Source organism: Gossypium hirsutum, chromosome D13 (genome assembly GCF_007990345.1).
Source record: "Gossypium hirsutum isolate 1008001.06 chromosome D13, Gossypium_hirsutum_v2.1, whole genome shotgun sequence".
Taxonomy (NCBI): Eukaryota; Viridiplantae; Streptophyta; class Magnoliopsida; order Malvales; family Malvaceae; genus Gossypium; species Gossypium hirsutum.
Window position 1 is genome coordinate 808,524 of NC_053449.1, and position 125,504 is coordinate 934,027.

Genomic DNA, 125,504 nt, shown 5'->3' on the forward strand with positions numbered 1-125,504 from the left:
GAACGAACCTCGGCTACGAGATTGTTTACTGTTGCAGTAACACAATCTACGAGATTAATTCTAACATTTTTGTGAGGCTAAACCATAATTTTACCATATATTAACTTAATATTTTATAAAATTTAGGAGATTAAAGCAACAATTAGAAAGATATAAATCCCAACGTGTTTAAGCACATATTTTTTCTTTAATTTAAAATTATGAAAAAATTATAAATAAAAGTTAATTATATTATACTCTAAAGTCTATTCTTTGTCATAAAGTATTCAACTTTTGCAGCCGACAATATTAAGAAAAAAAATTTGTTCCTCCAACAATCACTTTCTTTTATAATTAAAATTTGAATTTTGATTTTCAAAGCCCTTAATATTTCAAACAAGTTGGTGGAAATTTCCAAATCGTCCCTTTATTATAAAGATTTGTTTGATTTAGTCTCTATATTATTAAATGAATTGATTTAGTCCATGTACTATTAAAAAGTATCAAATAAGGGAAAATTGGAAAATACTTAAATATTTACTATATAAAAAATGTCATTTATTGTTTCGTATTTTTAAATTTTTTACGGTTCTGTAAATGAAATCTTGTGTTTTGAAAAAAAAATATTTTCAAGACATTTTTTATATTGTTAACTTTGTTACAAATTAGACAGACTTAAATTTTTTTGATAGTATAGAGACTAAATTTATTTATTTAATAATAGAAATTTTAATTTGGTCCAGTCCCTATAATACAAGGAACTCACGGGACAAACACAATAAATTTGATGCTAACCTATGAAGTTTTGAAAATTAATGTATGCAATTATAAAATGATACATGCGTAGTTGACTATGTCAAAATGGGAAGTAAATGGGATAAATCTCAAAATTATACATACATGAACTTTATTTTGGTGCAATTATAGACGTGAAACGCTATTGTGATTCAAATGTATATTTGAAACTTTAATTTTGATTTAATCATACACATTTAAAGAAATAAAGTCAAGTTTTATTTTTATATTGTATAAAAATAATATTTATGTATGCAATATATAAACATAAAATGATGTTATATCAATAATCATGTTAATAATTTAAAAGAATAGGATCAAATTAAAATTTCATGTATATAATTGCACATTAAATCATAGTTCGTATATAATTTTGAAATTTATCCATAAATAAATTAGTTAAATTTTTAATTGGATTTAACCTCTCTTTTGCACATATTATAATTTATTCATGGAGCTTCACAAAAAAGCATAATCGTAATCAAAATCAAGATTATGGAGTTTAAAATGATAAAGTTTTTTGAAAATCGTAATATTTTAGATTTAAATTTCATCATTAGTAGGTTTGATGTTTTTAGTCTATTAGTTCATGATACTAACTTGATTAGAAATTTTCAGTTGGAATAATTTGTCCACTTCAATTGTACAAACTATTAAAAAAACCCATAAATATATAAATATATATATATATTCAACCATAAATTTATATCGATTCATAGATCAATCGATCCAACTTCTTATTTCGAACTGATACCTCAATTAGAAGTGTCCATGAGACTTGCAATATACATGGGGCATCTGCACAGCTCACTCCCGATCAAGCAAGCATCGAATTCTTCGAAACCGTGCAGCATTAGTAAGGAGACATTTTTTCAAAGTGAGGCATAAGAAAATTCGGATTCTTTGTAGTCCCTCAAATCTCCGTGCAAGGAACCATACAGGATCATGTTGGTTCCAAGAGATCTTCCTTAGTTCCTTATATGCACTCTTAACAGTGAAGTCACCATCAAATGATTGCGAAGTAGGTCCCACTTCCATGAGTTGTCATTCATCATATAGTGCGCACCTTCATGAAGCAGGGAAAGCGCTATCGAGGGCGGAACTTGAAGGTGTTCTGGTTTTTGTTGAACCTTTTTTTGTTTCATGTCAATGGGACCTTATCCAATTGGCAATGGTGGGAAAACAAAGTTTGCCATTTTGATCCATTTGTAAAGGCAAGTGACTTGGCAGTGGGGGTTTCACAGTTGAGTGGCAAGGGCTATGGAGGCGGAAGCTTCTTTTTGTCTGTTTTTTTTTAGTTTTATGTAATTTCGTTGATAGGATAGAATGGTTAAAGTGATATGTTCAGGGTGAGAATCCAACTTGAGTAACTGTTCACCTGCACTGAATAACTTGTATGATGAATGACGAATGATATAAATGAGGTGGGGAAGAATTTTATTTATAGTAAAGCTCTATAGATCCAAGATTGAATTACATTATGATTCGAATTTAATCTTATTTATGACATTGATCCCTAAAGAATTTAAATTTTCTATTATCTTATCCTTGAGATTATAAAACTACACTAGTAAAATTCAAATTACCCAAGCATCTACAACTGCACCATGTTTCAAGTAGGATGGGCATTCAGAATGTTTCAAAAATAGGATCAATCTCGATAGCTTAAGCAAGCCTAATTTAATCAAATGATCTCTTTAAGTTATTATGTGCACATTGAATTTTATTATAATAAAACATAAATTAAGTCAATTATATTTTTATAATAAAAATAGATAGTGGAGAAGTGAACAAAGAAAGAAGAATAAAAACAAAACATTATTTCTTCTTTATGGTCTTGCATGCCGAAATGGTGAGGGAAGAAAAGGGATTTTCGTCTATTGTTGTTTAAGTTTGGAAGCTCAATTTGGTTGGTATGTTTTGTTCTTTTTTATTAAATTTTATATTTTTGGAATCTTAAAATCATGTAGTAGTTTATTCATGTTGAAAATTTGAGAATTAATGATACTTGTGAAAATTGTCATCGTTGAGATTCAATTTCTTAGTGTTATTTTGTTGGGTTGAAGTTATTGATGTATGTATGTTTAGTATGGTAGATATTGTATATGGTTGATATTTTAAGTTGTATGGAATTTGGCTCTTTTGAAAGTAAATGATTCAGTTCAATTTGTTGACTTGAAATATGTAGGATATGGCATTTGAAATTTATGATTCCTAATTGTGGAGCAAGATAAATGTATGTATGACTTGATCAAGGTTGAATGTCTTTGTATGTGAGTGTTTGAAATGTGGTGCCAACGAGGGCTATATTGGTTAGGCTCTTAGATTGTATGGAATTGACATGTTTTGAGATGTATTTGATGACATTTATAGTTTGGTTATAGGCTTGGTTCGGTAGCCAAGATAGGTGTGAAAATTGCCTTGTTTTGGAAGCAAAAATTGGTGTACATTGCCAGGGACACTGGCTGTACACGGCCTACCCACATGGTCGTGTGTCTTAATGATTTTAGGTGCAGGTCATACACGGTCTAAGACACAGCTAGTGACATGGTCGTGTGACCCAATATCAAATGCACACATGGGCAGGCGCACGGCCGTGTGACCTTAATTCAAATATACACACGGGCGGACACACGGTCGTGTGTCTCGACTTCAAATGTCCACACAGTCTGGGCTGTGACACATGGCCGTGTGTCCCTTATTTTCAAAATTTTCATCTTTTTCCTAACTTTTCTGTTTTGTTTCAAATTGGCCCCAGAATGTTTCCAATTTATTTTTAGGACTCCGTAAACTCAGTTCAAGGCCCATAAGTGTATGTTTATTGTGAATTGATTGTGAATTGATTAATTGTAATTATAATGAATAATTGTTTTTAAGTAGTGTTAAATGTTTGAAATGTTATCGTACTATTCCGTGACTCCAATCCGGTGACAGACACTGGTTTCTTAAGTTTAAATTGTCTTTTATAAATTTTAGATAAATGCATGAAAAATACAAAAGCACTCTATAGTAATATTTATTAATCATTAAAACTTGATTTTTGAATACTTTTCTTGATCGAGTTAGTGTTGAGCTAAGTCATGATACTATCTAAATTCATTATGCCAATTCAACCATACACTTAAATAATAGTATAAATGTTATTGTTTATGAAAAGATCAAAATATCAATGTTGAATCCCAAAATGAAATCAACGGTTAAGATTTGAAATATAAGTAGAGATGGTAATAGAGTGGGGCAGAATGGTTTTTTGTCCACCTGACTTGATACATCTCTAACATAATCTGACTTTGATCCAACTCAAAATTAAATATTAATTTACTTATCTTGAACCTAACTCGAAAAATCAAAGTTATACCCAATTTCGAACGATATACCACTACTTTTAATTGTTTTTATATATTTTTATTAAAATAGAGTAAAAGTTTTAAAGTTTTTAATGATAACATTACTTTTTTTTGTAGTTATAGTTATGCTAGGGAAAATAATTTTATAAATTGTTATTATCATATATTATAATCTAATATTATATATAAATGGTTATTTTGGTAATTACGGGGCAAATTTTTCTAAATCGGAGAAAGAATTGTATGAAATTGTGATTCTACCTCATCTGTATCCTTTTCTAATACGAAAATGACAAATCAGAATTTAAGATCTAATCCATGTACTTTAAAAGTTAAAATTTCAATTATCCTACTTCAACAATTTAAAAATTCTAGTTCAATTATTATTATTTGTAATTTTTTTTGTCAAAAAAAAATTAAACTTAACATGTTTATTTTTTTATCAATCATATGAAATATTATATGATGGCAATCTAATTAACATGCCAAATTGGAAAATTTTGATGGAAATTATTAACAATATTAAAGATTGGAATGAAATTTTTAAATCAGAAAAGTAAAAGAACCAAATCTCAAATATTATCTAAGTCAAAGGACTAACAACATATTTTCACAAAAGAAATTGATAGACTAATTTAGGTTTTAGACTAAGCAAATTTTACATATCCAACTATATTCAACTTGTATAAATATGGAAGCTAGCATATAAGGATAATAATTTTTCATGGAATCTAAGGACAAAAAAAAATTAACATTCTAGCATGTAAGAAAAAGAAATAAGCAAATCATATAAATTTTATTACCATATATTTACGGTTCAAACCTCACCATTTTCAACCTAAAAACATTACATTGTTTAAACACACAATTAAAAAGCTAAATAAAAGTAGCAATCATTAACAACAACACACTGTTCTTTTGTGAAACTGAAGCAACAATTGTCAGCATTTATCACAGCATCGCTGATTTTCTACATTTCCAATGAGCAATATAGTTGCATCCTGGTTCTGCACATTCAAGAGAAAGATCTTCACAACGCTCACCACATTCAATACATTCAGGGTAGTAAGGAAATTTCTTGACAAAAGTGAGAGGGTGTGGATGTTCTCCTTCATTGTAGATGCTCCCGAGTTTGATCAATGGATATTCTCCAAGAACGCAATCCACGTGAGCAGAAGTGTCACAAGTTTCACAATAGTAAAACCAGTTCTTTGGATCCCTTTCTTTCTCACAAATGTCACAATAATGATATTTTGCATAATCATTAATCTTGTCATAAGTGAGTGCAAGAAGATGTTTATCGCATTTGTGTCTAACTCTAATTGGTCGCAGAACACACCATGGGCATAAATGAATATTACAATCCTTACAACGAAAAGGGCAAACGACATCCTTCCCACAAGCACTACACTGCCCCTGATAATTATAATAGAGAAGAAGAGGGTGTTTATGCCATGGAATTTTTACAACATCTTGGAGACTTAGAGCAAAACATCGAAGGCATATCGGACTTCCACATTCATTACATTTATAAGAAAATCCATTAGAAAGGTACATGCATAGACCACATTTGAACATGCAGGCTGAAGTAAGGATTAAGGGTTTTAATCCAGAATAAAATTCCGTTTCTCCACAAGCATGTTTCGAAAAAAGCTTCATCTTAGGCAATTCAGCACAAGATTTATGAAGAAAGAAATCACATCGCGAGCAATGGTAGAACTTAGCGGAGATCAATAACAAGCACCCATCACAACATTTATCACCATGCTCTCTGATGTTGTCACTTAACATCAAGTAGTGCATATGCTCGCAATGTTCTATGAGTGTGGCTTCTCCAGCATCATTCGTCTCAAGAACCTCAGTGATGGAGTTAACAGGTATATCAAGAGACTTGTCAGCTTCATTTTCCTGTGATACTATGCAATACAACTGCTCTTCTTTCAATGCACAATCCACATGTAATATAACACTGCAATCTGCACAGAAGTAACTACCGTGCTCTGTATGGACAACTTCATGGCACCATATGCAATTCAAACTTTCAAAATATTCCTTGCGAATGAAATACGTGTGAAAAACACGATGAACATGGAACGCGTGTTCGATAATGCGTGGCAATGAAATGCATTTTTTATGTACCATAATACTGCATGTACCACATGTATAGGCAACATGATGTCCTTCAGTGCCACAAGCATCACAAATGAATGGAATTTGTCTCCAAAACAAGGTGAATGGGTGTTGATGACTTTTATCTTTGATAACTGGTAATGGCGACGCACATTCAATGTGAATAGCCAACTCACAAGGTGAACAACCATACACAAATCCTCTTTGTTGAGTTACTTGGCACACTTTGCAAGCAAGCCGTTCACTATTAAATTGCAAAACAAGAGGATGTTTGCGATGGCACAAAAGATCCATTTTGAGAGGAAGCTCAGCACACCTCTTATGCAAATTAAACCCACAATCAAGAGAGAAGTATGTATACATTGCTAATGGTTCCCAACACCCAAAGCACTCACCCAGGTTTCCACCATCGTTTTTAGAGGAAAACGATGGATCCTCAAGGGCAACATGCTCAAGCTCTTTCAAATTACTTTCAGCAATGTTAAATGTTAACAAAGCACATTTAATATGAAAGTACAAGCCACAAGAGCAATGGTAAATGAATTTCTCACATGTTTCATCACATAAATCACAAACGCACCTTGTGTAAGAAGATGGTGGATTCTGCAAAAGCACGAGAGGATGGTGGCGATGAAAAGGATGATTAAGCTCTAAAGGTGCCTCGGCACATGTCTTGTGGAGGTAAAACCCACAGCACTCCACGCAGCTAAAACATGGAGCTGACACCTTCTCCCCACACCTTGAGCAATCAACAACTCCATTGCCATTGCCAAGCAACTGCTCTTCATTTAACATTATTGGAAATTGGCCAACCATGCTGCTGTTACATTTTGTGGTTGAAGTGCATGCAGCTTGATGACATGCTGCAGCACATATGCTTGCTGTAACAGCAAGGTTTCTGATGAAGTTGGTACAGCATACAGCAAACTCAACAGCATGCAGGCCATCAAGACCAAGTCATGCAGGAGCTGCTGGAACGAGCTGAACTATTCCTATTTTGTTCAACTTGTAATCTTAAGTTAATGTAATGTACTTTAGTTCATTTAGAACTATGTTAGGTTTATGATTGATGTATTTTGATGACAATTAAGCTGTTAAGTCAGCTTTGTTTAAGTGTGCAAGCTTAGTTTTTCAAGTTTCAATGTATTAGTGGTAGTAGGTGATGATTAGGTATCATTATGCAGATTTTGACAAGCAAATTGCTTGGTTTTATGTATTGGCATTATGCCATTGTTCAACTAATGAATAGAATCAGTTTTTGTTCATCATTTTTCCTCTCCATTCTCTTAGCTTTTTCTTTCTTTCTTCTGGCTTGAATTTCTCTTGTTTGCTCAGCAAGTCTCGAGACTTGGTTGACAAGATATTGCTGAGGCTGCTTGATTCTGTTATTGCACCAACAATTGGTATCTAGAGCCTGTTTCTTAAGGGATCTGTTACTCAATTCCATGGCTTCATCAAGCTTTTCACCAGCTGCACCTCAAGTCTTCAATGGAGAAGGCTATCACATATGGGTGGTCAAAATGAAGACCTACCTGCAGGCTTTCGATCTGTGGGAGGTGGTCAACTTTGATGTTGAACCAGAGCCACTTAGAGCTAATCCAACAGTGGCTCAGATCAGGCAGCATGCTGATGAAAGGACCAAGAGGCACAAAGCTATGTCTTGCATCCAAAACTCAGTGTCTGATGTGATTTTCACAAGGATTATGGCCTGTGAATCACCAAAACAGGCCTGGGATAAGTTGCAGGAAGAGTTTCAAGGGACAGAGAGGACAAGGCAGCAACAGTTGTTAAACTTGAGGAGAGATTTCGAGAATTTGAAGATGAAGGAAGAAGAAACTGTCAAGCAATATTCTGACAGGATTATGGCTGTGGTTAACAGCATCAGGCTCCTTGGAGAGCAGTTCAATGAAGCTAGGATAGTGGAGAAGGTTATAGCAACTCTGCCTGAGAGGTATGAGGCAAAAATCTCATCTCTCGAGGACTCAAGGGATCTGTCCACCATCTCCCTGACAGAGTTGATCAATGCTCTATATGCTCAAGAGCAGAGGAGAGCAAGCAGACTGGAGGAGCACCAAGAAGGTGCCTTTCAGGCAAGAGCAAATACTGCCTACAAAGGCAAGAAGGCCTGGAGAGACAAGCCAAAGAATGATGCTGCAAGGAGAGAAGGTCAGACTTGCAAGCACTGTAGAAAGGCTGGTCATTCAGAAGAAAAATGCTGGTTCAATCCAGATGCTGTATGTCAGCATTGTAAGAAGAAGGGTCATGTTGAGAGAGTCTGCAAGAGTAAGACCAAATCGAGGCAGAATCAGTTTCAACAGATGAAAGCTGAGGCTCGAGTAGCAAAGGAGGACAGTGACCAAGAGGAGCAAGTCTTTGCTGTGTCATGCTCAGCTGCTCAGGAAAGGTCCTCATCTGGTTGGCTCCTAGACAGTGGATGCACCAACCACATGACACCTGATGCCGCAATCTTCAAGTCTTTAGACAGAAGCTGCAGAACTAAAGTCAAGATAGGAAATGGTCATTTTATCCAAGCTGAAGGCAAGGGTGATGTGCTGATATGCACACTTACAGGTACCAAAGTGATTTCAAATGTGCTGTTGGTGCCTGAAATTGACAGAAACCTGCTCAGCATAGCTCAGTTGCTGGAAAAAGGTTATTCAGTTGTGTTTAAAGACCACCAGTGCCAAATCAGTGATCCAAGTGGATCCAAACTGATGGCAGTCCCTATGGCTGATAAGAGCTTTGTGGTTGACTGGACAAAAAAGTCAGACATTGCCTACACAGCCACTTCAGATGAATCCAAGCTGTGGCATCAAAGATTGGGACATGCCAACTTCAGATCGATGGCTCGAATGGTCAGAGAGGACCTGGCTGAAAATTTCATCAACTCAGTGGACCATGATGATGTATGTGATGTATGTCAGCTAGGAAAGCAGGCCAGACTCCCATTTCCCTCGAATCAAGCCTGGAGAGCCTCTGAAAAACTCCAACTGGTGCATACTGATGTGTGTGGCCCTATGAAGACTGAGTCATTAAGTGGAAACAGGTATTTCATACTGTTCATTGATGATTTCTCGAGATATTGCTGGATTTACTTTTTAAAACAGAAATCAGAAGTGGCCTCAGTGTTTTGGAAGTTCAAGACTGCTTCTGAGACTGAAACAGGCTGCAAGCTGAAGACCATAAGGTCTGATAATGGGACTGAGTACACCTCAGCTCAGTTCCAAGCCTTCTGTGATAAGGCAGGCATCAAACATCAACTTACCAACACATATACACCTCAGCAGAATGGGGTAAGTGAAAGGAAGAATAGGAGTTTGATGGATATGGCCAGGTGCTTGATGATTCAGAAGAATCTGCCTAAAGCACTATGGGCAGAAGCAGTTAACACTGCAACATACATTCAAAATAGACTTCCAACCAAGGCTTTGGATCAAAAGACCCCATTCGAGGCCTGGTTTAGTTTCAAGCCATCACTGGCTCATCTGAAGGTCTTTGGATGCATCTGTTATGCACATGTACCTGCTGTTAAAAGGGACAAATTGTCTGAAAGGGCTCGACCTGGTGTTTTGGTGGGGTATAGCACTGTTAAGAAGGGCTATAGGATTTTAGATCCTTCAACAAACAAAGTGTCAATAAGCAGGGATGTGGTATTTGATGAGAGGTCATGTTGGAACTGGGAAAGACATGAACCTGAAGAAGTTTCTGAAGAACTTGCAGTAGACCAAGCTGAGCCAGACCAAAATGTCCCTGAAATGGATATAGATGATGAACCAGTCAGAGGAACAAGGTCATTGACTGAGGTTTATGAAAGGGCTCATGTAGCCATAACTGAGCCAAGCAACTTTGAAGAGGCTGAGGCTCAACAAGGGTGGAAGCAGGCAATGGCTGAGGAGATCAGCATGATTGAGAAGAACCAGACCTGGAAATTGGTTGAAAGGCCAGTCAAAAGGAAGGTGATTGGGGTGAAATGGGTGTACAAAGCCAAGCAGAATGCTGATGGTACCTTGAACAAGTTAAAAGCAAGGCTAGTGGTCAAGGGGTTCAGTCAAAGGTATGGCTTGGACTATTTGGAGACCTTTGCACCAGTGGCCAGGCTCGACACCATCAGACTGCTGATTGCCTTAGCTGCACAGCTCGAATGGAAGATTCATCAACTTGATGTGAAATCAGCCTTTCTGAATGGTTTCTTAGATGAAGACATCTATGTTGAACAACCACAAGGGTTTGAAATAGCTGGCAGAGAGCATATGGTCTACAAATTGAAGAAGGCCCTATATGGCTTAAAACAGGCTCCAAGGGCCTGGTACAGCAGAATCGATGGCTACTTGACTGATCTGGGATTCAATCGAAGCAAGAGTGAGCCAACACTATATGTCAAGAAGCAAGGGACACAAACACAACTCATTGTGTCCCTATATGTTGATGACCTGCTGGTGACAGGAGGAGATCAAGCAGTGCTGGTTAATTTCAAGACCAAGATGCAAGAAGTGTTTGAAATGTCTGATCTTGGGGAGATGTCCTATTTTCTTGGAATGGAGGTGACTCAAGCACAGAATGGGATATTTTTAAGTCAGAAGAGCTTTGCCACAAAGATTCTGACCAAGTTCTCCATGCAAAACAGCAAACCAACTAAAACACCTGTTGCTGTTGGAGAAAAACTATCGAGCCAAGGAGATTTTGAGAAGGTATGTGAAACTACCTACAGGAGTCTAGTTGGTTGTTTGCTATACTTGACTGCCACTAGACCAGACATAATGTATGCTGTAGGATTGCTCTCAAGGTTCTTGCATTGTTGCAATGAGAAGCATTTCCAGGCTGCCAAGAGAGTGCTCAGATATGTCAAAGGCACTTTGGACTATGGCTTAAGGTACAGCAGGAAAGGAAATCTAAATCTAGTTGGGTACACTGATAGTGACTGGGCTGGATCAATAGATGACATGAAAAGCACCTCAGGGTATGCTTTTAACCTTGGTTCAGCCATGTTCTGCTGGAGCTCTAAGAAGCAAAGTCTGGTGGCACAATCTACTGCTGAAGCAGAGTATGTGGCAGCAGCAAGTGCTGTCAACCAAGCCATTTGGCTTAGGAAAATCCTGGCTGATTTGAATATGGATCAAATGAAAGCAACAGAGATCTTCTGTGACAATCAATCTGCAGTTGCAATTGCTAAAAATCCAGTGTTCCATGGTAGAACAAAACATTTCAGCATCAAGTTACATGTTGTTCGAGAAATGGAGCAAGCTCAGGAAATAAAGCTGATCCACTGTAATTCAGAGGATCAACTTGCTGACATTTTAACCAAAGCTCTTAGTGTCACAAGGTTTGAATATCTAAGAAAGATGCTAGGTGTTTGCTCCATGCAAACCAAGGAGGAGTGATGAAGTTGGTACAGCATGCAGCAAACTCAACAGCATGCAGGCCATCAAGACCAAGTCATGCAGGAGCTGCTGGAACGAGCTGAACTATTCCTATTTTGTTCAACTTGTAATCTTAAGTTAATGTAATGTACTTTAGTTCATTTAGAACTATGTTAGGTTTATGATTGATGTATTTTGATGACAATTAAGCTATTAAGTCAGCTTTGTTTAAGTGTGCAAGCTTAGTTTTTCAAGTTTCAATGTATTAGTGGTAGTAGGTGATGATTAGGTATCATTATGCAGATTTTGACAAGCAAATTGCTTGGTTTTATGTATTGGCATTATGCCATTGTTCAACTAATGAATAGAATCAGTTTTTGTTCATCATTTTTCCTCTCCATTCTCTTAGCTTTTTCTTTCTTTCTTCTGGCTTGAATTTCTCTTGTTTGCTCAGCAAGTCTCGAGACTTGGTTGACAAGATATTGCTGAGGCTGCTTGATTCTGTTATTGCACCAACAGTTTCTCTTTAGTTTCATTCTAATTAATCTAGTTTAAAATGGACAAGTTGATGACAACTTGATGCATTAGGTGTTGAATGACTAGTTTAGGTGGCTTGTTTATGTGTACAAGCAATGTTTTAATAGTCCCAATGCTGATTAGTGGAGTTAGGTAGTTGATTAGGTGATTACTTGTTTGTTTTACTTATTGACTGATATATGTAATGGCTTAATGCCTTGTTGTAATGCTAATGAAAGATATCAGCTCTTTTTCATTCAATCTTCTTCTCTCTTTCTGTTTTTTCACTTGCTAGTTTCATCTTTCTGTTTTCTGCTTCCGAGCTTGCTTCTTCACCAAGGCTTGAGACTTACTACTCAAGCAAGACTTGAAACAGCTTGTTGCTGCCTCTTGCACCAATAATTGGTATCATGAGCCTATGTCTTACGGGACCATTGATTTTGCTTCCCCTGCTTGTTAAAAAGAAAGAAGCTGTCAAAGCGCAAGCAAGTCATTAAGGACTGCTTGTAGAGAAGATAATATCGGCTCAAACTTATAAGATCCCCAAACTAGCTTGAATAAGCTGAAGGAGGAGTTTAAAGGAAAGGTGTGAGCTTTCCAAATGTGCAAGCTTAGCAAGATGTCAAAGCTGCAAGCTTAGCAAAGTGCGAGCCTGATGAAGACACCTGTTGAAGACAATATGCAAAGATGTGAGTCTGTCAAAGGTGTGAGCTCAGCAACATGTGGAAGCTCAATGCGTGTTGTATAGTTGCAAGCCTCTTGAAGACAGTAAGCAAAGTGTGAGCCTGTCGAATTGCAAGCCAAAATGGCAGAATGAAGGCAAGCAACTATACTCACGAACTGTTTGTGCAAGAAGAAAATGAATTGGTCAGCTTGAATCAAAGCATCTAAGAGCTGCCAAGTTCAAAAAACTTGATGAATGACTGGTATTTGCAGCATGGAGTCCAAGGAGGAGTATTGGAAATTGGCCAACCATGCTGCTGTTACATTTTGTGGTTGAAGTGCATGCAGCTTGATGACATGCTGCAGCACATATGCTTGCTGTAACAGCAAGGTTTCTCTTTAGTTTCATTCTAATTAATCTAGTTTAAAATGGACAAGTTGATGACAACTTGATGCATTAGGTGTTGAATGACTAGTTTAGGTGGCTTGTTTATGTGTACAAGCAATGTTTTAATAGTCCCAATGCTGATTAGTGGGGTTAGTTGACTATTTGGTGATGTATTTGACTATAAATGTATGTTTTTTCTAGTTGAATGAATGAGCTGAATGAGCTATCAGCCATTAGCTCCCTTGCTGCACATTTGTGAGCAAGTAAAAATGCTTCTTGCACCTTGCTTCATGTTCTGTGCTCTTGTTCTCTCTTTTGTTGCTGCCTCTTGCACCAACAAACATCAACAGTGGATGTTGATGCCCATAGTTCTTTAGCTCTTCCATTTCTCCTTTCTCTCTGTCTCTTTCGATGTGGTAGAGAAAGAAAAATTGAAATTGAATAACTCAAAGAAAGCAGAAAATTAGAAGGGAGAGATTCCAAATGTTTATTTGTAGGAGTCTGTTTGAACTTGCTATGCTACTTTGCTTCAACAGTGGGTTGCCTATACCTATATATGTTTGATCTTCTTTATAATTTCCATGAATGGGATGCAATGGGTTTGAGTGTACTCTAAGTAAATTATCATTTTTTTTCCTTTATTCTTTGCTTTGTGGATTAGCTAATTTTGTGGATTAGATAATGAATATTCTGATATTGTTTGTGTGTAAAAAAAAATACGATATCATGATGAAAGGTAAAGGTATTTTTACAAGTTACGAATTTTTCAATTGAGAATGATATCAAACAATCAAATTATTCTAAAAAAATTGAATTAAATCATTTATCTAATCGAAAATTAAAAACCTATTTAATTTATTCTGGTGAGAATAAAAAAATTTGAACAAAGCTAGATAGATTAATTATACAATTACCGAGCCACCAATCGGCTCTCTTAGGATAATCTGTTACAGAAATTACTCTAACTCCCTTGGTATTTGCTCAACCACTTCAATCCCAATGGGGTCATCGTTCATTAAAGTAACCATATAAGTAGATGTGAATGAGACATCTTTATTGTAGGAATGATCCATATTCACTGTCCTGCAGTACAAACTGAATCTACAAGCTAATGATAGAAACATAAACCAAAATATATAGTACATTGTTTGATTAAAATTGAAAACATGGTTCATATTTGTCCATTGCAATATTCAGATGTTCAATGACATGCAAAAGATATATATATATATAGTCTAATGACAGCTTGAAGTTTATCTAAGCAAATACACATATATCACCCAAAACTTCCCACAGAAACTCAAATTTAAGTACTAACAAGTTCATAAAACAAGTTAAACGAAAGATTACATCAAGGGAAAAAGACAATCAAGACAAGTAAATATACTGATACTCCTATTTAATCGAACTCAAAGCGATAACCGCGTGTCGTTCGTGCTTTAGGAATGTCTGAAACTCTTTATAACCACTCCTGTAATGGTCCAGACTGAATGTACGCTGTCTTATTACCTCTCTTTTCTCTTCAGACACATCTAAGATCATGTTCCTTTGCTTATCCACTTCCTTCTCAAGGTCCTTTTTCTTCAATTTCAACTCATCTTCTAGATTCTTTGTTAGCTGCATATGTTCCTTGCTTAATTGTTGTAAATGGTCCTCCATTTGTCTGATCCGTAAATCACAAGAACGAACCTCGGCTACGAGATTGTTTACTGTTGCAGTAACACAATCTTTGTCTGTCATAAGCATATCATATTTCAATTTCATTTTGTCAAGGTTCTTATTCAAAGCTTCTATGTGTATACCTTTCTCATTAAGTTCTGTCTTCAATTGATTGATCTGACCTTGTAAGTTGGTTTCTTGTACAACAAGCAAGCTTTCGATTTCCGAATTTTTGGTCTCACGCTGCCTTATTTTTTCCTCCAATACACTTCCAAGCAGGGAAAGCGCTATCGAGGGCGGAACTTGAGGGTGTTCTGGTTTTTGTTGAACCTTTTTTGTTTCATGTCAATGGCACCTTATCCAATTGGCAATGGTGGGAAAACAAAGTTTGCCATTTTGATCCATTTGTAAAGGCAAGTCACTTGGCAGTGGGGGTTTCGCAGTTGAGTGGCAAGGGCTACAGATGAGGCAGGAAATACTTTTATTTATAGTTGAGCTCCGTAAATTCAACAATATAACAATATTATTACATTATCAGTTCGGATTTAATCTTATTTATAACATTGATCCCTAAAGAATTTAAATCTTCTATTATCTTATCCTTAAGATTATAAAATTACACTAGTAAAATACAAGTTACCAAAACTTCTACAAGTGCACAATGTTTCAAGTAGGATGAGCTTTCAGAATGTTTCAAAAATAGGACCAATCTCGGTGGCTTAAGTAAACCTAATTTAATCAAATGATCTCTTTTTTAAGTTGTTATGTGCACATTGGATTTTATTATAATAAAATATAAATTAAGTCAATTATATTTCTATAATAAAAATAGATAGCGGAGAAGTTAATAAAAGAAAGAAGAATAAAAACAAAACATTATTTCTTCCTTATGGTCTTGCATGCCGAAATGGTGAGGGAAGAAAAGGGATTTTCGGCCATTGTTGTTTAAGTTTGGAAGCTCAGGTTTTGGTTCTTTTTTATTAAATTTTATATTTTTGGAACTTTAAAATCATGTAGTAGTTTATCTATGTTGAAAATTTGAGAGTTAATGATATTTGTGAAAATTATCATTGTTGAGAAATTTAAATTCTTGGTGTTATTTTGTTGATGTATGTGTGTGTTGGATGGTAGATATTGTATATGGTTGATATTTTAAGTTCTATGGAATTTGGCTCTTTTTGAAGTAAATGATTGAGGTCAATTTGTTGAGTTGAAATATGTAGGATATGGCATTTGAAATTTATGATTCCTATTTGTGGAGCAAGATGAATGTATGATTTGGTTAAGGTTGAATGCCTTTGTATGTGATGTTTGAAATGTGGTGCTAATGAGGGCTATGTTGGTTAGGTTCTTAGAATGTATGAAATTGATATGTTTTGACTTGTTTTGAGGTGTATTTGATGACATATATAGAGTGGTTATAGGTTTGGTTTGGTAGCCAGATAGGTGTGAAATTTGCCCTGTTTTGGAAGCAAAAATTGGTCCACGTGGCCTGGGGTATAGGCTGTACAAAGCCTACTCACAAGGCCGTGTGTCTTAATGATTTTAGGTGCAGGGCATACATAGTCTAAGACACAACCAGCGACCAACAAATGCACATACGGGCAGTCACACGGCCATGTGACCTTAATTTGAATATACACACGGGCGAACACACGGTCGTGTGTCTGACTTTGAATGTCCACACGGTCTGAGTTGTTACATACAACCGTGTGTCCCTTATTTTTCAAAATTTTCATCTTTTTTCTAACTTTTCCATTTTGTTTCAAATTGACCTCAGAATATTTCTAATTTATTTTTAGGGTCCCGTAAACTCAGTTTAAGGCCTGTAAGTGTATGTTTATTGTGAATTGATTGTGATTTGATTAATTTTAATTATATTGAATAATTGCTTTTAAGTAGTGTTAAATGTTTGAAATGTTATCGTAATACTCCGTGACTTCAATTCGACGACAGGCACTCTTTAGGGGAGTTAAGTTTAAATTGTCTTTTATAAATTTTATATAAATGCATGAAAAATACAAAAAGAAACACTCTATAATAATATTTATTAATCATTAAAAATTAGTTTTTTAATACTTTTCTTGATCGAGTTAGTGTCGAGTTAACCAATGATACAGTCTAAATTCATGACTCCAATTCAATCATACACTTAAATAATAATATAAATGTTATTGTTTATGAGAAGATCAAAATATCAATGTTGAATCCGAAAATGAAAACAACGGTTAAGATTTGAAATATAAGTAGAGATGGTAATGGAGTGGGGCGGAATGGTTTTTTGTCCACCCGAACTGATATACCTCTAACATAATCCGATTTTGATCCAGCTCAAAATTAAATATTAATTTACTTATCTTGAACCTGACTCGAAAAATCAAAGTTATACCCTATTTCGATTGATATACCAATACTTTTAATTGTTCTTATATTTTTTTTATTAAAATAGAATAATAGTTTTAAAGTTTTTAATGATAAAATTACTTTTTTTTTGGTAGTTATAGTTATGGTAGGGAAAATATTTTTATAATTATCATATATTATAATCTAATATTATATATAAATGGTTATTTTGGTAATTACGGGGCAAATTTTTCTAAATCGGAGAAAGAATTGTATGAAATTGTGATTCCACATTATCTGTATCATTTTCTAATACGAAAATGACAAATCAGAATTTAAGATTAAATCCATGTACTTTAAAAGTTAAAATTTCAATTATTCTACTTCTACGATTTAAAAATTCAATTCAATTATTATAATTTGTAATTTTTTGTCAAAAAATTTAACTTAACATCATATGAAATGTTATATGATAGCAGTCTAATCAACATGCCAAATTGGAATATTTTGATGGAAATTATTAACAATGTTAAAGACTGGAATGAAATTTTTAAATTAGAAAAGTAAGATAACTAAATTCGAAATTTTAGCTAAGTCAAAGGGACTAACAACATATTTTCACAAAAGAAATTGATAGACTAATTTAGGTTTTAGACTAAGCAAAATTTTCATTTCCAACTATATTCAACTTGTATAAATATGGGAGCTAGCATATAAGGATAATAACTTTTCATGGAATCTAAGGACAAAAAATAATTAACATACTAGCATGTAAGAAAAAGAAGAAATAAGCAAATCATATTAATTTTATTATCATATATTTACAGTTCAAACCTCACAATTTTCAACCTTAAAACATTACATTGATTAAACACACAACTAAAAAGTATCAAGCTTTAAGAACAACCACATACTTTTTTTGTGAAACTGAAGCCGCAATTTTCAGCACCTACCACGGATTGTTGATTTTCTGCATTCCCAATGAGCAATATACTTGCATTCTGGTTCTGCACATTCAAGAAAAAGATCTTCACAAGGTTTACCACATTCAACACATTCAGGGTAATAAGGAAATTTCTTGACAAAAGTGAGAGAGTGTGGATGGTTTCCCTCATTGTAGGTGCTCCCGAGTTTGATGAATGGATATTTTCCAAGAACGCAATCCACGTGAGCAGAAGTGTCACAAGTTTCACAATGATAAAACCAGTTCTTTGAATCCCTTTCCTCCTCGCAAATGTCACAATAATGATATTTTGTATAATCATTAATCTTGTGATAAGTGAGGTTAAGAGGATGATCATCGCAATTGTGTCCGACTCTAGTTGGTCGCATAACACAATTAAGGCATAAACCAAAGTTACAATCCTTACAACGATATGTGTTACTGAGATCCGTCCCACAACCACTACACTGCTTTTCAAAATTATAATAATCATAATAGAAAAGAAGAAGGTGTTTATGCCCTGGAATTTTTACAGCATAAGGGAGAGTTGCACATCGAACGCACCTGTGAATTCCACATTCATTACATTTATAAGAAAACCCATTAGAAAGGTACGTGCATTGCTCACATTCGAACATGCAGTCTGAAGTAAGGATGAAGGGTTTTGATCCAGAAAAAAGCTTTCCAACACAACGATGATCCCAAATAAGGTCCATCTTAGGTAATTCAGCACAAGATTTATGAAGAAAGAAATCACACCGCAAGCAATGGTAGAACTTAGCGGAGATCAATAACAGGCACCCATCACAACATTTATCACCATGCTCGCTGATTTTGTCACTTAACATCAAGTAGTGCTTATGCTTGCAATGTTCTATGAGTGTGGCTTCTCCAGCATCATTCGTCTCAAGAAACTTAGTGATGGAGTTAACAGGTATATCAAGAGACTTGTCATCTTCATTTTCCTGTGATACTATGCAATACCACTCCTTTTCTTTTAATGCACAATTCACATGGAATATAACATTACAATCTGCACAGAAGTAACTACCGTGCTCTGTATCGACAACTTCATGGCACCGTATGCAATTCAAACTTTCAGAATATTCCTTGTGAATGAAATACGTGTGAAAAACACGATGGACATGGAACACGTGTTGGATAATGCTTGGCAATGAAATGCATTTTTTATGGACCATAATACTGCATGTACAACATGCATAGGCAACATGATGTCCTTCGGTGCCACAAGCATCACAAATGAATGGAATTTGTCTCCAAAACAAGGTGAATGGGTGTTGATGACTTTTATCTTCAATAACTGGTAATGGCGATAAACAATCAATATGAATAGCCAAATTACAAGTTGAGCAACCATACAGAAAGCCTCTTTGTTGGGTTACTTGGCATATCTTGCAAGAAAGCTGTTCACTATTAAATTGCAGAAGAAGAGGATGTTTGCGATGGCACACATGACCCATTTTGGCAGGAAGCTCAGCACATTTCTTATGCAAATTAAACCCACAATCAAGAGAGAAGTATGTATAAATTGCTAATGGTTCCCAACACGCAAAGCACTTACCCAGGTTTCCACCATCGTTCTTAGAGGAAAACGATGGATCCTCAAGGGCCACATGCTCAAGCTCTTTCAAATTTCTTTCAGCAATATTAAATGTAAACAAAGCACATTTAATATGAAATTTCAAGCCACAAGAGCAATGGTAAATGAATTTCTCACATGTTTCATCACAGAAATCGCAAACGCACCTTGTGTAAGAAGATGGTGGATTCTGCAAAAGCAGGAGAGGATGGTGGCGATGAAAAGGATGATTAAGCTCCAAAGGTGCCTGGGCACACGTCTTGTGGAGGTAAAACCCACTGCACTCCACACAGCTAAAACATGGAGCTGACACCTTCTCCCCACACCTTGAGCAATCAACAACTCCATTGCCATTGCCAAGCAACTGCTCTTCATTTAACATCAACAGTGGATGTTGATGCCCGTAGTTCTTTAGCTCTTCCATTTCTCCTTCCTCTCTGTATCTTTCGATGTGGTAGAGAAAGAAAAATTGAAATTGAATAACTCAAAGAAAGCAGAAAATTAGAAGGGAGAGATTCCAAATGTTTATTTGTAGGAGTCTCTTTGAACTTGCTATGGTACTTTGCTTCGACGGTGTGTTGCCTATACCCATATATGTTTCTTCTTTATAATTACTATGAATGGGATGCAATGGGTTTGAGTGTACTCTAAGTAAATTATCAATTTTTTTCCTTTATTCTTTGCTTTGTGGATTAACTAATTTTGTGGATTAGATAATGAATATTCTGATATTGTTTGTGTGTAAAAATATAAGATAATAAGATGAAAGGTATTTTTATAGGTTACGAGTTTTTCAATTGAGAATGATATCAAACAATCAAATTATTCTAAAAAAAATTGAATTAAACCATTTATCTAATCGAAAATTAAAAGCCTATTTAATTTATTCTGGTGATTAGAATAAAAAAAATTTGAACAAAGCTAGATAGATTAATTATACAATTACCGAGCCACCAATCGGCTCTCTTAGGATAATCTGCTACAGAAATTACTCTTAACTCCCTTGGTATTTGCTCAACCACTTCAATCCCAATGGGGTCATCGTTCATTAAACTAACCATATAATTAGATGTGAATGAGACATCTTTATTATAGGAATGATCCACATTCGCTGTCCTGCAGTACAAACTGTTGGAACACTGGCAGCAACAACCAAACAATGAAACACTAAGAGCATAAGCTCTTCAAACAGCAAGCAGAAACACAAAGCATCAAGAGCATAAGCTCTCGGTTAACAGGCAGAAAAAAGAAAAAGAAAGAACAATGGCAGCAGCTCTTAGAAAAAGAACAAAACAGAGAACAAAGGAGGAAGAAACAAAAATAATTTACTTGCTCACAAACGTGCAGCCTAGTAACTTTAAAAACATTTATAGCCAACCACATCAGTTATTACTACCTAATACCACTAAGTAGCCTAGTAACTTTAAAAACATTGCTTGTACACATGGATAAGCTGACTTATCAGCTCAACCAACCCATCAAAACATCAACATCAAAGTTCATTCTCAACCAAACTAAATTACAGAATCATCATAGTACCATGCATTTTAACAAAAACATAATAGCAGCATGGTTGGCCATTTTTAACACAAACTGAATCTACAAGCTAATGATAGAAACATAAACCAAAATATATAGTACATTGTTTGATTAAAATTGAAAACATGGTTCATATTTGTCCACTGTAATGTTCAGGTGTTCAATAACATGCAAAAGATATATATATATAGTCTAATGACAGCTTCAAGTTTATCTAAGCAAATACGAATATATCACCCAAAACTTCCCACAGAAACTCAAATTTAAGTACTAATAAGTTCATAAAACAAGTTAAACGAAAGATTACATCAAGGGAAAAAGACAATCCAGACAAGTAACTATACCGATACTCATATTTAATCGAACTCATAAAGCGATAAACGCTTGTCGTTTGTGCTTGAGGAATGTCTGAAGCTCTTTATAACCACTCCTGTAATGGTCCAGACTGAATGTAAGCTGTCTTATTACCTCTCTTTTCTCTTCTGACACATCTAAGATCATGTTCCTTTGCTTATCCACTTCCTTCTCAAGGTCCTTTATCTTCAATTTCAACTCATCTTCTAGATTCTTTGTTAGCTGCATATGTTCCTTGCTTAATTGTTGTAAATGGTCCTCCATTTGTCTGATCTGTAAATCACGAGAACGAACCTCGGCCACGAGATTGTTTACTGTTGCAGTAACACAATCTTTGTCTTTCATAAGCATATCATATTTCAATTTCATTTTGTCAAGGTTCTTATTCAAAGCTTCTATCTGTATACCTTTCTCATTAAGTTCTGTCTTCAATTGATTGATCTGACCTTGTAAGTTGGTTTCTTGTACAGCAAGCAAGCTTTCGATAACTGGTAATGGCGACAGACAATCAATGTGAATAGCCAACTCACAAGGTGAACAACCATACAAATATCCTCTTCCTTGAGTTACTTGGCATATTTTGCAAGCACGCCGTTCACTATTAAATTGCAAAACAAGAGGATGTTTGCGATGACACGAATGATCCATTTTGAGAGGAAGCTCAGCACACCTCTTATGCAATTTAAACCCACAATCAAGAAAGAAGTATGTATACATTGCTAATGGTTCCCAGCACACAAAACACTTACCCAGGTTTCCACCATCGTTTTTAGAGGAAAACGATGGATCCTCAAGGGCCACATGCTCAAGCTCTTTCAAATTTCTTTCAGCAATATTAAATGTAAACAAAGCACATTTAATATGAAAGTCCAAGCCACAAGAGCAATGGTAAATGAATTTCTCACATGCTTCGTTACAGAAATCGCAAACGCACCTTGTGTAAGGAGTGTAAGGTGGATTCTGCAGAAGCAGGAGAGGATGGTGGCGATGAAAAGGATGATTAAGCTCCAAAGGTGCCTCGGCACATTTCTTGTGGAGGTAAAACCCACAGCACTCCACACAGCCAAAACATGGAGCTGACACCTTCTCCCCACACCTTGAGCAATCAACAACTCCATTGCCATTGCCAAGCAACTGCTCTTCATTTAACATCAACAGTGGATGTTGATGCCCATAGTTCTTTAGCTCTTCCATTTCTCCTTCCTCTCTGTCTCTTTCGATGTGGTAGAGAAAGAAAAATTGAAATTGAATAACTCAAAGAAAGCAGAAAATTAGAAGGGGGAGATTCCAAATGTTAATTGGTAGGAGTCTCTTTGAACTTGCTATGGTACTTTGCTTCAACGGTGGGTTGCCTTTACCTATATATGTTTCTTCTTTATAATTACTGTGAATGGGATGCAATGGGTTTGAGTGTATGCTAAGTACATTATCAATTTTTTTTCCTTTATTCTTTGCTTTGTGGATTAGATAATGAATATTGATGGCGAAAGTGTTCTGATATTGTTTGTGTAAAAAAATAAGATAATATGATGAAGGTATTTTGACTGGTTACGAATTTTTCAATTGAGAATGATATCAAACAATCAAATTATTCTAAAAAAATTGAATTAAATCATTTATCTAATCGAAAATTAAAAACCTATTTAATTTATTCTGGTATTTAGAATAGAAAAATTTGAACAAAGCTAGATAGATTAATTATACAATTACCGACCCACCAATCGGCTCTCTTAGGAATGAGAATGAGACATCTTTATTATAGGAATGATCCACATTCACTGTCCTGCAGTACAAACTGAATCTACAAGCTAACGATAGAAACATAAACCAAAATATATAGTACATTGTTTGATTAAAATTGAAAACATGGTTCATATTTGTCCATTGCAATGTTCAGATGTTCAATAACATGCAAAAGATATATATATATATAGTCTAATGACAGCTTCAAGTTTATCTAAGCAAATACGAATATATCACCCAAAACTTCCCACAGAAGCTCAAATTTAAGTACTAATAAGTTCATAAAACAAGTTAAACGAAAGATTACATCAAGGGAAAAAGACAATCCAGACAAGTAACTATACCGATACTCATATTTAATCGAACTCATAAAGCGATAACCGCTTGTCGTTTGTGCTTGAGGAATGTCTGAAGCTCTTTATAACCACTCCTGTAATGGTCCAGACTGAATGTAAGCTGTCTTATTACCTCTCTTTTCTCTTCTGACACATCTAAGATCATGTTCCTTTGCTTATCCACTTCCTTCTCAAGGTCCTTTATCTTCAATTTCAACTCATCTTCTAGATTCTTTGTTAGCTGCATATGTTCCTTGCTTAATTGTTGTAAATGGTCCTCCATTTGTCTGATCTGTAAATCACGAGAACGAACCTCGGCCACGAGATTGTTTACTGTTGCAGTAACACAATCTTTGTCTGTCATAAGCATATCATATTTCAATTTCATTTTGTCAAGGTTCTTATTCAAAGCTTCTATGTGTATACCTTTCTCATTAAGTTCTGTCTTCAATTGATTGATCTGACCTTGTAAATTGGTTTCTTGTACAACAAGCAAGCTTTTGATTTCCGAATTTGTGGTCTCACGTTGCCTTATTTTTTCCTCCAATACACTTCCATGTAATTCCCATTCCTTGAGTCTTGCTTCTAAGAGAGTCTCTTTTTCTAACAAACCAAAAATTTCTGATTGAAAGCTTGCTTTCTGTATAGAGAAATTATCTCTAGCATCACATAATGCACCCTTTAGTTCTTCAACTTCGTGACCTCGGTTCAATAGATCGTTTTCGTACCTCAAATTTTGTGCATTTAACATTACAATCTCTTCTTCTGATGCTTTGATATTTTCTTTACTTGTAGAAAGCTCCTCCATCAACCTCATAACTTCAGAGTTCGAGTTTGAAAAACATGCTTCGAGCTCAATTATCTGTTTTTGCAATTCCAATTCGAGTGACTCACTCTTCTTGAGCTTTGTATTCAACTTCACAATTTCTTCTTCTGCAAGTAAGAGTTTTAGGTTCGAATCCCTTAACTCTTCTTCATACCTAGTGAGCTTTTCATTCAATTCTTCATACCTTCGGTTTTCCCTCATCTTCGACTTATCAGTATCCATCGCCGAACTCAAGTAAACGTTGACAGATGAGATGAAAGATTCAGAGTCAGAATCTGATGAAAACGAAGACGATTCGGTCCCTTCTTTCTCAGAACTACCACCAACAGAACTGAAAGATGAAGCTTGTTGAACAGGCTTATCAGGTGTAACCATTGGAGAGATTTGATCCAAACCACTATCAGGGCCTTGAGTTTTACGCAGTTCCCCGGTCAAATGATCATACCGCTCGGCCAAATTTCGATAAATACGGTAGAGTTCTTGAACTTGGACAATCACCTTGGATTTAGTCACATCTTCACTGTTGTCTTCCACCAATTTCACTATTTGTTTAACATTCAGGTCCATTTCTGCAAGTCAAGAATCATTTTATCATTTACAAGATGCCAACAAGAATCCATAACAACAAGAATGGTGAAACATGGTAAAAGTACCAAGACCCCTAGGAGTCAATTTGCAATTTGCCCTTTTTACTCAAAAAATAGGTAAATTAGTCCATATACATTAGATTAAAAAACAAATTGATCCTTTTCGTGCCACGTCTTCCTCATGGAGGATCATATTTTAATAGTAAAAATGGATGATATTTTTAACAAAAGGATCAGTTTACTTTTTTTATCTAATATGCAAAAATTAATTTATCCATTTTTCCAATAGAAAGGACAAAATGCAATCTAACTCGTGGTACAAAAGCCTCCATTATACTTTTACCTGTAAAACATAAATGCAAGAACTTCAAAAGTTAATTGTTTTACCTTTTGAATTTTCAGCTAGCCATTCAGAATTTTCAGGATTGAGATGACTATCCCACCAACATGATTTCAAGTTCTTTGAATCAACTTTGTTCATCATATCTACTTCCATTTTTTGTCTTCAAAACAATATAAACATCGTTGTATAAGATTTCCCAAAAATAAACTCAGGGAAGAACAATTCCAAAAGATGATAGATTAATTATGTTCTTGGTGTCACATTATTGAAACAACAAACACATCTGATAAACCATAAAATGCCTCGATAAGGAAGAAAAACGCAAGTTGGCACCTTAGAAACTTCGAAACATTATAGCAATAACACTCCATAAAAACAACCATGCTCAATAAGAGAGTAAAATCAAAATAACAACGAAAATAAAAAATCGAGCACACTCCTTAGCATCGCACCTTAAATGCAAGATCATACCTTAACGTAGACAACATAGAAACTCCGAAACATTATAGCAAGAATACTCCGTAAAAACAACCAAGCTCAATAATAGAGTAAAAACAAAATAACAACGAGCACTCCTTAGCATCACACCTTAAATGTAAGATCATCCCTTAACATAGACAACCTAGAAACTCCGAAACATTGTAGCAAAAATACTCCATGAAAACAAAAGAAGAACAAAAATTAGAAATCAAGCACACTCCTTAGCATCACACCTTAAATGTAAGATCATACCTTAACATAGACAACCTAAAAACTCCAAAAAATTGTAGCAAGAATACTCCATAAAAACAAAAGAACGACGAAAATTAAAAATCGAGCACACTCGTTAGCATCACAAAACATCAGATCCTGTATTCTTTTTCGCAACACTAAAAGGAAATTGCAGAATGCAGACAATACAGTACAGATGCTTGAGCTGACCATAGCCCACGGTATATAAACATGAACAAAAAGCTCAAGGGTTTAGAAGAAAACACCCCCACAATAGTAAATTAGAAACCCAACAAGCAATCTAAATTACAAACTTAAATTTTCGTAGAAAAAAAAAAGGCTATAAAGGATTTGTATATAGCTACTTCAATTTAAGATAAGGTGAAAACTTAGAACCTCGTAGAAGATTTGTACTGACGAGTGATGATTATACTTTAGCTTAACTGAAACGATTATAAACCCCAACAAACAAGTATGGCCTTTATCATTTTGTTAATAAACAGAAAAGAAATCTAAGAGAAACCCAGTTTTTGTTTCAGCATTCTCTATATTAACTTCCATAAAAATCGATCGAAGTAACTCAAATACCATGAAATCTAAACTACAATTAGAAAGAAAAACGAAAACTAATAAGTGTATCATATAGGGAATAGATACCTTAGTGAAAAGAATGAAAGTAAGAGCAGAGCAGAGCAAAAGTGAAAGATAGGCTTAGAACATAGCTTTTGAATAAATTTTGAGAGAATTATAATTATAAAGAAACAAATAAATAAGATAAAATGGAGAAAGAGGACAAGGAGATGAAGGGTGTGAGAGGGAACAAAGGCTATTGAAATTGAAAATTGAAAGGCAAGCGAGTTTGGACTTTTCTTATTTTCCTTTTCTTCACTTTTCAAATTTCCCTCTTCCTTTCCTTTCCTTTCACTCTCTCTTTCATCCCCAAATTTCAAAACTTTGACTATAATTAATTTTGATAATATACAGACTATTATTTGCTTTGCTTTTGTCTAACAATTATTATAATAGCGGATTGAATCTTGTTTCGATTAATATCGACATTATTGTCAGCACAGAAGAAAGTAAATTTTAAATAGTTGATAAGCATTATTTTTTTATTTGCATTGTATAAAAAAAGAACATATATGATAAAAACTTATAGATATTATAATAAATTATTGGGTTAACTCTAATGCTGTAAATAGTTAAACGAAACTATCTTGATTTACAATTATTAAAGTTTTTAGTAAACGCTCGTTTGATATTGGTTTAAACTGTGTTACTTATATCTCTCCACCTAATATTAAAAGAAAGTAGTTAATGAAGTTTTGTCATTACTAACAAAAGTTAAGATTTTAAGTAAGTTCGAGTTTCATACATAAATCTCATATGTGAGTACCCACTCATATTATTTTGGGTTTAGCTCTTACCACGCGTAAATGTTCTCTAAATTTATTTCGATTTAATACAGATTCCTAATTATTAATTTGTCGAACAAGTATTATTTAAGGATTATAATATAACTTTACAATAAGACCAATTACTTTTTTGGGATTCGAGAACTTACAATATCGAATAGCCATAATGAATTTAAAATAAATTTAAAGTTCAGTTAAATTCTTAAACGAGATAAATACTGCCAACGATGTTTTATTCTTTTACAATCTAACACGATTATAAAATTTTTAATTGAATTTAGTATCGCAAATTAAATATCATCAATTAATTTTTTTAAAAAATTATATATTTAAAAATAAAATTGAATTAAGTAATAGCGACTAAAATAATTGGAAAAATATATTCAACCAACAAACCCACCAGCCAATAAGTTGATTAGAAAAGAGGCGGGAAAATGTAGGGCCCATGTGTTTGATATTTAGCATTTGGAAATATAATAATCACAACTGTAAATGGGCAAATGGACAAATATCCCCATCACTCGCCATCCAACTAGAATCCTAGCCTTTGCTTTCAAATTTTCAACTTCACTTTATTACAAACAAATAGTACAACGTCGCCGTCGTTAGATTTTTAATATTTGAATGATTAAAATAAAAAAAATTAATAAAAATAAAATTGTATAAATTTTGTTTGGATGATTAAAATGAAAATGTTTTAAAAGTTGAATGATAGATTAAGGGTAGGTTTGGATGAGCGATTGGGTGCGGGGCGGTATGTTTGGCTTACTTTTTGTCTCACGCTACAGTGTCGCTACAGTATTTAATCTCACCGCCACCGCTGTTTTTACACTAACCGCAGGTAAACGCATCGCCCATCCAAACTCACCCTCAGAGTGGGTTTGGATAGACAGTGTGTTTACCTGCGGTTAGTATAAAAACAGCGGTGACAGTGAGATTAGATACTGTAGCGATACTGTAGCGTGAGACAAAAAGTAAGTTAAACGCACCGCACCCAATCGCCCATCCAAACCCACCTTAAATAGTTTACCTTAAAAATGTATTTTTTTAAATAATAAAAGTTTAATAAGCATGGATAATAAAATTAAATCATCTAAAAGCGAATTTATAAAAACCATGATTTTAATAGTAGAAGTAATATCGTAAAAATAGACTAAATTATTGATTTTCAATTCAAAGGGTTTTAAAAAAATAGAATCTAAATAATAGTTAAAAAGAGTAGGCTCTTCAATTGATGAATTTTTAATTTAATCCTTTAAAAATTATAAAGCTATAAGCTAATAAAATGGTGAAATTACATTTTAGCTCTCATTAAAATATGTGACTCAATTTTGACCCCCTCCCAAAAAAAATTTTCTAGCTCCGTTCTTGCTACCAATAGCAATATATTGAAATAAATGACACCGTGACTTGAAAATCGAGATATGAGTGAGAGAGAATAAAGAATCCCCAAAGTCGAATCTTAAATTTTAGGCATCGGTAAAATTATATTCTTTGGAGTGTAATTAAATTCAATGAGCTAGAAAACGTGACATAATAAAAGTAACTAGTCAAAGCAAGCATAATATAAAGCAAAGAGATGGCAAGAAGCAAATGGTATCATGTTATACCTTGCTAGAAACATATCTTACCTAAAGCACATTTTGCTCACCATAGATATCTCACTGTATTGATTATACCTTATTAAGGAGTTATATCTCACATTGTGCAACATGCTTCACAAACTTTATGACTTGTGAGCTTCACTTAGACTATCAGAATTTACTCAAGTAGACATGACCACTCATAGCTATTGAAGACATGCCTAAAGGACACTATGACTTATCAAGCCTACTAACTAGAGGACAACTAGCAACACGAGGATTATTGTAATAGACATAATCTTAGTGTTTCATAGTACATGAACTCAACGATTGACAAACATGCAATTAGGATCTATATAGGTTGTAAATTTTGTATAATTGAGGGTGTAATCTTAATCTTTCATTTTTATTTGTACAATTATATAAAATCTCATTATTGCTTGAGAGAATAGTAAAGATTATTTCGCTTTTTCTTCTTCTTCTTTTTTCACTCTCACAGCAGCAAGCAAACTTCTCATCTCTTTCTTTCAACCTTTTTTTTTCCTCAATTAATATGGAATCAAAACCTATTTACTCTCACCGCTTAATACCGTTAGAAAGTCCAACTCAATCGACTTATTTGGCCAAACCTCCTCGTTGAAAGTCGTGCATGTGACTCACACACACTACCCATAACTTTTTGCCTCTCTAATGTTCTAACGTGTGAGCACTTTTTTTCCCACTTTCTTCTCTTAGATTTTCTCTGATGTCTTATGCAATGATTTCTTTGGTTCACATGCTATTACTACCGCCAAATTACAAGGTAGCAATAGTTATGTTTCTTGGGTCACTTTTGTTGACTTGTGGTTTATAGGGCAAGGATACAAGGATCATTTAGAAATAAAATACTAGTAAAATTGATAAAAGAAAAGATGCTTAGGCCAGAATTGATGTAGTATTATGTTTTTTTATTGTGGACTTCTCTTGAGTCGAAATTACTTACTTTGTTTTAGTTTTAAAAAACCTAGTACGAATTTTAGATTAAGTCCAAGACTTCATACACTAATTTTATTCAACAAATTTATCCAATCTTGCTTATTTGCAGCAAAATTATTCGGTTCATGTCAAAACTTTGAAAGATGAATACAATGTTGTCAAGAGCAAATCTAGAAAATTTTTTAAAAGAGATCGGGATTGAATCATAAACTTTTGAGAGGTCAATATATAATTTATCGTATATTACTTTATGATTAAATTATTTTTGAAAAGAATTAAATATATATTTTTTCATTTTGAGGACAGTGTAATTTTGTCTTATATAAATTTATTATTTAATAATTTTAAGAGGAGTGAAGTATAATTTTTCATTTTAGGGACTACTGAATCACAACGCTTCTACCTTCCCCTTCGAAATCGCTCTTGAATGTTGTTATGCAATCAACAGGTACATTTTTCAAAAAAACAATTGTTCTTCAGTCAAAGTGGATCCATTTAAAATTCATCAAGTTGCCACCATCAGAAAAGAAATTGCAAATTGCAAAAGTAGCACTGTCTCGCACTCATGGATACAACCAAACATGGCTTCACTCCTTTCTTTGCTGCACACTTCACAACGTATTATATACGTACACCTCAAATTGAGCAAATGAAACATGCAACATGGTCCACCAGCAAGATGTCGAAACCCACGAATTGATACGAACAACATCATAATTTTTTCATACAATATCTAAAATTAGGTATAATCTCTTCTTAATTCTTAGATAAGAAGATAATCGTACTTCAACGTGCTTAAATTTATATCCTCTTATATCAATAACAATATTACTTAATCACTTTATAAATTTTTTTTATACATTATAATACCCTTACAATAAAATGTAAGAATTATTTTATATATATAAAATAGATGTGACATGTAATAAATATTGGTGTTACAAAACCCGACTGACAAGCAACCTCACCCAGTTGCCAGTCTCACATCAAATGCTTTCTTAGGATTACCAATTAAGATCCTCTTTACGGTTGAAAAATGAAAGCAATTGGCTTGAATAATTTCCAAATCAGTAGCTTTAACATTTAGTGCATGGAAGGCTTCAATGTCCAATCCAATTTTCAGCTTCTAGCCTTTTGATTGTTGGCTTTCATGGCCTGCCTTCCTTTTTGATAAACACCCTACCCTAATCTTTATCACTTGCATTTTCAGCCATATATACATTGGTTTGTAAACTAAATATATATTCTACTAAAAGAATCGCACAAAAGTTTTTTAACATAGTTCATAACATTGTTATGTTTAACTTAATTTCAAAATTAAACAAATTAATTAAACAACTTATCCCCTACTAAAAAAATGGACCAATTTAAACATTTCAATTCAAAAGTGAACAATTAAAGATAGTTAATCACGACATGAGTACTTTTAATCAACTGTACATAATTTTAATTGATATAGTAATAAATTTAACCCAGATTACACAAACTGATAATAATTTATCAAATGTAGCCTAAACATTTACATAAAATGTGTAAATGGTAAAACTAAATTAGTTGGTTTTTTAAAATCTAAATCAAATTGACAAATTATGCAAACATCAACAGCTAAATTTGTTATTATACCAATCAAAATTATATACAATTGACTGAAAAAATTAATGTCATCCTTGATTGCCCAAATTTAAAATTGAGAAGGACATGAGAGGTCTCTTTACCCATGTATTTCATTATGAAAAACTTTTAAAAAATTCAAAACCCTCACCTGAATCCGAATATCAATAAAAAACTGACATGAATATAGAAAACATTGATATCCATAACCTATCTTAAGGTTTACCACAATCGATAGATTAAAAATGTTTCCTTCCTTTCTTCTCACTTTTCTTTCTACCAAACAGAAAGATGGTCAGACTGGATACAATATGCACACAATTGAAAGGGCGAATCAACAAATTTATTTTACCGAAAATGGAGACACTGTTCCAAATTCATTTATTCCATATGAATAACAAAACACCAACTCAAACGGTAAGATACTAATCAGATCCCAAACAAAAAACATGATTCATCATTGGATCGAACCACAATAAATTTGCATCTAAAACATAAAAGCTCAGAGTTACTCCGATAAAAGGGATGCTTCCTGAGGTTTTTAATACCTGTGTTCCAATTTCTCCTTTTCTTTGAAGTTCTGGACATATCTGCACCCAGTTGCATAAAACATGTAAATTGACTGAGAAGATACGTGAAAGCAGTTATTGTGATTAACAAAATGTGAACGCTATGCATGTAAGTCGACTCCAACGGAGCTCAACAATCATCATTAAGTATTCTCAGGTCATGCAGAGAATACATGTAAAATGATGCCAAAACTGTTGCCATGCATAAGCAAGAGCAATCCATTCCATACTACTGGAGAAGACAGAATGGTCCCTACAAACTATAACAAGATGTCATCCCATGCTTGCAGACACGTTCCAACTAATGCAGATGGAATTAGAAACAACAAACTAGAAAGTTATTGCTCCACTCTGAAACAACAGCTCTAAAACCATTTCTTTCTTCTTTCTTTAGTTTGAAGAGATCAATGCCTCAAATATAAACAATTATTTACTATAATTAGTAGCAAGGACTAAGTTAGAAATAACTTTTTATTGCAGTTAAATTAGATATATCTACAGTTACATCATCCTGACCAACAGCCAAAGAATGTAAAAGCAGTTAACACCTTAGGCGTGAAAAACATATTTCAATGGAAACTGCCAAAGTTGTGTACAAAAGGCATGTTCCCAAGTTCCAAAAACAAGAGCAATGGCATCTGCTTGGGTAGAAACTCAGTATACCCCATCTAACTCTTCTCCTGTCCAAAGTCTAAACCCTAAACCAAATGAGAAGCAAACCAAGCAACAAAGTCTAGTTATCTTCTCCATCAAATAAAACCCTAAAATCAGAAGTCCAAAATTAGACTTTGTACTGACTCCGGATGTTAGTCGAACAAGAATAGAGACAATCTTCTACATATATAAATAAACTAACTAGCTAGACAGCGTTGGGACTAAACCAAATAGAAAGAACATTAAGTTGATAGTTATATTCTTCTATAAATAGGTTTGTTGAGCATTACGAACCCTCAACATATCTAGTATTATCCCTTATCAGGGTTGATTTATTCAAAAGCCCTAGTGGATTCACAGAGTAAGACCCGATGACCAACGGCATATAGGGGAGCATGCTACCACTGGTGTGCCTCGGCTCTGCCTAGGGCCATACAGGTTCACAGGCCAAGGAATGCATCAACAGGTTCATATTTAACTACGACTTCCTTTTTTCATGAATAATAGCAATGGGTATGATCGAATTTCAAATATAAGAAATCATGAGAGGCGAAATCATCAAAGAAATCCATAAAACTAATAGATAGATGACAGATCCATAAAGCGATTTGATGAAATGAACCCTAAGTGAAATTAAACAAAACGAAAGATATGTAAAAAACCCTAAATTTTAATTGAAAAAAGGGAGAATGATTATATTACGGTAGTATTCACTCAATATCAATAGAAAAAGGGAAATTACGCGTAGGTTCCAACGAGAGGAGTAAGGAGAAGAGTAGCGCTGATCCAATTCTCGGAAACCTTGTGAGAGATCTTGCCCGGCAGATCCTTCCACAGCCCACTCATAATCTTCTGTTGAAACGGCGACAAAGCGTATACCACCGCCCTCATCTTCACCGGCTGTTTCCCCATTTTCCTCTCAAAGTAATTTCACTATTCGATTATGATTTGATCGAATGCAAAAGTCCAATGGTTCTCAATAAATTCTAGGGAAAACTTGTAAAGGCGTGCGGTGCCTGCTTGTTCTTGGACTTGGTTAATTAACCAAACAAATCATGGGCTTTGGTCTTTGGGTCCAAACCTAAACTAAGGCCGCTGTTTTATAACGTTGTTGCTGATTTTTTGGATAAAAAAAAATTAGTTACTTTGGTAATTTTTTTATAAAAATTTTTTCAGTCCTTTTAATTTTGAAATTGAGCAAATTGGTCCCTATAAAAAAATTGGAGCAATTTATTCTGTGTTAATTTTGAAAGTTTAGCAATTAAGGATAATTGATCATGGTGTTATTGTTTTCCGTTAGTTGTATATCTTTTTTATTGGTATAACAACAAATTTAGTTATTAACATTTACATGTTAATTTGGTCTTAGTTCTAAAAAGTTCAACACATTTAGCCTCAACATTTACACATTTACACAAATGTTGTAGGCTAAATTTGTTAAATCGGGGCTATATAAACAAAATGTCTAAACTTTTATAGCTAAATTTCTTATTATACCAATCAAAATTATGTACAATTGACAAAAATCATTAAGATCGAGACTAGTTGTCCTTTAATTTCTCACTTTAAAAAATGACAGGGGTTAAATTGGTATTAAAAGAGGTCTTTTTACCATAATTTTTTAATTTTGGTCTTTGAATTTTTTTTTGTCCACGTTTAGTTTTAGAATTTGACAGTATTTCCTAATTTAATCCTTGCACTTGGATTCCATTAAAGTATGATTACCTAATTTTAAAAAATATATATATATATGTAGATTTTATATAATATTTTTAAATTACCAAGTGAGGATGTGTCATAATGTTAAATGCCATGTTATCAAGTTTAGGGACTAAATTGAAAAAGGATATCAAATTTAGGGACTAATATGAAAAAATAGGACTAAATATTTTTTTATCTCTTTCTTTTATTAAAGTTATAAATTAAAGGAGAAATTTCAATTATAATCCATCAGTATATTCGTGATCGCAATTATTGAACTGATAATCTAGATTTCTTATGGGAAATTATTACTCATGCATAGGGAAATTTGAACTTTTCAAGGTCTCATTAAGTTAAAGTTCCATAAGCGTGTTTTGCTGACCTATACACACTTTAGCCATGGTTAATATATATATATATATATATATATATATTATACATACATTTATATCTATATACTCTATTTGAAGGGTTGATTGAGTACGTGGTTGAGTAAAAGTAACCCATTTGCGCATCAAGTATTCAAGTGTTCTTTCCCTCACCCCCACCACCGCACCTCTTTTCTTGGTGATTTCTTAAAAGAACAATAATGAATCTTTTTCCACCAATATGATAGCATGGATTCTTTAGTTTGTCATTGTTGCAGCTAATTTGTTCTTCCCTGCAAAGCCATTGCCTGTCTTACTTTGCAATGACCATGAAGACGAATGTCAGCAGCTACTTTCAAATGATCACACTTTTGATTCTCCTCCTCATTCCATCGTCATATCTTGTTGACGCTGAAATCATAGATTATCCATCATTTGTTAATGGCCCGAATTCATGGAGAAACACTCCTTCATCCGACTTTAGTTTCTGGGAATCAGCCGGTGTGAGGCCGATCCTTGTTAATGGGAAGTTTGTCTTTGGTTTCCAATGCAGCTTTGAGGGTGACAACTGCCTAATTGTTGTCTCCATCTTCAAGACCAGTTCTGATGGCAATTCTAGATTTTCTCCACAAGTGGTATGGGCCGCTAATCGGAACAATCCAGTTGAGATTCAAGCACTGTTGGAGCTTACTTCTCAAGGCCAACTTATCTTGAAAGATGCTAATGATACTTTGGTTTGGTCCCCAAGCACTGCAAGCAAGTCCATTTCAAGGTTAACCCTGGGTTCTGAGGGAAACCTCAAGTTGTTAGACAAAACCAACCTCACGGTTTGGCAGTCATTTGACCACCCTACGGATGTTTTAGTTCTTGGTCAAAAGTTAGCATCAGGGCAGAAGTTGAGGTCAAGTGTATCGCCATTCGATTCTAGTGAAGGTTTGTTTGCATTTGGTATCATTGATGGTGTATTCACTGCTTATATAGATTCAGATCCTTCTCAAATGTATTACAGATCGTTTGTCTCCGAAGATCAATCCTATGCTGAATTCCAGACTGGAGGCTTCGGGAGTTTGATAATGGCAGCCTCAGCTAATTTTATACAGTTGGGAAGTGATGGCCACTTGAAGGCATATGAGTTCAAAGAACAAGGATTGAAGTGGGTGGGGACTGATATGCTCGACATTGACCGATGCAGTTATCCATTGGCATGTGGAAGATATGGCGTTTGTTCAGGAACGGGATGCAGTTGCCCTGATGATGCAAGTGATAACGAAACAGCTTATTTTAAGCCAAATAATTTTACAGCAGATGATGGATGTCATGCAATTTCACCAATCTCTTGTGAGCTATCTCTTTATCACAGTTTTCTCGAGCTCCGAAGAATCAAAATTCGATACTTGGATTATATCTTATCCTCCAAGACATTACAATTAGAAGATTGTAAGGAAGCCTGTTTACAGAATTGTTCTTGCAAAGCTATCTTGTATAATGGAAGGAACAAATGCCTTCTTCTATCTCAAGTGTTCTCCATTGAGAAGAAAGAAGGTTTTGATTCTGCCACAACTTTTATAAAGGTGCAAAGTTCTCCAATATTTTCACAGAGCCCTAGCAGGAATCCTTCATCACCCAATTTCCCTCAAAGGAAAAGGCAAAATACAACAGTTATTGTGGGCTCACTTCTTGGAACCATCTTTGGTGTGTTTCTAATCTTCTCTTTCCTTTTTCTAAGATTTAAAAATGGTTTCCAAGAATATGAGGAAGATTATCTAGACAACATGCTGGGAATGCCAACTAGATTCTCTTACGAAGAGTTGAAGAACGTCACCAACAACTTCAGCAACAAGCTTGGCGAAGGTGGATTTGGGTCTGTTTTTCGTGGAATCCTACCTTCAGGTTCTGAAGTTGCGGTGAAGCATCTTGTTGGTTTCGGTCCAGTTAACAAGTCCTTCACAGCTGAAGTTCAGACAATTGGAAGCATCCACCATTTCAATTTGGTAACTTTGGTTGGATTTTGTGCTGAAAATTCCAATAGGCTTTTAGTTTACGAGTACATGGCAAATGGCTCCCTAGATCAATGGATCTTCAACAAAAACCAAGAACCTGCTCTTGGATGGCAAATTAGAAAGAAGATAATTCTAGATATAGCCAAGGGATTGGCCTATCTTCATGAAGAATGCAACCAAAAGATACTTCACTTGGACATCAAATCTCAGAATATTCTTTTAGATGAGAATTTTAATGCTAAAGTTTCAGATTTCGGGTTATCTAAGCTAATTGGAAGAGACCAAAGTCGAGTTGTAACAACTATGAGGGGAACCCCTGGTTACATGGCTCCTGAATGGTTAAGCTCGGTCATAACTGAGAAAGTAGATGTCTATAGCTTTGGTATAGTAGTCTTGGAAATTCTGTGTGGGCGTCAAAACTTTGACAGCTCTCAACAAGAGGAAGATAGACATTTAGTCGGACTTTTTAGGAGAAAGCAAGAAATGGGGCAACTTATGGATTTAGTCGACAAGTGCAGCGATGATATGCTGTCGAATGCAGCAGAAGTTGTAGAGATGATGAAGGTTGCCGCATGGTGTTTACAAACTGAATATGTCAGGAGGCCTTCTATGTCCATAGTTGTGAAGCTTTTTGAGGGCTCAGTTGATGTTGTAGGTAACATGAATGAAGAAGACTTTTTAAATGGATTAACACATGAAGCTATGGAGACCTTTGCTTCAACAGTTCTACCCTCAATGTTATCTGGGCCAAGGTGATGATCATGGAGATGGACATAAACCTTCAAATATATTTCATCAAGGTAGGATGTAAGTTAAGGTATGGAAACTCTTAATCAGCTTAGTAAATAAAATTACAAAAAAAAAAAGGACAAATATGAACATTAATCAGCTTCTTGTAAACCACCCAATACAACCGACCCCACAAACAAACCAGCAGCACCGACGACAAGGGCTCCAGCAACCACCGCTTGCAGCGCCACTAACCCCACCGAATCATCAGGTATGATCACAATCGCTGCCAACGCCGCCACTAAAGCCGGGAGTGCAGCAGAAGCCAACGTCGAAGGCGATACACCGGCCACCTTCTCCAACAAGCTGAGCAACCCAAGCTCCTCTGCTTTAGAGAAAACACCGAGTTTCTCTATCGATGAAAGGGTGAAACCAAGCTCCTCAGCCTTCGATAAAAGCCCAGCTTTTTCAACGTTGCTTAGAACTTTTCTCTTCTCAAGTTTCTTGAACACATCCACTTCAATTTCTTCACTTCCTTCGTAAAAAATCCCAGCTCCGAACCATTGTTTTTCCCATTCTGAGTCGTATTTGTTTACCTGAAAATGAATAAATAAAAGCAAATAAAAAAGAATTGATGGAAAATTTTCTTTCTTTTTTTTCTTGGGAACCAAGCAGGGGGTACCTTCTTTTTGGGAGCCATGGAGACGACTGTTAATGGCTTTTTGGCGGGAGAAAAGGGGTTAAATTGGAGTTTTTTGGAAGGAAACAGATTGGTGTGCTCGATTCTTGTAAGGTAAGAGACTGCGGATGGTGTAGAGACCGCCATTGATGAATCAAAGGTGACCTGATTAGGGAAACTTTTTCTTTATTATTATTTATTGGTGATGGTTATTGCCACGTTGGATGATATATGTAATCTCCACTTATGTCATGTCGGATTCTTGGCCAATCAGAATAGTCTTTGTTTTATCTGGGAAATAAAGATTTTGTCAATTAGGTTAAATATGTCTTAGATCCCTATATTCTTCATAAATTTTAAATTTAGTCCCTGTATTTTTATTTCTACAACTTTAGCCTTAGTTTTCAAATTTCAAATTTTAAGTAAAATTTTCAACACCATTAAATTTGTTGGTATGAAATAAATTTAACAAAATAAATTTAACAGTATTAATAGTTGACTTGAATTTTAAAATTCAAAAGTAGAAGGACTAATTTTGATAAGTACATTAGATTAGGGATGGAAAAAATTAGTAAAAAAACCTTTAAGAGCCCTCCCAATTTTGATATTGAGAAATTGGTCCCTTTCAAAAAAAAAATAAAGCAATTTAATCACTATCAATTTCGAAAATGAGCAACTAAGGACAATTAATCACAATTAATTGTACATATTTTTTATTGATAAAATAACAAATTTAGCCCTCAAAATTTATATATTCTATCAATTTAGTCTTGATTCAACAAATTTAACCCACAATATTTACACATTCTCTCAACGATCACACAAAATACATAAATTTCAAGCACTAAATTTGTTATTTATACCAATCAAAATTATGTACAATTGACAAATAAGTTAGATTAGGGACTAATTCAAAAGTAAAGGGACTAATTTTGATATGTACATTAGATTTGGGATGGAAAAAAATTAGTAAAAGAACCTATCAGATCCCTCTCAATTTTGCTATCGAGTAAATTGGCCCCTTTCAAAAAAATTAAACCAATTTAATCACTATTAATTTCGAATATGAACAACTAAGGCCAATTAGTAACAACATTAATATTTTTTTTATTAATTGTACATATTTTTTATTGATAAATAACAAATTTAGCCGTCAAAATTTATATATTCTATTAATTTAGTCCTGATTTAACAAATTTAACCCACAATATTTACACAAAATACATAAAAATTATTATTTATACCAATCAAAATTATGTACAATTGACAAATAAACATAAATGTTATGATTAATTGTCTTTAGTTGTTCATTTTCGAAATTGACAACTTTTTTTATATTGAGTTTCGGGATGAATTTAATTGTAAAACTAACTGAGCCCCATGATAATTATCGGAACACCTTATATATATAATGAATTTATAATATATGATGACAACAAAATGTATTAATATTTACTCCGGCATAATTATATCTAGAAAACAATTAATAGTATCATTAAAATAAGCTTGCATAAATCTTTCTTACTGGGATTTCTAAGCTTAATACAATCATTGATGGTTGAGTATGTAAATCACTTAAAGCTTAGAACTTGCATTTCCCATATCATCAAATACAATCATAACTTTTCCCATTGCTTTTCTATCTTTGATTGCTGAGAATGCAAGGTTGGCCTGTCATACACAAGTAATCCATAAGCTTTTGATATTTCGACCCCAAAGTAGAATACTCGAAACTACGCCTCTTGGAACACTAGTAAATGCATATTTTCTTGGTGATGTTTGGTTCAAAATAATTTCGAGAAATCATCACGATCTATGTTACTCAGACTCTTCATTTTTGTTGAAGTATTTGTGTCCCATAATGATACCGTGTTGGGCACAAATTAGTGTATGATACTCGCACCTGAATCCGAGTAACTTAGATTAGGACACTGGAAACAACATAATTCCATCTGCCCCAAAAATGAACACAAATGAATGATACTTCACTTGGATCAGGATGTAACTCTAATGTGATAAATAGTACTTGGTTGGTCCCAAGGCTCTAAGTTAGTCACTACGTGCAACTCAGCTAGTGTCAGCTTCTTTCACCAAAGAACGAAAGAATAATTCATAAAGGAGGAAAAGGAGAAGACCGGTGGGAGCCCCTCACCTCTGATAGACTGTAAGTATGAGAAACGTGAACGGTAATCAAGCCCTTTTCCATCCAGGAGAATAAGTCCCGGACCGAATCCTCAAGCATAGCCGGTTGATGTATTATATAGCTACCCCAATAGAACCCATGGACTGTCCAATTCTGCAGAAGAATAAGATAGACGCTTGAGCAGGCTATTCAAGACAAGCAACAATTGATGAGTTCCTGGATTGTACAACTATCTCGTTTAACACATTTGCCACCGAGATCTGCTGCATTAAAGCTATAGACTCATTGCTGGTACTCGCGTCTGAATAAGTATCAGACACAGGTAAACATTTAAGAAAACAGGTGACATGCCTTGCCTAAACATTAGCAGACCTATCTTCCTCGTTACTATACCATTCCGTAATAAAGGTACCACATTGGACCAAAAAGTAACACATTAGAAAAAAGTGTCAAACCTGGGTACCAAATATTAAGCATTTGGAATATGATGCATCAATTTGAGAAAGAAGAGAAAAGGTGAAGTACCTTAACAAGAATGATATTAGTTGGGATGATAGGAATTTCACCACTGGCGAATCCAATGACAAGAATCTGAGCACCCCAATTCAAGAGCTTCATAGTTTCTTTAGCAAGGTTGCCACCAACAGGATCATAGAGAACGTCAACCCCTTTGAGGTTCCTTGACTTGAGGAACTCCTTTACACTTGCGGTTACATTTTGATTCATCAAGTCTACCACATGATCAACACCCAAGGACTTTAACAACTGCACCTTCTCAGCTCCCCTGAAAAAAATATGCAGTTTTGATATACCCTTGGCCTATAAATCCGCAAGGCTCCCAGCCAAGCCGAAGCACATTAACTTGAGCGATAGCATGCTCCTCCGTCAATAACCTCTATGCCATTGGGTTAGGGATCAAGTCAAACCACGTGCAAACTCTTCAGTTTGCCATGGTTCTGCTTACTCAAGCACTACAAAATATTTATGGGGGTCCTATCTCTCAACAGATACCAATGAAGCTAATAATCTAAGGGAGAAAAAAAGAGAAAAAGGCACCTGGCAACAGCAATGACAACTGCACCGCAAATCTTGCCAATTTGAACAGCAGCAAGGCCAACGCCTCCTGCAGCACCAAGAACCAGCAATACCTGCAATAGTTGCTATCTCCTTTAGCAGTAAAACCCAGAATTCTTTTTCAAGTTACAGTTACATTATAGCCTCAATCAAAATCAATCATTACAAGCACTGAACTATCTCTTTCAACAATAAATCCCATGACTTCTTTAAGTTATAACATATCTATAGTTTCAATCAAAATCATTACAAGCATTGAACTAATTAACTCAATAACTAACTAACCAAAAGCAAGAAAAAGGGGGACATGCCTGAGAAGATGTCAAGTTAGCCCTATGAACAAGAGTTAAATGCGAGGTCACAAAGGCAATAGGGAGTCCAGCAGCAGCCACCAGATCACACCCTTTCGGCACTTCAAACCTAATCAGCAATCAACATTAATTAACCATTTTCTTTTTCAAATTAGAAATGAAGCCGAGAAGGGCCGAGACTGACAGTTGGGATTGGTCTTGGACGATGAAGGTGGCATAGGAGCCTACAGGGGAAAAGGCACAGACGTAGTCTCCAACCTTGAACTTGCTGACGGAAGGGCCAACAGCATTAACAATGCCGGCATAATCAGAGCCTGGGATGAAAGGCAAGGGATGCTTCTCCTGGTACTTGCCTTGTATCTGAAGGTAAGTACCGTAGTTCAAGCTGGTGGCCTTAACTTTGATTCTCACTGCTGTGGGTGAGTCCAACTCGGGGATTGGATGGTTCCTGCTTAACTCAATAGGCGACTCAAATGAGGATGTTGGATCACCCAATCTCTTGCACAACAGAGCTTCCATTTTTTCTTTTTTCTGTTTATTACAGGTATTTTGGTTCCTACAAAGACTCTGACAACAGGGTTGAAAAAAAGGGGAAATATTTTATGAACACAATGAAGTAAATAAAATACTCCAAAAGTATCTCCACTGAATCCAATTAGTATCTATCTCATCGCCATCAACCTCGGTATATCAGGAATTGTGCCAATGCAAAAAAAATTGTTGATAGTACCATAACAGTCCTTGTACTACACCTTAGACTACATTTTACTCTCTCTATTGAAAAATAATGGCAAATTAATCCCTATATACTTAAATAAATAAGCAAAATGGTTATTAATAATCTACGAACAAAAAAAAAAAAAATTGGAGTGGCATGCTTGTCTTGATGAATATGAGATGGACAGTGGTTCATGGATGGTAAGCTGATTTTTTTCATGATAAAGATTTTAAGGATGAAATTAAAATTATTTGTAAGTTATGAGGGTTAAAATTTTAAAATTATTACTAAATTGATATAATATGTAAAAGTTTAGGGCTAAATTTTTTATTATACAGATTTTTAACCACCACGTCACCCTTCCTTTAGAGGTTTAATGGCTAAATCTCGAATAATTGGGTGACTAAATTAAAAAAATGATAATTGAGTGATAAAAAAAGAAAAGAGGCAATAATTGGGTTGTTTACCCAGATATTTTCTTATACCAAAATTATATGAAAATATTTATATATATACTAGGGTTTATATTCGAAACATGTGGTAATTATTATCAATAATGTCATCTTCAATATTTGAACTCCTGAAAATACAATAATCACACTATTGCACTCAACGCTTGTTGATAATGTTATCTAATAGAATCATTTTACTTCTTCGTATATGTAAAAGACTAATCTATCTATTTTTCAATAAAAGGACTAAAATGTGATTTGTAATATAATGTAGGGATTGCTATGTACTTTTGTCGAAATTGTTCAATATTGTTATAATTTTACTGCTAGAATGGGTGATGAAATGTGTATTATTAGAGGAATGATCGTGAGTTTAGATAGCTCGTTCGACTGGAATTGAATAATAATTTTCATGTTTTTATCCGACTTGGCTTGATTCAAATTTTGGAACCAGCCTGCTAGATGATTATATGGTTTTTTTTAATGAAGAAGATAAGGGTTGTTTAAGGATTGAATATAGTTTCTTTCTTTAAAAAAAGTATTCTTCTTTCTCTCTAGGAAGTCCCTATGCTGCTCTCTTGTTTTACAATCTCAAGGTGGAGAGCATCAATGCCGGCATTAGTCGATTCTTCCAGAAAGGGCTCTGTTCCTCTGTTGCTCAAATTTTTGATATCTTGGCACTTTTGTTACCTCAAACACCTCTATTTCACTCGCTCTATTGGACCTGTTGTTGGTTTCTCCATTGCTGCACTGGAGGTTAGCCAGTGACCCACCCTACCATCACTCGGATCTCCAAGCAAAGATCTTGAGTGGTTGAGTCCTCGGGGTTTTAAGCCTTAGTTCTTGATTTGGTGGTGGTCAATTCCTTGGCTGTGGAACAACTGACGCCATCCCCTTGCAACCATGAGCTTCTCTTGATGCCGAACTCCAGCCATTTTTTTATTGGGTGAAGACTAAGCTTCGGAATAATAATTTTTGTGGTCTAAGTTTGGGTTAAACTTGAATCTTGTGGGGGCTTCACCCTTCCCAGCAGCTAGGAGTGTGGTTGTTTGGGGGGCTTGTTTTCCCTCCTATTTTCATTCAAGCATTTTTTAACAGCATTTATGGAGACGTTAGATATACTGAACAAGAACATATGATATACGCAATTTTTCAAGTTCTTTTTCTTCCTCTAATGTCATATGAACTTACATTTTCTTTTGTACCAAACAGATCTATAAAGGATTATAAACATTAAAGCTTAGATCTTACAGTTCCCAAATCATCAAATACAATCATAACTTTCCCAATTGCTTTTCCATCTTTAATTGCAGAGAATGCAAGGTTGGCCTGTCATAGACAAGGAATCAATAAGCTTAGATATATCAACCAGAAGTAGAAAACTCGAAACTATGCCTACAACAGTGAAATTTTCAGATTATCTACTAACTTGGAAAGAAAAAGGATAAAATCAATCGAATAAATCAATTAATCCCTTGTAAGTACCCATCATGAGATTAAGCTATGAGCCTATGACAAACTACAAGCTTTCATCATGGAGCACAAGTAAATTATGAAAGTTCCGGGAAATCATCAGGACCTATGTTGCTCGGACTGTTCATTCTTTTTTAAGAACTCATATCGGACACTTATGTCTAAACTCATGGATACGGAGATATAACCTCCAAGGATCCTCCAAATATATGGACAAACTTAGAAAAATCTAACCATATCTGTTTAGGATACTAACACTCGAGTCCGAGTAATATATATCTGGATGGTTGAAACAAAACCGATCCATCTGCCCCAAAATGAACAACCCAAATGATGCTACTTCACTTGGATCAAGATGTATATCTAATGTGATGAATGGTACTTTAGTTGGTCCCAAGGCTCTAGTCACTACATGCAACTCTAAGCATTGGTTAAACCGGCTTTCAGCAGAGCTACTCGGATTGTATCAGCATTCGGATTTAAGACATCAATTTCATACTTCCTCTATTATCATATCTGTAGTTTTCCTTTAAACAAAAGAATAATTCATAAAGGAGGAAAAGGGGAAGACTGGTGAGAGCCCCTTACCTTGGATAGGCTGTAAGTATGAGAAATGTGAACGGTAATCAAGCCCTTTTCCATCCATGAGATTAACTCCCGGACTGAATCCTCGAGCACAGCCGGTTGATGTATTCTATAGCTACCCCAATAGAACCCATGGACAATCCAATTCTGAGAAGAATGAGATACATGCTTGAAAATGCTATTGAAGACGAGCAACAACAAGAAGTGCGTGTATCGTACAACTAATTCATTTAACAGGTTTACCACCGAGATCTGCCGCATTAAAGCTATATTTACCATAAACTGGTAAGGGTAGCATAGTTTGGCATGTGATGGATCGATTTGAGAAAAAAAGAGAAAAGGTGAAGTACCTTAACAAGAATGATATTAGCTGGGATGACAGGGATTTCACCACTGGCGAATCCAATGACTAGAATCTGAGCACCCCAATTCAAAAGCTTCCTAGTTTCTTTAGCAAGGTTGCCACCAACAGGATCATAGAGAACATCAACCCCTTTGAGGTTCCTTGACTTGAGGAACTCCTTTATACTCGCGGTTACATATTGATTCATCAAGTCTACCACATGATCGACACCCAAGGACTTTAAAAGCTGCACCTTTTCATCTCCCCTGAAAAAAAAATTGTAGGATTGATGTACCCCTCTTCATGTAAACTCGTAGGGTTTTAGGCAAAACTAAAGCACATTAGCTCATAGGTCAAGGGTCAAGTCAGATCATATGCAAACTGTTTGGCTTGCCATGGTTTTGTCTACTCAAACACTATCAGAATCCCTACCTCTATGAACCTATCTGAACCGAAGACAATATCTAATATGTAAAAGGCGTGACCCCTTGTCAGATAGCAACACTTGAGTCTTGACATGAAAGAAAAAGTTCAATGCTACTAATAATCTAACACAGAAAGAAAGAAAAAAGAGGCACCTTGCAACAGCAATGACAACTGCGCCGCAAATCTTGCCGATCTGAACAGCAGCAAGGCCAACGCCTCCAGCGGCACCAAGAACCAGCAATACCTGCTATCTCCTTTAGCAGTAAAACTCAGAATATCCTCCAATCAAAATCTATCATTATAACTACGAAATAACTCAACTCAATAACTAACTAAGCAATGAAAATGCATACATGAATTCTCGAATTTAGGTGCTCAACGTCTTATGGCCTCAGTCTTGCAGCACAAGCAAAGTCTCATTCATAGGGAAAGCAAAATTAAATTTGTTAAGGGGAGGTAGACTCTTTTTGGAAAAATCTTCGAATAGTCGTTTATCGGGAATTGATGAAATTACTCAAGTATTGGTATTGTTGTCGGTTGAGGTTTTGTTTCTCAAATCCACGAAGAGCTCCAGTGCCCTGAGAGACTAATGAGGTTGCTCTCACTCTATGAACCTAGAGGAGTATATGAGGTGGACCAAGATGAAAAACTTTCAATTCAGTCCTCTTATAAATAGAGAAACTATAAATTAATATATCGTAAAATTGCATTTTAACTCCTCAAAAACAAAAAAAAAATTTCAATTCAGTCCTCTCCTAAATAAAAAAAATTATAAATTAAAATATAGTAAAATTATACTTTTAACTCTCCTAAAAATGAAAATTTAAAAATGATTAAATTATAAATTAATACATAATAAACTTATATTTTGATTTATAAAAAATTATAATTAAATTCCGAACATGCTAAATATTTCTGTATTCGCCCCTCAGTGAGACAAAACCTCATCTGAAAACAATATTGACCCGGTGAGGGATTCATCGGCTCCTAAAGTATCACACTTCAAACCTTTCTTACGGAATTCAATGAAAGGAAGTAAAAAATGGGGGGCATGCCTGAGAAGAAGTCAAGTTAGCCCTATAAACAAGGGCTAAATGCGGAGCCCCAAAGGCAACAGGAAGATTTAGTGGCGGAAGGGCCAACGGCATCGACAGTGCCGGCATAATCGGAGCCTGGGATGAAAGGCAAGGGATGCTTCTCCTGGTATTTGCCTAGTATCTTAAGGTAAGTAGCGAAGGTCAAGCTGGTGGCTTTAATTTTGATTTTTACTGCTGTGGATGAGTCCAACTTGGGGATCGATGGTTCTGGGTTAACTCACTTGGTGGCTCAGATGAGGATGTTGGATCACCCAATCTCTTGCACAACAGAGCTTCCATGTATGTACTTGAAAATGGACTCAACTTTTCTTATTAATTTCAATTATTGCACGGTAAAAAATTAGAGTAATTATTGAGTTTTACTTCAATATCATCGATATTATTGTCAGTCCGCGAAACTTATTATCCATTGACTATAAGCAACTCTATGCATAGTATAAAGAAAAATAATGGATATTAAATAAAAAGGACACAGTGACTGGTAGTTGTGTTCTATTCTGGTTGGTGTTATCAATTATTAGACATCGACGGGTGTTGTTTCGGATTTGGTTCCAGTTTTTTCAGACCCTACAGTTCAGACAACAACAATGGTCGACATGGCTTTCATCTCTTGAATCTTTATAAAAAAATTGGCTTTAAATTGAATTGAAGAACTCAGAATTATTAGTGTAGCAGCAATGGTGTTTCGGTACCAGTTTCAACAGATGCCAAATGGAATCGCCATTAACAGAAACACCCGAAGTCGTCAACCATATAAAGTTTTTTCCCATCCCAGTTCCGGTCACCGGAATCTAACTCTAGCGACCACCGTCCCCCATGCTTTTTCTCTTTCCGGCTCCGGCGCCGGTGCACAATACTCTTCAGCAGGTACGGTTTCTATCCTTTGTTTTCCTGTTTTTTGCCTTAAAACATGTTGTGATGATACACAGAGAGTGGTTTGGGATTGTTTAAGACAGTTGAGAGGATTTTATCACCGTATTAATTTATATTCTTACAATTTCTAAAAGGGTTCTAAAGCTATTTTACTAATTTTGAGTTGTCAATAACCATGTAACACAAACCAAACGAGTTGTTTTTAATAAATGAGCTTCTCTGATTAAAGTGGTTGATTTGACGAGATAAGCAGTTCTTTTGTATCACATACAAAGTGTTTATCTTGGTTTGAATTCCTATACTAATGTCTCGAAACATACCGTTACATATTCGTAGGCGAATTAGTGGATACCGGAAGGAACGAGAGAAAGAAGAGAATTGCAGGCGTTGATCAAGATGAGTTGTTGGATCCAAAACAGTTAGCTGATCCAGACAGTTGCTTTTGTGAGTTTCAAGGGGTCGAAATTCATCACAAGCTATATGAACCGGAGTCACGTTCTTCGGATAACTCCTTATATGGCCAACACGAGGCTCAAACACCATCGTTGGAGCTCGGTCTTCCTATGATTCTTCTACATGGTTTTGGAGCTTCTGTTTTCTCGTGGAACAAAGTTATGAAGCGTTTGGCAAGCCTCACAGGCTCCAAAGTTCTCGCCTTTGATAGACCGGCGTTCGGCTTAACTTCGAGACACAACACTTTCGAGACTCAATCTAGTGATGCAATACCTTTGAATCCTTACTCCATGGCATTTTCGGTGTTGGCTACCTTATACTTCATCGATTTCTTGGCTGCTCAAAAGGCAATTCTGGTGGGGTATGTATCGTTCTTGTTCGATTGTTTCTGTTTTTCAGTTTGACTTTCATGAACACTAATAGCCTTCGGCATACCAGGCATTCTGCTGGTTCTCTTGTAGCAGTTGAGGCATATTTTGAAGCTCCCGAACGTATTGCTGCTTTGATACTCGTTGCCCCGGCAATATTAGCTCCCCGTGCTATTCCTAAGGTTGTTGACACTAAAGGAGACGGATCGGACTCGAACGATCAAGGGAAGCCGCAGTTCAAACTTTTCAAAATTTTGCACAAGTTCATCAAATATGTCACACAATCGATAATACAAATGATGAAACGGATGGTGGATATGCTCAATTCTCTTTATAAGAAAGCACTTTTGTCTGTTCTTCGATCTGCCTTCGCTGTAATGCTGGTATTATGCACCATGCTCGAATCACTTACAGGCTTTTGCCTAATGGAAGTGCAATGAAGCTTACTATATATATTTTCTTTCTAGGTAAGGATGATAATCAAAAAATTCGGTGTAGCTGCTGTAAGGACTGCATGGTATGATTCTAAACAAGTCGATGAACACATCATAGATGGCTATACGAAGGTGATTTATTCTTTATCCCGGGTAGATGGAATGAATGCTTAGATGATTGGTATTATTATTTGCTGTTACGGTCGTCGAATCGTAGCAGTTAAATCTCGATTTTTGTTTATACAGCCATTGAGAACTAAGGGTTGGGATAAAGCTCTTGTAGAATTCACTGCAGCAATGCTTGTGAAAGGCGAGTCTGAAACGAAGCCACCGTTGTCAAAACGACTGCACGAAATCTCCTGCCCTGGTAATATTACTCAAAACCATAAACTCATATACTACTAATTGTTTCTGTAGTTCGACACAAATGTCCGAATATTACCGGTTTCACTCTTTTACTATCTGAATGAAACATAGTTCTGATTGTTACGGGAAACGCCGATCGAATAGTTCCTTCTTGGAATGCCGAGAGACTTTCACGAGCCATTCCTCATTCAAAGCTCGAAGTAATTAAGAATTGCGGTCACTTGCCTCACGAGGAAAAGGTTGACGAGTTCGTTAGAGTGGTCGAGAAGTTTCTGCAACGAGCTTTTGGTGGTTTAGAGGAACCATCTCTACAAGCAGTAACCTGAAATCTGTATTAGGAAAACATCATGTCTCTTAGAATTAGACATTATTTTGTTCTTGTTATAGAATAACATCGTGTATGTAGATGCTGAACATTTTGTAAACAATGGCGGATGGCCATTGAATGAATTCTCTTAACAGTATCATTGTAAAACATAGTAATGGAGGGAAGTATTGTCCCCTCCCCATGGATGCCTAAAATAAACTCGAAAAATGAATGATAGGCACTGGCAATAACATCCGGTACATTCGCACTCAGATATAATTTACTTTGTAAAACAATGATATTTTAATTACAAATATAGTTTATATTTACAATTTGGCCTTTCTTATTTTATTTTGGTTAAATTTTGTAATTAGTCCTTGTGTTTTGTAAAAATTATGGATTTAACCCGTATTCTTTTATTTGGTCATTTTTAATATTTTTACTTTCCAATTTTTAAAATTTCATTCCTCATTCCAACTTTTAAATTCATTAAGTAAACTTCTGTTATTTTTAAAATTTGAAGTCTCAAATATCATATGTGTAATGTTATGTTTACTTATTATTTTTCGCATATTATTCACTAAAAATCTAGTTAACGGATTAACCACCATCATTTCCATCAAGACTAACATTTGAAAATTCAAAAAGTATAGGGACTTAGAATGATCCAGTTGGAGAAAATAGACTAAATCTATAATTGTACTCATAGTACAAGATTAGTAATTTAATTTAACCAAATAGATTTAATTGCTATTGTTTGGATCAAGTTTAAAATTTTAGAATTTGAAAAGTATAAAAATTAAAAGTGACCGATTCAATAAGTATAGGGGTTAAAATAGATCAAATAAAAGTACACAGACTAAATCTACAACTTTTGCAAAGTATGGAGGCTAATAACAAAATTTTGGACTAAAATTAAAATAATTTTTTTTAAAACAATATGTTTATTAATTAAAAATTAAAAAAAACTTAAAACAACATGAAATAAAAATTACAAAGTCAGTCGGAGATCAATTAAGGATTATTTAAAAGTTTAGTTATTAATTAATCGAATTAACCAAAATTAATAATTAATAATACAAATTATGTGTAGTTTTAATTCAGTTAATTCAGATAATTCAGTCAAATGAACATTATCAATTTATTTTTTTATACGTTTTATACTTATTTTAACAAAAATAAAAAAAATTCCGCTTAACCGTAAAATAATTAAAAATTTTAATTAATACTAATTCAGTTCGGTTTATATGTAATTGTCTCAGCCACCTCACGTAGATTACTCTGGCAAGGCTTCTCTTCTACATCATTAAGCATAAAAAGAGATGTTAAAATAATTATATGAAGAAAAATGAAAGAGAGAAAAATTAATACAAAGTTAAAATATAATAATAAATTTATCTTAAGATGAAGCAAAATAAAATATAAAAAAAAGTAAAACTTTTTTTCAAACAAAATTTGAAATTTTAATTTACACATTAACCCATGTAAAAAATGGCTTAAATCTAATATAAAACTCTATACAGCGGCAGTATATTTGAATATAAATATGATTAATTTATTTAGTTTATTCATTTCCAATTCGAAAATTGAAAAGGAGATCGAAACGGTATGCTAACGGGAATCTGAGATAGAAAGGAGAAGATAAGAAGAAAAATTACATCTTTACCTTCCGGTACGCACTACATAATCGCTTGCTGTACATAATAGTACTAAGCAAGCCCTAGATTTGGAGGTTTTAGGCGGTGGAGGCGGCGGCGGTGGCTGTTAATTTTGATGGGTGCTCAACTGGCAGCACCACCACCACCAGCGACTATTGGGTGTTTGCTGAATTAGGGTTTTTTGTGTAGACCTTACTTAGATTCGAAGGAGAGAACCACAAAAAAAGGGAAAGATATGGATGGTGGGCGGAGATTAGCGGTTAGCCCAAGGCCTTGTAGCGGACGGAGAATAGTCGCATCGAAGAAAAGAGGGAGAGCGGATGGGTTTGTTAACAGCGTCAAGAAGCTTCAACGAAGAGAAATTTGTTCAAAGCGACACCGTGCTTTCTCCATCACCGACGCCCAGGAGCGTTTCCGTAACATCCGCTTGCAGGTTCTTTCTTTTTTACTTATTTAACCTAACCTTGTTACTTAAGTCCTTTTGCTATTGCACAATTTTAGCAATTTAAGTTTGATTCTCTGTGTTCTATTTATTTGAAATTAGGTTTTCGAATATAAGATCTCAGTTGAGGTTTTCATGCTCCGAAAGAAATGACCATTTTAATTGTGGTAGGAATAAAGGGAGTAAATCCTTTGCATCATTAGTGTTCAAATTGTTTTAATAAACATAATCTCTGTTTAATAGTGTACGCTCTAATCACAGTCATAGATTTGGTTTATACTAGATGGCTAGATTGGAACGCTACCCTTTCGATTTACCTTATTATTCCTACAAGCCTGAACCAATTTCGTTGTTTTTGAAATTTTGATGCTTTTTATATTTATGGCTGTTTAAGTTTTTAATATGATTAAAATCAAAAGAAAAAGGCTTCAAACCTAGGAATTTTTGTGTCAAAGGTTCCTGATGTCGATTTTAAAATTACCTTGAATGATAAAGCTGAATTGAGGAATTTAAGTAATATAAGCTTGAATACTTAACTTAGATGTTTCGTTTCTATTTGATGCTATTTAAACTGGTTCTTCTTTGGTTGAACAGTGATCTTTGTATTTATTTCGATATTAAGTAGGAAAGCATAAAAGGGCATTTCTTTCCTTTGTTTTGCTCGAAGTCTATCAAGAAAAAGGATTAATTTCAAAGTCAATGGATGATCTGTTACTTGTGTAGTCATGGGGTAGATCTTTGCAGTGCTGTTCTTGTTGAGCTTGCTTAATAAATTCCTGTTGCTGATATGTTGCATATGTATATATAGGAGGAATATGATACTCATGATCCGAAAGGACATTGTTCGATGGTATTACCATTTCTGAGGAAGAGGTCAAAGATTATAGAGATTGTGGCTGCACGAGACATTGTCTTTGCTCTTGCTCAATCGGGTGTTTGTGCAGCATTTAGCCGAGGTGGGAACTGTGCTGTACACTTCTAAACTTGTTTTGGATGGTCTCTTTTCTTTTGCATCAAGAATTAAATTTGAGATCTTTTTATTTATTGTTGTTGGTTGCAGAGACTAATCAAAGAATATGCTTCCTAAATGTCACTGCTGATGAAGTTATACGGAGCTTGTTTTATAATAAAAACAATGACTCACTTATCACAGTCTCAGTTTATGCTTCTGACAATTTCAGCTCCTTGAAATGTAGAAGCACAAGGATCGAGTATGTCTATCTTTTTTAACCTCTTACAAAACCCTTGTCTTATCCTGATTTTATCTAAAAAGAGAAAAAGGGTGAAATTCCTGCATTTGGGGATGTTTTCTTTCTGAAACAATACTTCTGATTCCTCGACAGATACATACGGAGAGGTCAACCTGATGCTGGCTTTGCTCTTTTTGAATCTGAGTCATTGAAGTGGCCAGGTTTTGTTGAGTTTGATGATGTAAATGGGAAGGTACTCACATATTCTGCACAGGATAGGTAAGTACTCACCTATTGAATGTTCTTTTAGGCTAAAATATAACTGGATCTTTAACTAGATTCCTGAGTTTGATACATACTGTTTTTTATTTTTATCAGCATATACAAGGTGTTTGACCTAAAGAATTATACAATGTTATACTCCATATCAGATAGAAATGTTCAAGAGATTAAGATCAGGTAATGCTCCTTTCATGATGGTTATATGCTTTGATTGTGCCGTTTTGCTTTGATAGTGTCACTTTATGTAATTGACTTTATTTCCTTTGTTTATTTTTGACAGCCCAGGGATTATGTTATTGATTTTCACTAAAGTTGGCGGCCATGTTCCTCTTAAGATTCTTTCAATAGAGGATGGTACTGTTCTTAAATCTTTTAGTCATCTTCTTCACCGGAATAAGAAAGTGGATTTCATCGAACAGTTCAATGAAAAGCTTCTTGTGAAGCAGGAAAATGAAAACCTCCAGATTCTCGATGTAAGTATCTTTTGTAACCATTCCAAAAATAGAAAAGCTCGAAAGCAAAAAAATCTAAACTGCAATCATGCAGGTACGCAATGCTGAGCTAACAGAAGTTAGCAAAAATGAATTCATGACCCCATCAGCATTTATATTTCTGTATGAAAACCAGTTATTCCTTACATTTAGAAATCGGACAGTGGCCGTGTGGAACTTCCGTGGAGAACTTGTAACTTCATTTGAAGATCACCTTTTATGGCATCCTGACTGCAACACCAATAATATATACATCACAAGTGATCAAGATCTTATTATCTCTTACTGCAAGGCTGATTCTGATGATCCATTGTCTGAAGGAAATGGTTCGTATTTTTTTAAATTTGTTTCACCATTATGCGTGCATACAATGAATTTGTTTGACACTCCTCGTGTGACAGGCTCCATTAATATCAGCAATATATTGACCGGGAAATGTCTCGCGAAAATACGAGCAAGCAACAGTTTCCCAGTTGAAGAACAATGCAGCTGCAGTGACAAATGTGGTTGCAGTTCAAAAACGCAGAGCAACGCGTCGAGAATTAGAAGCAGGGTCGCAGAAGCATTGGAAGATATAACTGCACTTTTCTATGACGAAGAACGCAACGAGATATATACGGGTAATAGGTACGGTCTAGTTCATGTGTGGTCTAACTAAGGGTTTGATTTTGGTTAGGATGTTATGTAATATTAGTTGAGTGGTTTGTGAATTGGGGCATTGTGATTGTCATGGAACTGTACCATTATTAACTATTATTGTATCGAAAATTCATTTAGTTTCTGCTCTAAATGATATTATTATTAGGCTTTATTCACAATTTGGTCCTCTAACTATACCAATTTTCCCAATTTGGTACCTCAGCTTTTTTTTTTGGTCCCATTTTGGTATCTAAACTATCATTCCATTAGATATTTTAGTCCAAAATATCAGGTATATATATTTAATGTTTGAAATTTACTCTATTGTCAACCCCTATATCTGGCAAAAGCTTTTGTTTATCACTGCGGCCCTTGAAGCACAAATTTGCCAGTACTTTATTCAAATTCTACTATTAAATTAGTTCTTCAGTAGAAAAGGTAATACTGCCTAATATGTTACAAGGATGAGTGGTGTTAAGTTGAATGTAGGTTTCGAGTTTCTATGGCAAACTGTACTGTTTATATGTACATTCTCAAAGATTGGCTGGTATGCAAGATGGGGACATAAACCAGGTGCTGGTGTTTGTTTTTTAATACAAACGACCGCAGCTTCACTTGTTATAGTCATCTTGGGAATTCACCTTTTTCTCCGCCTCTTTCTTCACGTTGTGAGAGAACGTGCGGAGGTAGGAGAGAGAGTTAAAAAATTGTTCTATTTTAATTTAATTTAATTTTTTTTTTCAAAATTGTTAGCTCAATTGATTAACCAAAATAGTCAAGAGGGTGGTTTAGCCTCGGTTGCCTATTCCACTAAGGTAGCTTTTCACGATCAGGATTTTTTCAAATTTACTAATTTGATAAATCTTTGACAATAAGATTTAACCTAACAACTCTTTTAAGATTTCTATTCAATTTTTAAGACACAAACGTTGGAAAATATAATAAATGCTCACAAGTATTTGTAAGAAAAGGATGAAAAATTTAAGCACAAATGGTTGGAAATAGATTTTTTTTTTAATGTTTGATCTCTTATAATCTCTCTTGTTGTTGTAAAAGCTTTGAAAGCTGGTATTTATAGCATCTCATTGATTTTCGGCCCTTGGGAATGTTTGAAAATGAATTGAGTCGTTGGAGGTGTAAAAATTAGAGTATTATGATTCTTACAACAAAATGTATCGATACATTTGAAGGAGTATCGATACTTTGGACATTTAATGCCTAAATTCAGTTACTGCTAAGTCTATTTTTAATAATTTGACAAATAACGTAAATTTAAGAACTAAAAAAAATTTAAACAGATGACTAAAATAACTTATTTTTTTTAAGTCAAAGGGCCAAATAAATCAATCTACCAATAAATATTATACAACTTATTTTCCATGTTTATATATGAATTGATTTATTTCAAATAAATTTATTCAACTCACGAATCAAATTTCCTTTCATTCGAATGAATTTAACAAAATTCAACTCAATACAACTTGATTGGATGACGTAAATGCACTCAGTTGTGGTGTGAGTTGAACTCGACTTGAGTGTGATGGAAGAACAAGAATGCAATGGGCCATGCAATGAATGATTATGAAACATAGCCTCTTTTTTGTTTGTTTGTTTGTTGTGTTTTATAACTACTTTATCATATAAATAAATATAAATATAATATAAACAATTAAATATTAAAAATATAAAAGTAATATATATTAAATGTATTTTTTTTGTTAAAAATGTTTTTTAACAATCTTATTATAAATTCTGATCATATCTATTTTTTTTTACATAATATCTAGAATTATCAAACTATAAATAAGAGGATAATGCGTTTCAATACACTCGAATCCACGTCTTCCTATATTGACAATAATACTCATATCAATCAAAACTCAATCAAATTTTTAATTTAAAATATTAAAATAATAATATATTGTATTAATTATCGTATAAGGTAAAGCTTATTATGAAATTCTAAACAAAGGAAAAAGGTGGTTGTCGGTGATGAGATATGATGATATAATTGATCAATTAATAATAATAATAATAATAATAATATTTTGTTTTTATTTACTGTAATAAAATCACGTGCTTCGTCACCCCTTTTTTCTTTTTCATAAAAGTGGTGGTAATAATAACAGAATTTGAAGTTGTTAAAAGATGTATTCAATAAGTTTGGTAGTTTTTTTAAAAAAAAGGGTTAAATTTTGATTTCAGTCCTTATATTCTTTGAACTTTTAAATTTTAACATTTAATTGATAACATGGTTAATGAATTTCTGTTGAACTTTGAATACAAGTCATTTTAATATTTAAAAGTTTAATGAATAGCATATATGGTCAACCCTCGTTTTTATAATCTCATTTGTTTGTTAAGATTTTGGCCGTTATAAAGAGATGGATGTTATACAATTATAACTGGTAAAAATATCATAGAGACTCTTGTAGTAGGAGTCAGATTACATTTTTTCCCATCTTCTCAAAAAATGGGTAAATTAATCATTATATGTCTAATTAAAGAGTAAATTGGTAATTTTTCTAAAATTTCATCTATTTTTTATTGTTAAAAATTGGTCTTTGTACGTAAGCATGACGTACATATGTCACGCTACGTGTTATTATTTGGTTATTCTGTTAGGCACACTATTTTTTAACACTACAAATTAATGAAATTTTTAATAGAAATGACTAATTTGCTTATTGATATAATGTACAAGGACTAATTTTCTTACTTTTTGAGTAGAGGGGCAAAATGCAAAATTTGAGATAAATGATTGCTATGAAAAACTAGTTTAAAAAATAATATAAGCTATTATAAAAAGTAAAAGTAAAATATCTAAAATGGTAAAAGTATCATGGAGGCCATTATAGTAAGAGTCAGATTGTATTTTGTCCCATTTACTAAAAAATTAGGTAAATTAGTCATTTCCATTAGATCAAAGAGCAATTTGATCCATCTACTAAAAATTTCAACTATATCTACTATTAAAAATTAGTTTATGTACGCTAGAATAGGTACTTGTGGCACTCCATGTGCAATTTTTTGGCAATTCTATCAACCATGCCAATTTTTCAACAGTAAGAATGGATGAAACTTTTAACAGAAAAGATTGATTTTCTCTTTGACATAACATATAGGAACTAATTTGCTCATTTTTTGAGTAAAGGGGGCAACATACAATATGACTCCTAATGCAGGAACCTCCATGATACTTTTACCAAATAAAAATTTAAAATTCTAAAGAAAACAGGGACTGAGAGTACAATTAAACCAAAAGGCATTTACCCCATCCTTCCTATCCGCGTTTGTTTTGCTTTAAAGTGACTTCAAACTTATTGCATATATTCCCACTTTTACAAGTGAAATACCGATAATGGACATTACTTATTCGTACTATTACAACTATAACACTACTCTCTCTCCCACTCTCACAAAATTAAATTCTAAATTTTCATTTCAAAAACTTTCTAATTTTCCACTTCAAAAGCTGAAAGCTGAAAGCTGAAGGTGTGAAGAATCTGCATTCTTTTGTTTTCCGATTCTCTTCAGATCTGTTCAGCTTTCAAATCATTCTACATTTAACCTAATCTAATTCTCGATTTTTACTTATTTTTTTGGGATATTTTTTTTTGGTAGAGAAACAAAAAAGAACAAGAAGAAGAACCCATAAGAGATGGACGGAGGAGATGCGATTTTAGATTACGCTACCATTCAGATTCTGCCTTCTCAAAACAGGTTATTTCTCTTTTTTTCTTTCTTTAAATTTTCTGAAATGTTGCTAGTGTTGGTAAGTTGAATCATGGGATCTTAAATGTTCAGTCTCATTATGTAAAAAAGATTTAGTGTAGGCTTGTTAGTTAGTCGAGTTTAGTTAAATTGAGTTAATCTAGTATTTTAGTGCTTGTAACGGTTGATTTCGATAGTTGTCAAATCAAAATCAAAATCAAAATAGAAAATTGTTTTAAATTTTCAGCAAATTTTCAATAAATTTATCTATTTATTTTTTCAAGGTATGAGGCATATGCATGTCGTGGTAACAATGTAGAGAAACTGGGAGTTGGGGTTCTTCAAAAGATCTTGCCTCATTTGCCCGAGTTAAACAACTTGTACACCCATGGATCCAATTCCAATTCCAATGCTGCTAATTACAAACTGCAACCCCCCAACAATCTCAAGTCTCCCACATGGTTTACCCTATCTACTTTCTCCAGGTTCTTATAATTTTTCTTATTCTACAAGTTATGTTGTTGGAAGAGCAATGGGTTCCTTCTTATTTTCCATTCACCCCTTTTGCTTTCTCAGATTCCTGTATATTGTGGGTTCTACTGATTGTTTGGATACTGCTAAAGTTATTGAAGCTGAGATGTCTCGGTTGGAGGAGGCCAAAAAATTTCATCTTTCTCTATATGCTCAGGTAAATATCCTCTGTCCTTAAGTGTTTGGATTTGTTTATTTTATGTAGGAGATCTCACTTGCTAATCTTTCGTCTTCTCAGGGTCATCAAGATCATAATCGAAGCAGCGAAAATGGTAAAATCTCATGTTCAAGGGAATTTATGGAGGGCCCTTGTTCATGACCTTGATATATTCTCTGTTATAATGTTCTTTAAATACTTTGACATAAGAGAAGTACTATTCCTTGTTTTGCTGATTTTTCTTAAGTATTCATATAGAAAGTAGACCGGAATCTGCAACTTTAGTTTTTGATTGAGGTTTCTTTTTTAAACTAATTGAGGACAGAAGTAGTCTCCCTTGTTTGTCTTCCAATCTCCTTAATGTTGTGTTGCATCCATGCTATCTAAAAGCCTTGAGAATCTTAATTGTTCTCTTTCCTTGTTCAACAGATTTCCGCAACTCAATAGACATGGTTCCAACATCCAAGGTAACCTCCGTTCTTCACAACTTTTCTATTTGGTCAATTTTTCCTCTAGGTCCTTTAGGAGGTGATCTTATGATTCTACATTATATTTCACATGATAATTTATTGTGGCCACTAATATATGCATTTGACCTTAGCAGTTTGAAGTCCAGAATTCATCATCAGAAACGTCAAAGTATGTTCACTCCATTAGTACATATGTGTAATATTTAGTTAATGTGTTTTAGACTTTTAGTTCTCCTGCAAATCCAACCAACCTTTGGCATGCTTTGCTAGGAATGAGCTTTTACGTGCTATGGACTCGAGACTTGCATCATTAAGAAGTAAGTTAGTTGCAGCTTTTAACCAAGCGGTTGGAGAAACCTGCTCCAATGAAGAAGTCACTCATCTAGCGAAGTTTTCAGAAACTTTTGGGTCAAATGATGTAAAGTAAGTTGCCTTCCAAAAGAAAAGTGCATGGATCCTCTGAGTTCTGATTTGCTCAAAGATTTTCTTTTTTTGGATAGATACTCAAAGAATTTTTAAATGCGTACATCCCTAAACTTTTGCAACACTTACTGAGATGAATTTTAAGCAACAAATAATCTTGTTAATATCTACTGCAGGAATTTTTTATGCATGATTCTGGAGCTGAGAGACAAGTGCGAAATTGCTAATCCTCTGAATGATGTAAAGTCTTCATGCACTCATGCTTCAGTTAATGGCAGCATAAACAAGACTGATGGAAATAATAAAATTTCAAAGCCAGCAAGTTCAGAAACACCAGTTAAATATGGTGTTTCTCCAGCAAAAGTTACACAGATTGAACGTCAGAGCTCAACAGAAAGTGAGGAATCTTCTGACTCAAGTGACGAGAATCAAGTATCTGCAGAAAGAAGTCGAGCTCTTGTAAGATCTGCATCTCCTAGAAGGTCTGCATCTCCAATGAGAAGGGTTCAAATTGGGAGAACTGGCCCGCGTAGAGCCCCTGCTCTGACAGTAAAGAGCCTTGGTTGCTTTCCTGCTAGAGAAAAGATATCATATCAAAGAGATGTAGCTTCAGATGATAGTGAAGAGGAAGGATCCGGACACATTAAGAAACCTGAGAATAATGTGCAGCGTATGAGTGTTCAAGATGCAATAAATCTTTTTGAAAGTAAACAAAGGGATCAGATTACTGATGCTCCAAAAAGGAACTCATTAGCGAACATCTCTCTTGGTCCAACTAAGTCTGCATTGAGAAGATGGAGTGCAAGTATGGGTGAATCAGCGGTCCAATGCCAATCACAGAATGGTTCTGAAGATCCTGTACCAGAGCCTTCTGATAATATCATTGATAATGATATTATGGATAGGTCAACAGAAGTTAATTTGGAATCTGATACTAGGACTAGAGTGGAAAACATCAACGAAACTATTGATGTGAGGTTCGAAGGGATGGAAGAGAGCTCATGTAGTCCTATAGATATTCAAGAGGTCACAGATATAATACACGAAGTGGAAGCTAATGAAATGTCAAAAACCGCAGTTGAATGGAGTCAACAGAAGGAAGAGGAGTTGAACCAGATGCACGAAAAAATGATGGGAAATCAGCTTGTTAGCTGTAGGAAGCCTCAATCTAAAGTCAGACAAAATCTGCCTCCAGAGCAGAGAGGTGGATTTTATCACCATTACAAGGAAAAGAGGGATCAAAAACTTAGAGGTGAGAATGCTGGAAAGCATGCTGAGAAAGAAGCAACATTGAGAGCAATGCTAAAAAATCTTGATGAGAGGAAAGCAAGAATGGCTTCCAAAAATGTGAATAATATTGGTAAAAATGATCCTTCAACAAAGACCCAAATTTCTGTCAAGAATTCCCAAAAGTTACTTAAGAATCCTTCACAGCCTGCTAATACAAGGAAGGAAACATCAAAACTTTCAATTGCAAAGAAGGTTTCAACTAGAGCATCCCCCTTGCCTGCTGTTCGTAAGTCTTGGCCTTCGACACCATCACCGAGAACAGCAGGGGCATCACCAGCTAAAACTTCTGGTGCAACATCTTCTGCTGGCACTACGTCAACACGTCGGAAGCCTCAATCAGCACAACCGGCAGCTCAACTGGGTCCTAAAGTGGAAAGTTCCCTGCCACAACGAAGAAATGCAAAGGCAACCCAGACTGATAAACGAGGTTTAGTGGGTGTGAATGAGAAGCAGCAACAAAAATTGATCAAAAGCAGCAAACCAACAAAAACAAAAATTGCAGCAGCACCTGGGGACTCTTCCAGTATGCTTCCAGCAAAGCCTAGTTTGTATAACAAGGTAACAAAGAAAAGTAGTGTAGTTCCATTGGAATCAAAGCCATTTCTCCGTAAAGGTTCAGGATTTACGTCTACAGGTCATGTTAACAAGACTAAAAATCCTTCTCAGTTGGAGGACTCTTTGAAAAACACTGAAAATTCTATTGATCCTCAAGAGAGTGATGTGATTGCTAATGCTTCTGTCTTGGTGAGTGAGCATCAGGACGCTTCATCACCGGACCATTGTGATGATGCTATTCAGTCAGAAACACAGCCGGATGGCCCTCCGAAATGTGACCTGGTTGAGAGTGTTAAAGAACTTGCTCCTGATTTTGGTGTTGGCTTAAAAATTGTTGCCGGGCCTTCCCAATGTGAGGAAGAATCAACCATCTCACCAACTGCGTGGGTGGAAGTAGAAGAGCATCGAGACCTACCAAACCTATCTGATGTGAAAACAGCTGAAATTACATCTTCAGCTGACATAGCACCCATTGTATCAGCAAGTCCACGTGTGCGCCACTCTCTGTCACAGATGCTGCAAGAAGAAAGTAGCGAAGGTTATATTACTGACTGGGGAAATGCTGAAAGTTTGCCTGCAATGGTCTACCAAAAAGATGCACCCAAGGGATTGAAGAAGCTGTTAAAGTTTGCTCGGAAGAGTAAGGGGGATGCAAATATAACTGGTTGGTCTAGTCCGTCAGTCTTTTCTGAAGGAGAGGATGATGCAGAAGAATCAAAAGTCAATAATAAGAGAAATTCTGATAATCTACTGCGAAAGGCAGCCCTTCACACAAAGAACCATGGGCAAGAAAAGACATTGTTGTCTGATGGATTTGATCGTAATTTGAATTCTCATGAGCTTCCATCTGGTATATTTTCTCTTTATGATCATTACACGCTTATTTTCTGTCAAACTGTTTTCAGTTTTTCTCATATAGGTAGAATCTAGATGGTTATAGGTCAAAAGCATATATGAAAATTGTTTTAATGCTTGTGTCTCTTCTTTGCCCAACTTTCTGGAGATACCAAAATATTTGTTAATATTCAAATTCCCCAACTTTCACCAAGTCTCATTATGAGAGTACTGTGGATTTTGTGTGTGCAGCTCAATCAGGCATCAGAACGTTTAATACCCACAAATTGCACAATGGCAGCGTTTCAGCTGCAGCCTCAACTACTAAAGGTCAATTTCCTTCTTTACTCTAGTAGTTGCCTTAGTTCCTTTCTCCTTTCTGTTCTTTTTGGAAGGGTTAATATAACTTTTAGTCCATGAACCTGACAATTAGGTCCACTTTGATATTTGAACTTGACAATTAGATCTATTTTGGTCCCTAAACTTGGATTCCATCAAGAATTGATAATGTGTCACTCTGACTTTGTCATCACTTGAAAATTTTTAAAATATATAATTTTTCTTTTTAAGCGACAATGTAGCATAATCTTGGAGTGTCATGTCATCAATCTGTTTACAATTGCCAAGTTCAAAGACAAAAATGGGCCTAGTTGTAAGTTCAAGTACTAAAGTTGACAAAAAAAAAAAAGTATACATACCAAAATGAACCTAATTGCCAAGTTGAAAAACTAAATCCTATATTAACACTTTCTGGGATAATATTTTATTTTTCTTTTCACTACGACTGCATGTTTTGTAGTTTAGAATTACATTCCCTTTTTTTTTGTCATTTTTTTACCAGGGACAAGGTCATTCTTCTCCCTTTCTGCATTTAGGGGTAGTAAGCCAAGTTAGATGACGCATCAGTAAAAGCTAGGACGATTATAAAGATCAAGGTTATTGTCGTTTGAGCTCCGATAATAGGCTACGCAAAAATATGTCCTCTGCATTTCTCTTATTATTATTATTTTTCTTTTTGTTGCATTCTTTTGCATATCAGATGTGAAGGTTCATCTCTATGTTGGGAGTGTTCTTGTAGATACCAGTTCATTGCAGTATAGCAGGATTTCCATCCTGTTAAACATATTGTTCCATGTTAATCACTATGTTGAGAACATAAAAACAATGATGAATTAATTGATTTTTCTTTTCTATGAGCACACATTATAACAAAATTGAATAGTTTCAATCCATGTACTCTGGAGTCCTCTATACATCTCTCAGCCAATTTTCTTATTTCAGTCCATGGAAAGTTTTGGATTCTCAGTTTTTGATTTCTAGTTTTCTATGTTGGATAAATATATATAGAGGTATCTGACCTTGACAATTTATACTTACTTGATAATTAAAATTTTTTTTTGGACCTAACTAATTAATATGCTTGAAAATCGTAAGTCAACTTGATATTTTTTTTAGTATCTGAATAAACTGTTAAAATATGTTAACGCTGTTCTAGCAATCAATATCACAATGATAAGTGATGACCTCACATTTTAATATTAGAATTTTTCTTTTAGATTTTAGATTTTTTGAACCGTACATTATAATTCATAAGAGTATTTTTTATTTACATTTTCAAATTCTAAAATCATTAAAACAATTTTACCATTTCAACCAAAAACAACTTCATTTGATATGATATTGACATCAAACCCAGCTGGCACCCACATCTCCAGGATTATATATATATATTATAGTGTTGGATGGCATATGGCTATGCACATGAGAGAAAAGGATTTGACATTTTCATTGAATGATACGGCTCCTTTCTCTCTCAAGAACCAGTAGATAAGGAAATATAATGCCTGCATGTGGTCCATAATATGTAGAAAATATGGCACTCAGTCGATTTATTTTATAGACAGCAGTACAATCACCCAGAGCTAGCTGAATGGATGCAAGCTTTGCCAATTCATATCCAATTGCAATGTGATTGGGGCCATAGAGCTTTTCCAGTATCTGCAACCAAGAACCAAACCAGTATGAAAATCTTATTCAAAACTTGATAAATAGCCAAATGACTAAAGTGTTGAGCTAAATTATGTTTCCGAGAGGGTTTTGGGGTGGACTGTTCATACGCAGAATAACAGTACAAAGTAAAAACATGAATTCAACTAATAAAATTAAAAGCCTTTAGAGATATGGAGAACATGAGATCACTCCCCCCAAGATTTCCATTTCATTCGTAATCATCATTATCTTTTTTTCATTTGATAATTCCCATATAACATTTGATACCTTCTAAGTTTTAATTAACATCAAAAACAGTGAACAACAAGACAAAGTAGTCACAACTGGTCAACATAAACTGATGTTTCATCAAGAGTTGAACCACAATATGATTCTTACACTAGTAAACGGTTACCTCAATGGATGCTTTACAATGGTCTCTAGCTGGCTCAAAATCACCAATGAAACAAAATGCCTTCGCAAGAATGTCCTCTGCCTGCACAAGACAATTTCATAGATAGTTACATCCTGCATTACTGGTCTTGATCAGCAGAGCTTTGATTAAGGTGTTAATAACTAGTTAATGAAACTTACTTCTGCAATGCCTTTGTTATAAGCATGCAGTATTGATCTTAGAAGACCAAGAGATCTCAAAGCATCTGGAAGGTTAGTACTGCACGTATCTTTTGAAGCTATTGAATCCTGCAACCTATCAAGCAATGAACAGGCTATAGGTAAAACATATGTGCTTCTCTGCAGCAGGGCAGTACACATACATGCATACATTGCAAATTAAAGCTTTACAACATAATTTTAATTGAATGTGAAAAGTACAGCCTACATGCAGAGACGATAATCCATAGAGTTTTATATTTCTAAATATTAAAAAATATAATCATGAACAGAAAAGCTTTTATAAATATTAACTGTGTACCTTCTGAAATCAGTCCAAGCTTTTTTAACTTCTTTGCTCCTAGATGCAAAATTGCAATAAGAACCGCATTTCAAGCAATACCCAGAATCAACATGGAAGGAACTTTGTGTTTGATCAAGTGAAATTTGAGCCACTTTCTTGATGTCAATATCCTTGAGCTCGTGTACCTGGAGGTAATAATAACAAGGTTACATGGCCCATCTGATTAACTCTGCAGAAACCAACAAATTTCTCCCCATAAATGGCCTAAAAGCTACATAATAAAGTTTACAAAAAGTAAGGTGTGCTATAAATTCATTTTCCACTAAAAGTGCATTAATTAATAACAATCATTTGCATTTGTGATGCAGCAGCTAGACTGTACTTGTTCTTGTACTGTAAGGCTAACGCTTACTGAACTGCACCAAAAGAAATTGAAGTACCTGCAAATGAGACTTGTTGCTTATTGTTTCTGGAACATTAGGCTTCTGCTTTTCACAGTTAGCCACAAGATTGTCTAAAACCACTCCAGAGCAATTTGGATTAACACAACAAAATCCACTAATTACAAGATCAGATTCATTCACTTCTGAACAACCACAGCACCAACATCGAAAAAAGTACTCTTCTTCAAGAAATCTAAGGCGGTCTTTACAGTCCCATTGGCCAACCTGTAAAAATGAACTTCAATTTAAATAATTGATCTCGCTCTGTCTACAAAAGACTAGATGTAACACAACCCTAGAGAAAATAGTAACATCACCATTCCACTACGAGAAATGTGTGTGCGTGTATGTGAGTGAGTGAGTGAGTGAGTGAGTGAGTGTGAGAGAGAGACAGAGAGAGAGAGAGAGATACCTGAGGACCATAAGACAATTCCAGGGCACACCCTCCAGACACAAACTCTGTTGTTCGTAGTAAGAGAGTACGCGACATAAAATATGCATGAATGTTTGGCAGGCAGGAATGGTTGAACAAACTGGCTGCTTTGTAAAGAGCCTGACCTACTCTGACCTGGGCAAGAAACAAACTAATGAAAAGGTGGCACTGCTTAGTAACAAATGCCAGCGAGTGAAAGTAAGAATGATCAAGTGGGTGACAGAATATATCAATTTAAACCAGTTTGCTTTGGTTGGTATGCCATTCCATTGAGGCCTTTTGTTTGCATGGTTTTTTATTTTTATTTTTATTTCAAGGCCTAAATTTTAAAATTCTACAATGTCAATGCAACAATCAACTTAAAAACAAATAAAGCATTAGAATACTTGAATTTGTGAGTAAAGGAGTCTCGCTTACACCCTTAGGCTAAACAGAGTCAAGGAAGCATAAGAGCTTTTTGATTCTGACATTGAGTCACTTCCACTGCATTCATGTTTACATTGTTAATGTTTGAGCATGACACCAAAAACCATCATATATTTAGAACTTCTTATGGAACCTTAAAACTCAAATCTGAATGACAAGTCCAAACCATATCAAATATTTGAAAATTTCTTTATGATTCTAAAAACTTGTCTGTTATGGATGCCTTTGTGGGAAATATAAGAAGTTAAAGAGGCACAAATGAAAAGAAAGTAAACAACTTTATTTTAGTAATATTCTTGATTAGAATAATTTATTTAGGAAGTATTTATTGCAATTAAAAGTACTTAATTTTAGTTTCCTAAATTATAGTTTCTTATTCTACAAGTTAATTTTCGTTTCTTGGTCTACAAAAATAAAACCCTATGTAACCTCTATTTAAGGGGACAATTCTTAGTAATAAAATGAGAGACATTATTCCAATTTATAGAGATTTAAAGACTCTCACTTTCTAACAAGTCTATGGTCAGGAGCACCCTTCGACAAGATCAAACACAATGAAGTCGAAACCAAGGTCTTAAAATCAGTATTGGTAACGTATTACAACCTTCACAATAGAAATATATCGATGGATGCAAAGATATATATAGCAATTTTAAAAATAAAATATATTCAAAATGTTGAGAAAGCTAAAGGACTTTTAGGATGGGCATATCTTGTCTTAAAATCATAGTAGTACATATAAAATACATGAAAAGATAGTCAACAATGTGCAGAACAGCAACATATAATACTTGTCTTAGAGAAGTCAGAATGGATTTAATTGCCCATTACAGTTTATTATTAGGAATGCCCGGAAATGAAAGGAAATATAATTAACTAGCCCTTAAAAGCTTTAACCCATGTTGTTCTGACTCTTCATTTTCTTTAAGTACTCATGTCAGATGTGGGTAGGGATATGACCCTCAAAAGGACCCTCCAGATAGATGAAAAAACTTAGAAAAAGTTGAACATAGCCATGTCGGACACATGTTAATAACCGACACTCGCACTCAAATCCAAGCAACATAGCTTTCAACTACTTGCAACATCTTTGCAAAGGAAATTAAACGAAATGAATGAAAAGCAGGTAATTAAAGAATATGAAACAGAAATTAATATATATTTATATATACAGAATAAAGTGCTTGAAGCAAAATAATAAAAAGCATACAGTAAAATATACCTGTTCCACACTACTAGCTGCTTCTGCCTCACCAAAGGAGAAGTTTTGAAACCAATCTTGCTGATCATAAGAATCATTGGTATTGGATCTCATACGGACAACTGCAATAGAATTCACTCTAATTTGAGATAGAAGTATGACAATCTGCATATGACATGGAAAACAAAACCCAATAATTAACAATCAGTTATGCAGTCAAGAAAATGGGACCATATTAACACTGCAAACATCTAAAATAACAAATCTTTGGGAAGAAGAGTCAAAATGCACAAAGCACTGTATCACTCTGAAGCAACATATGTAATCTGATGCAGAACTTATGATTAAATTGAAAATGGGAAATACTGAGACATAAATGCATCTTAAAAAGTTGTTGTAACTAGTATGGGTATGTAACAAATGCATGGAGTGCGAGGATGAAATCATTTAACATTTAGAAAACTTATATGCAGATTCCTGGTTATTGAACACAATGAACATATGCATAGCATGTGTGTGTCTTCAAGTATTTTTATGGTGTTTTTTTTTTCTTATCTTTTGCACTAAAAACATGCACATCAACCATATTTACCATGTCATGTCAAGCAAACACCTTGACAGAGAATGTACAGATAACTCTTGAAATATCTTCTAGTGATACAAGAAAATAGAGAACTAGATCCAAGAAGCTCCACATTAAGCAAAAAGTATTTCCATCCCTTCTCTTGCTTTCCGAATTGTTTGGGATTGAATTATCCTTCAGTTTTTAGTTATTTATTAAACCTTTTAGGGTTTGGTTCAGATTTAACAAGGTAGGAAACTTAGTCTCATTGTCTCACTGCAAATGTGAAAAGATGCAAAAATGTATAGGTGGTCAGTATTCTTAGTGGTAGTAAGAAAATCGAGATTGTAGTACAATTTCTGATAAAATATAAATGGATATCAGAGATGAGAGGACCTGTGATGCAGAGTCTCCATTAATTGACAGTTCAGAACTGAAAGAATGATGGAGACAAAATAACAATACAATGGAATATATATGTAGTTCCAATTTGCTTTCTGGCGACATTTTTGAATAACTTTCACAAAGCCCCTACAAGGAGAAATAAGCCATAAGCTGGAAGACCAACCCTTGACATTTAGTTATTCATTAACAGAATCAAAGTCAACAGTCAAATTAAACTTGAGAAATATACCAAGGTTTCTGAAAGATTAGGAACATCAGTGAATTGTCCTTTCTGCTCCATGGTTTTCACTACTACTCGACCAGCCAGAACTACATCAGAAGGCAATATTGCAGGCCAGTGCACACCTTGACATTCGTGTTTATGTTCTGGAATGCACTCAAGTGTTGGCTTGAAATTACTGCCTACCATTGTATCTGGAATATGAATTGGCCCACCTGCTTGCACTTGGCAGTGCTGGGAACAGTACAATGGCAATGAACATGAAATGCAGGGGATCGTATCTGCAGGTAGTTCATTCAAGCAATAATGGCAATGAGTTTCTCGGCAATGCTTCAAAATAACCTGCCCATAGTATGGTCAAGTAGAAGTTATATTCCCATTACCAAATTGGAAGTTCCCACAGTCAGATGATGAGAGCTTTATATACAAACAAGATATTAAATTTTTATTACTTTTAGGATGTATATTATTTTACAGCCTCATACATTGCAACAAACTTCACTCATGTCTAAACCAATGAGAAATAATCTCTGAGTAGAAGTAAGGCTGACCTGTATCTTAGTTTAATTTCCGTCCTCTCATACTAAGGCCTAAACCCTTCTACAAAACAAGATTAACTGAAGAAAAGACAAAAAAAAAATATATACACAACAAAGAACAAAACTGAGGGATCTTCTCATTTTAATTCCATTTTCAGCTTCACAGGAAATCTACATATGTGCCTTATGTGGACAGCTAGAGCTTAGTAAAGTACAAAAAAACGAATCAAGGTGAGGTTAAGTATAATCATACTCTAAACTCGTGTACTAAACAATGGTGGAATTGAAGTAAATTTGTTAAATTCAGACCTCAGGTAATAAAGTTAATAATGATTAAAACTACTTAAGGTAGTAAATTGCATACTTGAAAAGTAGTAAATACCAACCAATATTATTCTACCAAGTGAAAGAGTCAAAGATGACACTGTACACTATAACTAATGATATTTCCCATGGCCAAAGTTGTGTATAGAAAATAAGTATATTTTGGTAAACTATATTATTAAGTACTCATTACAAATCCAACAATAAAATATGTACATACCACAGCATAAGGTTCTTCAGCATGAATCAAGGAAGCTTGAGGAATGTCAAACTGAGAAACCATGCCCCTTCCTTTGTCTGGTGTTTTTACACACTGAAGTTTTATTTCTGAAGGCACATCTGACAGATTATTTGAAATGTTATAATAACTTAGAAAAGAAAATGCAAAGTACCTTGTGCTACAAGCATATATTAGGAATACAATCAAGAGCAATATACAATCATTAAAGTTTATGGGTCTGACACAGCTCTAAATGCTTAATAAAAAAACCTAATCAATCTCCAAAGCCTCAAGATAAAGTCTGCAGGCAGGCAGCAATAAAACCTGCTTAAGGATTTACATGCAAAAATAATTCTTCTCTGCAAGAGATTGCAACAATTACAACAAACGAGCAGAGTGTTGGTGAAAATAAGAAATATATGGATGCTGAGTAAAGGTTACCATCTTACCTGGAATTTCTACACTTTTCTGGCTGGCTGGTTTAGCAGTTGTTTTCTCATGATGCCGTGCAAGCATGTCCAGCTCCCTTTCTATCTGTTTCTTTCCCCCTATTGATGGCTCCATATCCTTAGCAACACTTAAGTCATGGACCGAATCTTCGTAGTTCCCCAGTGTAGCATTCACCTTACCTCTCCTATACCACACCTACAATAAAGATATGTTACTGCCACCAGAAACTGCTTAGTTTGGTGGAATATGCACAAAAAAGAAACAAAAGATAAAAACCAAAAGGAAAGGAAAGGAAACGAACGGTATATGCACTTTGACACTACATCCATGGCAAGAAGATGGAGGAACATCCATACAATAGGAGATATAAATTTTGTGTCTCAAAACACACAAGCCAAGCCAAGAACAATTGTACAAACCCTCCTAAACAAACATTACAATCTTGTGTTTTACCCCTCAATCATATGTTTCTTCTCTTGAATGAAAAATCTGAGAGCCCAGTTTTCATATTTTGAAATTCAGAGAGAGGACATAAGTAATTAACAATTGAAAAGTATTTGAAGAAGAAACTAATATGTACCTTTGGATAGCAAGGAGAAATTTCTAGTGCCCTGCTGCAATCTCGAAGAGACTCCATTGGCAGGCCCATTTTCTGTTTTTAGGGTTTTAGATGAGATAAAAGATTAAAGGTTTGGGAATGAGAAATCAGAGAGAGAGAGAGAGAGAGACTCACGTGAAACAATGAAGCTCGGTTTAAATACAAAGTAGCAACAAGATTCTTGCCAGTGTGGTGGGCGTCAATGGGAGCAAGGCGAAGCGCCTGTAACTTTTTCCATTAAAACCACCAAAAAGGAAATTCAATTCATTGATTGTTTGGGTAATAAGTAAAAGAGAAGAAGAGACCTGAGAATAGCAACGCAGAGCCTGGGAATGATCTCCAGAGGAATAGCATTGGTTGCCTTTTTGTTTCAAGTCCAAAGCAGCACCCTCGTTCTTGCCACAAAGACCGGCCTGGGTCGATGGCTCTGCTGCCAACTCTGAAATCAACTGATGGATCTGCGGCAAACTGAGGAACAATTGGAGCAGAGAAGAGGATAGTGAAGGAAGATCATCAATATGGCTCTCCTCCACCCTCCGCTTCAGCCTCTCTGGAACCACACATTTAAGCTTCTCCATTTACCAACTCTGCCTTTTTTTTTCCTGTCTGCTTCACTTCAGTGCTTTTATCACAATTGGGCATGTTTTGCCTTTTATCATAATTACTCCAATCTCAGTCGCCTAACTTCAGCAGAATCACTTAAGAGGGTAAATTCCATGTCTAGTCCCTCCACTATTAGTAAATTTATTTTTAGTGACTTAGCAACTTTTTTTTTTCTTTTTTGTCACCAATAGTTAAAACAAATCAATTTCGTAATTTTTAAATTCAGCTCTTAATTTTTAATTATTATTTAATTTTATCTTATTTTTAACACGAAAATATTTCAATACACAATTTGTAACTTAGAACAAAATATTTTAAATTTTTTATGATTAAACTAGATAATCCCAAATACATTGATTTTCTTATACTTTAAATGGCTAATACAGTAATATTTCTCGATGACAATTAACTCCTTTTTCTAGCTTGAGCTAGCAGCTATTGATGAAGCAAATAAAAACATTAAACAAATTAAAGTTGTTAGTTGGGTATTTCTTTTTTTTTTGGTGGAAAATAGAAAAATACAATAAATAAACTACGCCAACTAGCCTAATTCCCTAAACGGGGGTATTTTAAATATTCACAAACCTTGACTTCTCGAGTGAGCCATCTTGACAAGTCTATCAACTTTTTGATTTTCTGCTCTGGGTATATAATAAATTAAATTGACTATTGTTAATTAAAACAGGCAAATGATGAAGAAGAGAGTGAGATTCCTATAATTTACTTCAATTGAAATGGAAAAAAAGAAAAAATCATAAAATGCAGCATGAAATCACTACTAAAATAAAAACCATAAAACATCTATTCATCCTAATTTCTCCTGATTCAAACAACTTAAAATAAAAGCACAACTCATTGGAATTACTGTACAAACAAAATTAAAGGTTGGATTTTACAAAATTGCCTATAGCTCCCTGCTATCATAGTTTATTGAACGGCTAATCTCTGGAGATGATCCAAGAAAACCTCAAAGCTTACATCGTCTGTAAAGATTATGTCTCCACCCGGACGATGACCATCGGAGTTACATGAAGCAGAAGGATTCAACTTCGCAAGAAGAAAACGGGCCTGATGATCAAAACAGACTTAATTAATAACTATGCATTGAAAAGAAAAGAAAATAATAATAATAATAATAAAATAGCTAAGAGTGGGCACCAAGCTGTTCACTTTCTCTTTTTTCCTCCATCTTTCTATGCACTGTGATTCAGCATGTATGTAGAAATGGAAGATCGTATGTGATTATATATTCAAGGTTATTAAAGCTTCATTTTTGTGAGTCTAATTGCAAATTGACTAATCCGTCCATCAATCATCTTCCATTTCTTTTCTTCTTCTTTTTTTTTTTTTTCTTTTGTGAAGTTTACAAGTAGAATTATAAGCAATACATATCTGAATAAACGATAATCAGAATCAAGTGTTATAGAGTGCAATCGGACCCATATCCAGAGCCAATTAGAATAGTTCTAGATAGGACCTATACATGGTGCGATTTCAGCAATAATAAATCTGAAGACTATTCACATGATTTACACAACGTTGGAGTTGAACATAGGGCATCAAGGTCCCAGGGCCTCAGCCTTTGCCACTGGTGCAAGGCCTCATTGGCATCATCTTCCATTTCTTTAGTATATAAACTAACAATTCAAATCGAAAAGAATACTAATGAGCTTTTATAATACTACTTGCAATGAAGCAGGATTTGAGCCTAATTTTCTAAACAGGTAAGCACCATAGCTCACAGGTGGAGGAAAGCATGGATGAACTATAGCGTGATTGTTTCAGAAGGGATAGGGTGAAATAAAATCATAATATTCTCAATCAGAGCCTTGACTTCATCTGTATACAAATTAAGAACAGCTACTAACCTGTGAGCCATGCTGGTCACAAATGACCAGTCGAGGAACTGGAAACCTTTCATTGATTATTGCATCTGCATCATCACGAGGAGCTTGCAGCAACTGGGCAAAAGCCTACATGGACAAATATGATGATAAGAACAATGTCTTGAGATACTCATGCCAGCACCATTTGCCAATTCCAAAGGCTCTGTTTTTTCCTTTTAAATATTCTAATTTATGTAAAAGTAAAACAATATTCGTTAGGACTACACTTTCTTTTTTCTTTCAGAAACAAACTTCCCATCATGTATTGTATGAGGACATTTACCTTTTCCCTCAGCAAATCTTCAGGAAAACGTGATACAAGGGTTAATATGTATTTTGGTATCTTGTTATGTTTTAAGGGATTAATGAAAATTTTAAGTTTGATAAATAAAATAAGGGTCCTTTTAGATTGATTACAATTTACAATATTTCATACAAATTAGTTTTCACTTAGTTTCCGAGTACCATTTCATTATGATTATATTTAACATCTTTCCTTTATATTAGGCCCCCTCCAAGCTCTACTTGTTGCAGTTCTAGTGATTTTGGGTTTAGGAATATCAAGATTTAATAGTTGAGTGATTGGGAATTGGATTCCAGTCTCTTTGTTCTTATATCTCTCTTAGTTCTTAAATTTATAACTAGCTTCTTCTTTTGTTTTCCCTTCCCACTAATTTTTCTGTCTTCTATATCATTGATGGTGAAAAGGCAGTTATGTTATATTGGCATCTTCTATTTTCTTACCATCTAATTTGTAGCACTTTTACACAAGAAATAAACTTGCTATACATAGTCCGTTCCTACATCCTAAAACAAACAATTTTCAAGAATTGCAGGAAAAACGCCTAATAGAACTACCATAGTCCAGTGTAACTATAAGCAAAACACAGGCTAATAGAGTCTCCTATGCATTAAAACAGGGGGAAGAAAAGAAAAATTAGAAATTCACAGCCAACTGCTAAAATGATTTGCAGACCAGCAGTATTATTCTTCTTGTTTATTAATGAAGCCATGCTAGGAAAAGCTGTACAATTCTCCATTATGATGATGACACCATAATATTCTATTCAGATGAAACAATGACAGAAGACAGCCTTTCCTAAACTTATGGATAGCGATAACAGGATATAGTATATCACAGCAACATGGCGGCCAAGTCACTGCATGAATGTCAGGCTGGTAACTACATTTTCACTCCAATTAAGTGTAAATGGAACACTCCAATTACCTGCTCCAATTCTAAGGGGAGGGCTGAGAATTGGGGGAATTACAAAGGGTAATTAATCATGATGACTTTCAAATTTTTCATTTTTCATTTCCTTTTTAAGACGTAATTATATTATGCCAGCCAAACATGTCTAGGAATTAGAATTGTAATTACAAGAGGGTGTAATTACACTTTCTTGCAATTACTTTGTGATTCCCAAACATACCCTTAATGCCTTTTTGCTGTTACAAGTTGCCCAACATCATAGCTCCAACATATATAAAGCTTAGCTTGTCCATATTTTGGTTAAACGTAAGTGTTTTTTTTTTTGTTCAGCCTGTAAATTCCAAATTCAAGAAAAAAGTTACCTGATGCTCAGGTAGATCATGATATCCAGCTTTTCGCCACTGTGCAATAGTTGAGCCGTGAAAAATAACAACGGTGAAATAAGAGTCCAAAAGCAGGATCCTGTCAGCTGCAATGGCAGTCACATCAAGCAGTGCTGGCTCTGGAACAGACTGAAATGAGTAAGAAACCAATGAAGGTTGAATCATCACAACTGAATTGGCAACATTTTCCCTGTTCAGGATCATTCTGAAGTATGCCGTCTCATCAGGACTGTTATTGAAGACCTGTAAAATAAGAAACCAACCTAATTGAAGTACGTTACCCAAATTATGCATAACCTATATTGATTATATAATTTTCAATGATTTGATTGAAAGGAAAATGTAACTTAAAATGTAAGATGGATAATACCTGGACAAATTGCGATCGCCGCAAATGAAACATGAACTGAGGAAATATTGAAAACCTTGGAGACAGGCTGAAAGAAGATGGGGTATCCTTTTGGTAATCCCCAAAACGAGAACATATATGAATCAATGCTTTATCCAACCATCTTATGGGGTCGAACTCGGCCTGCATGCCAACATCATGTTACAGAATAGTACACATCACAACTATACAGTTCAAAATTTTCATGAGGACTTGAAGCATCACTTCCAGGAGTAATTGAAAGGACTGTGGAAAGTCTCATGTGATAAAATTCTAGTTTTTGCATTTTTATTGTTTAGCATTGCAAAACAATTCATATAATATTGTTCAAAGCGTCCATGAGTAATACCAAATTTAAGCATATAGAGAAAAGTTTTTACTTGGTCCAAGAAGGAAAAAGATAGTAAGAATATGAGATGAAGTGAGAGGATTGAACAAAGAAATGAATGTAATATACAACCTCAATATATGTACAACTGCCATCAAGATAAAGAGAAACAATTAGCATTATTAGGAGATAAAAACACCAGATCATATAAAAGTCAAGCATCTTTTAACATACAGGATAAAATCTTAATAAAATATCTCAACAGGATTAGCAGTTCTCAGCTCCTTGCATTGTTGCAAGAGAATTATATTCTCTCTTTTAGCGGTTTACAGCATATTGCAGAATGACTAGAACAGTGTTATGATTCTGAAATGTGTATACCTTTCTCTTGAAAATATCTTCCGGAACTGTGCCACAGTCTTTTGTTTGAACTTTCAGGTGTAAGAGGGACAAAAAATCTTGAAGTTGAGTAGACAAAACATAATCTAACTCTTTCATTTCCCTTTTCTTAAATGACTTGGATTGCTTTACAATTACACTTTTTCCCTTCACAAATTTGGGGAATTCTAGGAAATCATATATATATATATATTATAAAAGAAGGTACGGGAGCATATATGAAAACATTGAGTTCGGGAATAGTTCTTTGAGTTCCAAAATATTTCCTTAATTGTTAGCCTATCATTATGGAGCCACTATCAACTTAATTTAATTACATTATATAACATTTTAATTTAATTTAATCACATTACGTAATAATTAATTTAATTTAATTACCATATTATATACCTCACTGTTAATCACATCATATAATAATTTAATTTGAATTGATTCAGGAATCAAATATAAATATAACACTTATTTTTTATTGAATTCATTGGGCAAGAAATGGGAAAAAAGTAATCTTTTTTTTTGTTTATTATATATATGACAACATCCGTACACATATCATATCATATCATATCATATTATATCATATCATATCATATCATATCATATCATATCATATCATATCATATATGTAATAAAATAGAGTTTTGGAATAATTTTAGTAACAATTAGTTCTAAACCAGTTCTTAGACATTTGCCACCTATTACATGCTGACACATCAACATGGTTTAATTTTGTAATCAAATTATTAGTGAAACATTATAAAAATTAAATAGATTCATAAAAATAATTAAGTGAATTTTATTAATACATACAATTGGTTCATGCATTGCACGGGTATACAAACTAGTACTTCCAATATAATGAGGAAAAGCTCTGTTAATGATTTCTTTCTGTTGTGATAGTAATCTCACGTATTTATTATGACCTAATTCTAGGGATCCACTAGCATAACATTAGGCATATCATATCTTTGACTTTCCTTATTTATGTATCCAGTAACTAGTATAAATAGGTTGTGTAACATAATGTAAATATGCAAGTAGTATTTTTCACACAATTCTTTCCCCTATTTCTCTCTTCTTTCTCACAGCTGTTACAGCCAACAGTAAAGCTGTAACAGCAGCAACTTTCTTCGTTCTTCCTCTCTCTTTCTCACTCAGTTTCACACTTTCATTTTCCTAGTAATTATTACTTTTTATGAAGGGAACATGGAGGAGCCAGTCCCACAATCATAAAAGATATTCCCTCAAAAATCCTACTTATTAAGGGCCTTCTAATAGACAAAGGCATTATGGTTAAAGGTGAGTGCAAGGTACAGTTTTGGTGATAGAACCCATATATCAATGAATGACCAAGGTACAAAAAGATCGTTCACCTGACTGAAGAAGTACATACATAACCACAAAACCAGAAATACTATCAAAACATCATGTTTAACACAGTGATTACCTCAATTTCCATTTTGAAAGACACTAAGCGTGCCATCGCTGCAGCAGCTGCATCTTGGTCAAAGCCAGAAATCAAATCCTACATTTTTTAAAAGAAGCTTGATTAGGGGAAACCTTGTAAAATATTGATAAATAAAAGAAAAGTTGAGAAGCTGGTCGTATATCATCCCAATAACTTAATAAATCCCCATTCTCAGTGGGGATTAGGAATGAAAAAAGAACAGAAAAGAAGAAAAAGAAGAAGAAGAAGAAGCAAAATCATTCAAATTTATCTGAGGAGTGGGACAAAGGGGACTAGCAAGCTTTGACATTCACTAAGAAAAATATCAATCTATGATCACCGAGTGACAAAGGATCATCTAAAACTATCATTTTCTTTAATATTTCATATATAAGTTTGGCTAAACTCCAGTTTTAGTCCTAGTACTAAGATAAATGTTCACTTTAGTCCATTAAAGTTTAGTTTGCAATTGCTAAGTAGATCATGTGTCGGACACATTTATTTTATAACTATAAAAAGGAACTTAAGTCTTTAAGGTCATGTGCCAAGTTGCATCCAAGATACAAAGTTTAGATACGCCAAAAGAGAAACAGCATTTATATCATAACCTGATGAATATAAAAAAGGAAAATATAGGGAAGAAATGTGCTGGACAAAGAGAAAAAGAACAAGAAAACAAGTGGAGGCATGGAGAGACACTATCAAAGAGGAATTTACTGAAAAAGCAGGGACCAAAATCATTAAATGCATGCTTCATTGCCATCTCCGATAAGTATAATCTGTTTTCTAGTTTAGCTTAGACTGAGGTAAGCTGTGGTTGGGTTGGGTGGAGGAAGAGACAATCAAGGATAGGCATCACGTCATCGCTTTAGAGTGATGAGATATTGTTGATACCATGGCTATTTGCACACCTAGGCACTGCAACATAAGGTCACTCTGCAACATACTGAAATCTTATTGATCCATCTGTGTTCCATCAACCAACCTACATATTCTTATTTTTCAAGTATTTCAAAGTAGAAATGCTAGAAGCTTTGCAACAGATTTCATATGTTGACCCCTTCTTCAAACATCCAAGCAAAAACATAAAGAAAACACGCACACACACAAAAAAAACGATTGTACAATGCTTAAGTCCATCTAAGTCCTTAATTCTTCTCTCCAATAAATGACTATCAGATAAAATCACAGGAAAATTCACCATCCACATTAACTCGGATTTCTGTTTCTGAGAAGGTTACATAGGATACTTGAGGGACAAATTACATGCCTGTTGTTTTCTTTTCCTCATATGATTATTGCGTATTGCAAAGAAACATGAAACAGCAGGCAAATCTTTTATGGGAAACAAAATTGACTCCATTAACTACATTAGAAACCAAAGGCTACCTGTATGCTTCCAGGTCCAGCAACCCATCTTCTTGAAAGAGTTGTAACACGAAGTCTCATTTCGCCGGAGCTATGCTGGTAACTGAAGAAAAATAACATTAAGTCCAAGCTGTTAGAATGATATCGACACAAGAAAAACAAGTATTTATGTAGTGTGCATAAGGTAAGAGAGTTCATACAATGTTAGAAATTGGAAATAAAATTGACTGCTCGAGGACTGAACAGTAGCATCAGGGATGTCCTTCCTAACAATATCAAATACTAAACACAAAGATGTAGCTTGATCAAGGCCACACATTTTCCATGCACTGGTGTTTCCCTGCCCGATGATGGTGTCAGAGCACAAAGGACTTCTCTGCACATAGCTATTAACTATTAAATACCTTAAGTACAGACAGTAGAAAGCGGAAACCATGTAAGACGTCAAGTTAGGGATGGGGAGGAGAGACAGGCCAGAGTCCTAGCCCCCCCCCCCTCTTTCTTATTCTCTTCCATTCTTTTTTTGTTTTTGTTTTTTTAAATTTGCTATTTTTATACTTAAAAGAAGTAAAAAGAATAATTATTTGGCCCCCCATAAAATTTATAATTTGATCCCTTTTATTCCCCCCTGCCCCCTCAAATATAAAATTCCGGGCTTCATCCCTACTTTGAGTTATACCTTTTCAAGAGATGCACAGGGCCCAAGAACACCCTGAACTTTTAAGTCCTTTGAACAGTTTACCTCAAATATACCACTGCAAGCCAAGCAATACTTCATCAAGATTGTTTATTGTATCCAGTTTTCATGAATTTATAAAATAGAGAAGTTATAGAACTTGTAATAGACAGCTCAATTGAACAAAATAAGGCATCCCGGAGAAATGAAATTTGGAAAACAATTAACCATGGTTCTCAATAGTACAATGAAAACTATTTGGGGTCAAGCCAAATATATGCTTTCAATGCTTACACATAATGAAATAATAAAGCTAATAAAGGCAAAAAGAACAAATAGTTTAGAGCTGGCCCATGTTACATACTATGCAACTGTGTAAAGGAGAAAGTCGCACAAGTCTAAGTTCAAAAGGCCTTACTTTGAAGATAGTCCGAGACCCTTGTCCCCTGACTGGAAAACACGCCTAAGGGTGTCCTTAAATACTGAATGGCCAAAACTTTCAGCAAGAACAACAAATCCGCCAGTTCTCTCAACAACAACTTTAAGTTCTGCAACACCAACCTATTGCAAAAAAAGTAGCACAACACAAGAATGTTATTTTAGCCAACACAGGAAATTTGATGGGTGAAAGTAAGAAGCCACCACTAGAATGCTTATAGAAATTATTATTAAGAATGTGGGCAAACACAAACCTGGTCAACTGCACAAGCAAAGAGATCGAGTACATGTCCTTGGTGCACAAGCTGCTTTGCAAGTGTTTCATAGAACTTAATAGCTTTATGATAATGGGGAGCAGAATCCTTATCCAGGTCCTTGTGGGAACGTATGGGTTCAGATAAATTCTTTGAGACAATCTAGAAGGAGATTAGTAAACAGGTAAATAAAATTAGTAGGAATCATGCATGTTATCACGATGAATGACAAATAACAGTGTAGTCATCCTTACAGCACCAGGGCCTTCAGTTGAGGGGCCACCAAGAAATGCCATGATTCGGGCTCCAGAACCAGGAAAGCATGCACCCAACAAACTGGCAGCCACACTCAAAGCAGTGCCTGTGGACCTGCTTGCCCGTTGATCAGCAGGAATGGGCCAAGGATCCTTTTGGAGCTCCTCCAAGACCTAGAAAAGGGAACAACTCGTTTAAAATTTAATTAGACATTGTTAAAAGGAAAATTTTGCTAATAACCTACAGAATTGATGGCAAACTCGCATTCAGAGGCAGGTAGAAGGAATCGTGCAATGCTCTCTGAAGACAAGCCATCCCTGACACCCGTGAGGGGCTTGGGCTTGTTAAGGAAACAGCCCATTTGCTCAAGAAGCTGGCCTTTTGAGACATCCTTGGAGCCCTTGAAGACATAGGTCTTAGGAGCGGTACTGAAGCCAATCTCATGCAAATGGACAAGCGTGCCAAAGGTGATCAAACCAACAAGAGAGTTGTCGGGGAAGAGGCCGATGACCTGGGACAATGCAGACTTGAGGAATGCCATTTCCTCTTCAATAATGGAAGTGTCAATCACGAACATGAAGACAGATTGAAGGCAGGCGGCCTCCCTAGGGGATTTGTACTCAATGGTGGTGTACTGAGGGAAGAGCTCAGCAGGTAGATTTTCTTCTGAGACAGAGGCATAGTGGGCAGGAAAGTGGCTGCGATGGAAACAGAAGGGGCAGATCCAAATCTTGGCGGCAAAATCCATGACACAGAAGGGGTTGAGGACGGAAGAGCAGTTGCGACAGCGAAGAGGAGCATAGGGTAGGACCAGCATGTTGGGGAATGGCTTGATTGGGGTGTAGATGGCAGAGACTGGCACCACACAGTTACCCGCCTCTTCCTTCGTCCCTGGCACCACATTCCACGTCATCCGAACCCCGTCTTGTGCTTCCAGCTCCATGAATTCTGCCATACTTCTTTTACGGTATGCAAGTAATGCAGCCTACTCTACACCGCAAAAAAAAAAAAAGAGTGATTTTCTATGAAACAAAGCGCAAAGTACATATGCAAATATTATGGGAAACAATATGCAGATGATTCAAAAAAACAAAATTATAAATGAATGGCTAAGCCTTCTTACTCTAGAAACCAATGTCCATCAAAATGGTAAGAATAAAGTTACTGAAAGAATCATAAGTTAAACAAACAAAACCAAGCGGTTAGTAAATTACTCTACACCATAGTTCACTGGATTTAGAAAGAAGGCAAAGCAAAGTGGAAAATCAGTCTACAGATAAGGCAAATTGGAGAATTTCATATATCATCAAAAGACTTGCAATAAGAGATACGCAGACCATTCAAATGTCTTATAAGTTTCAAAATTAAGCCACATAAATTCATCAACCTATGTTCTAACTCGATCTACGCCAAATCAACAATTGAATTATACAATGCTTAAGATTTAGAGGGTATTTGGAGAATGAGATTATCATCTGAGTCTAGAGAGACAAGCTTCAAATTCCTTCTTTTTCTTTAAAATTAAAATAAAAAACGGAAATCAAATCACCTGAATCAACTTGAAAGCAAGCCTCTGATGGAGGATCCGGAATCGAATGCCCCACTATAGGAAGATGCCGAAGAACAATCACGATTCCTTGAATAATTATACATAACCTTTGATCTTTAATTTAACTAAAATCATTGTGAACGTAAAACAATTTGTTTATGATAATTTTATTTTGAATTTTTTCAATGAATTAAAAAATTGAAGTATAAAAAAGAAATTAAAAAAGGAAGTATAAAAAAAATCAATGAATTTTTTTTAATAATTCATGAAGCATGAATTAATTTTCAAAACAAAAGAAAACAAATAAATCTAATTAATTTAAGAAAAAACACAATTAATGTTAACTACAGGAAAAAAATTCTAAGAAAAAATGGTAAGTTTTGCAGTTTTACAATATTCAAGCATAACATTAAAATTTGTTATATATATAATATTATTTAAGCTTGAGTTGCGCAGATTTTAATTAGGTAAAATTACGAATATATTATTTTGTAATTAAAATAAATTATGATAATTTAACCTTTTTCTATTTTAAGAAAAAATAATGAATTAATATGCAAATTTATCACTATACTTTTGATGGATATTTGTCATTATTCTTATAAATTAGAGATAAATTCATCACTATATTTTAATTTTATATTGAATTTTGTGATACTATTTTTTTTTAAGAAAAGAGAATTAGCACTAATTAAGGGCTTAGCTAGAGGGGTTGGGACCCTCAAATAGGAAATTTTCTTAGTAAAAGAAATAATAAAAATTTGATTTAATTGTTTTACTATTAAAATAGTGAAATTATATCTTTAGTATTGTAAAAATTATTGTTTAAATTCGAACACGCTATCTGGCTTCACTTATCAACAAGCTAATGAAGTAACAATACTCAGCAGCAGAATCCATTTCCTTCCTTAGCAGCTAACGCATCTCATTCATAGGCAGAGGATTTGGCCAAATAGTCCACTGGTACATTAGATTCTCGATAAACATGCTTGATCCTGATGTGTAGTATATGACAGCCATAAGGTTCTGTATTCGACCTGCTAACACAACACTCCCAATCTTCTTTAATGGCATATTAACCACTTGGAGACTATCACACTCAATTACCAGCCGATTGAATCCATACTTTTTAGCAGCTTTATTCCATCAAACACCAGCTTGAACAGCAATGCAACATCCTATATTCCTCCCAAAGCCTAGTAACCATTGCCCATTGATCCATGAGCAGAACTAGGCTGCATGGCACCATCCACATTCAACTTTATCCATCCTACAGCCGGCTTCTTCCAAGTATAGCTCTGTCGTCTCTTGAATGCAAGTTATCCGAAACAACAGACCTGTAGGCAGAGTATGAATCCCACCTACACGCCCATTCGATGACCTGTTGGGAATTTTCTCCAAAGAAACCAGCAAAGATAACCAAAAACATAACACCAGTTAATCTAATCCGTTCCCGAAGCGACAAATTGAAGAAAGCTTGCTTATAACTAGCAGGAACAGATTGATTCCATACATGGTGGCAACTGGACAATCTCTTAAAATATGAAGAATGGATTCAACACAACAGCCGCAAACTTCACAACTAGTATCATCCGTCATATGCCTTCGCCCACGCTCCTCATTGGATAAAAGCCGATTATGCAATAATAACCATAGGAAAAGTCGTACTCCTTGAGATCTACCAAATTTCCATGCTAGGGACCAGTTCGAGTCCTTTGGCTCTAAATTATACGCACAAGTAACTGATATGCGTTTGCCACCGTGCAAACTCCAGTAGCATTGTCCCATCTCCAATTTCTGTCCTCGTCAACCAAGTCTTGTACTCAAAGTTGTCTTTCAATCAAATCAGGTGGCACACAATGAGCAGCAAGAGGTCCTAAAGCCGACAACCAAACGTCCTCCCAGAAACTCATGCTTCGGCCATTACCTATGGACCAGTAAACATTCCGTCCAAACATAAGAGGATGAGACGCGATTTATAATAGTCGGGCAAGCATCAATCATCGTATACTTTGTGCGCATAATTCGAACCCACAACGTCTCTGTATTGGTTAACAGTGAAAGCCCAACTTCATAAGGAAAGAACGATTGTTAAAAGCCAATTTTCGAAATCCCAAGCCACATTGATCCCAATTCACAGGGGTCGGCCTCTTCATGTCATTCTTAGCTCCCCAAATAAACCTCTTAACAATCCTCTCAATTTCAATGCAAATGCTTATAGGATTTCTTTTAATAATTAGATTATTGATGTAAAAATACAATAAAAACAAATATTTTTTTAACAAAATATAAATAAATATATTATTGATGTAAAAATGTAATACAAGCAAACAAATAATTTATTCATTTTTTTAAATAAACATAAAAAAAACAATTTTTTGATAAAATGTAAATAAGTAGATTATTAATGTAAAAATACAATGCAAATCAAAAGTTAACAAACTAAATGATGATGTACATGATAACAATTTTAAAATAAAAAAAATCATCTTCATCGTCAGGGCCAAATGTGTGTTACAACTCAGTGGGTGTCACTTACAAGGAAGATTTCATCATGGTTGGAGTTCCGACTCATTATCTTATTCTCCATCTCCATCTCCACCTCCACCTAAATCTCTATTTTGATCTTGATCTTGATCTACAACATTATATTCATCTTGTTCTTCTGTGCTAGATTGCATTTGCATCCAAAGTTGCCATCGTATATCGTCGATTGTATTAGTAAGTGGTTTCGAAGATGACTCACCTCCAAAGAACAATTATTCTAGCATTGTTTGCAACACTATCGACGGAGAAATATATGGTATCAAATAACCCTCTTGTGCATAAAATGTTAGAACTGTAGGAGGTGACATCATATATCTTTATTATAATGAAAACACATCTAATAAGATATGTTTTTAACACGTCACTCATCTCTCAAAATCAGTATATTCCCCTAAATTTGAGAAAAAAAACCTAAATTCCAATTTTTTAAAAAAGAAAAACCAACATATTTCCTTAATAACCCCAAGAAATATTACTATTTTTTCACCGTAATATAAAAACAAAAAAAATCCAAATTAGAATGATAAATCGAGAAAATAGAAAAGAGCTGCAAATTGATTTTAAACTACTTGTTTTTTCAAAAAAATTATTTTCTTTCTTCCATTTTTTTAAATCAATCAATGAATAAAAAACTCACTTTTAATTTTTATTTTTTCCGTCTTTGACGAATGAAAACAAAATATAGAACTTTCATATTTCCATTTTTTAACCCTTCCAAATTTTCCAATCTCTTTTTCACGCTCATCATCATCAATTTGCACCTCCAAATCCATAATCTGAATACACACACACGCTAGTTTTACAATTTTTCCCATCATTAATGAATGTCATAATGCTTCCCCAGTTCTTAGTTTTCTAGTTTTACAAAGAAACCTCTTATTTTTAAAAACTATTTAAGTTGCATTAGGAAATGAGATGAAGAAAGCAAAAGCATTATATTTTATTATAGCTACACATGTGAGCACGAGAATAATGACAGAATAGCAAAAACATGTTCGATGGGATCGCAATTTTTGTTAATCTTATAATTATGAAAAACATTTCAATTTAAGGCAATTTTAATGTAAAATATAAATACAACATGAACACACAAAATCTAATATATTATATATACCATAAGAAATTAAAATAAAATTTTAATTCATATTAATATCCCTCACTTATAGTCATATGAAGAAATTGAAATTCATATCATAGAATAACTTAGCATCATTTAACATCATCCAGGAAAGATCACGAATAACTACGACACTTGTAATGTTTTGTATAATTATACAACATTCTCCGATATCACAAATTATTATAAATCCTGTAATATTTTGCATAACATTACTCAGCAACACAAACTACTACAAAAAGCTGTAATAATTTGTATAACATTGACACTAATAGAAAGAAAATGGTAAGGGGAAAAAGATTGTATAAATCAGGGACGTCACGTCATCTGTAGTTTAATGTGACATTAGCATTTTCATCTTGAAAAAAACCAGATTCAAATGAAAATCCTGAAATTCAGGATGAAACTGTTGATGTGACATTAAATTATTGAAAATGGATAATATTCCTGTTTAATACGATCCTTTCTCATGTTAAGGAGCCATTTTTTAGGAAAAAGGAAAGCTTACCTTAAAGAATACAAAGGCTTTTAGTATTTTAACCTTATTACTATATTGGTACTATGTTATTAAATAAATAATATTGCTAATATGATGTATCACAAAGTCAATATTCGACACTCTGTTTCAAATAATAAGGATGTCAAAAGGTGTATGTACTAATTTACAATGTAAAACCACAACACAACAAATGCAAATTAAAAAAAAAAAGGAGGCAATCTAAGCCTAACCGTGAAATGGAAATACCTATATTCTAAAACCATCTTTCTTTCACTCTATACATATAGATCTAATCTGTCATAAATAATTAAATATATTAAACACAATAACACATAATGATCAGATCACTCGGAGACAAGTATGCCTGAACAAATATGATATGACATTCAAATACCTGTGACAGCTGCATCCACAAATATGGTAGCTGTAGAATACAAAGCACGCACCTTTAGGGATGAACCACCTCATTCGCGGCTAATTCAAGGATGTCCTCTGCGCACCAGGTGGTGCTGTTGGCCTTGGAAAGTTGTAGGTGAACTGAGTATCCACAAAGTTAGGGGCCTCCACATAAGGGCTCTACAATGTCAAATTGTTTCAAATAAGTCAGAAAAAGAAATAATGTTTGAAAAGAAAAGAAGCCAGTCAAACCACGTAAGAACAGCAGTAACATTGGTGAGAAAGAAAATTTGATTCTCTAGCATTCACCTTCATTTCCCGTCCCCTAACAAGTGAAAAGGGACATATTCGGGGTATTTCTGGAAATTAAAAAAGTTCAGTATTTGTCTCTTTTCAACACTTTACATCTTATGTACCGCTCAAGTTAGTTTGGTTCGGAAATTTGAGTCCAAAATCCGAAGGTCATGTGAAGATAGATCTTAAAGTTCCCAGCTTCTGTGTAGCTATTTATTGCAGTGAGTCATTCAAAGAAGAAACACATCACCTGATAAATCAGATACTTTTGCTTGCCTGCTTATATCCCAGGTAGGTAACAGCGGTAAAAGTACCGCAGAAGCCCCTGCACTAAGAGTCAGATTGCATTTTGCCCCTTTTACTCAAAAAATAGGCAAATTAGTACCTGTACGTTAGAACAAAAAGCAAACTGATCCTTTGGCTAAAAATTTCATCCATTTCTACTGTTAAAAAATAGTGTGGCTGACAGAATAACCAGACAATTACACCTGGAATGCCACATGCACCCCATTCTGACATACAAGGACCAATTTTTACTAGTAGAAATGGATGTAATTTCTAACAGAAGGACCTGATTGCTCTTTGATCTAAAGTACAGGGAGTAACTTACCCATTTTTTGAGCAGAAGGGGCAAAATGCAATCAGACTCCTAATACACCTTCATAGTACTTTTACCGGTAACAGCTAATCTTGAGCAGTTATAATGCCATATGATGAAATGCATGAAAGGGTCCATGTTTACATGGATAGAATAAAGTGTACATTGATCAGCATAATAATCATACCTGTGACGCAAATGTAGAACGAGATAACTCTTCCTGGTTTAGAGATCTTGATGATGCATTAAGAGAACTGCTGTCATAGCTCGGTTCACTTCCATCCAATGTATGTACTGTATTACTGCTTTCAACAGTTTCACTCTCACTTCCATTGGCAGACTTGGCCCTCTACATTCATACCATAAAATCATGAAGGTTTCAAATGAAAAAAGGAAAGTAAACAAAAAAAAATATGCACACCTGGAAGATTCTACCCAAGGTTTTCAACCCTTTTGCTCGTGCTCGAAGTTCTTCCCTTTTGCAATTGCCATCTTGGAGAACCTAAAACAAAGGTTTGATAGATTACTGGAAATATATAACAAATATTGAAATCAGTGTCATCTAACAGCCGTAAAAGAAGAAACAAGTGAAACAACCATTTGACAAACACGAGAAAGAGTAGCTTCTATGTCAGCTACATTAAGCTTCCATAAGGAATCAGTCAGTATCTTCTTGTGAGAGTGCATGTACTCTTCAAGCTCCTCCTCAGTGTAGTTTCCTTCTGCACTAAGCTGCTTCTTCATTTCCTCCTGAAGCTGAAGTAAAGCAATTGCACCTAAACCGAGAAGGCTAGGAAATGGTTAAGCACACATCTTTTCCAACAAAAGGAATGTTATTTGTAAGAAACATTAACGGTGCAATTGATGTTATCTTTGTTAAGGATTCCGCAAAAGACCCATCCTTAGTCAGGCAGCACCACAGCAGTACAAAATCAAAGAGCTATCAACAAAACATAATCATTGTGTACTAATAATCAAATTTAGCAGCATTTGCTAACCTGTAGTTGCTGTTACTTGGGATTTAATATAATGGCCTTTGTCTCTAAACCACTCAGCAATGAATGGCACACCCAAGTATATCGCTTTCTTCCCAAGCTCTTTTGCTGCTTGCCTTGCATATATATAACCAATTGTATTCAACATATCAACACCATAAGCTGTAAAACATATATCACAAATCAGTCAGAAGAGAATCAATTATACGGTCAAACATCCAACAAAAAATAAAGGTTATGAGGAAAGAAGAGTAGCAAGACATACAAAATAGATATACCTATCCTAACTAAGAATTGTAAGCCACTGTATCCAGTTTCAATCACCAGTTTTTGAACTTTCATGAAAGCACCCCACTAATGACTCTCAAGTTCACACCAAAATGACACTAAAGTTGCCCTTTGTGTGTGTAATGCGTGCATGTATACAAGGGTTTCAAATTGGAAAACCATTTGAAATCATCCTGAACTAGATTAAATCATCAAATTTTATAATTACGCATGCGTGGACTAGAAAAATTGGAGCCCAAAATGCAAGGTTCAACTGATATTAAAAAAGGCAAAACAGTTGAAGAGCATAAATCAGTTAATTTTATCTTCAATTTGGTACTAAAGGCTGCTCACTTTGGTCATTAATGCAAATTTCAAAAGGCCAAATAATAGGAGTGCTGAGAATCATGAAGATGTTTCATTGTTAATATGTAGAAATTCATCCAAGAAAATGAAAAAAGATTTCCAGTTTTCTCTTACCCTAATGCATCATTTTCAGAGAACAGGAAACTACCTGCATTAGAGAGCCTCGACACTTCAGCTTCTGCATGATTAACAAAGTTCTCTTTGCTTCCTTGAACATATTGATTTAGTCGATCTTTCAGTATTTGTGCAAGCTTTTCTTCTCTCTCCTTCTGAACAACCTATAGCCAGAACATTTGGAAAAGGTTTATAATATCTGTGGTATGTACAAGGGGAAGCCATAGCAATTAGCAAATGCTTGTTCCACCTATGAAAAGATTGTATTACATTGCACTGATTATGAGGACCAGGGGATAAGATTTTATCAGTTGGTAAAAGAGAACTCAACATCAACGAATAAAATAAATAAATAAATAAAAACAAAATCAAACCAACAATCCATCATAATACTAAGAATAATTTATCTACTGTAAGTTGATCAATTTCTTATAACTATCAAGATATGCATTGCCTTATAAATGCTGGTGTTTAAATAATACATGACAAAATTAACTTTAACACCTGCTTCTTTTTACTTTTATTATTTCAGGAAAACCATGCATGGAGGTCAAGAACAAGAAGGTGGAAGATAGGGAATGGTAATACCGACCTGTAATAAATTCAGTAGCACCTCACTGGCAATTAAAACAAGAAAATATCTCTATTATTAAAGAATCAATTCCATGTTTTGTGACTTATTCAACCAAATATTCTCTCAAACCTAGATCAATTGAGATATCAAAGCATGTTTGTCTTTTCAGAAAATAGATTAAGATACGACACCCCTGCCCCCCAAGAAAAAATAAAAATATATACATCTCTTAAAAATCTATGTAGGATGTAGGTGTGTGTCGCCTTAAAAAAGTTTCAGGGTGTTTTTTTGGAACCTTGTAAACTCAAAGCTAGTTTTGTCCCTCTACTATATTTCGGTGTCCATGAATTACAATGATTGAGTTACATAAACTGACAGCAGTGCTATACTTGACACGCAACAGCCTTACAACAATAAAACAATTTCAATCCGAGGCTCAAATAATGATGGGAGTTAAAATGAAACAGAACCTAATTCATTGTTTATTGAATTGAGACTTTGATTTCCCTATTTCTTAGGTAAATAAGTCGCCCTATCACAATTGAAGAAATTCTTTATACAAGTCTCTATTATCTACATGCATAAATAAGAGTTCTTACCTTCATTTTCTCCTGCAACTTTTTAGGATCAACTTGCTCCCCTTCTGTAAAAATGTCTAGTGAAGCCATTGATGCCATAGCAAGCTGTCCTATATATTCCTCAAAAAGCTCACTACCAAAAAGCATTGCAAATATCGCTGCAGGATCTATAATTGCTTCACTGCAAGTAAACAAAGCCATCAAATAAAATACATAGAGAATTATACTTTTAAATTTTTTTAGACAGCCTAAGAACATAGAGATTTATAAATTAATAGAATAAAAAGAGGAAACTAACGCTGAGATTCCTGATTTCCCATAGGCATCATATGCTTGTCGTTGTGTCGGATCACTTAATACTTGGTAGGCCTCTCCCAACACCTGAGCAGAACTTAAAAAATAAGAATTCTCAAGAAAGATTCAGAACCAATATTGAGGTCAAGAACAGATACAATGAACACGACAAGGATAGAAACTAAAGCAGTCTATACCTGATACAATATTCAGAAGACTGACTATATAACTGTATGGTTAAATAATTTTGGTCTTCAGTTTTTTGCTCTTACTGAGGATATTTCCGTATGGTCTTAATTAAAGCATATTAAAAATAATATAATTCATACTGCTAACCTTGTATGGTGCAAAAGGGCTTAGGTTTGTTGTCATTGTTCAACAAGAACACTAAGATTCAGAGACAGGATAATTATTCTTTACCCAAACAGCTTTCAAGAATTTTAAAACAATAGCAGACAACTAAACAATTTGTGACTTGATAATGAGGTGATTAATTCTAGCTCGATTATGACAATAGAACTTTTAAGTAAAGGTCCAAAAAAGAAGTTATGCAGAAATTGAACTTCATTTTGAGGTTTAAATTGACCTTTTATTTCTTCAAGAGTACAAAGCACGCAAATTATGGAGTTACGTGATACAAAACAGCCATTTACACAAGCGTAAAAAACTGTAAATAGATTAACGGTATTCATGTTACAACGCATGGCCTTCCTGATGAGAATTCCATTTTCCAAACACAGTGTACTTTATTCTGCTCTTAAATAAATGGCATATAGAAAGTCGTACAAGCTTTGGCAGTGTCACACGAGTTTGTGATGCTGAATGTGATTTCCAGGTAGGGATGATACTAATTGCAAATACTAACAACAGACTACTAGAAGATGAACCCATTATTTTAACCATCAAATTTTCTATGTGCTAACTGCTGAACATATAAAAAAATGTAGGACTTACCTGAAAATTCTGTGCTGCTAGAGGATCATTGGGGTTTTTATCAGGGTGAACCTGCCGTGCCTGCATACAAATAAATAAAAAAAGTGTAAAGCTTTTATCTTAAAAGACCATGCACCATAAACTGAAAAGTTAAACGCTAAATAAAGACCATAGCGAAAATTCTTAGGACCGAGTAAATAACTGCCAGAGAAATCGACATTAAGGGTAGGGATTTTTTCAGACGGATCTATCAGCAGGGCCAGCGCCAGGGGCAGGCACTGCCTAGGCCCCAAAATAGTGAAATGCTAGTTTAGTCCCTCCAAATTTATAAATTTTAAAGTTAATACAAAATAAAGTTCCAGTTTAGCCCCAAAAAGAATTTATAACTCAATTCTATATTTCCAAAAATGGTGAAATATTAGTAGTTTAGTCCCTCCATAAATTATAAATTTACAACTTAATAGTAAAACTACATTTTGACCCCTCACAAAAAATTATAATTTAATTCTGGTCCCCAATAAAAAAGAGTTTCAGGCTTCGTCCCTCTCTAGTCTCTACCACCATTAAATCTGAAAAAAGATGACCTAATCTAGCTGAAAAAAGATGATCATAAGTAAAGGTAACTCTGATTATTAAGATCAAAGATAATTTTCAAACGGATCTACGAACATTAAAACTGCAAAAATAAAAACCTAATTAAGCTGAGGAGAGAGAAATAAACCACCTTGATGTAATAAGCTTTCTTGATTTCAGCCTCTGTAGCAGAAGGGCTGACCCCTAGAACATCGTAGTACTCCGTCTCCTTCACCATTCCCGATCGACGACAACTTGCAGTGTTCTCTTTTTCTTTTTCTTTACTCCAAAACTTTCAATCGACTTCTTTTTAAAGAAATACAGTAGTCTTTATTTTTGGGGAAAAATAAAGATAATATTAATTTCGATGGAAATGAGGTAAAAAAGAAAAAGAAAAAATAAATTGTAAAATGTGCAAAATATTTTGGAATAGAGGAAACGTAGTATACAAAATCTAAAGCCGCGTATTCGACGTAACTCCACGCGCTGACCCCTTTGATTCTTTAGCGTTGACTAACCTTCAACCCGCCGCTGATTTTTGGTTAAATTTTTCTATTAGTCTCTGCACTTTACGAAAATAGTATATTTAGTCCTTATACCTCAAAATGGTCAATTTTAGCCTCTTTACTTTTCAATTTTTAAAATTTTAGACTTCATCCAAACAGTTACAGTTAAATCTGTATGGTTAAACTCAATTAGTTGTCTTTTTTACTATGTTTACAATATTCAATTTTGCAATATTTATTTTTATTTAAATTTTTTATTTTAAGTTATTTCACATAATAAGATCTAACGTTTCATTTAACAGATAAATTATATATTTTAATAAATAATGACCTTATTAATATAATATTGATGATTTGATATGTAATCGTAATGTTTTAAAGTTTAAGGACTAATTTAAGATGAGACTCATAGTTTGAACATGTATGGTGCAATTAATTAAAAAATCTCGGTATATAAATTTAAAAAGAGAAAAAAGAATCTCTCAGGTCTAGAGCCAAATACAGAGCTCTCTCCTTCTAGGCCTTACATTTCATTTGGTGTTCTCCTATCTGCAGGTTTGATTTCTAGATTTTCTTTTCTCGGTTCCTTTGGTTTGATTCGATTTTTGTATTTATTTTATTATTTGAAAAGATTTCTGATAATTGGTGGCCTTTGATTTAAAGAAAAGCCTTTGCTTTCCTTGTAGCTTCTCTTTGCGGCTGACTGGTCTTTTGAATTCTTTGGTGGAAACTTTTTAACAAAATCGAAGGTATGCGTTATCTATTTCTGAAAGATGTAATCTTGAAAACGCGAAATAACCTAGCATATTTTTCAACTTTGAATTTGTAGCTTTCTTCGAAACTCTAAATGAGTTGTTTTGTAATCCTATTGAGTTCACTTCAATTAGCTTTGTTAATTACTTGATTTTGTATTGTTACATCGATGGTAAGAGTTAGAGCAAGTAATTGAATTGTTCCAATTGAATTTGGGTGAATGATTTTTGTATTGAAAACAAAAAATTTAAACTGCATATTATTTGATTAGATTGGGATGAATAAGTTTAATGTTTTTTATTTGGATTAATTAGTTGCTCTTTGTAGTCAATTTATACCCTAAGTGACTCGGTTTTCTCTTTTTCATTGAAATATAATATTCTGATATATTTTGTGACAAATAAGTCACAAAAATTTATTAGATACTCGGCTCGAGCTCGATCAAACACCTACTTTTAAGCTCGGGCTCGGCTTGAGACATAATTGAGCTACTCGAGTTCGTGCTCAATTAAGCTTGTTTACTAATTTTGTGCTTAAGCTCGAGCTCAGCTCGATGATTAAGCTTAAGGTTAATAATACATATTAAGGCAATAATGTAATTTAATAATATAAAAAATATGAAAAGTTCGATAAGGCTCGTGAGCTGTTCGAGTCAAGTATTATTAAGCTGGAATTCAGCTCAATCGATAGCTTGAGCTCAGCTCGATAATTGCCGAATCAAGTTCGAAGTTTTTTCAAGTTGAACTCAAATAGCTTGTGAGTATCAGTGTGTCATTTACACCCCTATATCTAACTATCTCTCTCAGTTATTAAATGAAGCATTTCCTTCATGAAAATGTAAAGAAAGGCAAAAAATATTGTATCATTCTAAATCCTCTAACCTGAATATTCTGCTATACATTTGCTTTCTTTCTCTTCAAGCACCTATTTTCAAAGAAGAAAAACGTTTTTTAGTCAACCTATTTCTGGTGATTTCAATTATTACTGCTGTCATATTGTTGCCTAAAAATGTTGGCATAGTTGGCCATGAGTTAAGTAGGAGCAGTGGCCTTGAAATGTTCATTCTTGAAAAGGTCCAACAATTGGGCGTGGCTTTAGGTGAAATTGAAGGCTCAACAGAAGATGAGCGAGATTGAGCAAAATTCCTGATCATACAACGCAAATGCTCAAGTTTTAAGTTTTCTACTTTCTAGGAGATCAGCGTAGGTTTGAAGATTTATTTCTATCCACTAAAAGATTATGGTCATTGTGATAGGTTCTTGTAACTTTTTGTATATGTAACTGTAGGATGAGATAGTGACATATAAGCATGCGATAAAGGGTTCTAACTTTTTGTATCTTGTACTAAAACTGAAGATCATGGCACATAAGCATACCATATCAGGTTGTAACTTTTTGTATATTTAATTGTAAGGTTAGATAAAGGCCTATAAACATGCCATATTGTATAGAACAATTTATGTTTCGAGCTATGCTGGTTATAGTTGGAATGTATATGTTAGTATAGTGCTTGTCCTTATTTGATCATTCTGTTTCGAACGTTTTGTAAATTATCTTTTGTAGAGGGTTTAGCATACTGCAGGTAAGCGATCCTGTTCGCCATGTCCTCAAATCTCTTCTCGCGTTCAATTTTTGAAAAGGTTTTGGCTCGAATGCTTTGAATTTTAGCTTGGTTTGATGTTATCTAACATACCTTAGAATTCAAAATTTGAAATTTGCATCATTTAATTATCAAAATTTGATATAGGTGAATGAAATGATTTTGCCATGTTATAGTTTCCCCCAACTACTCTGGTCTGTGGTTCTTACCTGAATTGTTGAAGTATTTGGCCTTAGTTGCAGATATTCTTTGCTATGGCTAAACCCATAGAAAATAGAAAAAATATGTTTACAAATAGCTATGGTACTTTGTTCTTTGTTTCTTCCATTAGTTGAAATGGTTGAATAAAAATTTCTGAAGATTTTTCGTTACTTCGAAACATCTTTTTGTTGGTGGATGCTTATTTACTGTTATTATGTTAGTACAGAGGCTTAACGATTAAAAAAGACAAAGAATGGAAACACAAAAGAGCCAGGGCGAGAAACAAGCGACGATGGCTTCATGTAGAAAGAAAAAGAATGAAGAAGCCACCTTCCTTGAAGACTTGAAGGATCACATTGACGAGTTTGTTAATGCATCAATGGATGAGCATAAAACTTGCTTTAAGAAGACCATCCAAAAGGTTCTTTCCTTTGTTTTTTGTTTCGCTCCCATTGTACATTTGGCTAAAGTTCAGTTTTCGGTTTATTTTTTCTTTTTTCCAGATGTTTGGAATGTCAAAAATTGTAGCTGAAAGGAATGCTGAATCAAAGGAAACAACAGTATCAAAATAAAGTATGTTCATCTTTAAGAGCATGATATGTAGTAGCATGATTTGGTTTACCCTTCATTTAAAACAAAGCCTTTGGTACTTTTTGATCATATGTTCATCAAATACCTCTTTTGTCGTTTGAAACTTGGTTATCAATATTTGCTTTTTTTTATTATATGTCTTACTATGTTCGTTCCACTGTAAATGAATTTTGGTTTCAGTATAGTTTGTGACAAATAGAGGGGCAAATCATATTTTTTAGGTTAAGTTTTTGCTATTAGTCCCTGTATGATGTATAAGCTGTGGATTTAGTCCACCTAGTTTAATTTGGTCATTTTTATTTATTGTATTTTATGAATTTTAAAATTTCAGTCATGTCTAAGCAATAGTTGTTACATTCATTAAATTATGTTATTTCTAAACTTTTTATGCAGCAATTATGTTATTACATGTAAAATGTAATGTCAACTTGTTATTTTCACATGTTTAACTATGAAAATACCAGCGAATGTATTTAACGGTTGTCACTTGTGTGAAATTTTAAAATTAAAAGTGTAAGGATGAAGAATAAAACATAGCAGTTAAATCATGTTTTTAATGTATTAATAGCAAAATCTTGACACAAATGACGATTAAGCTTTTATCCTCGTAAAAATATTTACTACAATTTAAAAAGAGATTTTTAGTCAATTTCTAATCTGGCACATTATGGATATATAGATTTAAACTAACCATTGTAAATTTAAACCAACCAAAAAAAAAAAGTAAAACTGGTCATTAAATTATTAGTAAATTTATAATTTGGTCATTTAACTTTAAAAAATACAAAATATTTTTTAAATTATTTGAAGGTTTTCATTTAAGTCATTGATTGTTAAAATTAATGTTGTATGATTTTCTCTATTTGCGAGTTTGCACCAAAGGTCTTCTGCATTTTCTCCTTTATAATTTATTTTTTTTATGAAATAATTTTGAACATCACAAATATGTTAATTAACGTCCAAATAGTTTTGTTTTTCAATTTTCAACATTAACTGCTAGATTGACTTGAATTTAAATTATATTATTCTACTGGTTGATAAATGGTGATCTATTATATCGATCATTAAATTATTATTTAAAACTCGTTAATCAAAATTTTTTTAAAAAAAATTAATCTAATAACTTAAATAAAAATTTCAAATAAAGGACGAATTTTTTTAAATAATTCATTAATTATTTAGCGGGTATTCAACCATTAAGAAGTGGATTGAGTGTCCCCACCGACTCTACTAACGTAAAAAAGAAAAACCACGCTAATGGAGAAGCTCCTGCCACGTCTCCGTGTCAGAAACCATGGCCATCTCTCATGTTCCATATTACTTGTCAAAATTGCCTTCTCCATTGTTCAATTGCCGTTTGGCGGCCAAGAGAATCTCAGAATTTTCCATGGAGAATCCGCAACACCCTGAAGGTTTCTCTCTCTTTTCCTGATCTTCTTCTTTCTTATATCATCTATAATTCTTGTGTTTACTAATATATGAATTATGGGTTTTCTTTTTGTAAAGGCAAAGAAGCATGTGAATCCAATCCAACCAACGTGAAGCGTGTATCCGATGATATAATGCCTCACCTTCTTAACTTGTTAGTTTTCTCTCAACTTCATTGATTTTCCTTTTAAACTGTTGCTGCAATTTATTTATATAAACTATAAAACAAAAACAGTTTGAAAATTGAAGTTGTCTGATTTTGTTTCTGTACCCAAATCGATCCATAATCTCAGTATATTAAACTACTAAGAGCAAAGATGTATGAACATTTACTTCGGTACATTAATCATTCACCTTCTATAAGTCGGTAAAATAATCACGGAAAATTGGCACTAAAACTGTACTTAGTTGAGTGGAAAAATGGAGAGATAAGAGGAGAGAGCGGAAAGTGGGAGGAAAACAAATTTAGATTGTGCTTTGTTAAGAACAAAGCGAGGGGAAAGAAAATAGGACGGTCTGCTAGTTTAAAATTATGTATTTTTTAATTTTTTTTTTCATTTTTCATATTTCTAGTTTTCTACCCATTTTACAGTAAAGTTTAAATGTGTGCTTGATTGGGTTGAAGTAGACATGTCCATTGGCCGGGCCGCGTCCAAAAAATTTTCGGTCCGACTCCTAGGCCTGGCCCCGGCCCGAAATATGGGCCTAAATTTTTGTCCAGGCCCGGCTCGAGAAAAAATCTTAAGCCCGAGCCTGGCTTGGCCCGACCCATTTTTTTAATAAACACCAAAAAATTATTTTAAAAATAAAAAAATAAAAATAAAAGTATTTTAAAAATATTTTAAAATTAAAAATAAAATATATATTTATTATATTCGGGCCAGGCCGAGCCGAGCCTGGGCCAAAAAGTTATGCCCAAGGCCTGGCCCGTTTTCTAAACGGCCTAATTTTTTTACCCAAACCCATATTTCGGGCCTATATTTTTACCCGAACTCTCCCATATTTCGGACGGGCCGTCGGGCTAGGCCCGGCCCATGGACAGGTCTAGGTCGAAGAGATAAAAAAAAGAAAGGAAAAGTAGAAAGAAAGAGAGGAAAGAAAATAAGAAAGCAAATAATTTTTCACCCTAATGCATAAAAATTAATTGTTCCAATTAATGAGAGGAGAGAAAAATGAGACAAATGTGTAGATTAATTCAAAATGATGTATTTTTAGAATATTTTATTTTATTTCCTTCTATTTTTCACTTCTACTAAGCAATAGGTGGAAAGAAATTTTTTTTTTCTATTTTTCTATCTTTCCTACAAAGCAAATGCTTTCTATCCTTCTAGTCATCTATCTCTTCAGTTTTTCATCATTTAAATTTTCTTTCTACTCTACCAAGTAAAGCCCAAGAGAAAGACTTCATTTTGTCCCATCTACTTACAAATTAAGCAAATTAGTCTCGGTACGTTAGATTAAAGAGCAAATTAACTATTTTTGTTAAAAATTAATTTATTTGTACAGTTAAAAACTAATATGAATGACAAAATAATTGAATAGTGACACATGGCGTGCCATGTATACCTCATGTTGATGTACATGAACCAATTTTCAATCATAAAAATAGATAAAATTTTAATAAAAAGACCAATTTTCTCTTTGATCTAACGGAAATAGACGAATTTTTCAATTTTTTTAATAGAGGAGCTAAATACAATCTGACTCCAAATATAGCGACTTTCATAGTACTTTTACCTTAATAAGTCCCATATAGGATGGCAATGGAACCTCCCAAAGCGAATATTATCAAATCTACAATTGCTCTACAATTGACACGATTCACTCTGTCACTGGTACCAATATGACTATCAATAAATAATTTCTTTTATACAATAAATATATTATAAATAAGGTGAAATGATAATTTTATCTTTTTAATAGTTATGTATGGTTAAAAAAATGTCATAAATCTTTATACTTTTCAAAATTTTGAAATTTAGTCGTTATACTTCTATTTTCAAGAATTTAATTTTTTTTTATTTTTCATATTTCAAAATTTAGATTCAACTATTAATACTGTTAAATTTTTTTGTTAAATTTGTTGGTGTGACATTCTGAAATAAATAAATAAAAAAACAAATATTCACTTGGTAGCCATGTAATTAAAAAAAATGAAGTTGCAATTAACCTGAATTTAACCAAAAAAAGAATTAATAGTGATAACAGTTGAATCTGAATTTTGAAATCCGAAGTTAGAAAAATTAAATTTATGAAAATAAAAATACAAAAACTAAATTTCAAAATTTTAAAAAATACAAAAACTTATTACATATTTTATAAATTACTAAGAATTCAGGGACTGAAATTAATGTTTATCTCCAGGTTTCTTCACCACTACCAATTAATATTTACTTTTCGTTCCAAAAAGTCCATTTGTGTAAGTATTTAAGTGAATGGCAGGACCATATTGAATGAAAATAAAAACTTCTTGTTCTTATATATTTTGGTTTAGATATGGATCTCGTGCCACACCACGCGACTTTGAAATATATGCCGCAGACGCTTCTTTTGAAGACCCTCTCATGTGTGCTCATGGGTTAGTATTAAATGTTGAAAATTTTCATTCAAAGTGAATTTATGATCGTGTTTAGGATTGATCATTTTCTTATGTAATGATTCCGTTTGTTTCTACAGAGTGAAACAAATCAAATCATCATTTTATTCGCTTTCTAAGGTTTCATCACTCTATCACTTATTATTTCTCGATCTTTCTATTCATTATCTAAAATATATTCAATTCAGTATTTGTAATGATTGATTCTGATTGTCACCGCTGATGTAATCGTAACATGTTTTTTCTTATCAGGTTTTTAGTGAATCAAGAATCGTTGAATATAGCATTACTGAAAAAGAAATTTCGGCCGGAAAGCATGAGGTTTGAAATTTATTCATGCTTTGTTGAATTTTTTATCCGTTTCCTTTTCTTTTTTTTTTCCAAATTTATCGATGATATGGATGGCTAAAGGTTTGAGAGCTGTGCATAATAATTTGCAGGTATTAGTTGACAACAAACAACAATACAAGTTCTTGGGAAGAAACATAGATATGATATCATTGATCAGGTTGTATGTTAAGGACGGAAAAGTTGTTCGTCATGAAGATTGGTACGCACGTTTAGTCCTATCTCGCTGATAATTGTTGGTAGCTTGACTCACAGGTTTCGATTTTAATTACCGTCAATGAGTGATTTACCTTTCGTTTGTAGGTGGGATAAGAAGCCGCTTCGGAATAGAGAAACAGTTAAGCTTCCGTGTGTCGGCCGAGTGATTGAACTGACTCGTAGGGGTTCGATGTTCGTAACTCATGCTTTAATGGGGTTCGGAAAGGATCCTCCTACCGGATGATGCTACAAGTCGACTGTATGCAAGTCCGTCTCGATGTCATATTCTTAGTTATATTCATATCAAATTTCATGTTGTTAAACTTTTTTCTATTCTGATCACGTGTTAATCTTGAGATTTTAATCAACATTTCCGCTAAAAAGAAAAAGGATTAAATTGATAAAAAATATAAACATACGAACTAAATTTTGCGTTATGCCAATATGAAAATGCTTAGCTTAAGCCAAGCTACCCCTTTGGTTCAGCAATCTCGGCCTGCATGAACGAGGCCTTGAATGAGAGGTTTTTAAATAGGAATAATGTTAACAGCAACTTTGTACCAAAAGAATATATTAAAAATAATAATATAAACCCAACATCAGTACTAGTAATTTACGTTTCGGTCACTTTACTTTAAAAAATTATAAAATAGTTATTAAACTATTCAAAAGTTTTTATTTAAGTCATTAGACTATTAAATTACGGTTGTATAGCTTTTTATGTTCTCTGTGCTGCTGCACCAATTGAAACCTCTCTTTCCTCTTTTTTTCTGTAGTTCATTTTTTTCATGAAACAATATTAAACGTTACGGATTTATAAACCAAAATCCAAACAACTTTCTTCTCCAATTTCCAATATTGACCATCAAATCGACTTAGATTTAAGGTATGTTCTTCTACTTATTAATGGGTACTAATATATTGTACCAATCATGGAATTATCGCTTGAAGCTCACTAGCTAAACTTTAGAAAAAAAATCTTAATAGCTCAGTGGCTTAAATAAAAACTTCTAAATAATTTAGTAACTTAAATGAAAACTTTCAAATAATTCAGTTACCAACTTTTAAATTTTAAAATATTTTATTATTTTTAAATAGTAGATGATTGACAAGTTTAATCTAATTTTAATTTGAATATAAATATTTTTTAGTAATTTGATTGCTATCCAACTCGATCCATGAACCTTTCTATTTATAAATAGTTGCCAATTTAATGAAAAAATAGTAAAAAAATTATTTTTATATAATAAATAATAAATAAATTATTTTTTTTATATAAAATTGTAATGCTGGTTGTATAGGTTTTAGTTTACAAAAAATTATCCAAGTTGGGCTTGGATTATAAATTCCATTTTCCCAAAGTCCAACCCAATTCTAGTTGAACTTTGGGTTACTCTTTAACTGTGAAACCTTTCTATTTCTAAATAAAAAATAATAAAAGAAAAAAAATACTGATAGGGTTAATATATTTTTTGATGTCTGAGTTTGGTTTCAATATTTAATTTTGGTATCTAAGTTTTTTTTTCCAATTTAATATTTAAGTTTGGCTTCAATTTTCAAAATGGTACCCAAACCAAATAATGTCATGTGGCCCAATGAATATTTGACACGTGTGCTTTAGTAAAAAATGTAGGCACTTAATTAGAACAAAAAAAAAACTCAAGTTTGGTTTGATACATGTATCAGATGAGTAAAAGAAAAACTCAAGTATCAAATGAAAAAACTCAAGAACTAAACTGAGCATTGAAGCCAAACTCACGTGCCAAATTGCGACACACACGTACAAAAAAACCCCCTCAAATATCAAATTGAGCATTTAAGCCAAACTCACATACCAAATAGTATATTAATCTTGTTATTATTTAATAAAGGGTTAAATTACTTTTTGGGGCTTGAACTTGGCAACTACTCCCACAATGAGGCCTGAACTTTTTTTTATCCAAGTGAGTCCCTAAACTTGACAATTGTTCCTGCATTGTGGCCTAAGCTTTTTTTTTTCAAGTTATCTCTTGATATTTCCTTAAAAACACTAAAACTTATGCCCCAATACGAGAAAAATTACCTAATTTAAGCCCCAATATGAGAATAATTACCAAATTCAGAGACTAACTTGGATATAAAAAATTTAAGTCCAATGGGAGTAATAAATCAGGTTTAGTTTCTCCTTTGTTGTATGTTCATTGTTGTTTTTTTGGTACCCAGAGATTATTATCAATATTTTATTAAAAAATATTGAAAATAAATCTATCAACCAAAAATTTGAAAAAAAACTAAGAGACAGTCCATTTAATAAGTAGTTTTGGTGTCAGAAAGTTTGACTCAATCATTGAACAACTACCTGACAAAATCAAACTTATAATCTCAATCTTAAAAGAGTAACCCCCAAAAAAAGAAAGAAGTTTGCTCTCTTTCTCACCAAAAAGAAAAATAAAGAAAGCATAAAGACGACAAAAAACAATGATTGAAAGTAAACATCATATCAAAAATGGTTACAGCAAAATCTTTTGCAATGACACAATTCTTTGGTTAAATTTGATGCTTGATTGCCAATGCCAATGTCCTCTTTTTGACTGGTCTTTTTACTATTATGTTATATAGCAGCAGGCTTTTGAAGGATCCAAGGCAGTGTTGCTGAGGTTGGTTGGTTTTGTTTCAATTATTCAGTGATTATTTGGTGGGGGTTTTTTGAGAGATCCCATAATTTATTTTCCCTTACTTTCATGCAAATTTTCACTTCTCATTCAACTAACAAAAGTTAAAGCATATATATATATATATGTATATATGTATGTTAGTTTTCCTTTACTTTCTTTTCCTTTTTTACCCTAAAGACTGCAAAAGGCTTAAATGTGTGGAAACTTTGTCTCCATTTCCATGCCAATCCTTTTGGGTAAGCACCTCATCTCATGATCTTCTCTTCCTTTGGCTTTAACTCTTTTATCTTTTCAAAGTTTTTGAGGTGTGGAAGGAAGCTTGTCTTGGATGAAACAATGAAAGCTAAGAGGTGGGATTAAATACTTTATAACTCAAACAAATTAGTTCATATGGTATCGGATTCGAATTTGAGTATTCAATAGGGATAAAGTTAGAATATTGCTTTAAGGAGTAGAGATTAATCATAAATTATCTGAGGGTATGCTAATCTGTAATTTCATGAAAAATTAGGGGGCTAAATGATAAATTTACTATTTCTGGAAGGCCAAGGCTACTACCTACCCCTTTGTCTTCGTCTTTTGCACTCAAGGCCTTAAATCTTCAGCATTGCCAACTCAATCATATATATATATTTATATGTAGAGTTTTAAATTCATATAGAGAATATATGATGCATCGTCAATGCATAAGTTTCATGCATCACCAGTAAATAGTAACATGACACATTATTATTAAAATAAATAAAAAAAGTGGGAACTTATAAATAAATATTAATAACTTTATTTAAATATAATAAAATAATAATTAATTGTAAATAAATATTAAAACCCTAAACTCTTAACCCTACTATCCTAAACACTAAACCTAAGATCATAAACACTAACCCCTAAATCCGAGAGTTATTAATATTTACTTATAATAGTTATAATTAATGATTAATTATGTTTAAATAAAGATTATTTATTTATAAGCCCATATTTTTTTTCATTTCATTTAATGATAATGTGTCATGCTATTATTCACTGATGATGCATGAGACTTATACACCAACGTTGTATCAATATATTTCCTTTTAGATACATATAAAATGTTTTTTATAATATTAAGTCTTAGTTCAATTGGCATGAGCATTGTTGTCAAATCAGGAGAATGTAAGTTTGAGTGTGTTGAAGCGCATTATCCTCCTATTTATGGGTTGGGGAGGGGCTATGGGTAATTCTAGACATTGTATCAAAAATAGCAAATATGATCATAACATATAATGAGATTGTTCAATTTTTTTTTTTAATTTTCAACTTTTTATCAAACACACTTTAGTTCTCCCTCAATGATAAATTTACCAAGTAATAATAAAACTATGCATAATAGTGCCTGGTCATCTACCTAACATAATACCAATTATCACGTACTTACCAAAATAAATGCTTTTCTATTTTGATTACTTAAAAAAAAAAAGTTAACCTATACAAATGATCATCCAACTATGTTTCTGTTTCTGTTTTGGTTATCCAACTTTAAAATTTTTCAATTTAGACATTAACGTTTGAATTCGTAGTTAAATTGATAAGGAAAAACCTTTTTCTAACTCGTATAATAACACATTTAGTCTTCAATACTTACATATTCTATCAATTTGATACCAAATCTAAATAATTCAATAAATTTAACCCTTCACGTTTACAAATTATATCAATTTAATCCTCAAACTTCATAAGCAAAGCTTTTAGCTTTTAAAACAGAGACGTTCCACATCTACAAAATTTGTAAAACCCACAAAGAAAGGAAAAAAAAACTTTTCTCAACTAGTGAGTCGTTTTTCGAGCCAATTCCTGATACCAATGAGTTTATCTTGAAACTTTATTTCCTTTTTCTTTTTTTTTTGTTTCATTAGTTTTCCTCTAAATATAATATTTTATAGCCCTTTGGTTGATAAAATTTTGGCTAAAGAAAATAAACAAAAATCACTTTAGATTTACTCTTGTTGTTAATAGATATTCCCTTCAAGGTGGTACATAAAAATAGTCCTCGGAGTTAGTCATTGACATTGAAAATTAAATCCAGAGTTAAAAAATATGACTTTGAAAAATCCAATTGTTCAATCAATAATTATATAAAAACTATGAATTTAATAGAGGTGGGATGCCTTTTTTTTAAAAGCTAAAGGCTTTGATTGGTAAGTTTGAGGACCAAATTGATAGAATTTGTAAATGTGAAGGATTAAATTGATAGAATATGTAATATTAAGGACTAAATGTGTTATTATACCAATTAAAAAAGGCTTGATCAAAATAGGAATGAATTCAATTGTTAGTGCCTAAATTGAAAAATTTTAAAGTTGGGTGATCAAAACAGGAACACGAGTATAGTTGGGTGACCATTTGTATAGTTTACCCTAAAAAAATTCTATTTTAATTTTTAAAGAAAATTGCATATATATATTTATTTATAATAATTAAACAATTTTGTCATCCAAATAGAAAATTTTAATTACCAATAAAATAACAAACATTATATTGTATATATTTTTTAACAATCTCTTTATATGTTTTGATCATATCTACTTATATATATAATGCCTAGAATTATCCATAGCCCTTCTCCAACCCTTAAATAGGAGGATAATGCGCTTCAGCGCACTCGAACTTACATCCTCCTATACCAGCAACAATATCGATGCCAATCAAGCTAAAACTCAATTGACTATTATATGCATTTTGTAATTGAGAGAAACACCTATTTTAGGTATGAAAAAAAGAGAATATTTAATATTACAACTTTTAAGCTTTAATCCAATGATGGTAAAGCAAAGTACTAAAGTGAATATTTTGGCTAATAAGGTTTTTGCTTAATGAATATTGAAGTCTTCAAAGTTAAAAATTTCAGATTCCAACCTCATATTTTTAAATCATATGTGAGTCAATTAATTTAAAAATTATTGATATAATTGTAAATTGTAACTTAACAAGAAAAATTGAATATTTTAGACAAATGTTAAACTTATTACATAATTTGGTGTCAAGTTTTTTTTCTTTTAAAAGTTGCCAATGATATGTTTGCCTCCTTACAAAGCAACCCAAGTGTTGATGAAGTAAAACTAAGAAGAAAAGTATGGTGCTAATATTGTCTTAGCTCAGTTGGTATACGATATTGTTATTAGTACAATAGGATGTGAGTTCGAGCGTACTGAAGTGCATTATCCTCTTATTTAAAGATCGAGGAGGGGCTATTGGTAGTTTTAAGCATTGTATCAAAAAATAAAAAAAAAACAACAAAATTTAGGAATTGTGATGCTACACTTATTTGAAAGAAAGTAAATAAAAAAAAAAGAAGAAGAAGAAAAGTGGCATAATCTAAAGGCAACAAAAACAAAAGGAGAGAAAGAACAAAAAGAGAAGAGGAAAAAGAAGACAAGAATCTGCATTTTTCACTAAAGATTAAGATTACAGTATTGAAAGTTGTTTAAATTAGGTTTGAACTGAGCTTTGAATTTAAAAATTTTAAAAAAGAACTAAAAAAGGAAATGAAAAGAAGAGCTAGAATCTCTTTATGAAGGTAACTTGAGTTTGGTTTAAGGATCATTTAAATTTATTATTTAAGTTATGTTTTTTTTTTAATTTAATTATAAAATATACAAGTGTGTTCTGATACTATAGAGTAATTAGATGGAAGTATAATTACTAAAATAATAGTAACACCATTTGTAATTTCGAGGAATTCTTTAGAGTTGTTTGGCTGATGGTGAACTATTACATCGTAATTCCCTATAGCATGTCTTGTAGTATGAATTATAATGACATAATTATGTAATTTTAATTTTTTTAAAATATGTTAATTATTATAAAAATTATCAGAAGAAGTAACAAAAACGTAAAATTAAATTATAATGTTATTTCAAGAAAGTATCACTTACTAATAAAATTAACATGAAAAATAAATATTTTGTATAATTTTATCTAATTATTCTAGCATTCGCTATTCGTTGGGCTATTCCCTCTCTAACATTAAAAATACTTATTGTCATCATCGGGTTGGTCCTTAATTAAGTACAAATAATTAATAATAAATATTATATAATTTAATTAAATATTTAATATCTCAAAATGTATGAGAAATTATTTTTCCCCAACAAAGTTTTCAGATTATTTAAATGATATTAACAAAATAAAATATATATCCTAAAATTAAAATATGATTATTATTGTATAAGAATAACTTCTAAACTTAAATCATATACGAATGTATATAAAAAATCATAACATAATTGAATTTGAGTATAACCCTAAAAATTATTTAATCAAAGCAACTCAATTATATTAAATTCATTACTACTAACTAATTACAATAATTATCTAAATATATCACACAAATAGAGGTTTCCATGGGCTGGGCTGGGTTTGGGTCAGACCCAATCAAAATCTTAGACCCGTTTGCTAGGCTCGGGTCTAGTCTGGCTCAAAAAATAGACCTAAAATTTTACCCAAGCCCGACCCATATAAAAATGCTAAAACCCGAGCCTGGCTCGGCCTACCCGTATTAAATTTTAATTATATAATTTTTTTAAAAAATATAATACATCAAAAATACTAAAAATATTAAAATAAATGTTTCCCAACAAATTAAAAAAAATTAAAAAATATCACTAAGATAGGTGCAACTTAACAAACAAATGTCTCTAAAATAGTAACAAAATTAACAATAAAACAAGAGTTATTCAATATCCAAACAATAATAACATAATAGTGAAATGGTTGTAAAATAGTAACAAAATAACAAGAAAATAATAGCAAAACAATAAAAAAATTTACAAATTTGGGTTGGGTCGAATTTAGTGTCAAAAAAACCTTACTTGAAGCCCGACTAACTTTTTAAACAAATTTTAATTTTTTTGTCGAATCTATTTTCCGAATCTATTATTTTACCTAAATTTTTCTATTTTTTGAACGCTCGAACCATATACAGATCTATGTATAAATAACTACAAAGAATTATGCCGGAAAGTCAATTAAACAACCTTATGTCATAGAATCTTACAAAGATTTTCCATTTATGATTTATTTATTTATTTTTTATCATCCAAATTGGTAATGGGAACAGAACTCGAGATTATGTCTTAACAATAAGTATTAAATATATGTTTTAAGTAACAAAATGGAATTTTATCTGTCTTCCCACCATCAAGGATGGAGATTGAGGGCATATGGGATTTTCGCCCCCACTTCTCCATTTTTTTTTTACTTAAAAGTGAATTATTATTATTATTATCATCTTATTTTATATGAAATTTGATCATCCAAAGATGAAATATAAATTCTTATAGTTTTTTTTTATTAAGTTAAAAAATAAAATAAATAAATCTCACTAATCAATAAATAAACAACCAATAATAATTGTCGATTGAGTCTTAGTTTGATTGATATGACATTATTGCCAGTACAGGAGGACGTAGGTTCGAGTGCGTTGAAGCGCATTATCCTCTTATTTATGGGTTGGGGATGGGCTATATATAGTTCTAAGCATTATTTTAAAAAAAACAAATATGACTAGAATCTATAATGAGATAGCTAAATTCTAATTGTGCATATTATTCTTTTTGCTTTTCTGCATCTCATCAAACTAAAGCACATGGAACAAATTTTCTTCTTTGGTTCCAAAAAACCTCTTTTCCCATATTGTTGGGAAAATAAATTAAAATGTATGGAGGTTGCTACCATGTTGTCTAGTAGTGCTGAGCCTAATGATCATCGGTTGTGTAGGGAGGCTCGTAAGTACATGAATAAGGAATATAAGGTGATTACTTAACATACCTATAGAGAAGGTAATAAACTCACCGATGGATTAGCTTCAATGGCTTAGGATCAACCGCTACAATGTTCCGTCTGCCACTATCCACCAGATATAATTCGTACCTTTAAGTTACTTATACCAACACAATTCACGTATATATTTGTTGAAATTACAACTTTACAAGTATATCAACAATTATCATCATAATCAATCATTAAAAGTATTGAATTAAATAACGCAGTTAAATAACAGTCATAGCAATGTTGATGATGTTGTCACCACAGGAAAGGCTTGGAGTACTACAAGCAGAGCGAAGGTGGATTAAACTCAACACTGATGGTGCAATTTCAATTTCTAATGGTTTTTGCTTCGATTAGAGGGGTTTTTCAGGATCATTGTGCTAAATGGATTAGTGGATTCACTATGCAGACTGGGGGATGAACTGTGTTCAAGATTGAGGTTAAAACTATTTTAGAAGGTCTAAAGATAACACGGGGTTCTGAATCTCAACAATTAGAGGTGGAGTGTGATAATAACTTGGTAGTTAAATGTGCTGCAAATAGTAAGATGTAGAAGTTGCGTCCGATTCACCAACTATTGGGTCGTCATTGGAGAGTCCGTTTTCGACATATTCTGAGGGACCACAACAAAGTTGCTAACCATATGGCTGAGTAGAAAACTTACTCAAGTCAAACATTAGTCATTTAACTAATATCACTTAGTAGAACAGTGTTATCTTACCCAAACATAATTCAAACGTGAACTATGAAGGGTTTTAAAGCATCAGTCATATCATTAAACCAAGAGCTCATTATTACGAGATAACTTTTATAAAAAGAAAAGTATAGGAAGAGCACTTTCAAGTAGGAAATCCCTTAAAAAGCAGCAATATTCCCTAACTATGGTAATTAAAGTTGTAAAGTTGAAGTTCCTTTTGTGATGCTAAAGTAACATCTTTATGGTCTAAAGCTTGGATATTGTTGTTTCTTTGTTTATATAATACAGAAGTGTGTCTTCTTTTAGGTTTCTGATCCCGCCGATACTTTTCAATGTTGGGAATGTTAGGTTGTAAATACTAAACTCAAATTTAAAAGCAAAAGAGAAAAGAAAAGCTCAAACACTCATCAAAAGAAGTGATCTTTATTTTCTCATTATAATTTCATTTTATGGAAGAAGATGCTTCTTTTATTTTAAAGTATGATCGCTACTTTGCATAGCTCTCACGCCATGAATCTCTCTCTTTTTCCAACTATTTTCATATGTATTTTATAAGAAAAAATAATATGTATATGAAAAGCTGGGAGTGATTGGTAGGGGTGAAGTCAGAAAATTTTTTAGGGGTTAAGATTAAATTGTAATTTTTACGATAGTAAAAATGTAATTTCTTATATCTTTATAAATTTTAAAGGATGAAATCAAATTTTTATAATTCTTAGGGGGTCAAAGTGTAATTTTACCTTTAATAATTTTAAATTTTAAAATTTAAAGGCCTAAATAGAAAATTTTATATTCTAAGAGGATCGGGACCCTTCCAGTCCCCTTAATCGGTATTAATTATTGATTATGAAAATTATAATTTATTTATATGTATCAAACGCATGACATTGGGACCGCACCTCTAAAACGGATAAATATTTATCATCTGTAGATCATATTTATTCATTCTCTTGATATGATATGACAAGCGGTATCTATAAGGAGAAGATATCAATAGATTGATTAGAGTTCGAGAAAGTACGGAATTAATATTGGGACAACACATGATATTTGGGGAATAAAAAAAAAAGCACCTCTTTTAAATTCCACAAAGATTAGGGGTGAGTTTTCGATCGAATCAAGTTGAATCGAGTGAAAAAATTTGAGTAGATCAGTCTTATTTTATCATCCTAACTTGATTTAAAAAAATTTCAAATTGAGTCGAGTTGAATCAAATTAAGTAAAATTGTTCGAGTTAACTTAAAAAAGTAAATATGTCAAATTAAAATCTTGTTACAATATAACTAATTACATGTTAAAATACATAAATTTGAAACAATATATATTTGAAAATTTTTTCAAAGCAAAATAAAAAAAATATGATACTTTAATACAATAAACTTGAATAATTAATTAACTTATTTAGGTCCCAAAATTATTGTTTTAGAAAATTTTTAATTTTCTTTATATATTCTTTAGAATCTCTTTTTTTAAATAATTAAAATTTTTTTTGTAATTTTTGTTGAAAGATCAATTTGTTCATTTTTAAAATTGACAGGGATCAAATGGGTATTTACACAAATCTGTTATTCGAATTGTAAAGTTCAACTTGACTCGAACTTGAAACTCGATTTACTTATTTGAGTTGACTTGAATAACTTAATTAACTCAAAATTTAATTTTTTTTCGATTTTTCGAATCAAATCAAATTTTACTCAGTCACATTCTCAGTTATACTCTAACCTAAGATATCCGAATTCCAAATGCACATAATCATCTATAGCTCTTTGCTAACAAAATAAACCATCATAAACCGTGATTATTCCAACGTTGCGACAAACAAACATTTTGAATTGATATAAGTGTGGCATCCATGATAGAAAGGGTGAAGGTTGGGTCAATATATAACTTAATATTTTAAACTATTAGTTAAAATTTATAAAAAAAATGCAAATTTTAGTATTTCACAAAGCATAAGTAAATGTATGTGGTATTACCATTTTTTTTTTGGTGAAAACTATTGAATAATTTTTAAATATATATCATATTCAAGCGTCATTATTATTTAATAAAATGTGAATCTTAAATTTATATTCTTATATGAGCAATTATTTAGGAGATAGAGATATAGATGTGACTATTTGGACTAACAGTACATCGGACTAGACCTAAGAAGAATAGATCTTAAAGTCGTTTATGGATTTATTCACTTATGACATTCATAGTGTGACATACCTAAATCCTGAGTAGATGACGAACTATGTATGCGTGACTCGTACACTTTGATGTAAGTAAAACCTTGAGTTTGAATAGATAAGGAACCAAAAGCTAGTGCGTTAAGTGTACGACTTCTGTAGTATGTAGCGTTATCACAACGGTGGAATTTATAACTCAAGACATGAGTAAATGATATCCTCTCATTGGCATTACATGTTTGATGAAAAGTAAACGTGGCCACAGATCATTCATCTTTGTGATGAAGGACGTGATTATTATTTGATAGTAATTGACTTTTCACGAAGTAACATGTAATAGTTACCATAAGACAAAATAAGATCATATTGGGAGAACGAATATAATTATCTTAACCATTAAGTTACCCTCCTCTCTAGATATGGTGACAAAGTGACATATATCAACTTAAAATACTACGAAACCAACTTGGATAAAACTGAATAAAGCACCCACTAAATAGATATGGATTGAAAAATATCTCAAAATCTATTTCCAAAATATTTTTATATAGATTGTATGGGACTCAATGAATGATGTCCAAATGATGATAGAGAAGCTACACATGAGTATGCACCACCAATTGATGACTTTCCTACATTTAAACATTTGTCATAAAATTTTAACTAAATGAGCAGGTGAGTTTTAAGCCTGAAAATATTGAAAAAAGAGAGTCTATAACAGGATCTAAGATACAAAATTATACATAAATAATTATAAGTAACTATTTCTACATTGCTGAATATGTCATTCCAGTCCACCCCAACCCCTTGATAAATGCCTATGCCTTAATTTCACTGTAAACCATGTTAGTTTGATTCTTTCTTTCTATGCCCCTCCAAACACATATATCACACAAAAAGTAAGACACAAATTAAAGCAACAAAAATGAAAGTACAAAAGCAAAAAAAAAAAAAAGAGTTTTGCCAACTAGTCCCCTTCTTCTTCTGTTACTGTTCTTTAACACTGAAAATAATTTGCTTATCAACATATTTCAGAATCCCAGTTTCATCATCAATTCTTGAACTGTCTTCTTCACTGTTATCTCCAATGGCAATGTTTAAGTCTAGAGAAACAGATGGGTTCTTTTCCTGCTCCATTTCTGGTTCTTTGATCTCTTCTGGGTCATTACAGTTTAGCCTTTTCCTCGAAGAACAAGCTCTTGACAATGAGCTGAAGCTTTCACAGCTGAAAATGACAATGGCATCCATTACAGGAACTGTAACACCATCTGAAACTGTAACTTTCCCCGTTTCTATTGCATGCTTAATGCTTTTCATAGAACAGTAACCAACCTGTTCCGTATCTTCCATCAAGAACACCCTGTGAGGATTCTCATTCAATGCTTCACCAAATCTTTGAAGAACATAATTGTTACCGCCAGATTCATCTCTTTTCCTTTTGTAATCTTCATTCGAATCCGGTCCGAAATTGCTCGGACTTATGGAAGCAAAGCTGGTTTGTGAACCGAAAATGATTCTTGCTAACTCTCTTGCAATCTTCTGTTTGGCTTCATTGTCGGATCCTAAGAAGAGCAGCCATGTTTCTTCTTTGTGTTCCCTTTGATTTAACCAGTTTTTAGCTTTGTTCATCCCTGACCTGCATTCGAGAATGGTGCTAACAATTTCAGGAATCACATCCTTCTGCCATGGAACCTTTTTCTCCAATGCATTGCATAAAATGTTCATGTTTTCAGCATTAACAACCTTGATTGCATTAAGACCATCGATATCCTCCTCCATCGCCTCACTCGAAGAAGCCGAATTTGGGCTCGAATTCGGATTCGAGAGGAGGTCTGGCTTTGAATCATTTTCGGATATCCAAAACTGGTGCTCTTTAGGTGAACTTTTAGATTCAAAAATGACTGGCCAACTTAGATTAAGAGCTTCTTCTTCACTGTTGCAGGGATCTTTATCAGTTGAAGCACTGCTAAACGAGTTCCATTTCTTGTAAAGATCCTTCACATTCACTGAATCCTGTGAGTAACCAAAAGAAAAATGTGAATCTCAACTTGTTTTAATGATTAATCATGCAAGTGGAACTGTAAGGATAATTAATACCTTATCATGGGAAGGGTTCATTTTGCTTTCTTCTTTGTAGTTTTGCAGCCATGAAGGCAAACTTGAAGTACTTTGAGCTTCCTTCTTGTCAAAGTTGAACAATCTATCCCTAAAGGAACTATGATTCTTATTTGCTTCTACTTCACCAAGTTGCCAACTAATGGAATCTATAGATTCTTTGGTTCTATATTGAGATTGAGAATCACAGCTGGAATAAAGCAACAAAACAGGAAAAAAAAAACATGATTACCATAAGTGGTACATATGTAAAGATGAGAAAAATAAGGTAAAAAACAAACAAAAACAATGGTTTACCTTTCAAGATTAAGACTTAGGCTTAAGCTGTCAGCTGATATTGTAAGAGGATAAAGTTCCCAAATTGACTCAAGAGAAGCTTGGCCTGTTTTACACTTCATATAAGTTCTAAAAGTTGCAATTCCCATAAGGAACAATTTGCCTGTTTCCTTGGTTCCACTCACTAATCTTCTGAGTTCCATGATTATATGTTCCACTGGACTGTAATAGTTTCTTCTTTGTTCACCATAGGTTGACCAAAACTCTGAAACCCATTTGAGATCACCTAAGTATAAGACAACCCCTCTAGCCATATAACTTTTGACAAGACATTTAAGCTCTACAAGTTTCTGTTCCACTTCATGTTTAGCAAGGTTTCTAAGTGACAGAAGTGGGAAACTTATGAACTGAAGGTACCTTAAATCCCCAGAGACTTGGCCTTTCTCAAATTTATCCATTACTCCTCTAACAACACTCTCAGCAATGGCTACTGACTCACCTATAATGACAGTGTTTCCCCTTCTATGAACTATTGTGTTCAAAACATTGGTTACATCTTGGTCATGAGAGTGTGTGTGGGGCATTGAAGGAGACAGGTTAGAAGCAAGAACCTGGGGTTTGGTGTTGTTTTCTTTTGGAGAAGAAGAAATCTCCAGGGAAACTGTTTGTTCAACTTTGGTTTTGACTTGTGTGCTAGAGAAACCAGCTTCCCTCATAACCCTACTAACACTAGGATCATCCAAGATAGAGACTATGAGATGTTCTAATTCTATTTTGAGAGCTAAAATGGGTTGTTGTTGGTTCTCAATGGACCCTCGGCGTTGATGAGCTTGAGCACGTTTAAAAGCAGCAACCAAGGCATTAGAAAGAGAAGGATGATGATGATGGTGATGATGATGGTGAGGACCTAATAAAGGACTAGAAGTAGATGCAGGGAGACGATTAAGTGCTACATTGAAACAAAGCTCTAAAGCTCTAAATTGAAGAGGATGAGAATGAGATTGAAGACAAGCTCTACGAAGAAGACCAGTGGAAGATGCAAGCATGGCACTAGCTACATGAAGAGGAGTGACTTGGGCATGGCCTCGTCGTCGAGCTAGCCCAAGTGCTTGCTTAACCAAGCTAGCAGCCTCAGCTGTTAACGCTTGTTGCACAGTACAAACTCCAGCTCTCATCTTTCTTGTCTTTTAAGGCTACTATGAAATACTGGGAGTTATAAGAAAGAAAAGTCAGACACTTAGAGCTTGAAGGTCGGTGGGTTTCATCAGTATCAGCTATCAAACTAAGACAGCAGTCCTCAAGCTTTATATATATATATATATATGAGAAGGAGGGAAGTTATTGGAGTTTGATTTGGGGAGATATTATGACAAGTGGAAGTGGGGGTTTATGCTTTTCTTGTTAGTGAGGGAAAATTTTGGTCTTTTGTATGGGAAAGTGGTTTGCATGTGATTTAACTTTGCTCCCTTTTTTTCTTTTTTCCTTTTTTTTCTCTCTCTCTCATGATATGTATAAACTATAAAGTTATGTGGATAAATTAAAAGTTGGGAGCTTTAATAGCAAATTTTATTTAGGGTTTAATTATTGATTTCATCCCTCTACTTTATAGAAATTTAAAAAAATTTAATCCTTCTATTTTAACTTGTCATAATTCGATTGTACTTCACGAAAACTAAGAAGATAGTCTAATTGGATAACATTATCGATTTAAATAATTTATATTCAAAGAATTAAGAAAAATTAGTAGTTCAACCATTTATATACGATAAACTAACAAAAAAGCAACAGTTCAATTCCATGTATTAACTAACAACTAGACTAACTTCTTAAGTTTTTTTAAAGCGTGAGGACCACCAATTTCAAAAAATTAAAAGTAGAGGGACCAAATTCTCAATTTTACAAAGTAGAAGGTTGGAATTCAAATTAGACCCATATATTAATTTAACACATTATATATGCTTTATTAAGCACAAAGAATGGAATAAGTACTTTTTATGTCTTTATAAAAATACTAAAATACCAAAATTGAATAATTAGCTCTCAAAACTAGATGATGAGGAAAAGGAAAAGAGAGAGAGAGAGAGAAGTTGGGAAAAAGGAGAAAAAAGGAAATGGAAATCTACCAATAAGGAGAAGAGGAAAAGAAGAGTGGACTGTCTGTCTGTTTGAAGTTTGAAGTTTGAAGGGAATTGGGAAATGTGGATGTTCTTTTTGCTTTCTTTTCCTTTTTATGTGAGTTTTGGATCACAAAATCATGAAATTTGCTTTAATCAAAGGTAGGGATGAAAGGAACAAAAGGTGCAATAAAATATTTCAAAATAATTGGATAAAAATTATTATTTGGAAATTTGGATTTAGCTCATTAAAGCATATATGGGTTCGGTCTTAATTTTAAATTTCAAAGTCTGAGTTTTTCTTTCTGTATTCGATATGTGTATTTAAGGGGTTAACATTCGGTCGAATCAAGTGAAATTATTTTATTTTATCATCCTAATTTTACTTGAATTTTTTTCGAATTAAGTCGAGTGAAATAAAATTCAAGTCTAATCAAAAATTAAACATGTCAAATAAAAATATTATTATATAATAACTAATTTCATGCTAGAGCACATAAATTTGAAACCATATATATTTGAACTTTTTCTCAAAGCAAAATAATAATAATAAAATAAATTTGAATAATTAATTAGGTCTCAAAATTATTATTTTAGAATATTTTTAAATTTTTATAATTTTTTAAAAATATAAAATTGAAAACTTTTATAAATATTTTAAAAATTGAAAATTATTTTGATTTTTTTTTTTGTAATTTTTGCTGGGAAAGACCAATTTGCTTATTTTCAAAGTTGATAGTGACCAAAACGGTATTTACACCAATTTGTTATTCGAATTATTTGAGTTATTTGAATTGTAAAATTCAATTTGACTCGAAATTGAAACTAGAATCGAATTATCTTAGTTGACTTGAATAATTCGAATAACTCGATTTGATTAACTCGAAATTCAAAATTATTTTCGATTTTTTTGAATAGAATCGAATTTTATTCATCCCTAGTCTATTTTATTGTTTATGTTTGAAATTCGTAACTATCCCTCTCAATAATGGCATTTTCAATCTGCGTCCCCTTTAAGGATTCAATAATATCCTTATCGAATTAGACTCGATCTACGGATCAAATAGAGAATCGGTTCGTATATATTTACATAGGGGTTTAACTAGCCTATGAGTGAACCACTAAAAATCAAGACAAAGCCAACGGTTGAACCAATTTTATAATTTTAAAGTTTCTTTATTTTTTATTTATTGTTGGACTGACGATCGAACCAGTTGAACCAAGAATTGGTGGTCTGACTATTTCAATTACCAGTCAGGTTATTAAAGCATTGCTAAGCAATATGTTATTCATGTTTAAAATCTATATTATACATAAAATGGTTGACTGAGTTAGTGTCATAAGTCAACCCGACACCAATTCAGTTGTGAAATTGCTAAAACATCCTTGTTTTAAAGGGTAATTATTAAGGGTATTCTTATCTTTTCATACTTTTATATAATCTTCAAATGAAACAATTAAAAACATTATTTGAAAATCAAATATAATACCAACAAATTCATATAAAATCTAGTATCACTCCAACAATAATCATTTGTTAAAATTATATATATATTCTAATATAAAATAATTTTATTCACCTTGTAATTGTGATAAAATTTAGTTTTAATAAAAGTAAGTATTACTAAAATTAAAAATAACACTTAGGCAAATTTAACTTAAAAAATAAGGGTCAAATGCACAAAAAAAAATATAAACATTAAAGGACAAATTGATCATTATGCCTATTTTTAAATATATTTAAAATTTTTATCAGTAGTATCTTAGGCTCAAATAACAATATTAGAATAATTTTAAAAATAAGAATAACTAATATTAAATGTTAGCAAAAAGGACATTGCTAAGAAACAATCTGTGCAACTAAATTGGTGCCTAAGATGGTGGGCATTCTTTCAAGCACCAAACAACAAATAGTAAATAAACAGAACACAAGGAAGTTATTTACTCAGTTTAGTTTCCCTATGTCTGTGGAGTTTAGCTCAGTGAAAAATATTCATTATCTTTAACACTTACAACAAATGATCATAATCTATCACACACCCCGTGACAATTTTCCTGACCTTTCAACATTGAAGACTAGATGCTCTCACTATTAAATTCGCCCATTGTGAATTTAGCAAGTAAAACCATAATACAAAAATTTTACTATCAATATGCACTCATATAATAATGTTTTCACTTAGAACAAATTAATTATTCAATTCTCTTTGTACATAAACATATATAGGGCCCTCAATTATATAAAGTTTATTGAGACTTGCTTACATAAGAAGATCTATCACAATCCCTATAAAACAATCACTATATAAGTTGAATACGAAATATTAATAATGAACGAGATAAACAAGAATTCTTGACAACAAAGTCTTTAGTAATTCAATCCAATCCAACTTCCTTGATTCAAAGGATTAGATAAGGGTAATCTTATTCAATCCAATCATCAATATAAGATTCCCCAAGTGATATGATGTTCCATAATGGGCTAGATACCATCCATATAATTAAGATAGCACAAATAATCAATTCAATAAATTGCCAATACCTTAAATATGAAAATTGTATCGATACAGATTTTGTGAGTAGGGGAATGGGTACTCCATCTAACACGGAATTGTCAATTTCATATTTTCAACCTCCCTCTTTGGTAGTTTGTTGAGCAAAACATACACAAAGTAGGAAATTATAACATCAAGTAACCTTAGCTCCTTCTCAATATATTTCCATTAACTCAATAGACTTAACTCAGGAAATAATTAAGTAAATTAATCATCAATGCTTAGTTGACTTTGCATCAATAATCAACCAACCATAATTATAACTAAGTAAAATAATCAAGTAATGATATAGTGCATGAAACTAAATGAAATTCATAAGCCGAATCAGTTCTCTAACAATTCAAAATTAGTTCACCAGTAGTATCATCATTAAAAGGAAGTAGCAATAACATAAACAAATAAATTGAAAATCCAAACATTGAAAACTTCCTCTCTCAATGCAGCAGCAGAATTTGCCCAACAAAATCTCTCTTTCAATAGTCCTCCTATTAAGAATAGCTTCTAGCATTATCAAACATTTTTAAAGTTAAGACAAAACCAACCTCAATAGCCAAGAGCTGAAGCTCAAGTGGCAGAAGAAGGCAGTGACCAGGAAGAGCAGGTCTTTGCAGTCTCTTACTCAGATGCCAAAGGAAAAGCCATAAAATGATGGATGATAGACAGTGGTTGCACAAACCCCATGACTCCTAATGCTGCTATCTTCAAGAACATTGATAGAAGCTTCAAAATAATGGTGAAAGTTGGCAATAGACACTTCGTCAAAGCAGAAGGCAAAAGAGATGTGTTGATTGACACTCCCACATGTATTAAACTTGTTTCAAATGTCTTGTTTGTGCTTAAAATTGATAGAAATTTGCTCAATATAGCTTAGTTGCTAGAAAAGGGCTATTCAGTAGTGTTCAAAGGTAAAAAAATACCTGATTAGTGATCTAAGTGGATCCAAGTTTATGTCAGTTACCATGGCTGATAGAAGCTTTGTAGTAGACTGGAACAAGAGCTCAGACAGTGCCTACACAGTAGTGTTAGATGAATCCAAGCTGTGGTACAAGAGGCTAGGCTATGTTAACTAAAAGTCACTAGCTCAGTTGACCAAAAAGGACCTGGTTGAAAACTTCTCCAAATTAGTTGAGAAAGAAGATGTTTGTGAAGTATGTCAGCTAGGAAAGCAAGCCAGATTTCTATTTCCTTTGAACAAGGCCTAGAGAACCTCAAAAAAATTACAGCTAGTCCACATTGATGTGTGTGGCCTTATGAAGACAAAGTCTTTGAATGGAAGTAAGTATTTTATCCTTTTTATTAATGATTGCTCAAGATATTGCTGGATTTACTTCCTAAAGAAAAATTAAAAGTGGCCTCTATATTCTGGAAGTTCAAAGTTGCAGCAAAAATAGAAACAAGTTACAAACTGAAGACATTGAGGATAGATAATGGTACAGAATACACTTCAGCAATGTTTCAAGGCTTTTGTAATGAAGCTGGCATTAAGCACCAGCTCACCAATACCTATACACCTCATCAAAATGGTGTTAGTGAGAGAAAGAATCAAACTCTGATGGATATGGACAGGTGCTTAATGTTTGAAAGGAATTTACCTAAGACACTTTGGGCTGAGGTAGTTAACACTACAGTTTACCTTCAAAACAGGCTACCAACCAAGGTGTTGATCCAAAAAACTCCATTTGATGCCTGGTTTGGGTTTAAACCATCACTTGCTCACCTAAAAGTCTTTGGTTGCATTTGTTATACATATGTTCTTGCTGTCAAAAGGGACAAGTTAGCTAAAAAGGCACAACCTAGTATCCTGGTGGGCTACAATAGTGTGAAGAAAGGCTATATAATTCTGGATCTTTCAACCAACAAAGTCTTTGTGAGCAGAGATGTTGTGTTTGGTGAGAAGTCAAGCTCGAACTAGGATAAGAATGAACCAGAATATGGTATTGAAGATCTAATAATAGATCAAACTGAAGCTGATCAAAATGCTCCTGAATTGGACATTGACCATGAGCCAGTCAGGGGAACCAAACCTTTGAGTGAGATATATGAGAGGGCTGAAGTGGCTGCCGTTGAACCAATCTACTTTGAAGAAGCTAAAGCTCAAAAAAGATGAAAATAGGCCATTCTTGACAAAATGTGCATGATTCATAAGAATCAGACATGGGAGCTAGTTGCAAGACCAGCCAACAGGAAGGTCATAGGAGTGAAATGAGTGTTTCAAGCCAAGCACAATACTGATGGGACTCTGAACAAGCTGAAGGCACAGTTAGTTGTGAAGGGATTCAATCAAAAGTTTGGCATTGACTACTTTGAGACATTTGCACCAGTGGCCAAACTTGACACAATCAGGTTATTGGTTGCTTTGGCTACACAGAAGTAATGGAAAATTTATCAACTCGATGTAAAGTTTGCTTTCCTTAATGGTTTTCTTAATGAGGAGATCTATATTGAACAGTCTGAAGATTTCAAAGTTGCAAGCAAGGAGGACAATGTGTACAAGCTAAAAAAGGCCTTGTATGGCTTAAAACAGGTACCAAGAGCCTCGTATAACAGAATCGATAATTACCCAACTAGCTTAGGGTTCGAGAGAAGTATCGGTGAACCAACTTTGTATGTAAAGAATAAAGGCAATGAAACACAACTCGTAGTGTCCCTCTATGTTGATGACCTACTGGTAATAGGAGAAAGTTATGAAATGTTAACTGATTTCAAATGCAAAATAGAGAAAAGTTTGAGATGTCTGATTTGGGACAAATGTCCTATTTTCTTGGCATAGAAGTGTCTCAAACTCAGCAAGTGATCTTCCTAAGTCAGAAGGCATTTATGTTGAAGATTTTGAACAAATTATCCATGCTGAACTGCAAGGCAACAAGCACACCAGTTGTTGTTGGAGAAAAGCTGTCAAGCCAAGCTAATTTCAAGAAGGTTTGTGAAACAACCTATAGGAGTTTGATTGGATGTCTACTCTATTTGATTGCCACTAGACCAGACATTATTTTTTGTAGTAAGTTTGCTGTCTAGATTCATGCATTACTGTAATGAGAAGCATTTTCAATCTGCCAAAAGAGTTCTCAAGTACATCAAAGGTACACTGAGCTTTTAAATGATGTTCACCAAGGCTGAAAGCATGAAGCTACTTGGATATGCTGATAGTGATTGGGCTGGATCGATAAATGATATGAAGAGTACCTCTAGGTATTTGTTTACCCTTGGTTCAGCTATTTTTTGTTGGAGTTCAAAGAAGCAAACTATTGTTGCTCAATCAACAGTTGAGGTAGAGTATGTAGCAGCTGCTAGTGCTATTAACCAAGCTATTTGGCTAAGAAAAATCATGGAAGATTTGAATCTACACTAAAGGGAAGCAACAAAGATCAAATGTGATAACCAGTCTACTATTTCAATTGCAAAGAATCTAGTATTCCATGGAAGAACAAAATACTTCAAAATTAAGTTTCATTTTGTTAGGGAAATGGAACAAGCTCAAGAGGTGAAACTGATTCATTGCAGTTCTAAGGATCAACTTGATGATATCCTGACAAATCCCCTTAGTGTGTTAAGGTTCGAGCATTTGAGAGTTAAATTGGGAGTTTGCAGTATGCAAGCCAAGGAGGAGTGCTGAAGCTGGCTTCCATTAGCATAAGGATCAGACCAAGTTGCTGAGCCATGCAGTTGCAACAGAAGCTCATACTGCTAATTCATTTTGGTTACTTTAAGTGTTTATTTTGTTGCTTAGTTTGGTTTGAACTAATTTTTCAATGTACTTGATGTAATTAGGTAATGTTTGAGTTGATAAATTAGCTTTGCAAAGTGTACAAGTTATGTTTAACAAGTTTCAACGTACTTAGTGGTAGTAGGTGATGTTTAGGTAACCATTTTGTTTCTCTTTGACCAGCTTATATCTGGTATATGTATTGGCATTATGCCATTTTTCAAGTTAATGAAAATTCATAAAAAGAAGTCTTCATTCAACGCTCTCTTAATTCTATGCTTTCTTTAGTTCATCAAGATCAATTCTGTTTTTTGTTTATTCATTAAGTCATCAAACCTTAAAGCTCAAGCTTCTGCCATTTTTCATTCATCTTTGTTCTTAGTTCCAACAGCATTCCCTTAGTGATCACAACCTCAAAATCTAAGGCATTCATCAATCTTAACTTGAGTGATAGGATTTTCTTCAACATTCTTTGACTCGAATTGAGAGGTGTATCATGTCAATCAAACCATGTTTTTATAGATTTGTCTAGGTCTGCCCCTTGTCTTGATTCCATCATGAACATCAACAATTATGTCAGCAATTGAGTGATTCTTACTAACTCTTGTTAAAGGTTAAAGTGGCTTATCATTATCAAACTAATCATTGATCTCATCAATAACTAGAACAACTTGACTTTCTGGTCTTGACTATTCTTCAAGCTTAGCAGTGTTAATAAGAGCGGGCACTTCCTCAAGCATCAAATTTAGAGTCTTGTCTTTATCATCATATTTGCACATTTCATGGACTCTAGCATCATCAACCACCACTTTGATTAACTCCATGACCTTCTGAAAACTTTTTGTCAATGTCATGTGCCAAATATGGTTATTTCGCTTATAAATACCCATCCTAGTGGCAAACATCTGTAAATGTCCTGTGTCAAAAATAGTTATTTTGCTTATAAATACCCATCCTAGGCTTTAAGAGAATCTTCTTCATCAATCTTCTGCGTTCATGCTATATACTATTTTCTTCTTCTCTTCCAACAGCTTTCAACACTTCACCACCATGTGAACTATCGTCTTTCTCTTTTACCTCTTTTGGTAATCAACAATATTTAAAAAAAAAACTTAATTAAATAGATATCATTTGCTTGCATAATTTGAAAAAAAAAGGTTAATATTTCTAATTTAAAAGTAAAACATGGTAAAAACTGTGCTTATTTTTTTTATGTAAGCTTACAAATTTCATTTTCTTGCAATAACTTGAGTATTTTGTTAATTTTTAACTAAAATTTGAATATAATATAAAATTAAAATTAAAAAGTAATTTTATTTTAATTGCATACAAAGATTTGATCATTTTAGTAATTATTATCTAAGTATAATAAATATACTTATATTATAAGTTAGGTTAAATTTACTATTAGTCCATGTACTTTAATTTCATTTTTAGTTCTTGTATTTTTTAATTTTAAAATTTTAGTATTGACCAAACAATAATTGTTAAATTCATTAAGTTAAAGTTCTATTATTTCTAAAATTTGATATGACAAAATATTACCACATATGTAATGCTATGTTAGCTTACTATTTCCACATATTACTCACAAAGAATGTCAAATATGAATTTAACTATTGTCACTTGCGTCAAGACTAAAATTTCGAAATTAAAAAAAAAATGGACTAAGAATGATCTAATTGGAGAAAATAAACTAAAACTACAACTTTAGGCATAGTTCAGGACTAATAGCAAGATTTAACTAAATCGATTTAACTGCTACTGTTTAGCTAGGATGAAAATTTCAAAATTTAAAAAATATAGGATTAAAATTAACCAATTTGAAAAGTACAAAAACTAAAATTAACCATATTAAATTACAAGGACTAAATCCACAACTTATTCAGGAGTATAGGGACCAATAGGCAGAACCTATAAATCAATACTAATATATTTGAGCCTACGAAAAACTAGCCCAATAGATGTACGTAAAGGATAATCGGGTTAATTTATTGATCAACAAAGGCCTTGGAGGAGAGTCCAATTTCAAACAATGTCAAGCTCACAGCATTGCCTATTGATTAGTTAGAGAAAATTGTCAGCATTTGCAGCTCAAAATTGCTTTTTTCTTTTATTATTATTAGAAAAAGAGGGAAAACTCTTAACAACAACACGACATGCGCAACTCGAACCTAGATCATATTTGAAACGGTGAATACTCTAGTCATCAGGTCAATACATGAGATTGAGCTTAAAATTGCTTTTCATCACATGAGATAGGACATGTTTGATAGACAAAAAGTATAAATGTTAACTGCGATATGATATGAATACGATAAATATTAAATTCTTAATACATGTATTATATTTATATTTACGATATAAATGTATTTAATAATTTATAATAATTTATTAATTGAGTTTTAACTTAATTGACACAATTGTTATTGCAACAATAAAGAGAATATGTGTTCGAACGCGCTTAAACGTGTTTCTCCTCTAGTTTAAGAGTTTGGCGATTATGAGTGGAATTAGACATTGTAAAAAAAAAAAAACTAATTTATAATAATTGTTTTCTCAAAAATTGTTGGTGGAACTTCCAATTTCGCTTG

At 33.6% G+C, this 125,504-nt stretch overlaps 17 protein-coding genes across 33 annotated transcripts; 6 read left to right on the top strand and 11 right to left on the bottom strand.

Moving 5' to 3' along the window:
* Positions 1-5,072: 5,072 nt before the first annotated feature.
* Positions 5,073-7,046, bottom strand: LOC121225458 (uncharacterized). Its single transcript, XM_041109777.1, has one exon. It carries the CDS (start codon positions 7,044-7,046, stop codon positions 5,073-5,075), a length of 1,974 nt encoding a protein of 657 aa, XP_040965711.1.
* A 7,524-nt stretch (positions 7,047-14,570) lies between these two features.
* On the bottom strand, positions 14,571-22,932 carry LOC107920150 (uncharacterized). The gene is made up of 5 exons (XM_016849688.2): positions 22,021-22,932; positions 21,635-21,951; positions 20,667-20,859; positions 18,131-20,203; positions 14,571-15,148 (listed from the first exon to the last, which is right to left on the bottom strand). The coding sequence occupies exons 1-5, from the start codon at positions 22,805-22,807 to the stop codon at positions 14,571-14,573; spliced, it is 3,948 nt and encodes a 1,315-aa protein (XP_016705177.2). The 5' UTR covers positions 22,808-22,932.
* A 516-nt stretch (positions 22,933-23,448) lies between these two features.
* Positions 23,449-27,017, bottom strand: LOC121225516 (protein NETWORKED 4B). 4 transcript variants are annotated; one of them, XM_041109846.1, is made up of 4 exons: positions 26,816-27,017; positions 25,492-25,607; positions 24,118-25,086; positions 23,449-24,024 (listed from the first exon to the last, which is right to left on the bottom strand). In XM_041109846.1, the coding sequence occupies exons 2-4, from the start codon at positions 25,598-25,600 to the stop codon at positions 23,723-23,725; spliced, it is 1,380 nt and encodes a 459-aa protein (XP_040965780.1). In that variant the 5' UTR covers positions 25,601-25,607; positions 26,816-27,017; the 3' UTR covers positions 23,449-23,722. The 4 variants fall into 4 exon arrangements, with proteins under 4 accessions (XP_040965780.1, XP_040965781.1, XP_040965778.1 ...); XM_041109847.1 differs by lacking the exon at positions 26,816-27,017 and adding an exon at positions 26,555-26,790; XM_041109844.1 differs by having other exon boundaries at positions 23,449-25,086.
* A 5,046-nt stretch (positions 27,018-32,063) lies between these two features.
* LOC107920700 (cytochrome b-c1 complex subunit 8) lies at positions 32,064-34,042 on the bottom strand. Its single transcript, XM_016850523.2, has 2 exons — positions 33,708-34,042; positions 32,064-32,332 (listed from the first exon to the last, which is right to left on the bottom strand). The coding sequence occupies exons 1-2, from the start codon at positions 33,875-33,877 to the stop codon at positions 32,284-32,286; spliced, it is 219 nt and encodes a 72-aa protein (XP_016706012.1). The 5' UTR covers positions 33,878-34,042; the 3' UTR covers positions 32,064-32,283.
* Positions 34,043-35,164: 1,122 nt separating this feature from the next.
* Positions 35,165-37,900, top strand: LOC107920827 (G-type lectin S-receptor-like serine/threonine-protein kinase SD2-5). Its single transcript, XM_016850693.2, has one exon. It carries the CDS (start codon positions 35,358-35,360, stop codon positions 37,788-37,790), a length of 2,433 nt encoding a protein of 810 aa, XP_016706182.1. The 5' UTR covers positions 35,165-35,357; the 3' UTR covers positions 37,791-37,900.
* On the bottom strand, positions 37,843-38,705 carry LOC121225518 (uncharacterized). The gene is made up of 2 exons (XM_041109848.1): positions 38,446-38,705; positions 37,843-38,359 (listed from the first exon to the last, which is right to left on the bottom strand). The coding sequence occupies exons 1-2, from the start codon at positions 38,587-38,589 to the stop codon at positions 37,916-37,918; spliced, it is 588 nt and encodes a 195-aa protein (XP_040965782.1). The 5' UTR covers positions 38,590-38,705; the 3' UTR covers positions 37,843-37,915.
* Positions 38,706-40,017: 1,312 nt separating this feature from the next.
* On the bottom strand, positions 40,018-42,541 carry LOC107919464 (quinone oxidoreductase-like protein 2 homolog). The gene is made up of 6 exons (XM_041109849.1): positions 42,155-42,541; positions 41,971-42,079; positions 41,642-41,733; positions 41,111-41,369; positions 40,595-40,738; positions 40,018-40,113 (listed from the first exon to the last, which is right to left on the bottom strand). The coding sequence occupies exons 1-6, from the start codon at positions 42,487-42,489 to the stop codon at positions 40,018-40,020; spliced, it is 1,035 nt and encodes a 344-aa protein (XP_040965783.1). The 5' UTR covers positions 42,490-42,541.
* Positions 42,542-44,288: 1,747 nt separating this feature from the next.
* LOC107920045 (quinone oxidoreductase-like protein 2 homolog) lies at positions 44,289-47,343 on the bottom strand. The gene is given in 7 exon segments (XM_041109851.1): positions 44,289-44,469; positions 45,202-45,345; positions 45,549-45,807; positions 46,120-46,211; positions 47,023-47,089; positions 47,091-47,265; positions 47,268-47,343. Coding segments are annotated over 7 exon segments (909 nt in total). The 3' UTR covers positions 44,289-44,373.
* LOC107920044 (uncharacterized hydrolase YugF) lies at positions 47,158-50,137 on the top strand. 2 transcript variants are annotated; one of them, XM_041109850.1, is made up of 7 exons: positions 47,158-47,343; positions 47,620-47,931; positions 48,274-48,751; positions 48,829-49,141; positions 49,226-49,324; positions 49,439-49,559; positions 49,670-50,137. In XM_041109850.1, the coding sequence occupies exons 2-7, from the start codon at positions 47,742-47,744 to the stop codon at positions 49,882-49,884; spliced, it is 1,416 nt and encodes a 471-aa protein (XP_040965784.1). In that variant the 5' UTR covers positions 47,158-47,343; positions 47,620-47,741; the 3' UTR covers positions 49,885-50,137. The 2 variants fall into 2 exon arrangements, with proteins under 2 accessions (XP_040965784.1, XP_016705030.2); XM_016849541.2 differs by lacking the exon at positions 47,158-47,343 and having other exon boundaries at positions 47,437-47,931.
* A 1,260-nt stretch (positions 50,138-51,397) lies between these two features.
* LOC121225520 (uncharacterized) lies at positions 51,398-54,746 on the top strand. 2 transcript variants are annotated; one of them, XM_041109853.1, is made up of 8 exons: positions 51,398-51,956; positions 52,774-52,921; positions 53,026-53,176; positions 53,309-53,434; positions 53,534-53,614; positions 53,718-53,910; positions 53,984-54,254; positions 54,330-54,746. In XM_041109853.1, the coding sequence occupies exons 1-8, from the start codon at positions 51,759-51,761 to the stop codon at positions 54,584-54,586; spliced, it is 1,425 nt and encodes a 474-aa protein (XP_040965787.1). In that variant the 5' UTR covers positions 51,398-51,758; the 3' UTR covers positions 54,587-54,746. The 2 variants fall into 2 exon arrangements, with proteins under 2 accessions (XP_040965787.1, XP_040965786.1); XM_041109852.1 differs by having other exon boundaries at positions 51,407-51,956; positions 53,984-54,746.
* A 3,183-nt stretch (positions 54,747-57,929) lies between these two features.
* On the top strand, positions 57,930-63,734 carry LOC121225521 (uncharacterized). 3 transcript variants are annotated; one of them, XM_041109855.1, is made up of 12 exons: positions 57,938-58,062; positions 58,192-58,290; positions 58,566-58,766; positions 58,858-58,969; positions 59,051-59,084; positions 59,399-59,436; positions 59,571-59,608; positions 59,710-59,862; positions 60,039-62,557; positions 62,794-62,871; positions 63,383-63,476; positions 63,581-63,734. In XM_041109855.1, the coding sequence occupies exons 2-11, from the start codon at positions 58,229-58,231 to the stop codon at positions 63,433-63,435; spliced, it is 3,288 nt and encodes a 1,095-aa protein (XP_040965789.1). In that variant the 5' UTR covers positions 57,938-58,062; positions 58,192-58,228; the 3' UTR covers positions 63,436-63,476; positions 63,581-63,734. The 3 variants fall into 3 exon arrangements, with proteins under 3 accessions (XP_040965790.1, XP_040965789.1, XP_040965788.1); XM_041109856.1 differs by having other exon boundaries at positions 57,930-58,062; positions 59,574-59,608; positions 63,383-63,734; XM_041109854.1 differs by having other exon boundaries at positions 63,383-63,734.
* Positions 63,735-64,188: 454 nt separating this feature from the next.
* LOC121225522 (SET and MYND domain-containing protein 4) lies at positions 64,189-71,921 on the bottom strand. Of its 5 annotated transcripts, none has more exons than XM_041109861.1 (14): positions 71,573-71,921; positions 71,403-71,489; positions 71,250-71,321; positions 70,669-70,864; positions 70,220-70,326; positions 69,146-69,478; positions 68,908-69,042; positions 67,971-68,114; positions 66,302-66,457; positions 65,887-66,114; positions 65,465-65,631; positions 65,125-65,239; positions 64,946-65,026; positions 64,189-64,539 (listed from the first exon to the last, which is right to left on the bottom strand). In XM_041109861.1, exons 1-14 carry the CDS (start codon positions 71,843-71,845, stop codon positions 64,327-64,329), a joined length of 2,307 nt encoding a protein of 768 aa, XP_040965795.1. In that variant the 5' UTR covers positions 71,846-71,921; the 3' UTR covers positions 64,189-64,326. The 5 variants fall into 5 exon arrangements, with proteins under 5 accessions (XP_040965795.1, XP_040965794.1, XP_040965791.1 ...); XM_041109860.1 differs by having other exon boundaries at positions 71,403-71,495; positions 71,573-71,897; XM_041109857.1 differs by having other exon boundaries at positions 70,220-70,338; positions 71,403-71,495; positions 71,573-71,897.
* Positions 71,922-72,630: 709 nt separating this feature from the next.
* LOC121225524 (protein transport protein SEC23) lies at positions 72,631-82,850 on the bottom strand. 3 transcript variants are annotated; one of them, XM_041109864.1, is made up of 13 exons: positions 82,452-82,850; positions 81,147-81,887; positions 80,902-81,075; positions 80,648-80,809; positions 80,374-80,516; positions 79,959-80,034; positions 79,480-79,655; positions 79,301-79,382; positions 77,912-77,989; positions 75,723-75,884; positions 75,332-75,595; positions 73,739-73,843; positions 72,631-72,938 (listed from the first exon to the last, which is right to left on the bottom strand). In XM_041109864.1, exons 2-13 carry the CDS (start codon positions 81,855-81,857, stop codon positions 72,798-72,800), a joined length of 2,274 nt encoding a protein of 757 aa, XP_040965798.1. In that variant the 5' UTR covers positions 81,858-81,887; positions 82,452-82,850; the 3' UTR covers positions 72,631-72,797. The 3 variants fall into 3 exon arrangements, with proteins under 3 accessions (XP_040965798.1, XP_040965797.1, XP_040965799.1); XM_041109863.1 differs by having other exon boundaries at positions 81,147-81,892; XM_041109865.1 differs by having other exon boundaries at positions 81,414-81,892; positions 82,452-82,689.
* A 3,860-nt stretch (positions 82,851-86,710) lies between these two features.
* Positions 86,711-93,017, bottom strand: LOC107919932 (chaperone protein dnaJ 10). The gene is made up of 10 exons (XM_016849374.2): positions 92,748-93,017; positions 92,045-92,104; positions 91,095-91,177; positions 90,818-90,977; positions 89,679-89,808; positions 88,901-89,059; positions 88,500-88,678; positions 88,324-88,404; positions 88,090-88,251; positions 86,711-87,190 (listed from the first exon to the last, which is right to left on the bottom strand). Exons 1-10 carry the CDS (start codon positions 92,832-92,834, stop codon positions 87,089-87,091), a joined length of 1,203 nt encoding a protein of 400 aa, XP_016704863.2. The 5' UTR covers positions 92,835-93,017; the 3' UTR covers positions 86,711-87,088.
* Positions 93,018-93,526: 509 nt separating this feature from the next.
* Positions 93,527-96,607, top strand: LOC107919934 (uncharacterized). Of its 4 annotated transcripts, none has more exons than XM_016849378.2 (4): positions 93,527-93,657; positions 93,789-93,851; positions 95,878-96,077; positions 96,160-96,607. In XM_016849378.2, exons 3-4 carry the CDS (start codon positions 95,910-95,912, stop codon positions 96,226-96,228), a joined length of 237 nt encoding a protein of 78 aa, XP_016704867.1. In that variant the 5' UTR covers positions 93,527-93,657; positions 93,789-93,851; positions 95,878-95,909; the 3' UTR covers positions 96,229-96,607. The 4 variants fall into 4 exon arrangements, with proteins under 4 accessions (XP_016704867.1, XP_016704866.1, XP_040965800.1 ...); XM_016849377.2 differs by having other exon boundaries at positions 93,528-93,657; positions 95,883-96,077; XM_041109866.1 differs by lacking the exon at positions 93,527-93,657 and having other exon boundaries at positions 93,770-93,851; positions 95,883-96,077.
* An 850-nt stretch (positions 96,608-97,457) lies between these two features.
* On the top strand, positions 97,458-101,244 carry LOC107919933 (uncharacterized). Its single transcript, XM_016849375.2, has 7 exons — positions 97,458-97,659; positions 97,754-97,829; positions 100,170-100,253; positions 100,352-100,391; positions 100,524-100,592; positions 100,712-100,821; positions 100,923-101,244. The coding sequence occupies exons 1-7, from the start codon at positions 97,542-97,544 to the stop codon at positions 101,059-101,061; spliced, it is 636 nt and encodes a 211-aa protein (XP_016704864.1). The 5' UTR covers positions 97,458-97,541; the 3' UTR covers positions 101,062-101,244.
* Positions 101,245-112,867: 11,623 nt separating this feature from the next.
* On the bottom strand, positions 112,868-115,888 carry LOC107918337 (protein SMAX1-LIKE 3). The gene is made up of 3 exons (XM_016847874.2): positions 114,560-115,888; positions 114,245-114,452; positions 112,868-114,160 (listed from the first exon to the last, which is right to left on the bottom strand). The coding sequence occupies exons 1-3, from the start codon at positions 115,711-115,713 to the stop codon at positions 113,135-113,137; spliced, it is 2,388 nt and encodes a 795-aa protein (XP_016703363.2). The 5' UTR covers positions 115,714-115,888; the 3' UTR covers positions 112,868-113,134.
* Between the last annotated feature and the right edge of the window lie 9,616 nt (positions 115,889-125,504).

Coding starts and splice junctions, on each gene's coding strand:
- LOC121225458 (XM_041109777.1), bottom strand. CDS start 7,046: ATGTTAAATGAAGAGCAGTTGCTTGGCAATGGCAATGGAGTTGTTGAT.
- LOC107920150 (XM_016849688.2), bottom strand. CDS start 22,807: ATGGAAGAGCTAAAGAACTATGGGCATCAACATCCACTGTTGATGTTA. Junction 20,860..21,634: donor ACAAACGACAAGCGTTTATC/GCTTTATGAGTT, acceptor TGTTGCTGCCAG/TGTTCCAACAGTTTGTACTG. Junction 15,149..18,130: donor CAGAAAATCAACAATCCGTG/GTAGGTGCTGAA, acceptor AACAAAAACCAG/AACACCCTCAAGTTCCGCCC.
- LOC121225516 (XM_041109844.1), bottom strand. CDS start 25,600: ATGGAAGTAGATATGATGAACAAAGTTGATTCAAAGAACTTGAAATCA. Junction 25,087..25,491: donor GCTAGCTGAAAATTCAAAAG/GTAAAACAATTA, acceptor CTTGACTTGCAG/AAATGGACCTGAATGTTAAA.
- LOC107920700 (XM_016850523.2), bottom strand. CDS start 33,877: ATGGGGAAACAGCCGGTGAAGATGAGGGCGGTGGTATACGCTTTGTCG. Junction 32,333..33,707: donor CCTCTCGTTGGAACCTACGC/GTAATTTCCCTT, acceptor AACTGGGTGCAG/ATATGTCCAGAACTTCAAAG.
- LOC107920827 (XM_016850693.2), top strand. CDS start 35,358: ATGACCATGAAGACGAATGTCAGCAGCTACTTTCAAATGATCACACTT.
- LOC121225518 (XM_041109848.1), bottom strand. CDS start 38,589: ATGGCGGTCTCTACACCATCCGCAGTCTCTTACCTTACAAGAATCGAG. Junction 38,360..38,445: donor CCATGGCTCCCAAAAAGAAG/GTACCCCCTGCT, acceptor ATTCATTTTCAG/GTAAACAAATACGACTCAGA.
- LOC107919464 (XM_041109849.1), bottom strand. CDS start 42,489: ATGGAAGCTCTGTTGTGCAAGAGATTGGGTGATCCAACATCCTCATTT. Junction 40,739..41,110: donor CTAATATCATTCTTGTTAAG/GTACTTCACCTT, acceptor ATTCTTCTGCAG/AATTGGACAGTCCATGGGTT. Junction 40,114..40,594: donor ATACTTACAGTCTATCAGAG/GTGAGGGGCTCC, acceptor TGTGTATGACAG/GCCAACCTTGCATTCTCAGC.
- LOC107920044 (XM_041109850.1), top strand. CDS start 47,742: ATGGTGTTTCGGTACCAGTTTCAACAGATGCCAAATGGAATCGCCATT. Junction 49,142..49,225: donor CTGCCTTCGCTGTAATGCTG/GTATTATGCACC, acceptor TTTTCTTTCTAG/GTAAGGATGATAATCAAAAA. Junction 49,325..49,438: donor TCATAGATGGCTATACGAAG/GTGATTTATTCT, acceptor TTGTTTATACAG/CCATTGAGAACTAAGGGTTG.
- LOC121225520 (XM_041109852.1), top strand. CDS start 51,759: ATGGATGGTGGGCGGAGATTAGCGGTTAGCCCAAGGCCTTGTAGCGGA. Junction 52,922..53,025: donor TTGTGCAGCATTTAGCCGAG/GTGGGAACTGTG, acceptor TGTTGGTTGCAG/AGACTAATCAAAGAATATGC. Junction 53,615..53,717: donor GTTCAAGAGATTAAGATCAG/GTAATGCTCCTT, acceptor TATTTTTGACAG/CCCAGGGATTATGTTATTGA.
- LOC121225521 (XM_041109854.1), top strand. CDS start 58,229: ATGGACGGAGGAGATGCGATTTTAGATTACGCTACCATTCAGATTCTG. Junction 59,085..59,398: donor TAATCGAAGCAGCGAAAATG/GTAAAATCTCAT, acceptor CTTGTTCAACAG/ATTTCCGCAACTCAATAGAC. Junction 62,558..62,793: donor TTCTCATGAGCTTCCATCTG/GTATATTTTCTC, acceptor TTGTGTGTGCAG/CTCAATCAGGCATCAGAACG.
- LOC121225522 (XM_041109857.1), bottom strand. CDS start 71,845: ATGGAGAAGCTTAAATGTGTGGTTCCAGAGAGGCTGAAGCGGAGGGTG. Junction 70,865..71,249: donor TTTCTCCTTGCTATCCAAAG/GTACATATTAGT, acceptor TCTTTATTGTAG/GTGTGGTATAGGAGAGGTAA. Junction 69,479..70,219: donor CTGAAGAACCTTATGCTGTG/GTATGTACATAT, acceptor TACTATGGGCAG/GTTATTTTGAAGCATTGCCG.
- LOC121225524 (XM_041109864.1), bottom strand. CDS start 81,857: ATGGCAGAATTCATGGAGCTGGAAGCACAAGACGGGGTTCGGATGACG. Junction 75,596..75,722: donor GGCGATCGCAATTTGTCCAG/GTATTATCCATC, acceptor CTTATTTTACAG/GTCTTCAATAACAGTCCTGA. Junction 72,939..73,738: donor GTGACCAGCATGGCTCACAG/GTTAGTAGCTGT, acceptor TTTGATCATCAG/GCCCGTTTTCTTCTTGCGAA.
- LOC107919932 (XM_016849374.2), bottom strand. CDS start 92,834: ATGGTGAAGGAGACGGAGTACTACGATGTTCTAGGGGTCAGCCCTTCT. Junction 92,105..92,747: donor AGAAAGCTTATTACATCAAG/GTGGTTTATTTC, acceptor ATTTGTATGCAG/GCACGGCAGGTTCACCCTGA. Junction 89,060..89,678: donor GTCGAGGCTCTCTAATGCAG/GTAGTTTCCTGT, acceptor TATGTTTTACAG/CTTATGGTGTTGATATGTTG.
- LOC107919934 (XM_016849378.2), top strand. CDS start 95,910: ATGGAAACACAAAAGAGCCAGGGCGAGAAACAAGCGACGATGGCTTCA. Junction 96,078..96,159: donor TTAAGAAGACCATCCAAAAG/GTTCTTTCCTTT, acceptor TCTTTTTTCCAG/ATGTTTGGAATGTCAAAAAT.
- LOC107919933 (XM_016849375.2), top strand. CDS start 97,542: ATGGCCATCTCTCATGTTCCATATTACTTGTCAAAATTGCCTTCTCCA. Junction 97,660..97,753: donor GAATCCGCAACACCCTGAAG/GTTTCTCTCTCT, acceptor CTTTTTGTAAAG/GCAAAGAAGCATGTGAATCC. Junction 100,392..100,523: donor CATTTTATTCGCTTTCTAAG/GTTTCATCACTC, acceptor TTTTCTTATCAG/GTTTTTAGTGAATCAAGAAT.
- LOC107918337 (XM_016847874.2), bottom strand. CDS start 115,713: ATGAGAGCTGGAGTTTGTACTGTGCAACAAGCGTTAACAGCTGAGGCT. Junction 114,453..114,559: donor CTAAGTCTTAATCTTGAAAG/GTAAACCATTGT, acceptor GCTTTATTCCAG/CTGTGATTCTCAATCTCAAT. Junction 114,161..114,244: donor TGAACCCTTCCCATGATAAG/GTATTAATTATC, acceptor GGTTACTCACAG/GATTCAGTGAATGTGAAGGA.